This window comes from Mauremys mutica, unplaced genomic scaffold (assembly GCF_020497125.1).
Source record: "Mauremys mutica isolate MM-2020 ecotype Southern unplaced genomic scaffold, ASM2049712v1 000178F_np12_subseq_1:153766_obj, whole genome shotgun sequence".
Taxonomy (NCBI): Eukaryota; Metazoa; Chordata; order Testudines; family Geoemydidae; genus Mauremys; species Mauremys mutica.
Genome location: NW_025422871.1, coordinates 20,651 through 153,766, shown reverse-complemented (window position 1 = coordinate 153,766; position 133,116 = coordinate 20,651). Strand labels below are relative to the sequence as shown.

General features: G+C 47.4%; 2 long non-coding RNA genes across 2 annotated transcripts; one reads left to right on the top strand and one right to left on the bottom strand.

Annotated features, from left to right (window-relative positions):
- The first annotated feature begins 35,446 nt into the window (after nt 1-35,446).
- LOC123356998 lies at nt 35,447-74,655 on the top strand. Its single transcript, XR_006575482.1, has 5 exons — nt 35,447-35,910; nt 52,096-52,184; nt 53,870-54,002; nt 57,916-58,062; nt 74,094-74,655. It is a non-coding gene; the product is annotated as an uncharacterized LOC123356998 (long non-coding RNA).
- LOC123356999 lies at nt 41,740-77,968 on the bottom strand. Its single transcript, XR_006575483.1, has 3 exons — nt 77,845-77,968; nt 45,128-45,275; nt 41,740-41,951 (listed from the first exon to the last, which is right to left on the bottom strand). It is a non-coding gene; the product is annotated as an uncharacterized LOC123356999 (long non-coding RNA).
- Nucleotides 77,969-133,116: the final 55,148 nt, after the last annotated feature.

The window sequence follows — 133,116 nt, the reverse complement described above, 5'->3', positions numbered from 1 at the left end:
CTAGCCCCATTCCCTACCTTTCTTCTCTGTTTTGGCTAAACACCTCCCCTTTCAAGTTCCCCCTCTGAGGCTAATCTGCTGATTTCAGACCTGATGTGGGGTTGGTTGGAAGTACTCCCCACACAGCGCATTCAATAACTGGTGATGGATTCCTCAAGAGAGGCCAAAGGCCACGACAGCAGTAATCCATTCCCTTCACGGCCCCAGCCCTAGTTACGGCAAATGACTTGGCAACCGGTCGAAAGGCAGCTGATGATGACTAAAGAGCCAGACAGTTACCACAGGCTAAATGGTGTCCAGTTACAGAGCTAAATAGAGGTGATGAGCGCAACCGATGTGAGGCTCTATAAAAAGAGGGGTTTAGGATGGGCCAGTCCCGGGGACCCTGACTCAATCAAAGTGAAAGAGCCAGGGAAAGAAAGGAGCATGAAAAGCAACAATAAAAGAGGATAACTAGGGCTGCTTCCCGAGGGAAAGTGACTTACTCTGCACGAATCCCTGACTCATCCTCCCCAACCACTTCTTTCCTGATGATCTGAGGACTCTGGGGTCTTCAGCAATGCTCAGCTAAATATGCCAGTATATAGAAGATTTTAATTAAAGAATTAAAAGATCTTTCTTTCTTTCTTTCTTTCTTTCTTTCTTTCTTTCTTTCTTTCTTTCTTTCTTTCTTTCTTTCTTTCTTTCTTTCTTTCAGTAGAAAAAGAATAAACGGACCAAGGGAAGCTGTGGAAGAAACCAGCTTTCTGAATGCAGAGAAACAGAGCAATTAGAACCTGTTCTTAGCCTAATATAAAGAGAAAGCATTGTGAAGGGGTTGTAAAAATCATTGCTCTCCTAACATTTTGGGTGGGGTTTTCCAAAGCACCTAAGGGATTTAGGAGCACAAGGCCCAGTGACTTTGAATTGGATGTGTGCTTCTAAGTCAGTTAGGCCCTTTTGAAAATCCCACCTGGCTTTGTGTCTTTGTCCCTCAGTCTCCACATCCGAGAGTGTGACGCCCCTGCACTGGAGCTCTAACTACAGCTACAAGAGTGATCGTCATCGTGCGACACTGTCTTCCTCCCGACCAGCTTGCCTCGGGTTCAGGCTAGTGCAAGCTCCCTGAGAGTTTCTTCTGCCCCTGGGAAAAAGGGATGTAAGGAGCAATGCAGGTCTTAAAACCCCACCTCAACACAACCGTGCCTGTCAATCTTTTGGCAACTGCACCAGGAACCTATTTGGGTGTGGGGGCACAAGCTGATACCCATCTTCATACTGCATGGCCCCCAAGTCCCTGCTGGTTCCAATAGGACTAAATTACGCCTCTACATGAGCAAAGATGGCAGAATCTGACCCTTAATGTGCATATAATTTATCTCTTGCATGCCTGCCTTCTTCCGTAGTCCCCTCTCCCTCCCCACCAACCCACAGCACCTATTGATTTTCCTGATTTGCTTGCCTGTGATTACATTATACTCTTTTTTTCTTCTTTCTCGGTCTGAGGGAGATAAATTAGACTCTAAAAGCCAAATGAAACACAAGAGAATAGGTGAAATACAACCAAACAGAGAGTGGAAGGAAAATTGTAGGCTTGTTTCTTTTCCTCTTGATATATATGTGTTTTTATTTCGTTGTCCTTATTTACACAAGGCAGATATATTCTCACTGCAGCCCACACAACAGTACAAATGCAGTGAACAATACTCACAAAATCCTTCCTGCAAAGCACTTGAAAGTCCTTGTTGGTTCTTTAGGGCATCTCAACTGGGCTGTTAGTATCCACCCTAGACTCAGGTCACAGAGGGTGCTGTAATTTTAGAGCTGGGGGAGGACTAAGCCCAGGGGACGTGACCTGCTGCACTAAGAAGTGAAGGTTTTGTTAAAGGATTGGGAGGTTCTGAAAAAATCACAGCCAGCAATGGAAAAACAACGTCTGTCTCCCATGTTCGAAACCAAGGCAGCTGGAACGTGAAAGAGAACTCACAGAAGACCTCCCGGGGTTGAGGGAGATGATCTTCTATCACTGAAATGCTACTCTTTCAATATTAACTTTAGACCTGCCAAAACATGGTGTATCACGTTTCTCTGGATCAAGGTGGGCCGAGGTGTTACAACAAGGTGCTGTCTAACAAATGTGAGAATTAAATGATGGTAAATTTACTATCCTGACTTCTGAGAGTTTATGGTTTTCATGTTTCTGTGTTGTTTCCTGATCACATCAGGAATCATAATATGGCCTCAGCAGGTTTCTCAGACTAGTTCTTTAGCTGAAGCCCTAGGGAACACATGGTCCAGTAACTAAGCTGCACACTAGATAATGCACAACGAGTTGCTCCACTGGTAGCAGAGTGAATTGCACTCGAGTTGCCAGGAGCAATTTTCAGAGCAGTGTCAGTGGAGGGGCTGAGAGAGAGAGAGATCTCAAAAAGACTCTCTTTTTGAAGAAGAGATTCCAGAGTGCACACATTTGAAAAATGGAGCGTTCCAATCAGTGATATCTGCAGCAGGCCTGATTCTGCTCATATATGCACCACTGTAAATCAGGACTCCATGAAGTGACATCTGGACACAGGGGATGGGGACTCCCAGGGACGGCACTTTTAACAGCCCCAAGTTCCCTGATATTGTGAGAAACTCTGGCCAGGGACTAGTTTTGGGTCTGGAATGGGTAAGCGAGAGGGACATAGAGAAGGGAGCTAGGTATATATCGCATATGTCCCTCACTTCATGTGTTTTCATCCCAAAGTTCCACTCAAATTTGGTTCCTCCTTCCTTTTAATGTTGGCAATGACTTACTTACCCTCGCAATGCAGAATCATGGAGCGGAGGTTTGAGAGAGAGTTATTTACATCAAAGGAAGGATTCCCGCATCACATGACATTCCCTGCAGGAATCGTTTTGTGTCTCCCTCATCTGGGGATTTTGTCACACCTTGGGTCTCACTCTGGGGCGTGGCACGGCGAGGTTACATTCGGGTCATGAGCAGGCTGCAGGGACACCCTCACCGTTGCAGCATGAGGAGGGGGAATCCTTGGCTGGCTCCTGAAGTGAGACTTTTGCCCACTTTTTGCCATTGAGTTAAGGTCAGAAGGGAGCAGTATGATCAATGTCTGACCCCCTGCATAACGCAGCCCAGAGAATGTCATCTAGTAATTCCTGTATCAAGCCCATATCTTGTGGTTGAGCTGGAGCCTCCATTTCTGCATGCACCAATCATTTGGGTGGGCAGTTTGGTGCACTATCACTTGTGCACCTAAATGATGGATTTTGCATGTGGAAAACACATTCATGCGCCTGCAAGTAAATTCTCATGCGTATAAATCCTATTATTTGTATGCACAAATAATAGTGCTCCGTAGCTACATATGTAAATGAGAGAGATTTGGCCCTAAGCACCTTGATGATTTTCCAGATTAATACGTGCATATGCAAAGTCAGTGTGCTGACATGTTGGTCGCTGCAAATCTATAATGTGGGGTTAAGCACATAGGGGCCGATTCTCCAGTGCCCCGCACCTTCTGTGGTCATTTATAGCTGTGCAAGTTGGAGTAAAATGATACCAGAGCAGACCAGGAGCTCACACCTACAGTGAGCAGGTATAAATGACTGTCCAAGGAGCAGAGGGGTGGAGAATCAAAGTCCCTAAATTGGATTTATTAGAAACTACACAACACCTTTTGAAAACATCCCATAATGAAAATGCAGAGCCCCAGCTATATCAAAGTACAGGTCTGTCACATCTTACACACATTTAACAGGCGCGATTTCAGCTTTACGCGGTCGGCAAAAACAAAAAAGAGAAAAATAACAATTTAAATACTGTTTCTGTAGTGCAGACGATTCCGCCCGCCATTCAACTCCATGTAATTTTGACTATACGCGGTTTTCGCTTGACGCGCTGACCGCGGAACGGAACCCCCGCGTAAGATGAGACTCGCCTGTAAACCCCGGTGACTCTGCTTGTGTCTCTGGCCAGTTTGTGGTGTGTGGTCAGTGGCACTGTTTTAAAGATGTAAAGTTTCTATCTGATAGACTGGACAAGGAGCATATGTAATCTAACATCTGTTAGACTGGAACTGGCAGAAAGGCTTTAGGAAGTAAAGTAAAGGCAGTTTAAAGGATTAGTAATTTGCTTCCTCTAAATCATTGGTGGGCAAACTATAGCCTGGGGGCCACATCCGGCCCATCTGACATTTTAATCCAGCCCTCGAGCTCCCGCTGGGGAGCGGGTTCCAGGGCTTGCCCCGCTCCGGCACTCCAGCCAGGGAGCAGGGTCGGGGGCTAGGCCCACTCCGCGTGGCTCCTGGAAGCAGCAGTGTGTCCCCCCTCCGGCTCCTTCCTGTAGGGGCAGCCAGGGGGCTCCGCACGCTGCCCCCTCCCCAAGTGTCGCCCCCGCAGCTCCCATTGGCCAGGAACCGCGGCCAATGGGAGCTACAGGGGAAGCGCCTGAGGACTGGGCAGCATGCAGAGCCCCCTGGCTGCCCCTACATGTAGGAGCCAGAAGGGGGACACATCGCTGCTTCTGGGAGCTGCTTGAGGTAAGCACTGCCTGACGCCTACACCCCTGACCACCTCCCATACCCCAACCCTCTGCCCCAGCCCCACCCCAGAGCCCGAACCCCCAGCCAGAACCCTCATCCCCTCCCACACCCTAACCCCCATTTCGTGAGCATACAATTTCCATACCCAGATGTGGCCATCGGGCCCTCGGGCCAAAAAGTTTGCCCACCCCTGCTCTAAATCATTTTCTACATACATTCATTTGAAAATGTTATTTTCTTGTAATTATTTGTGACAATTTTCAATTCTAATTTCAAAATATGCTGGCACTTTCCCCGGGTCACACACATTTTCCCCCTCTCATCTCAGTAAGGCCATGGGAGACGGGGAGATTAATCTTTTAATCATGGTATTGGCATGTTTTACTGAAAGAGGGCTCATGCATGGGAGATTTATTGTAAACTTTTTGCTGGCTTTAAGCGGCAATGCTTTGCTACTGAAGAAAATATAACCAAATGCAAACACAGAGTGTTAAAGAGAAATAACATCTTTGAAACCCACGTCGCCTTTCATCTAAAATCATCAGGAATGTGCCAAATTATAAAATAAAGCTTTTTATTTTATGTTCCCTGGACTCCTTTGCTCCTACAATATTCCAGCAGCTAAAATGCAGTCCTGCTGCTGACACTTGGAAGACTCATTAATAAGTCATATGAGGAATGTTGTTCAATGACTTCCAGTTTCTCATTAGTAAATCAGAATCTGGTGTTATTCTGCCTGGACGGAGGCTGGGGGAAGGGGGGAGGGTATGTTGGAATAAGCAGCCTTTGGCACATAAATCAGGTCACATCTTCAAAATGAAACCTAGAACAGCAGTCACTCACATGATTAACATTCTTCTGTGCACTGGAGGCATGAAAAAACATTAGGGCTCTAAGCATTAAGGTAGCCACAGTGCAGATTTGCATTTTGCAAGGAAAAGCACCGTGCAGCCGAGTCCATATTTAATGAGGAGTGGGGGGTGAGAAAGATTGGGAGCTGCCGTGGGCAGAACGGACTTCTGTCTCGATTAACGGCAAATGTGGCAGCTCTTAGGCAAAAGCTGCTTTAAAAAAAAAAAGAAGAACACGATGTTATTCATGGTGGAAATTTAAGATCTTGTGAACTTTTTTCTCTGTTCGCTAGGAAAGCCATGCAACTTATGGTGCTGCATATAACTCGCCCTCTTTCCAGCCTATTCAACGGAGGCTTGAGCAGGGCTAAGAACACTGGTTTGGTGAGTTCCTCTGCTGGTTTGCTCTGAGAACCCAAAAGGAGGTGCAGACAATGGGCCAGGTCTCAACACGGCTCCATATGCTTCAACCCCACCCCCACTTAGTTGTCCTCTACTATGCCTCACATGACTAGGCCGAAGCCTCTCCTTTTGCACTGTGCAGGAGGGTTGTAAGAGAAGATCCCATCAGTTTCTTTGTCGTACAGCTTTACATTCCTACCTGGGCACACAGTGAGCACTTTGTTCTCAGATTTACTGCCGCCTTCCCAAAGAGATGCTCAACAGCTGCATTTTGTAATAGACATTGCTTTTCTTCTTTCTTCCTCTCCTTTAAAATAATTTAGGGACCTGCCTTGAGGAAGCGTAAAGGGGCCAGGATTTCAAAGGGTAGGTGCTCAGCACTCTCCCTGCAGATGGATTTGGTGCTCAGAAGTGCTGTTCTGGCTGCACAAATTCTTGCACTTATTTCCACTGTAGGGTTAGGCCATTTTCATAGCTTCCTAGCGTCTAAGGCCAGAGGGAATGACGAGATCACCTACTCTGATCTCCTGTACAACGCGGGCCATGGAATTTTTCCCTGTTCCTCCAGCATGGTAGAATGACAGCAGTCTGCTGCTGTCAGGGAGTGGTAGGGGCATTCCCAGAACAGCAGATTTCAGAGCCAACAACCCATGAAGATGAATGGGATAGGCCACCCTCTCAGAGCAATTGTCTCAGGCTCTCTACAGACTCAGGCAGTTGTTGCATTGCTGCATCAGTTACACTTGGGTCATGTTTCCAAGCTTTTCATACCACCCACAAGGGCTAGAAACAATCTTTAAATGTAAGCTGAGATTTTGTTGTTATCGTGTAACTGCAGGAGTCAGGTCCCTAAGCATGGGCTGATAGAGCCTCTGCCTTAATCCGGCCAGAATGGAAAAGTCACCTGAGCGTATACAGCAAGAAGGCAAAAGGCCATCACTCTTGATAGCTTTGCAAGCCTTTCTCCAGTTGATTGAAAAGCAAATTATTTTTTGCTATCCACTCCCCAGAGACACTTTCTGGTTTGGTTCCTTTATGGTATCACCCTTGCACCTTAAAATGCAGACTTGAATGTGTGAATTGTGCACTGAGTTGTGTGTGTGAGAGACAGAGAAACAGAGACAGACAGAGAGACACAGAGAGACAGAGAGAGAGAGATCTCACCGATTTGATCCAATGGGCTAGTTTTTGAAAGGGGCCTTGGTCTGGCCTCTCATTTGTAAGAATGAAGCATCCAAGAGATGCAGCTGCAATTACTGTAATGTAGATCTCTAATTACCAAACTGTGCCCATAATTCAGACAGTTGTCTTTCTGTTCTATGTACAGCCCCTAGCACAAGAGGGCCCTAATCCATGCTGGCACTACTGCAATACAAATACATAAATGATACTAATAATGAATAAAGGACATCAGTGGTGCCAGTATTTATATGTGCCCAGAAAACTGCAGGCACAAAGTGAGAGGACGTCTCTTCAAAACAAAAGCAGACCCTAGAGCACTTTAGATATGCTGAAGTTGCCACCAACCCAGGGGTTACTTGTAACACAAGAAGGTTTTTGAATTACTGTGAGAACTTTGGGGAAATTGAGGGTCATGGACGGCACCGCTGCTGCTCTGGTTACAACTTGGTGAAGGGTTTGAGAAGCGTCTCAAGAGCATGACCAAGGAGTGCTTTAGTTTTACTAAAGCCTTTGGGCTTAATATAGTGGTGTGTGGGTGAAAATTAGAGGCTTGTGCTATGCACTAGGTCAGACTAGCTGATATAATGGTCCCTTCTGGCCTTAAAAAAATCTGTGAAACTGAGTGAAACGTGGACTATGGGGTCTGTGATTCACCGGCAGCAGATTTCGCCATGAAACCATAGATCCACCCCAAATCTGATTATTTTGTTTAGTTTTGAAGGTTGTCACAAGCCCAAACGTATGGCATTTAAGTCTTCATTATGGGTGACAGAATGTGAAAACATTATTTATGGGATGTATTTAGTACATTAGATGGGATTTCGTTTGTTCAGAGAGGAGGGATGGTTTTGTGGTTCAGATGCTAGCTGGGATTCTGTCAAGTCCCATCTCTTCCACAGACTCACTGGGTAACCTTGAACATGTCACGTAGGTCTAGATGTTTAGAGGTGTATTTAGGTGCCTAGCTTCCATTGAAATCAATGGCAGTTAGACACCTAATTACTTTTGAGGATCTGGGCCTTAATCTCTGTGTCTCCATTTCCCATCCGTTCTCCCATCCTTAGTTTGCCTTATCTGGTTAGATTGGACGGGCTTGAGGGCAGGGATTCGCTCTCACAATGCATCCCTCAGTGCCTAGCACACTGGGCCACTGTAAGGCAAACAGAAATGGGAGAGCTCCCAATGCTCTTGTTGTTTTTGTAGTGGGCTCTGCCTTTCCCCCACCTTTTCTCCATTGTCCCCACCAATCTGGGTCTAGCACGGATGACAGACACTGGAAAGGAGGCGGGGGTCATTACCATGTTCCGATGCGGTAGTGTTTGCCTTGTGCATTTCCTAGCGGCTGGGATCGGATTTTGCAGCCTACGTTGTCTTCAGAGATCTTCTCAATCTTTTGACTGAACAATCAAGACCTCCTGAAGGTAAGTGTAAGGGGTGACACAGGCTTGTGAACTGGAGCAGCATTCCTAGGCCCTGTCCGCTCTGTCTCAGGGAATGTTCAATCTCGCTGTCCTGGGTCTTCTTCCAAAGCTCTCCGTGGTTCAGCCCAGTGTGGGTTGCTGCTGTCAGGCCTGCTCTGCGGGGGCACAACATTGTGGAGTGATTGTTGCTTATGCTGGGACTTCATTGCTACTTGACATCCCAGCTGCTCCATGCGATGACAGGCTTCTCTCCAGGGACGCCTCCTTTTCCAGCACCCATCCCTGCTCCTGAGCATTAGCAAGCCACCTTTCCTTTATCTATCTCGCCCAGCGTGCCCCACTGTGGGGGAGGGGGCACTTCTGCCTCAGGCCAGTGAAAAAGGGCAGCTTCTTCATGGCATTAACTGTGGCAGGAGCTCAACTTTGAGTTCAAGGCAGGTCAGGAGCCTCCTATGAGCTTTGCCTCTCAAGAGTGCAGCCCCCTGTTTCACCAACTTCCTACCCTCTCCTAGTAGTGCCTGGCTCGGCCAGCGGGTAGCAGCCAGCTCCCCGCCACACGCGGTTTGCGCTCACAGGTGTATTTGCTAGCATAACAGAATTCTTATTTTCAAAGAGATTTTTAATCCATCGGTGTATTTTTAAAAGCAAAACAACAACCAACAGCACAACATTACACACGCTGCTCTTGGCCTCCCTGGGCATGCTTCTGGCCATGCAGCTGATCAGTTGCTGAGGCCAGACACTGGGGAGACAGCTGAGAGCTCACGCCTCCACCGAGGTCTCTGATGCCTTTTCCTACAGGGCCAGGACAAAAAGCAAACCCACACGTTTTGTTTTGGCATAAAACCTCCCTGCAAATTGCATAAAACACATTGTGCAGTGTGGTGTATCCCTTCCCCAGCCACCCCCGTGTCTGTCTTGTCTCTTCAGACAATAAATAATGTCTTGTCTCCTTGTACTCCTCCGTCTGTCTGTATCTATCTTGTCTTTTGACTTCTACTGAGATTGGCAGCTCTTTGGGGCAGGGACTGTCTCTTTGTTCTGTGTCTGTTCAGCGCCTTGACAGCAAATTGTGGATGCAAAAATCTAGACTTTGCTTTCCTAAACCAAGCAATTAACCTCATGCTCAGTAGTGCTACTTTGCAGGCTGTTTTGCCTGTGTGGAAAGATAGGGTGTCCATCCTAATCCATTCTGGTTTCACCTTTGACCTTGCATGCATCCCCAGAGCAAGCAATCTGTGTGCATGAGCCCTAGAGATGTGCCTGGTCATTTGTCTGCCTGGTGGTCCAGAGAGTCAGGAGCATCTGTGCTTCCTTGTCTGTACTTGTAAGGTGGGGGAGGGATAGCTCAGTGGTTTGAGCATTGGTTTGCTAAATCCAGGGTTATGAGTTCAATCCTTAAGGGGACCACTTAGGGATCTGGGACAACATCAGTACTTGGTCCTGCTAGTGAAGGCAGGGGCTGGACTCAATGACCCTTTAGGGTCCCTTCCAGTTCTAGGAGATAGGATATCTCCATTATTTATGTCTCTAATAACTGAATTTCTTCTCCAGTCTAGTGACTGGGGTTCTGGCAGGAAGGAGTGGCTTTTGGTTAGCAATGAGGACCTGAGAAAAGCAATTCCTGTTCCACTGCGGCTTCAAAATTAACATTCCTGTTTTATGAGCAGCACTTTCAGCCACTCTGAAACAGGGGCTCTCCTGGAGAGGGCAGATGCCAAAGATCGGTACCGGGGGAGAGCTCTCCATGCTCGAAAGAGCTGAACGGAATCTGGGTCACAATCTAAGCAATGGACGCTCATTTCCCTGTTTTAAATATGTCCCTTTTCCCAGCTTCATCCCAGGACAAAGCCTTGTGAAATCAGGGAGTTTGATAACCCCGAGACGGCAGTGCCACCCTGCCTCAGCCAGACACGAGAGTGACGCATGCGGTATGCGCTCCATTTCCCACCCACCCCATCACCAGGTGAGAACGAGAGCATGGCCTCCAGGATTCTCCCAGCTGCGGCTGACACAAAATTAAACAGGAAGCCAGATCTCCCTTGTAGCTGTTTGATACATCGGCCGACATTAAATACAGACCGACGTGTGTTTAGGCATAAAACACACACACACACACACACTTTTTCCAACACTCTTGTGAACTTGTACACAGTGCCTAAGGCGGAAGGGTGGAAGGAAGCTCTGCAATGACTAACAATATGCTCTTCTAGCCCATCAGTCAGTTGCCTGTCAAGCCATTCTGCCTTTATGGGTGCAAATCAGGGGGTTCACAAAAGCCCATGGAAAAGCTTTTAAACTCTTTTTCTGCCAGCGATTTTCAAATTAAAGCATAAAAAGTGCTGGTAAAGTCAGAAATGACATGTTGCTTTGTTCTCTGCTGAGGAATCTACGTCCTTGGCAAGGCACCGTTCATCTGGGCCCAGCCAAGTGTCATGGAGAGGCCTCAGTGGAGAAAGACCAACAACTTAGTCAACTTACTTTTGACAGTGACTCTTATTGCTGCCCTAAGGCATATGGGGCAAGCCGCGGAGAACAGAGAAAATGTGGCATTGTTGTGACCTCATCCATCCAGAAAACCAAGCCCTCGGAGGGAGATCTGGCAGGGCTGCATTGGCTAGAAGAGAAAGACACCCCAGGCAAGGTGAAATTATAATAAAAATTAAAGTCAGCACAGTACTGCAAGAGAAGGCGTCCCTTCTCCGAGTCCAGTTCTGCCACCCTTACTCAGGCTGAATAGCACCTGGCTCCATAGGCAGTTTCATTGAAATCAATGGAGCTATTCACAGAGTCAGGTGTTACTTACTTTGATCCAGGGTGCTAGAATGTGGCCTGCCACCTGGCGCCCCATAGTTTCGTAACCGAGAGACATCTTTTACCCTCAGATATGCGCATGTGCACATCCGATAGATTTCATATCTATGCTATAGATAAACAGAGCCACGTACACGCATTTCCAGTATGCCCATCACCACGGTATGCAGAGGGCATGAGCCAGATCCTCAGCTGGTGTGAATCAGCCCAACTCCGCTGCAATTCATGCCCGTTTACCCCAGCTGAGGATGTGCCCCTCTGTACATCGTTAAGGAATACAGCAGGTCCACCTGAAAACGGATCGCTCTGCCTCTCTCTGCCTCGGCGATAGCTTGTGCAATGGAGGCAAGGAAATTAGACTCCAGGACACACACACATGCTTGTAATCCATGTATGGGGCTGACTATCAAGTAACTAATGACGAGGGGCCGGATCAAAAGCCTTGATAACAATGAGAGCGTCACAGGCTCTGCCTTGCCTGTGAGGATCAGCCACTCTCCGAGCTGAGCCTGACTGGTTGGGGAGCAAGTGGCCTTGGGTAACGACTGGACCCAGCTGAGAGAGCTCAGCTGCAGGAGCTGTAGGGGGGGGGTCTACACCTGGGACTGGCCTAGGTGGGTGAGGGCAGCGGGGAGGGGAAGGAAGGAGGCCAATGAGAGAAGGCCACCCGTGGGTTGATGGGAGCTGAGGATCCAGAGTAGCAGGGGAGACTTGTGAAGGACTAAAGTTCAAGCCCAGGAGGGATGGAAGTGGTTCCAGTTTGTCCTGCCTTTGGGGATTTGTTGGAGGGGATCCTGTGAGCCATGGCCCTGAAGGAAGGGTGAAGCCTGATACCTTGGGGAGGCTGAGAGGAACACAGGTACACGGTGAGCCCAGGAAGGGGCTTTGGAAAAGGCCTCTGGACAGGTGGAGATAGGGAGAAGCCCAGGGAGGAAGCAGGGAGCCTGAGTAGACAAACCTCAGCGGCTTACTACAGGGTCCCTGGGCTGGAACCCAGAGGAGAGGGCGGGCCTGGGTTCCCCTGTTGGCCATTGGAAACGGTGGTGCAAAGACCCCAGAGAGCAGGGGTGAAAGGACCATTGGCTTGGGACTCAGGCCAAAGTCTTGGCATGAGGCTGTGGGACTATTATGTGCTGGATTTTTTGGTTACCCTGGTGGGGGGCGGGGGAGGGCTGAACATGACCTGGCTGGAGGCTGGGTCACGAGACGAGGCAGGGAATGCTAGATAATGCCACAACGAGCCACAAGGCGGTGCATGAGCACCCTTCTACAGAGAATCTTTCTATTGGTAATGGACTTTGAGTCAGGCTGTGTGTGTGCTGGAAGTGTGCATGTTAGATGTCCACAACACTCTTATGGTAGAAATGGACCTGACTTAGGTGCTTTTGGACACCTTCCATCCTCTATCATTATTGTGAGAGATGCACACGTAGACTGTATCTGGCACCAGAATTTATCCCAGTCATTGCACTCTTGGCTTGCATCTAAAGAAAACGACACAGATTTCCTTTCAACGCAAACATCTTTGCCAGATCACCATCGGCACTCTTGATGCTTCTCTTCCTGGAGAGATTAAAAAGGAAAGTTTAGGGAGGTTTTCTGCATCACCGAAGTGTGCGATCTCTGCCTGTCTATATGGCTCAATGACCCTTTTCACCAAAGTGACTCAATGTGCCATGGGAAAATACATGTAGTTCCATGAGATTTACTGATCCGTCAAGCAAGGACATCAATGTCACTCTTTAGACGATGCCTCAGCGGGTGGCTTTTGATTTTAGTGGCTGAGTGGGTGGTTCCACTACTACTCGCTAAATATTCCCACCCAAAAGCAAAGCATGGCCTCCACGTAAGCTGGGAGTCTGTGCTTGTCAATCCTTGTTCTCACTTTTCAACCACCTGATAAATTCTCTCCGGGCCTCGGATCCATGCAGTAAGTGATGATGGGGTCTGTAAGTGAAACCAATTGGAAAAGATTTTATTTCTCCTGAGAAAGCAATGATTACTTCACTATGCACTGACAGAGAACCACCCCCCACACCTGGGAAGGATAAAGTCAGGCAATCAATTATGTTACTTGGGCACAGTGTAGTAATGTCCATTGACTCTATAACTCATGATGTATTAGTAGAGTCTGCCCTCTTCTCCTCTGTGACTATTTTTCAGTCACTGTGATTGACAGTCCCCGTGTTCCTAATCAAATGGCCATTCTTTGCTGGCCTCCATGCTCTCGCTGTTAGCCCTTTCATGAATGTACACTACTATTTAAAGGTGGCCTTGCAATGGAGCATTGAAAACTGACCCAAGTGCATACTGAATGCTCCTATTAACCAGGCTCAGGGCCCTAAAAATGCATATAAACTCATCTTTCTAAAAATTCTTTATAGGCCCTTGCTTGGTTCCATATCTGCTGTTAATGCCCTAGAATGCAACTTTCTGGGGTGTCGCTAATATCAGAAAACTTCACAAATTAGAGATGGGCCCAAGGCATCAAGTTTGGATACAGATGTAGAACCCAATTTGCCCACAGTTTCACAAGGTTTGGATCCAGTGTTCTGGTTTGGGCCCATTTCTTGTAACAGGGAACATTTCTTCTGCACATGGCATGGTATAAATGAGAGCATTTGTGTAAACATACTGCCGATCTGGGGCTCATGCAGGGAATGAATGCTGACTTTGCCCACTAGACCCTCTTCCATGGCTCTATCTGCATCATCTCCAATCCAGGGACATATAGAAGATTCCAAATGAGTTCTGCTGTCCTGCAGAGGTATGCAGAACCAGGTCATCTGAGGGCAGGTCTCCCTGAGCACAGGAATTTGCCATAAGGCTCTTTCTGACACTTGTAATCCAACCAACCCCATTCAGCATGGCTGTGCTGGGTTCTTGTGGTGACCCAACTTGTTAGCTGGTGTTAGAAACCTGCATAAAGCTGCTAGCTTTCCCTTTGGCTGGCTCTTTGTAGAACATTCATTCCACCTTTCATACAAACGAAGTAAGAACTGGGAGGTGGAATTAGGGAGTTTGGGAAAGGCGAGGTCCCGCAGAGAAATCCTAGGAGAAGATAAGCTCCAGGAGGAACCTTAGATTGAGGTTTATGTTGTGGTTTTGTTTGTGGATTGCCAGGAAAGCTGAACCCTAGGCAGGGAGTAAATTTGGGCACAGATTCAGCATCTGAGTACTCTGTTGACTCAGCCCATTCACACCATCCAAGATAGTGTGATTTGAAATTGTTTGCTGTAGGTCCTTCCTTTTATTAGTTAGCACAGGAGATGTTCACCAGCTCTCTCTGTGTTCTTCTCAAGGGATTCGGTAATACAAGCCGCATACTTGGGTGAGCTCAGCATCACTGCTATGGTTTCTTAAAACTTCTTAAGATGCACACTTTTTTGCCAATGGGATCAGAAAGGACCTCTGAGCTGTCCGTAGGGAATGCGATGTACTTTGCTATCATGGTCAGATGATGAGACACGGCCATTTTCCCCAAATACCAGCGGGCACTAGAGCTGGTAGAATAGCATAAAATTCTGCTGGCAAACAGTTCATCATGTTAGAAACTGGATTCAGTGCAGAGCGGAGGGTTTTTCTCTACAGGTATGTTTTCATTAGGAACAAGTTGTGTTCTTACCTTGTGTTAACTAACGCCAGAGAAAATCCTCATTAAGACAAGGCTGTTTGTAGTTTTAATACATCACCTTGTCAAGGTAAAGAGTATGAGGGTGTCCTAGGTTTAACAGGACTTGCTCACTCATATTAAAACTACAAATGGCCCATCGCACCGAATGTTCATGCTGCTGCGCTGTTTGTTCCAGATAAACAGAGCTAATTCTACTCAATGCTGCAACACGTCTTGAACAAACATTTTGTAGCTATCAAAAAACCTTTTGACTGATTGAAATGAAACAATGGGGCATTTCAGATGTCCTGAAAGACTTTCTGGGGCACCATATAAAAACCAGGACTGCCCCAGTAAAACTAGGCATATGGTCACTTTATTTGGATGGCATACTCCTGTCAAAAATGAATCTCCCTGCTCCACATATCACAAGCACAAGAGATTCCATGTACTTGGATTAAGCAATGAACAGGGGCCTCCCAGATGACTGTCAATAAGGGGAGTATTTAATTGCTCTGCTGAAATCCTTGCTCAGCAGATTCAATCAGGGAACACATTCAGTGAATCTCATTGAAGACATTAAGGCAGATGAAAGCTCTTTTTAATCATCTTGTTCGGATACTTTGTGCAGCCGCACTTTAGCTTTCTTGCCAGCTGGCTGAAACCAGGTGTAGATCCTTTAGGGTATGGGATAGCTTCTATTGTAGGATACCAAAGAAACAGCCTCTTATATTCCCATTGCTGATCCACGCAGTTCCCGTCTGCACTACAGACAACATGATAGTGCCTGGACAAAACACAGTCTGGCCTAACACCCCAAAGCTAGGGCCAGATCCTCAGCTCCTCCGTGTCGCTACACTGGCTTCAGTGGCACTAGGCATAAGCAGGCTAAGCAATCGATTAGGCTCTGAGACGCTCAAAGGGGCCCCCTATTAATTATTATCATGTATTGTGGGGACAGGGGGGAATATTCCTGCTTAGGGAATGGGAAATGTTCACAGCCTCGCTTTGCAGATGGTCGGACAGAGAATTGGAACGATTTATTCATCATATAGTAACTAAGCAAAACAGCCAGGAGATGAGCCCAGTTCTTTTGATTTATTGGTATTAGAACCAGTCAAAATATGTTTATTTAAAAATTTCTAATTGAAAAACAACTTTAAAAAAAAATCAAAATGAAAAATGTTGCTGGAGGGTTTTTTCTTTTTTTTTTCCAATATGTTGTTATTCCCCCACCCCTCTTTTTAGCTCCCCCCCCATCCCTTTTTCCATTTTTACATCCAACACAACAGAATGAACAACGTCCAGGCAGGGAAAAAGAACAGGAGTCCTTGTGGCACCGTAGAGACTAACAAATGTATTTGGGCATAAGCTTTCGTGGGCTAAAACCCACTTCATCCCCATGCTAATTTTTCCCCTACTGTTACTCACATCTTCTTGTCAACAGTTGGAAATGGGCCATCCTGATTATCACTACAAAAGGTTTTTTCTCCTGCTGATAATAGCCCACCTTAATTAATTAGTCTCGTTATATTTGGTATGGCAACACCCATTTTTTCATGTTCTCTGTGTATATATAACTTCCTACTGTATTTTCCACTGCATGCATCCGATGAAGTAGGTTTTAGCCCATGAAAACTTATGCCCAAATAAATTTGTTCGTCCCTAAGGTGTGTGATAGATCCAGGCCAGTTGGGAAGAGCAGAGTAGGAGAAGGGAGATATCCTGGCCACTGGATAAGCAGTTTTCTGTTCCCTGAGTGACCAGAGCAGGGGCTGCTCCAGGCTAATGAGAACACCTGACTCCAATTAACCTGCTAAGAGCCAGGTGAGGCTGTTAAGCACCTGACTCTAATTAAGGCCCCTCTGATGCTATAAAATGGCTCACTCCAGTTAGGCCAGAGGAGAGGAAGTGTGTGTGAGGAACTGGGAGCAAAAGGCATGCAAGAAGCTGAGAGTGAGTAGGCACTTCTGGAGGATGAGGAGTACAAGCGTTATCAGACATCAGGAGGAAGGTCCAGTGGTGAGGACAAAGAAGGTGTTGGGAGGAGGCCATGGGGAAGTAGTCCAGGGAGTTGTTGCTGTTGTGCAGCTGTACCAGGAGACACTCTAGACAGCTGCAGTCCACAGGACATTGGGCTGGAACCTGGAGTAGAGGGTGGACCCGGGTTCCCCCAAAACCTCCCAACTCCTGATCAAACACAGGAGGAATTGACCTGGACTCTGGCTTCTACCAGAGGGGAAGGTCTCTGGGCTGTTTCCCAACCCACAGTGTGAATCTGTGAGGTGAGCAAATCTGCCAATAAGCACAGGACCCACCAGGGTAGAGGAGGAACTTTGTCACAGGTGCCACAAAGATTCCTTGTTCTTTTTGCTGATACAGACTAACATGGCTCCCCCTCTGAAACCAGGCAGGGAAAGGAGTTCTTGGGGTTTCTCTCTTTTTTTCCTTTTGCCATTCTGTAACTTTTGAGAACGGCCTCAGCTTTGGAAATGTTCCCTAATGGCCCAGGAAGAATGAAAAGAATAAAGAAAAAAATGAAGCAGCAAAAAAAAAATCTTTTGTTCCGTTGTGTTCAATAGAAAAAGGGAGGAAATATATTGGGTGGGTGGGTAAAGAAAAAGCCCAAGAAAAACATACTAGAGCTCTTCCCAAAGGGGCACAACTATTTCAAAATAAAGACTGTCGGGTTTTTCTTCCCCAGTCTCCCACTCCCAAACGCCTCCTTTGGGCAGAGTGTAGAGACCAACTTTGGAAAAGTTCACTTTGGAGGGAGAGTGACCTGATGTCCCGATTTTATAGGGACAGTCCCTATATTAGGGGCTTTGTCTTATATAGGCACCTATTACCCCCCACCCCGGGCCCAATTTTTCACACTTGCTGTCTGGTCACCCTATCTGAAGGTGAATACTATGAGTGACTGAAAACAGGGTCACAATGGAAATGCTTGTGCAACTTTACCCTTTGGCATCACATTAGCTCTCACTGGAGTATCGGGCTCTTTTATATCTGTAGACCTCAAAGCACTTTCCCAAAGTTATAATATTATTATCCCCATACTACGTTTGGGGTAATGAATCCACATGGAAGTGAAGGGATTTGCTGAAGGTGACAAAGAGCAGCAGTGGTGGGGAATCTTGACTCCCAGCATTCTGTTCCATCCTCTAGAGAGCACAGTGTCCCTCTTAGCTATGCAGTTGACATTAAAAATGCCTTCCATTTCCTCTTTATCTTATCCTAGATCCCGCCATAACTTAGACTGTAAGGTCTTTGGGCAGTGACTGTCTCTTTGTCCTGTATTTGTACAGAGCCTAGCGTGGTGCATCCAGGTCCATGACTGACTATTCCAGGTGCTACTGCAATACACATTAGTGATAATAATATGAAATATTTATCACACTTTTAAATAAGAATAAACTCATTGTTTAAATAATTTTATCTGGCAGAGTTCAAAATAAGGTAACATGGTTAAACAACCAATCCCCTCATTTGCCCTGCATCTCTCTGCTGCAGAGACTCTCTTGGAGCTGTGAAGTGCAGGAGAGAACAAAAAGAGAGAAGCACGTGTCATGGGCAGGCCGTGTTCCCCTTGCCAACTGTGCTGTAGCTGACTGCCTGGTGACTGGCACATGGTCAGCTAACTAGGGCCTCTTTAATCACAATATCTTTTTTTTTTATTTCCCACACACACACACACAAGCATAGCTAAAAGCTTTCTAAGATTTGACTCTGAGCAAAGGGGCAGGAGTAAAATGAACGACTGCAAACAGTAAAAAAAAATACCTGGCGCTTTGGCTTGCATGTTGGAAAGTGGTAGGGGCTTCCCACTTTGTGGTGTGGCTGATCCAATTAGCAAAGATGCAACAAAAACTATCAAACTGTCCCATTTGCTCCACAGTGGTTTCCACATATTAACCGTAAGCTGTCCTGTTTGCTGGCTATGCAATGGAGTGCATGCTGAGAGATGATTAATAAATATTATTATTAATATTAATTATAATTTGTGCTAAGGTGACACAAAGAGGCCTCAACCGAGCTGAGGGCCCCACTGCGTTGGTCCTCACATCCCCAGAGTAAGCGAGTCCCTGTCCCAGGGAGCTAGCCAGCTACACAGACAAGACAGACAAAGGAAAGTTTATCACCCCCGTTTTACGTGTGGAGAATTGGGATCCCTGGAAATTGAATGAGTGGTTGATGCCTAACTCTGTTTGGCGCCTTTGACCATCCCAGCTGTCATGTTCATTTGGTATTAACCTGTTGTCCTTGTCTTTTCATGCAGCTCTTCCAGGAAATGACTGTCATCCAGAGATGGTCAAAATATGCCAGGTTTTTTTTTTCTCCACGTGAAAAAATTGTTTGGGGGGGTGGGGGAGAGGAATTCAGTTTTTTTAATGAAGAAAACTGAACCTGAAAACCAAAAAATGTTTGTTTCTGAAAAGGTCTTTAACCACACCAAAAAAATCATTTCAGTAAAAAATATTTAGTTTCCAAAAACCAAACTTTTGTTGTACTGAAAACTGAAAAGTTTTACCAAAAAACAATGCTTTTCAGCTTTACAGTGAAAAAAATGAAAACTGTTGATCTAAAATGAAAATGTTAATTTTGGTTTTAAAAAAAATATTTCTCAGTGGAAAAAAACGTTGACCAGCTGTGAGGTTATCCCTGCTGTGAGATCACTCCTCCTCCTGAGGCAGCCGGGTAGGCCACAGGAATGCTAGCAGGCCAAATGGGTGGATAGTGAGGGAAATTCTAGACCCTTCATTTTAAATCTAGAAGAAAGAACACAATGTACTTGGGGGGGTGAGGGGGAAGGAAAGACTTTGACAGGCAGAGCGGTGTACTTAGTGTTCCTAATGCTTAGGACATCTCAGTTTTAAACAAACACACAGATGAGCTGTTTGGAGCTGTAATTAAATAACAATAACTATCAGCACTCACCAAAGGGCCTGGGCAGACCATTTCAAGACATCAAAAGGAGAGTGGGAATTAACCTTTCTGTGGCTGGACAGTTCTATGTCAAAATGATTTGGCTCAATACTAAATCCAGTTTTTCTTCCATTCCCTGCAAATCCGGGATTTTTCCCGGATAATTTCCAAAAGGTCATTTTCCCATTCTGGGAAGCTAGTGTGCTTTTCAGGGCTGATCCAGCACCAATTAAAGTCAATAGAATGGCGCCTTTTGACTACAGTGGGTAGAGCAATGGGACCACATTGGTCCTTCCTCCCCCATCTCGTCCCTTTAATGACACAGATCCTGCTTTCATCTCTCATTTGAGGCCAGCTAGAGTGAGGTGTGCACTACAAGCCACAGTGACACACAGGCAGATGCAGGAGATCCTGAACCAGTCTCTGAGGCCACTGGATGGTGTTTGCTGGGAGAGGATCTCCTTAGAAAACAGGTAAAGTAGGGAACAAAGCGCTTGTTCTGGGTTATTTAAATAAAAAATACATTTCTTGGCTGATACCAGGCAAAGCTACACCACAGAGTGGCAACAAATACCTTGCATCTGAAAAAGTGGGTATTCACCCACGAAAGCTCATGCTGCAAAACGTCTGTTAGTCTATAAGGTGCCACAGGATTCTTTGCTGCTTTTACAGATCCAGACTAACACGGCTCCCCCTCTGATACTTAACAAATACCTCAGAGCTCTGACCTGTGGAAATGTACCTGAAAGTGACATAAAGTATATTGTCCTGGATTCATGCGGACAGCAACTACTGGCACCGGTGACAGGTCTCACACTGTTTATCTCTAATTTACACATTGTCACTGAGATCCAGTTTTTTACCTGAGAGTCTGAACTGAAATGGCCAAAGTCCTGTTTCTCTGAGTCATATAATGCCCTTGATCTACACTTACAACGCCCGCCAATGTCACTTTGTGTGGTGCACGTGAATTTAGCTAGAACCTCAATATCTCCTGGGGTTCCCCCAGACACAGTCTAGCTTCAGACCTCCCCCTGATGGGGTGCCCACCCCACACAAGGCCTGAAGTGGTAAATGAGGCCCATTAACCTTAGGCTGCCCTTGGAGGAAACCTAGGGCGTGCTAGGGCTGCGTGAAGATGAAGTCATGGGGAGGAGCTGGGCAGGGTCTATAAAGAGAGGAAGTTGGCCGCCTGGGGGAGGAAACGTGCAGTTGCACTCCCTGATACAAGGGCAACGAGCAGGAAGCTGCAAGGACAGAGTAGGGAGGAGCGGTGAGGACTGGGAGAGTAAAAGCCCAGAGCTGCTGGGTGGAGGGTCCCTGGATTGGAATCCAGAGTAGAGGGTGGGCCTGGGTTCCCCTACTAGTCCTGGCAGTGGGGCTCAGAGTGTCTGGGACAGTTTGCCTCAGAGGACTTGCGATACCCCGGAAGGGGGGAGAACTTTCATGTGACTTAGCCAGAGAGCTAAGCTATGAAGAGGACAGGGCTGCCACTCCCAGCACGTGAGAGGCCACAGCGTCACTGAGGGGAACGATGGACTGAGTAACCGCAGGAAGGGGCGTCAGGCCAGGTGGCACAGCTATTCCCCAGATGAGCCACAAGGAGGTGCCGCCGAGCGGCGAGTGGACCAGTCCCCGTCACACTCCCCAACGCATGGGCTCTGTGCAAGCTGAGTCTAACAGTGCACACTTACATATACAATGAATGTCCGTCTACATTCGTGGAAATATTAAAGCAAGCACAGGCAACAACTGCGGGGGTTGTTATTGAAGCCTCACTCGTGGTTGCTTATAACTTTCTAAAGCAGGTCCATTGGAGGCTGAAATATCCCTTTGTGGTCTTAGCCTAGATTGTGTGAGCAGCAGACTCAGCTGGGCCGTTTGTGAGTTATCGGAGCTGAACAAAGGAAAGAAAAAAGAATCCCCGTTTTCCCCTCGTTGAATGCGGAACAGAAATGTACTCGATTCACAAAGAGCAGAAAGAGGGCCCTGTCATGCAAGTTTCACTCACGTTGAGAGCGTATGTGACCCACTGGTGAGTGAGCATGTGTGACAGGTCCTCCGCTGTGCTGATCCACAGAGGCTACGAGTTACAGCCCCCGCCCATAGCGCCTGGGCTATTTAGCTCTTTGTAGCAGCTGATGCTTTTAGCTCTGGAGGCCTCCATTTCAATCCCTGGCATAGTGGCCAACATGGTGGTCATCGTATTTAGTCACGTGAGGAGGCCAACTGAAGCCAGGGGGCCAGGGTCTGACAGCCTTCCTCTCACTGAGTAGTACCTTACATTGACTTCTGGGGGACTGGAGATGAGTATGGGCATTAGTATCTTGCCAAGAGTGCTCACTGGGTGGAGTTGCTGTGATTACTGTGTTAAGGATGTAGGCTGTGGCTGCTGAGACCAATGGTTGGCCTCCAGCTAAGAAGGCATAGCTCCGGACTGCAAATGTGGCTGGTGCATTTAGATCCAGGAGACTGGGGATTCGGTTCTCCGCTACCATTGATTCATGCGAGGGTGTTGTGTTACAGCGTGGGGACAATCTGGAAGAAGGCATGAAGACAAGAGTGGAAGAGGGATAAAAAGAGAGCAGGTCAGCAAGAGGCTAATGCTGCGTAAAGTGAGATCTAACTAGCCCTGTCAGTGGTCCGCAGCCTGGGGAACTCTCTGCCACTTGTAGTCCTGTTCCTGCACAGCAGGGAGGGATTTAGTGTTGGCTTAGGAAATACTGGCTGTGATCACCGGTATTAGTAGGTGTGATGATTTGGGGAAACTATCTATGTACAACTTACATTGTTGTATGCAGTGTAGTTGTAGCTGTGTCGGTCCCAGGACATAAAAGAGATTAGGTGGGGGAGGTGATATCTGTTATTGGACCAACTTCTGTTGGTGAGCGAGACAAGCTTTCGAGCCACAGGGAGCTCTAGCTATTACCTCACCCAGCTTGTCTCTCTTGGTACAATTTATGAATTCTGAGGGATTTTTATGAAATTGCTGTATCCCTGAATGCCTCAGTGGTATGGAGTCAGCCATATGCTATCAGGGCTGGTCCCACCTCTCTCCCGGACTAGGAACAATGGAGAGTCATTAACATGAGTGGCTCCCATTCAAATAGGAGCACCTTAAGACTGGTTTCCCTAGGCTTCAGCCATCCTGTTAAGACAATGGGATGGCCAAAGCCTAGGGAAACCAGTTCAACCTAGATTGTCTGCAAGGAGGGAGTTTGGAGCAGTGGAATTTCCCCAGAAAGGGGAAACAAAGAAACCAGGTGTTGGCTAGGACTTATAAACTCCAAGGGATTCAGAGAGCCAGAAAGGAATCTTGGAGCAAACAGAGAGGAACAAAAGAACATGCTTTTGTAGCGGAGGAGACCTTTTCTGACTGTGGGACCAGACAAGGAAGCAGTGTGCAGGAGAGAGAGATTCCATGATTTGGAGAAGAAGCCCTGTTGCAAAAGGAGGAGGAGGATCCTGGGTATCCTAAAGGACTCTACCTAAACCCCAAAGAATGCTCCAGAGTGGTGAGGAAACTGAGGAAAGGAAATGTGTGTAGGTGATTATTATTCTGTCTGGATTTGTGTAGCTTTTGTGCTGTCTAAGGCCTGGTCTACACTGGGGGGGGGGTCGAACTAAGGTATGCGACTTCAGCTACTTGAATAGCGTAGCTGAAGTCGAACTTCCTTAGTTCCACTGACTTACCCATCCTGATGCCACGGGATCGAAGTCCGCGGCTCCCCCGTCGACTCCGCCACCGCCGTTCACGGTGGTGGAGTTCCGGAGTCGACGGGAGCGCGTCCGGAGTTCGAACTATCGCGTCTAGATTAGACGCGATAGTTCGAACTCCGAGAAGTCGAACGCTACCCGTCGACCCAGCGGGTAAGTATGGACCTACCCTAAGTAAAGAGTTACTGTTTTTTGGAACCTTTGCAAAGCCCGTATGTTAGACACTTCCACTATCTCATGGCCTTGGAGACATCAACTGTGAATCAAAGCACCCACAAAGTTGGAGTTCCGGGCAAGGGTGTGCTTACACAACTGGGGGGGGGGTGTCCTGCACTGGTCCGGGGCGGGGGGGAATGGAGAGTGAGAGCAGCTGGGCTTCAGGGTCCTACTTCTGTCAATGGGTATTAGAGAGTCCATGCCTGGAAGTGTGCCAGAGAACCCAAATAGGGTGACCAGACAGCAAATGTGAAAAATCAGGACAGGGAGTGGGGGGTAATAGGAGCCTATGTAAGAAAAAGACCCAAAAATCGGGACTGTCCCTATAAAATCGGGACATCTGGTCACCCTAAGCCCAAGAAAGAGACACAGCTGGAGCCTACCAGATCCAGGGAAACTTAAGAGCAAACAAGTCCAGCTGTGTGGCACCCAAACACAGCAGCCTGGAGCGTAACCAGCCAGGGAGCTTGACCAGAACCGGACAGCAGGACACATCAGATCCCCTAGCTCAAAAGACTGAATGATTTAAATGGCCCCTATTTCTAGGTTGAAGGATGTGAAGCAACAGTGACTATGCCAGCTTGGTTCAAAATATTCAGCTCGAGGTCAGTGGATCCCTGGCTGCTCTTCCAGCTTTGCCTTTCCTGTCGTTGTAAGTTGTCACTGTGGTACGTGTGTTTCATTGCAGCACGCTCCTTGGGCTGAGGACCCCTTCCCGCTCCAAGAGGCAACGGGGATGCCAAGTTTTGAAAGCTGCCCTGTTTGGTCGCAGGGAGGAAAATTCACCCCGTGCAGCACTTACCACCTAATTGGAGGACTAAGGGATGTAAGTGGGACCTGAATGGTGTGAAAGGTTTGGCCACCTTCTGCACAGGGATGAATTTAAAGCAGAACTGAATCCAATCCGGCACACCCCACCCACCCATGGTCCTGACCCTCCTTGTGGGGACAGCCTGTGGAATGGAGCAGTTTACATCTCTCCAGGCTATTGTTTCAGGCTCTCTGCAGACTCAGCCAGGCATGTTTCAATTATTTCTTGGCATCCCAAAGGGCTAGAAACATTTTGTTCACTGAAAGCTGAGAATCTGATATCGTCACGTGACTCCAGCAGCTGGGGCTCCAGGCATGGATCATTGAGGCCTATAAACATAGTCCAGCCCTGATGTCACCCATGGAATAAAAAGAGTGGCACAGAAAACAGCCTGAGGGAATGGACTTTGCTAGTATATTTTTCGATGGGCAAGTGGGAGGCATTTGTGACTTGTCAGAACCAGAGGTGTGGAGCATCAGGACAAGTAATAAAAGACCTTTCCAGGCAGTACAGATAGAGAGTCTGATTCAGGTCAGAAGTGTAAACCTGGGAGCGGAGTATAAAGAAGCCCAGTAAGAACAATTTAACATAAACCCTGGCAATAAGGACATCTCGTCAGACTGCGGGACATTAGTGTATGAGGCAGGAGAAAAGGACAGAGAGAAAAACAGATGTAGTGGCACTGCCGTGTAATACGTAGCTGGAGGAGAAAGTGGGAGTATTACAGGAACATATGGCCCATTAGCTGGATCAGCTCTTAGCCAGATTTGAAAAATTAAATAAGCAAAATGTAGAGGACAATCAGCAGACAACATTGCTAGATAAATGCATGGAAACTGAAGCAGATGAGATCACGCACACTAAGACTGGATAATTTGTGCACTGCACTATCTAAAAATTATTATACTTGAAAGACCAAATTAACTGTGTCTTTATTTTACTGCAGTTAATGAGTATAAACAAACAGAATGGGGAGATCACGTGGCCTGGGGAATCCACGCTGCAGTCCATGTTAAAATACACTCCTAACCTGCCAGCACGATTGGAACAGTGCGGGCAGCGCAGTCAGCCCTGGACAGTCACAAATCATGAATCAGGCCCCCAGAAGTCATGACAATGATTTATAAATCATGAGAGTGCTAAAAGTGAGAGAGAAAAAAATAATGGGTGCTTAGTACCCACTGGCAGCCAGCTCTCCCACTCCCCGCCAGCACCGCGGGCGGCCCTGCCAATCAACTCCTCCCCCTCCCTCCCAGCGCCTCCCACCTGCCGCAATCAGCTGTTTCACGGCGTGCAGGAGGCTCTGGGAGGAAGGGGGAGGAGCAGGGATGGGACATGCTCCGGGGAGGGGGCGGAACGGAGCAGAAAGAGGGGTGGGGGTGAGGGCGGGGTCTGGGGCAGAGCAGGGGCAGGGGCAGGCAGAGGCGGGATGGGAGTCAGGTCGTGGGGGAAGGGGGTAGGTGGGGGCGGGACCTGGAGCAGAGCAGGGGTTTGAGCACCTCTCAGGCCTTGAGGAAGCTAGCACCTATGCGCGCGCACACACACACTGTCTCTCTCTCTCTCTCACACACACACACACACACACACACACACACACACACACTGTCTCGCTCTCTCTCACACACACACACACACACTGTCTGTCTGTCTGTCACTCACACACATCTATCTCTGTCTCACACACACACTGTCTCCATCTCTCTCTCTAACATACATACATACACACACACGCACACAGTCTCTCACACACACAGAGTCTCTGTCTCTCTCTTTCTAACACACACACACACACTGTCTCTCTCTCACACACACACACACACTGTCTCTCTCTCACACACACACCAAGTCTCTGTCTCACACACACACATACACACACACCGAGTCTCTGTCTCACACACACACCGAGTCTCTGTCTCACACACACACACACACAGTCTCTGTCTCTCATACACACACACAGTCTCTGTCTCTCTCTCTCACACACACACACACACACACACAGTCTCTCTCTCTCATACACACACTGTCTCTGTCTCTGTCACACACACACTGTCTCTCTCTCTCTCACACACACACACACACACACACACACACACGCACACAGAGTCTCTATCTCAGGGGTCGGCAACCTTTCAGAAAGGTGTGCTGAGTCTTCATTTATTCACTCTGATTTAAGGTTTCGCATGCCGGTAATACATTTTAATGTTTTTAGAAGGTCTCTTTCTATAAGTCTATAATATATATCTAAACTATTGTTGTATGTAAGGTTTTTTAAATGTTTAAGAAGCTTCATTTAAAATTAAATTAAAATGCAGAGCCCCCTGGACCAGTGGCCAGGACCAGGCAATGTGAGTGCCACTGAAAATCAGCTTGCATGCCGCCTGTGGCACATGTGCCATAGGTTGCCTACCCCTGCTCTATCTCATACACGCATACATACAGTCTCTGTGCCTCTCTCTCACACATACACATACACACACCCTGTCTGTCTCACACACACACACTGTCTGTGTCTATCTGTCACACACATACATTGTCTGTCACACACACACTCTGTCTGTGTCTCTGACACACTCACTTCCCAACACATACTTGTGTTGTTGTTGTTGTTGTTGTTACTTCTTGGTACTTCCTGCAATGCACATATATTAGTCTCTGTAATTTTATTTTTTCAAAGTGCTGTTACTTCAGTTTTTTGACTGGTCTGTGCTGTTCATAATTTTATTTCTCTCTTATGCTTACATTTAATTCTTTGAGTAGTGAGTTCTAAAATGCCTAGCCTGTCTTGGCTGGAGTAATTATCCCTATGGTAACTTTTTTAAAATATACATTATATCTCGGTTTTTTGTTTCTACTGGTGGCGCACAGCCGCACATACCTCAATATTGGTGCACATAACAAAATTCATTCCGCACACGGATGGAAAAAATTAGAGGGAACATTGGTGCAGTGGCTACACAGCTGTTTCTGAGGGTGCTCCTGTTTTACCCTTATTTAAAAACCTGACCTTGGGAGTCCAGTGGGAGAAACAGGGGCGGCTCTAGGAATTGCGCCACCCCAAGCAGGGCGGCACGCCGCAGGGGGCGCTCTGGCGGTCACCGGTCCCGCGGCTCCGGTGGACCTCCCGCAGAAGTGCCTGCGGAGGGTCCGCTGGTCCCACAGCTCCGGTGGACCTCCCGCAGGCACACTCCACCTCCCTGGCGGATGCTCCACCGAAGCCGCGGGACCAGCGGACCCTCCGCAGGCACGTCTGCAGGAGGTCCACCCGAGCTGTGGGACCAGCGGACCCTCCGCAGGCATGCCTGCGGGAGGTCCACCGGAGCCACCTGCCGCCCTCCCGCAGCACGCCGCCCCAAGCGCGCGCTTGGCGCGCTGGGGTCTGGAGCCAGCCCTGGGGAGAAAGCTCCCTGTCTCTTTCCCTCCATTTATAAAGCTGGCAACCATATAGTCTTGATTCTTGCTGCCTGGAACCTCTCCATGAACCTTATCCAGGAGTGGCATATATTCTTGTGAAGAGGCACCCTGTGTCGGTTACGATAAATATTCTAAAAGCACGCACACTTAAATGTAGTGTTATATATATATATAGTGATAATAATTCTGAGATTACCGAGGTAGATTCAGCTGTATTGTGTGTCATAGTGTCCCAAAACACTGAGAAATCATGTGACCTACCAGCAGGCAAACGCTATATTAAATATGTGAATGGGGATGCACTGTTTCAATATTGGGCCCATCAATTGTAGTAATGTTTGTAATGGGAAAGGGCAATCTCTAATCAAATGGGATGTATAGCATAAATACTGATTCATTTTTAATCGGCAGTCGTAACCGTGACATTACAAAGTTAAATCTGGCACCACCGCAAGCCTGCTGGAGTCAGATAGTATCATATTACTCTCTAAGGGTTTAACTGATAGAAGGATAGATGATAAAGACAAGAGTGAGTCAAATATCTTTGAAGAGGCTGAAACCAGAGTCTTACAGAGGAAGACTATTTACCCTGAGTAATTTTTCTCCTAAGAAGACCATTTGAATGTGTGATCTTTGTATGTTGCATTTTTAGACTAAAGATGGGGTGGATTGCACAGAGAGCCCATTGTAACCACCGTCCCTGCCACATTTTAAAAGAGTATTCATTTAACTGAGTGTAAAATTAAGCGGACTTATTTTTAAAGGGTGAAAGCCAGCCCATGCAGAGGCCTAGCATCTAAGCTGGTTTTAAGTGGGACTGGAAGGGTGCATAAGCCTCATGCTCACCCTCTGCACATGGGTGAATTTCTCCCTATGTGACATTAGTGCTGCTAAAAACACCTGACGGACAATGCTGGAAATGGAAGTCTTGTGTTTAGCATGGAGACAGTGCAGACGGCATTCTAGGTTTTTGCAAACAGTCCTCCAACATGTCTTAACCTTGCTGTCCTGGGGTAACAGTGCAGCTCAGCACAACCTAGTACAAACAAAAGTGTGTGTGTGTGAGAGAGGGAATATATTATGTAACACTATGATTGAGATTTTAGACCCCCTCTGCCCCCGCAAAAAAGGACTTTCAAACTTATGACTCTAACATAGCCCAAATCCCGCCCCTCGTACAAGCGTGATGCTTTGTAGCATGGCACTAACTTTGAATGGAGGTAGGGAGGTTGCTTTTCCACCTGCTAACCCCCCCACCCTTACCTATCCAACAATAAGTCACACCCATGCATGCCTGCTGCAGCTCTCCTCCTCTCCCCCAGGCAGCTGATAGAACTGCTCCAGTCCAATCCACGGTTGTCAGACAGAGCGGGGCAATGGTTTGTTCACCACTGTGGTTGGCTCTGATGAGCTGGCTGGGCCCACGGTGCTGGCTCTCCTCTTTGTTTCCAGTTAGAATGCAACCAAGGACACACGAAATACTTTCCAGCTGTGACTCTTCCATGGACGCAATTGCTGGAGCTGCTGCGAGGTTGGTATGCGAAGGGGAATGGTCCATCTGATGTGATGCACATGTGGTCCATGTTGCAGAAATTACTATTTATTCATTATGTGTACTGCATTAGTACTGCAGGGATTAGGACCCACTGTGGCAGGTGCTGTATGCACAACTTTGAGAACTGCACTAAGGATCATCAAAGAGCTGCAGGCAGGCAGATATATTAGTGGTTAGAGCAGTGGACTGAGGCTCAGCAGATTTGAGTTCTGTTCCTGATTTTGTCACAGGCCTGCTGGGTGACCTTGAGCAAATTATTTCACTGCTCTGTGCCCCAGTTTCCCCATATGTAACAGTGGGGATAACAATACTGACCTCCTTTGTCCAGCACTTTGAGATCTGCTGATAAGACCTAGGGTTTCGTATTATCACAAGATGTGTTGCTGCTGGTTCAATGGGCATATTCTTCCCTATAAATCAATATTGAAGCGATGAGACTTAAAACTATGGTCCTGATTATATGTGGTTACTTGAAATATCCCAGAATTCTTTACCCTTTCCTTTTATTCTGCCATGACCTCTTCCCTTGTTTCCATTGCTCATCTTAAAGCGGAGGGAGGCCGAGGTTTTCAGAAGTCACTAGTGATTTTGGGTGCCCAACCCAAGACACCGTTTTTCAGAAGGTCTCCACCCCCTGAACATGGTCTCAGGTTGGGCACTGCCACCCTCACTAGCTGCATGTTGGTCTATGTTCTTCCTTCTCTGCCCCTCCTTCCCCTCCATGCCACACGGCCCTTTAAATCCAGCGCAGCCATCTTCATGGAACAGACCATGGCTGGCAAAGAGTCCGGCATGACGCTCCCTTTATGCCTTCTCCCCAGTACACACTGTGCTCTTTGCAGCAAAGAAGTGTTTGCATCAAGTCCATTTTATCTCATTCATAATTAGAGTTGGGCATTTGACCTGTACAAAAATAATTGGTCAATTGGTAAAATGTTGGTCAAACATTGGTCCAATATTATGAAATAATGTCAAAAAGGGTCAAATGTTTTAAAGTACTAATATATTAGAACAGGAACAAATGAGGAAGAGTTTATGGTCTCTGTAGCAAAGCGAAGACTCACTGGTGCAGCGCCTCCTGCTGGTCTTCTTGGGAATTAGCTCTTCAGCCTCAGAGCGCCCTCTGCTGGCCGGTGTCTCACCTGCCTCAGGCCCCCATGTCCCTCCCGGACCCCGGTGCCCCGTACCTTGGGGTTCTGGCGACTTGCACTACCCCCACACGCTGGGTCTCCCCTCCCAGGGGAACCCCCAACCCCCTATCCCCACCTTGCCTCAGTGGCTACTGCCAGCCGTCATCTAGCCTCCTCTCAGAACAGGCACAGCAAAGGCAGTAGCAGTCAGTGAATGCTTCCCACATGTCTCTCCGTGTGTCTTGCCCTGACATGGGGGGGCTGCTTCCTGACAAGGAGCTTTGTGAGAATGAGGTAGGCAGAGAAGCGGTTGTCCATCCCTACTTTCTGGGAACAGCTTGTCAGAAAGGAAGGCAGCCATTTCAGCCTACTGTGTCTCTGAGGCAGGACAGTAGCATACTGACTCTCAAATCTGGTGGGTGGGCCCATAACCCGCGTGTGGACGTTCTGCACCTGTTCACCCGCAGCAGGAAGTCCTCTGTCAGTGTAGTCAGCAACCTTCCCATTTGGTGTCTTGGTCAGAAGCCCAGCTAGGAGGAACCAGATGAGTGCATTGGGCAGATGTAGCTCTAAGAAGCATAGAGTTAGCTTTTCAATTGCCTTATGGATGGTTGGCAGTTGGCGATGACCTAAAGGACCATTAGAGAGATGCCTTCACTACATTCCTATGTTCCCTCTGCACCACAGTGCTCTCTGAGTCTCCTTCATGCACATGCATATTATGGAGGCCGCTTTGGAAACAGCTCCTAGCAATTTTTCAATGTATCTGTGGAAAGGAGAAAGCTATTAGCTAAGGTGTAGAAAACAGTTATTCACTGTCTGTCAGTGGAGACTCTTTCCGTGAGTTACGGTGTACTTTGTGGTTCACTTGAAAGGAAATGCATTCATGGAGCATTTTGTATTATTATTGCATTATAAGCAAACTATTATCCTTGGAATTATGGGCCAAAAGTCCATTTGCAGTCAGCGATAGTGTGGCAAGAGTTCCAAGAGAAACTGGTGTAGCAACAAATCAAATTTGGATGCTAGTCTGAGAGTCCATAGAGCGTCCAGTTGTCTGTCAGGCTTGGGTATTTGTTGCTAGTTATTAATGGGTATTAAACAAAGAAAACATCATTTACAAATATTGTTGCCAGGTTGCATCCCAGTGAATCTGTTCAACTCTATTTCAGTGTTTCATCTCCTTGCTCCTATGTTCAATGCAAAAACTGTCCTCTCAATACTTCCATGCTCCAAACAGGGATTTGTGCCATATACGCATCGCAGACAATGAGTTTTGTTTTTTGTTTGTTTGTTTGTTTTAAAAGACAAGGTGGCTTGATCTAAAAAGAACAATTTTGCTTCAGTGTATACCAACTCCGTATTTTCCCATCCTAGATGTGGCCAAATAGCAGGGTGGGCCATGGTGTCAGGCACACGAGGTGTTCTGAGGACAAATAGCTGCTATGTAACAGCTACAGCAGAAGCCGAGCCAGCAGGGAAAAGGTGGACAGTGTGTCCTGTACCCGTATGTACACATACGGCAAATGAGCTAATGGAAGGTCAGAGAGCAATCTCTGGAAGATACATATCCATATTTATGGGAATAAGTAATAGGTTGTTAAAGTTAATTGTGAGTAAAAACAGAGCTCTCAAAATTACAGGGAGCAGTTGGCGCGTTGGGAGAGAAGTATAAGAAGGAAGAGAAGGACAGCAAGGAGGGCTTTGGCAGAACAAAAAGGAGAAAATGTCCACTTTGGGTTGCTGTATGATACCACTCACATTGCAGAGAGCACAACCCAGAGAAACTAGGATAATACATGGAATCAAGGAGCTTAGATCTGACGGAAAACGATAAAATTGGGCTTATTTCTTCTGGAGAGAAGCCAATTAAGAATTCTCATGAATGAAGGATTTAAATTAGTGGGCAGTTACTGTAGAAGTGTGCTCGATGCTTGAGGTCCTTGGAGAGATCCGAATGAAATGGACAAAGGTGTAAGGAAAGAGGTAAGACAGGTGAGAATCACAGCAGGAGATGCCACTGCACAGAGGGTGGTGACTAGGTGGAATGGAATCCTGTTGAAACAGGGGAACCACGTACTGTTCAGTGGTGAGCTGGAGCCGGTTCCCACAGGTTCCCAAGAACCGGTTGCTAAAATTAGACCTCTGTGGAGAACCGGTTGTTAAAGGGCCAGGGGGTGGGCAAAGAACTCCGGTCCGCAGGCCGGACCATCCTGTTGCTCCCAGGATTCCCAGCTGGGGAGGCTGAGGCTCCCCCGGCCCTTCCCATGCTTCCCCACAGCCGCAGCGTGGCCAGCCGCCGGCACCAGCTGGGCAGCTCAGCTGAGCTCTGGAGTCATCCTGCTGCCACTTTTTGAGAGGCCCGGCAAGGTGTGTGTTGGGGTCCTGCTGCAAGCTCCAGGGCTGGCCAGAAGGGAGGGGAGGGGGCAAGTGAGGCAATTGGCCCAAGCCCTGCAGGGCCCCTGGCTCCACAAGGATGTCTCCCCGGGCCCTCCCCCGCTTCCCCCACCCCGAAGAGCTGCAGCATGGCCAGCAGCTGGGCAGCTCAGCTGAGTTCTGGGCTGCCGGCAAGGTAAGGGGGCTGCAAGCTCCGGGGCCATGGGGGGGGGAGGCAAGTGGGGCAATTTGCCCTGGGCCCCTGGCCCCATGAGGATGTCTCCCCCAGCCCGCCCCCCGCAGAGCTGCAGCATGGCCAGCAGCTGGGCTGCTCAGCTGAGCTCCTGAGTCATCCTGCTGCTCTGAGCTGCCGGCAAGGTAAGGGGAGAGGGGGCTGCAAGTTCTAGGGTTGCCGAAGGGCAAGTGGGGCAATTTGCCCCAGGCCCTGCAGGGGCCCCCGGCCCCACGGGTATGTCACCCCCCATGGCCCCTCCCCCGCTACCCCCACGCCTTAAATCAGAACTTTTTATAGGGAACCGGTTGTTAAGATTTTGGCAGCTCATCACTGGTACTGTTCCTGTATTAAAACAGAAGCTGGATGGGGTGTATTCCAGTGTTGCACTCTCCCTGGGAACATTTTGCTGCTAATGCCTTTTCCTTCCCTCCCACCTAGGCTGACGGTGCCGTTCTTGTTGCATTTTGTTTGTCTGGTTTGCATGTTTGGTTTTTGTCAGCCCCTGGCACAGAGCATTACACGTTGCAGATGAAATGATCTGGCACAGAGATGGCTGAGTCAGCATCAAGTGGTTGCAGACGTGGCCTGCTTCTAGCCCTATGCTGCCATGTCGCCGGGGGTCTGACAGAGGCGCAGGCGGTGGGACTGTCTCGCCACCTGATGACGATCCTGCCCAGGACCCTAGCTACTCTGGCAGCTAGCCTGGGCCGCCGTGGCTAAACCACTCTAGCAAGCTTGCTCCAATACCTCTACACGTGCTGTCCTGATTGCAGTGTAGACAGATCCTAGGGTGGGAGAAGAGAGTTCAGTATGAGATCTACTGGCCAGCAGATATGCAGAGACCAGAAAGACCTGAGAAAAGCACTTAGCCCCCACTGATTTGAATCAAATAATAACTTCATAAACTATAAGAAACTCTTGTTTTTCCTACTCATGAAAGCAAATACTGAAGCTTTTTTGTCTTCCAAAATATTAGGCAATAATCCCAAATTTTGGCTTAATTTATTCTTCCAAAATCAGGCTCCTGTGGTTGCAAAGTGTCGCAGTTCTACTGGCTTCAGAGACTTGGACAGCCACCCGCATGCCTTGCCATATAATCAGCGAGGGCCTAAATTGAGCTGGGCTCCCTGAAGTGCTCTGCCAGTGCCTTTTGCCAGCTGTGCATACCAGCGATACTGCCAACTCAGTGACCAGCCAGAGCGTAGCTTGCTCTGTGCTAACCGCAGAGGAGTGCTCCAACGACTCTTGCTTACCCCCGCCAGAAGAAACGTTGCTTCTTCCAGCGCCCACCAAAGAGCACCAGCCCTTCCATGCAGTGGGGTCTAGTTATAGGGAGTCGAATGAAGGGGGCGGATCAATCCCCGGCTCCAGAATCAGCAGACAGATAAGTCCCATGGTCCCCGGTGTTGGGTGAGAGAGAGCAGGGAAGCGATAAAGAGAGAGGATGGTTTGGATGTGAAGGGAGAAGAGAGGGGGAAGAACAGAGAAAAGGAAGCAGAGAAAGGAGAACCTAGGCCACAGGTTATTGTCAGTATATTTGATCTAAGTCGATTCTTACTGCCCCTGCTTGTCCTGGAGGCTGCTCAGCCTATGGGACAGGGCCCTGAGTGACAGCCAGTCTGCCTGAGAGGAGCAGCTCTATGTATAAAAGCAAGTGTTACAGCTTAAGGCTCTGCCCTGCCTCTGTGGGCAGTGTGTGCGTGGGACTGCCCCCTACTTGCCAGCCGCTTGGAAGGAGCGCTCTGATCCCTGGCCCATTGCAGTGGGCTCCCCCTCCCCCCCCAGGACTGAAATCCTGCTGTAGGGGCTTTTTGCTCCAACTGCAGATTTTGGGGATGGTTATAGTCCTCCTCAGGCTCAGTAGTTCCAGACGCTCCACAGCCCCTGGCTGAGCCCGAAACGGAGCTGTTCGGTGCTCCAGCCCCTTTAAAATTCTTCCTCGGCTGATGGGCATCAGTCAGCAAAGAACTCACCCTGGTGTTAGGACCTGGAGCACTCTGACATGCTCAGTGGAGTCCTTTGGCTCCCATGTACTGAAAATGGGGTAGGCAATCTCTGTGACTCCCCCGCTAGGAAAGGGTAGCTCCAGGCAGCCATATTGGGTCACCTCTGTGACTCTGTTCTGCATGGAGTGCATAGTCCATGTGAGACAGTAAGGCCCCTCCTTATCCTCCTGCGTGAGCTACCTGGAGCTTGGGCCCGGGCGGGCAGGGATTGGGGGAGATGCCTTGGCTCCACTCCCCGCCTGCTAATTACAGCCTCTGAGCCAGCCAGGGCAGGAGCACAGTAATTTGCTCCCCCCCACCCCTGAGCAGGGGGACTGTAACTCAGAGAGGTGTCTGTGAGTCACACCTCCTCCCAGAGCTGCTCCTGGGGTGGCGCCACTTATGCATCACTCCCTGCACAGGGCAGTGCCTAAAGGAACAATCTAGCCCCTTATTATTTGTTCTGCGGTAGCACCGGAGGCCCCAGTCAGAGAGCAGGTGCTGTACAGGCAGGTAACAAAGAGAGTCTCTGCCCCAGAGAGCTCACAATCAAAGAGGCATTATGCAGTCGCTGGCAAGGGCATCAGGATTCTGTGGGACCTATCTGGCTTGTTCTGTTCTGTGTAGGTTCTTACACCGCACCCATCACGGTAGTCTCTTGAGCGCCTTCCAGCAGTGCGTTAAGCGAAACGACTAATATCTGTCACGCGTGTTCTCCCATCCCAATCCAGGGTGAGAGGTGTGTGCAGTGGAGTGTCCTGTGTTTTGGTGGGGCTGTTTTTCACTAGGATGGTGATTATTATTTTTAATAGACACGGGTTGCTGTGTATTTATGTTGGGGACGGCAAGGTGAAAGAAATGAGCCTCGCACTTGGAGTGGGGGATGATGAGGTTTGTGATGATCCTTGGTTCCTGGAGGAGTTTGTTCCACAGGCCCAGACTGTCCCCTAAGAAAGCTCTGTTTCCCACATGGGCAACCTTTGCCCTTAGGGTTCAGAGATAGAGATTAGCAGCTGCAGAGGCTGCTTTTCATGGGAAGCAGGCCCCTGTTGTTGGAGGACATCGGTACACAGGAATATAGGAATTGCCAGGGTGGCTCAGCCCCAAGCTCCGTCTAACCCAGTAGCCTGTTTCTGGCAGTAGCCAGCACCGGCTGCTTCAGAGGAATGTGTAAGAACCCTGCAGTGGGCAGATGTGGGATAATCTGCCCCCCACACTAGGTCTCATCCTGGTCTCTAATAGAGATTATCTTAGACACTGAAGCTAGTATCTATAACAGACGTGGGCAAACTATGGCCTGCGGGCCATATCCGGCCTGCAGGACCGTCCTGGCCGACCCCTGAGCTCCCAGCCAGGGAGTCTAGTCCCTGGTCCCTCCCCTGCTGTCCCCCCTCCCCCGCAGCCACGCCGCCTCGCGGGCCGCGCTCTGGCCCACTGCTCCCGCTGGGCAGTGTGGGGAGTGCAGCTGGCTCTGGCTGGGTGTCGCGGCTGCGAGCTCCTGCTGCTGGTAAGGGGGAGGGAGGGTGGGAAAGGGAGCAGGAGGTCCTGGGGGGCAATCAGGGAGGAGGGAGTGGTTGGATGGGGTGGAGGTTCTGGGATGGTGGTCAGGGGATGGGGAACAGGGAGGGTTGGGAGTGGGAATCCCGGGGGCCTGTCAGGGGGTGAGGGTGTGGATAGGGGTCGGGAGGGCAGTCAGGGGACAGGGAGCGGGGAGGGGAGTTGGATAAAGTGGGATCCTGGGGGGCAGTTAGGGGTGTGGGGTCCCGGGAGGGGGTGGTCAGGGGACGAGGAGCAGAGGGCGGTTACATCAGGGGTGGGTGTCCCCGGCGGGGCTGTCAGGTGGCAGGGGTGTGGATAGGGGTCAGGGCAGTAAGGGGACTGGGAGCAGGGGGGTTGGATGGGGCAGGGGTCTCGGGAGGGGGCGATCAGGGAACAAGGAGCAGAGGGGGTTGGATGGGGCAGGGGTTTTGAGGGAGGCAATCGGGGTGTGAAGTGGGAGGGGGCGGATGGGGCGGCAGGCCGTCTGGGGAGGCACAGCCTTCCCTACCTGGCCCGCCATCCAGTTGCACAACCCCGAGGTGGCCCTCAGGCCAAAAAGTTTGCCCATCCCTGATCTATAACATCCAATATCCCTTCTGAAACTTTATCGCTATTATTACCGTATTTAGTACTTTAATTCCTGTTGTAATCAGCTATAGTGCATAGTCATTTACAGTGAAAGGAAATGTGGAGGATTATAAAGAATGACCTCATGAAATTTATTAAAAAATGGTGATAGTTTATTATTAATTAAAATTTTCCAAACCTCATAATGAGAGAGCTTTATACGAGTGTGAAATTACCACAAGTTAACCTTTTCACCAGGGAAGAATATCTTTAAAACATCAGGGCCTGTCTACAGTTTAACATAAATTCTAGGTAGTAATTAAAAATATTTAATTTTAGAGTGGGAGAGTATTGTTATAATTTATAGGGAAGATAAAAATAATGCAAATTTGTGACACTGCCTTCCAGTGGCATGTAATGACATTTCACTGCAGAGATGTACAGTACAGCACTGTAGGAGGATTCATGTTACCAGAGCATATGTTTAATTTGAACCATTTGGCTGTTAATTCTGTTAAACAGTCTGAATGGGATAGAAAGCATTTCTTAAATTACGTGGGATTATTTTATGACAAGTTTGTCACTGTAGCAGGGTGGTTACCCCGCTCCTGCCCTGAAGGGCTCAAAACAGCCCTGGGGGAAGGTTGTGGCCGGGAGCTGCTAAACTGGGCTGATTGGGAAGCGGCCGCAGCTGGGCCATGCCCCAATCAGGCCACAGCCGGCCTGTATAAAAAGGCTGTGAGCCAGGAGTTTAGGAGTCTCTCTCTGCCTGTAGAGGGAGATGGGCCTCGCTGCAGGGAGCTAGAGACCGGGTACCAGAGGGGAGCAGGGCTGGGGAAAGGCAGAGGAGCTGGGGAGCTCTAGCCTGGAAAGCCCAAGGCTGTGGCCTAGCAGAAGGCCAATGGATACTGGGGGTTGCAGAGGGCAGCCCAGGGGTAGGCCAAGGCAGCAGGTCCAAACCCAACCTTGCCAGTGATGAGTAGGCTGGTACTGCAGTCTGCTCCAGGGCGTGGGGGCTAGACAATGACTGGCAGTAGCCGTACACTGAGGTGAGGTGGGGATAGTAGGTGGGGGTCCCCAGGGAGGAGAGATCCTAAGACTGAGGGGTTTCTGCCAAGGGGCAGCACCTCAGATAACAGGGCACTGGATCCAGGAGGGACATGGGGGGCCAGAGGACAGGTGGATCACCAGCCTGCAGAGGGTGCTCTGGAGCTGGAATGAGCTAATTCCTGGAAGTCACCAGCAGGAGGCGCCGCAGGGTGAGTCCACCCCTCCACAGTCATTTATTGATGTGGTTCGATGTAAAGAAGTTCTATAGGCCTTTTTTTGGGTGTGGATTCCAACCCCTTAAAAGATCCAAGAAAAGAACCTTTGCCTGCCTAGATGGCTTTCTAATGCAACTATCAGCTAGCGTTCAGACGATGATGGAGTCTGGGATGTGGATCCACTAAGAACTGAACCTAAGGTCTCCTCCTGTGCCCCTGGAAGCCAGAAGCAAAGCTACCATTACTTCAGTGACACAGGCTCAGAGCCTGAGGCCACATGTTAATGTCACACGGGTCACTGCCAGATGGTGACTCCGCCCATCTGGACTGGATTCACTGCCCTGGAGGTGACAGGCTCCCTGTCTCATTATTAGTATCCTCTCCATTCCAGTTAGAATGTGAACAGACTGGAGGACTCCAAGCCAACCAGTCGGGAAAGAGACATAGCTCTGTGTCACCTGACCTGGGAACTTCATAACCCTCTCATAGTCCAAGGCTACATCTACACATGCTTCTTTCAGTGGCATGTAGTGTCCATGTGTGTGTAAACCTCCTCCCAACTCAGGTGTAAATAGCCATGTAGACCGTGAGGCCTGGCTTAGGTGAGTAGAGTTAGACATGCCTGAAGGGTGTGGATATGTGTGCAAGTACATACCACACATGCTCTCTACTCGCCTAAGTCCCGCCTCCCCATCTACACTGCTATTTTTAGCCACGTCGTGTTCCCTCTGCCTTCTGCTGCTGGAGCCCTTCCCTGTTGCAGTGAAAGACTCTAGGAGCGGGGAAAGGCTCTGGTAGCTCCCCATTGCTGGAGCCTGTCCCTACAGCAGGAAAAGACTCCAGCACCGGGAGCTCCCAAAGCCTTTTCCCACTGCGTCCCCTCTGCCAGAGCCTTTCACTGACACATGTAGCTACACACGGCAGTGTGGACACAGCCTGCTTTTCACTGTGACGTGAAGCTACATGTATCCCAGTGGTGCGTGGTGGAAATGTAGCCAAAGAGATACTGGTATTAACTAGAGAGAGTTGTGCCAGTCAGTCTACGTGCACAATCCTGAGACATGTTTGGTGGTGTCCTGCTGACTTTGTAACAGTGGGTGATATTCCTTAATGGGCATTGCAAGGGACATGGCTTGGGACTAGCTGGCAGTTAGTGATGGAAAAGTGGGAGGTGAAATCCAGAACCTAAGCTCCGTGGGCCAGTTGCAATGCTCAGATTGTGAGTGAGAAACCTACTCCCCAGTCTTCTTTTCCACTCCCCTTCCCTCTACCCACAGACTGTTGTTGGCTAGTTGATTGTCCACCCCTACTCTTCATGCTCCTGGGACCAAGATCCTCCCCCTTATTCCTGCTTCCAATAAGCAATGTAGAAAACAGGGCTTATCCGGTGCTCTGTGAAGTTAGTGGAAAGACTCATTGGCCTCTGAGCATTGGAGATCTCTCCTCCTAGACAGTCTTGTAGTTGCCCTGTATAAATTTGGCTCACTGTTCTGAGCAAATACATTGTGCTAAACAAGGCCCAGAAACAAAGATTTTTCTAACCTAATTGCCTAAAATTAAGCTCCTAAACCCACATTTTGGCATCTAAATAAAGTCTGATTTTCAAAAGTGCTGGTCTCGAAGTGGATACTCAGCATCTTTGAAAATTAAGATGCTTATCTAGGTGTTGAAATATGGGCTTCGGAGTCTAACTTTCGGCAACCCGGTTTGAAAATGTTGACCTACGGTTTTGCTCCTGCCATGTATATGGTGCAGGATGGGTGTGTGGCGTCATACAATGAAACATGTGAAGCACAGAATAGCTTCCCTGTTCCAAACAGCTTTGGAATCTGAGGCCCCTATTTAAAAGCATTGAAACCCATGTTTAACATAAGTGCTTTCCCGAATATGGATATTTACCTGAACTGGGTCATACATCCAAAGAATACAGTGTCTAGGAAATGGTCACTGGCGGTTGTTATAGCTGGAGCCTTCACACGGGTTCTAGATTATTATAATACAATAAAATTGGTGTAACACTGGCACAGGGTGGCTGGCCCCCGTAAATAAGTAGATCCAGTGCCCCGAGCCACATCAGGTGCTCCCATTCTGGCCAATTAAGAGGGCAGGGTGGTCCCCAGGGCTATAAAAGATCAGGGCACCAGGTGTGGGAAGAGGAAGAGAGAGACTTGGTGCGTCAGGGCTGCCAGAGTCAGTCAGGAAAAGGCAGAGGAGAGCTGCCTGGTCAGTCAGAAGGAGCAGATGAGAGCTGACAGAGCCAGAAGGTGTTTTCTGTGGGAAGGCTGAAGGCAAGGACAGACGCCAGAGGGGTCTGCTGGCTGGCTTTCCTGAGCCAGGGCTGAAGGCAGGAGAATGGAGTTGTCTGCTGGCTCTAAGCTGGATGAGGGATGGGAAAGGGCTGAAGCAGGCAGGGAGCTGCAGAGTGGCTGACCTGACAGGGCACATTGCGAGGACGGGATGGGGCAAGGGATGCTCGCCTGGTGAGGATGACCTCCCAGCGGAGAGGCTGTGGGGGTTCCGGCTGGGAAGAGTGGGGTTGCACTGGAAGAGCTGCAGGTGGCTGTCTTGGCAGAAGGACAGAAGAGGACTGACAGAGTCTGTGTGTGGCAGAAGGTGCTGGCATGTGGTATGTCGGGCATTGAGGGATGAGATGTCTTGGGATTCTAATGACTACTTGCGCTGGGGTGGTAAAGGTTTGAGGACTCTTGTTTTGGACTGTCTTGGTAACAAACCAGCCCCAAGGAGGGGTATTATTGAGTCAAGAGAGTCCTTGAGTTCCCTGAGAAGGGAAACTGAGGAAAGTGCATGTGTTGTGCTGCACCTTGCACAGGAGGGCCATAAAGGGCCACCCTCTGACAACTGTACAATCACGTCTGTCTACAGAGCGTACTTATTCCATAATGGTAACTTACTGTAAAGTACAGAAAGTATTTTCCCAGTGATGACGCGTACAATGTAGTTCATTGTCCTGCTCACCTTTGTATTTATCTATCAAGGTTCCAACTATCTGTCCTGAATTGTGTATTGTGCAATAAGAAGGCAGAGTTAAGGAGACTGTCATAGCCTTCATTCACTTTTTTAAAAAAACGTTTGTTTGTGTCCTGTTTTTGAGAGATTTCCCAGCTAAGTATGACACTGTCAAGGGATTTTTTATTATTTGCAAAACACTTTTTTCTTCTTCTTTGAGAAGTGTCCCTGTGGGTGCTCCACTTGAGGTGTCGGTGTGTCCCTGCGCTGGAGATTGGAGATTTTAGGTAGCAGTGCTCGGTCGGAGCACGCATGCGCAGCAGCTGTGTTGTGGTGTCGTTGGCGCCTCATGTAGTGTGCACACGACCCGACCCCCTCAGTTCCTTCTCAACTGTCCTTGGCTGCAGACGGAGCCCAATGGCAGTGCTGCCTCTTCGAAAATCTTTAGAAAAGAAAGTAGTTTACATACTAGTTTTAGTGTTAGAGCTCTTAGATGGTTTTAATTAGACTTTACTTAGCCAGTTATTTAAAAAAAAACATTTTTCCTTTTGTTTTTGGTTCCTTAGCTTAGCGGTAGAAATAGTTTCCTTTAACCAATTTCTATATATATTTTTTCATCTCCTTTCCCAGTTGGGAAAAATTAGTGGACGTAATGCTGGGCTCACCCGGTTTTTAAGAGATGTGGACTCTTGCCACGAGGCGATGCCGATCTCTGGCAGCCATGCATCTTTTGTCCGTTGCCTGGGGGAAACTCATATCTGCCAGAAATGTGCTCACTGTAGCAATTTAAAGGCGAGGTCATGGCGAGACAGATCTCCTCCTTAAAAAGATTTTGATGGAAAAGTCCCTCCAGCCTCCTCAGGAGAAAACATCAGCTGAGTCACAGAGCAGCAAAACTTCTAACAATGGCAATGCTTAGCCTTCCAAGGCTTCGAGGAGGTGAGCTGTGACTTCCCTGAAACGGGACACACAGAGAAAGAGGAGTTCCCCGGGGAGGTCTTTGCCCTGGGTGCCGAGCTCATCCAGAGAGAGCACCTACGAGGCCCTGGGAACCTCCGGCACTGTCCCTTGTGGACCTCTTCCGAGCCCCGATACGCCAACTCAGAATCAAGACACCATGTCTCCTCCATGGCACTGACTATCACAGTACAGAACCCAGTGCCAACAGCAGTTCCGACACCCATGCTGCTGCCACCAGCACCGACTCATTCATCGGCACCGACTAACAGACCTAAAACAGCACCAACTGCCTCCGTGAAAGCTGACCGCAATATGAACATGGCACCGGCCACAGCAGCACTGGCACAATTTTTGCACCAGAGGGACATAGCTGTCTCCTCAGTACTGCAATCGCCGCTACTCAGCACTGACCAATCTCCAGGCCAAAGAATGGAGCAGCCCCCCGCATTTCCCGCCCCTCAGTGCATATACAGCGATGAGGAAGGGGATGCACAGGGCAGCCATTTCTCCTCTCAACACTCCTCACCGACAGAGAGGAGACCTCCATGGGAGATTGCCTCACCACTCTGGATAGATGCAGCAGTGGTATGGGCAACCCTGGCTCTGTCCACCACCACCCTTCCCAATGCAGTGGCCTCCCTGGGATTCATGGGCTGCATATAAATCCCACTACACCAGATCTCCCCCGCCCCCGCCCCAGCCAGACAGAAAACTAGATCACCTCCACTTTCACCAAGCAGGGAAACATCTGAGGTCCCCAAGCGGGGGATAGAGGATGAAAGAGACAATTTCAGAGATTGATCAGGAAGACACTTCACCTGCCCATAACTCATTCCCCTGACCAGATGAGGCCGTTATACCACCAACTCCAACAACATCTGATGATCTGAAGCAGTTTCAAGAACTCTTCAAAATAGTGGCGGCCAGCCAGGAGATCACACTAGAGGAGGTGCAAGAGAAACAGCACAAGCTGCTTCAAATCCTCCAACCATCTACCTCAGCCAAGATTGCTCTTCCCATCAACGAAGCCATAATGGAGCCTGCAGAGACCATATGGCAGACACCTGCCTTCCAGTAAAAGGGCTGACAGAAAATACTTCGTCCCAGCTAAAGGTATGGACTTTCTTTTCTCCCTCCCACAGCCCAACTCCCTAGTGGTGGAAGCTGCCAATCTCCACAGCAAGCAACCCCACTTTCGCTCAACCCCACAAGATAAGGAACATAAAAGGTTAGACCTCTTTGGTCATAAGATATTCTCAGCCACACTCCAAATTCAGGGTTGCTGATTATTCCGCCCTCTTGGCAAATTATAACTTCTATAACTATGGCAAACTGCAGGAATTCATAGAGTAACTTCCAGAAGAGAAACGTCCCCAGCTCAAGCCCATCATGGACGAGAGACAGATAATAGCCCACACTGCTTTACAGGCCTCAATGGATGTGGCAGACACAGCCGCATGAACAATGGCCACAGCAGTGGTGATGCGGAGAGCATCCTGGCAGCAGGTGTTGGGAATCCTGAACAAACTGAAGCTAAAGGTGGAGGACCTTCCCTTTAATTGCGAAAAACTCTTTTCCAAACAACCATATAACTATTCCACAAGTTAGGGTTGCAGATAAATACAAAGAAATCTACTCTAAACCCAGCACAACACCTGGAGTTCATTGGAGCCTACCTCAACTCCCTACAGGTCAAGACAATACTACCAAGCCACAGGTTTGTGACAATGAACACACTCATTTCAATGGTCACCACCAGTCCACAAACCTCAGTGAGGACTTGCCTTCAGCTCCTGGGACATATGGTGGCCATGACATTTGTCGTAAGGCACACAGGACTCCATATGCTCTGTCTTCAGGGTTGGCTGAGCACTGTGTATACGTCAAGCAAACACAGCCTAAGCAAAAGAGTGACGTTGTCCCCCAAAGGCCATCACTTCACTATACGGGTGGACAAAACCAGAAAAGATCTACACAGGGATCCCCTTTCAACAGGACCCTCCATCATTCATTATCACAACAAACGCATCCCTGATAGGTTGGGGCACTCATTTGGATCACCGCACCATACAGGGCAAGTGGTCAGTGATGGAAACTCAACTTCACATCAACCTCCGAGCAGTACACAACACAGGCTGCCCACTTCCTACCAATCATACAGAACAAATCAGTTCGCATACTAACCGGCAACATAGCATGTTCTAGATCAGTCAACAAGGGGGAGCTTGCTCTCACTTCTGTGCACAGAAGCCCTGAAATTATGGAATTGGTGCATACGCAACAACATAAACATCACGGCATCTTTCCTACCGGGGTGCCGGAACACAACAGCAGATACACTAAGCAGACACTTCTCAGAGGAACACGAATGGGAAATACACGACAGTGTCCTCAAAATGATATTCCAGAAATGGGGTTACCCATCAATTGATCTATTTGCATCAGCAACAAACCGCAAGGGGCAACTCTTCTGCTCCAGACCGGGCCTAACACCCAAATCACTAGGGGATGCCTCCCTCATATCATGGAACACATCATTCCTGTATGCATTCCCGCCGGTACCCTACCCTAATCTCGCAAGTCATTCACAAGATACCGACCGACAAAGCACACATTCTGATTGTCCCCACCTGGCCCAGTCAGACTTGGTTCCCTTACCTGTCGTGCCTAGCAGTGTGTGCTCCACAAACGCTTCCCTTGCGGACGCATCTGCTGTCACAGGACAGGGGCCAAACACTCCATTTGAATCCGGAGAAGCTCCACCTCAAAGCATGGCTCCTATGTGGTTCCAACATGGAGAACTAGACTGTTCAGAAAGAATGAAACAAATATTATTAAACAGCAGATGATCTACCACTAGAAATACTTACCTCAGAGGCTTCAGAAGTTGAAGAGATTCTCGCTATGGTGCCAACAAAACCAAACAGATGTGGTCACGGCGCCTCTACCGATTATATTAGGCTCCCTACTAGAACTGAAAGAATTGGGCTCAACCACAAGCTTGGTCAAAGTACATCTAGCAGCCATCATGGCCTTTCACAATGAGGTAGAGGGGACATCAGTCTTTGCTCACCCAATCACAAGACATTTTCTAGTGGGTATACAGGACATGTATCTGGAAGTTCAACAACCTACACCACCATGGGACTTGAATCATGTACTCAAATGCCTGACCAGCCCACCCTTCAAGCCACTAGCAACCAGCTCTTTCCTACATATGTCAATGAAGGTGGCATTTTTGGTGGCGAGCACGTCAGCCAGAAGGGTCCATGAAATAGGGGCACCGATGGCCACACCGCCCTACACCATGTTCACTACAGACAATCATGCTACGACCACGACTGAATTTTTTGCCGAAAGTAGCTACATCCTTCCATTTAAACCAAACGATACACTTACCCATGTTTTAACCCTAAACCACACAGGGATTCTCAAGAGGCCGCCCTCCACACACTAGATGTCAGGCGAGTCATAGCATTCCATTTAGACAGAACCAAACCCTTCCATAAATCACCAAGACTGTGTATCTCCACAACAGACCGATCCAAGGGTTGTGCAATATCAACTCAGAGATTATCTAGATGGATCTCCACCTGTATCCAAACTTGCTACCAACTACACAACAAGAGCCTCTGTCGGGCATCAGATTCTACACTATGCCTACATCAATAGCCTTCCTAAACAATCTCCCTTTAATAGATATATGTAGAGCTTCCACCTGGGCATCAGAACACACCTTTGCTAAACATTATGCCATCACCCAAGGCACTATGTCAGACGCTATAGTTAGCCTTACCGTGCTCCCAACCATTTCACGTATAACTCCAAAGCCCCTACCATCCACAATGGGGCACTGCTCTACAGACACCTCAAGTGGAGCACCCATGGGGACACTACTCGAAGAAGGAGTTACTCACCTTGTGGAGTAGCAATAGTTCTTCAAGATGTATTGTCCCTGTGGGTGCTCCACTACCCACTCTCCTCCCCTCTGCTTCGGAGTTCATACTACCAGGCTCCATGGTAGAGAAGGAACCAAGGGGGTCGGGTTTTGCGCGCTCTACATGAGGTGCCAACGGCACTGCAAGACAGCTGCTGTGCATGTGCACCCCGACCGACCACTGCTACCTAAAATCTCCAATCTCCGGCGCAGGGACGCACCAACACCAAAAGTGGAGCACCCACAGGGACACACATCTCAAAGAACCATCATTACTGCGAAGGTGAGTAACTTCATAGTGACTTTATGGAAACTTAACACTGAAAAGTGTTTTCTTTTAGTAATTTCTCTCCCATGACTAGGAGCAAATGCTGCTTTGTGGCTGTTGGGTGGTGGTAGGGTTTTATCTAGTACAAAGACCATAGGTGCCGACTTCTAATGGCGCTGGTCAGTGCTCGACGCTTGCCCCACCCCCTCCCTGCCCCTGTTCCAACTCCTTCCCCAAAGTCTCTCCACCCCCTCTCTGCCCCTATTCATTTCCTTCCCCAAATCCCCACCCTGGCCCCGCCTATTCCCCGCCTTCTCCCATGAGTGTGCCATGTTCCTGCTCCTCCCCCCCTCCCTGCTGGAGCTTGCTACAGCTCTTTGGCGGCGGCAAGCACTGGGAGCTAGGCGGAGGAGTGGGGACGTGGCACACTCAGGGGAGGAGGCAAAGGTGAGATGGGGCGGGGAGCTTGGCTGCCAGTGGGTTCAGAGCACCCACTAATTTTTCCCATGGGTGCTCCAGCCCCAGAGCCCCCCCAGAGTCGGCACCTATGACAAAGACTCCATATATTGGAGCTAAATCCCCAACTGGTGTAAATTGGCATAGCTGCATTGACATAACAAATAGCTGCATGAACTTGGCAAACAGATATAGAGTAGGAAAAGGGGCCAACCTGAAGTTAGACCAACTAAGCTTATTTACCCTTGTTTTGATGTAGGTGCCTGACCTGTACTCTGTTTCATTAACACCGTTACAACTACTGTTGGAATCCTACAGAGGGTTATACTGGAAATAGAAAGGAAAAATATGAAATGTAATATTTCAAGCACCCTATTGAAAGGCTCTGAGTAATCTGAATGGTTGAACAAAAATGATTAGGGGCTGGAGCACATGACTTATGAGGAGAGGCTGAGGGAGCTGGAATTATTTCATAATGGTTCCTTCTGACCTTAGTCTGAGTCGATAAGTCTATTTAGTCTGCAGAAGAGAAGAATGAGGGGGGGATTTGATAGCTCCTTTCAGCTACCTGAAAGGGGGTTCCAAAGAGGATGGATCTAGACTGTTCTCAGTGGTAGCAGATGACAGAACAAGGAGTAATGGTCTCAAGTTGCAGTGGGGGAGGTTTAGGTTGGATATTAGGAAAACCTTTTTCACTAGGAGGGTGGTGAAGAACTGGAATGGGTTAGCTAAGGAGGTGGTAGAATCTGCTTCCTTAGAGGTTTTTAAGGTCAGGCTTGACAAAGCCCTGGCTGGGATGATTTAGTTGGGGTTGTTCCTGCTTTGAGCAGGGGGTTGGACTAGATGACCTCCTGAGGTCCCTTCCAACCCTGAGATTCTATGATTCTATGAAGATGATGAGATGTGTAGGGATGAGGCCCTATCTACACAGTTCAGAGCTCATTAATCAAGGTGTTAAAATAGCAATTTAACAAGAGACTCCGGGATAGTCAGTTATACTCCCATACAGATGTGTACTTCTCAGTGCCCAATGACCCAATTCAAGTGCGTGGTTGTGACACCATGACAACATCCGCCCTGGAGTTTGGTTGCTCATGTGGGGCTAGATTGTGCCCCTGCTGCCCCAGCGTTGGCTATCCAGACCTTGGCTCTGGGTGGGGAGGGGCACATGGGCCTCTCCTTTGTGGTGTGTCAGGGAAGTGGGTGGAGCTTTGGCCCTGGCCCACAAGGCACCAGCCAGCACAGCCGAGCAGGGCTGCGCAGGCCATTAGCAAATTACTGTCTTCCCTTGACCTTCTGCAAGAGCATGAGGAGAATGATTCCATCCCTAACCCACTCCTGGGGCACGGCAGCGACACGCTGCTCCATACAGAGGCTATGTAGCAAAGCCATAGTCTAGCCCTTAATATTAGGAACTCAGAATTGCCAGACGGCCTCCGACCAAAGGTCCGTCTAGACCTGTGTCCTGGCTCTGACCAGGGGCAGAGCCAGGTCTTTAGAGGAAGGTGTAAGAACCCGACAGTTGCAGAGGTGGGATAATCTGCCCCCCACATTAGGTCACATCTGGAACTTGGGACTGATTTAAACCCAGAAGCCCAAGGTCTAATCTCCTTCCAGAGTTTTTCTGAAAGGTTTTTAGCATTCCCTTGTGCTGTCACTCTGGGCCTGTTAATAGCACTGGGGATCGAGCACACACAACCGAGGCCGTGCAGTCCTTGATGTGTCAGTTCACACATCTCTGGGTGCATTCCCTCTTCCACTTCATCGCAAATTGCGTTTTCACGCTCCCTTTAAAAAATAGGTAGAAAATAAATGGAATTTTTTACAATTGCATGAGAAGGAGGGAGAACAGCAGTGGGCTGGCATCATGCCTCTGGTTTCCAGTGCCTCTTGCGCTGTTACAGGCAGTATTGCCTTGGGGTGGGATGCAGCTGCATTATAAAATTACTCTCTCGTTAATACAGCCAGCCTGGCCAAGCCCTCGGGACAAATGATGGACAATCACATACAATGGCCACCATCAAAACACTGTAAAGCACGGCCTAGAAAAACAAATGTAAGGGGACTGTTGGCCCCTAACTAAAACCTGGGGGGCGGGGGGATGGAAGGTTGGCTGGCTGGCTAGCTCCCAGTACTAAGAGAGAGGGGAAGGGTCGATGGGAAATCAGGACCCTGAGATTGACAGTCTCCAGGAGCAATGGGGAGAGGCCAATGCTCCAGGTCAGCCTGATTGACAGGGCGGGCCGGCTAACAAGGGAGTCAGGGTCCTGTCCTCTGTAGGGTCACCAGGTGTCTGGTTTTTGACTGGAACACCCAGTCGAAAAGGGACCCTGGTGGCTCTGGTCAGCACCACTGACCGGGCTGTTAAAATTTTGGTCAGCAATGCTGCAGAGACTAGGCAGGCTAGCCTCTCCCTGTCCTGGGGCACCGTGCTGCACCCCGGAAGTGGCCAGCAGGTCTGGCTCCTAGATGAGGGGGCCATGGGGCTCTGCACGCTGCCCCTGCCCTGAGCACCGGCTCCGCACTCCCATTGGCAGGTTCCCAGCCAATGGGAGCTGGGGGGGGCGGTGCCAGCAGGCGAGAGCAGCGTGCACCATAGAGCTTCCTGGTCCCCCCACCGCCTAGGAGCCGGACCTGCTGGCCACTTCCGGGGTGCAGCACACAGTGCCCCAGGACACACAGGCAGCCTGCCTTAGCTCCCCTGCTGCGCCACTGACTGGGAGCTGCCTGAGATAAGCCTGCATCTCAATCCCGAGCCCCAATGCCCTGTCCAAGCCCTGAGCCCCTCCCAAACCCAGAGCCCCCCTCTTGTACCCCAAAGCCCTCATCCCTGGCCCCAGCCCAGAGCCTGCACCCCCAGCCCAGAGCCCATGCCCCCTTCTGCATCCCAACCCACTGCCTCAACCCACAGCCCCCTCCGCACTCTGAATCCCTCAGCCCGAACCCCTCATGCACCTCAAACTCCTCATCCCCACAGTTTGAAGGCTGCACCCTACATGCTGTCTGGCCTTGCAAAGCTCTTTCTTATCCTGGAGGCAGAAAGCCTCTGAAATGCCACCAGCTTTAACTTGCAGGGTTTCCAGAGCACTCCTCCCCGCCCCCACTGTGAGGCTTCTTCACAGGAAGGGAGCATTTCACCCTAATAAATCAAACCTTACTACTAATTAGACAAGTCCATGCCAATGTCTGGCCACCAGCTGGCAGATACAACAATACACACACACACACACACGCAGGTATGGCAGCAAAAAAAAAAAAAAAAGGAACTGCTGTTCATTTTGGTTCTTTGATACAAATTTTGGAGCTTGCTGCTACATATTAGTGTTCAGATATTCCTCTCCTGGTAAAAATACAGATGGGAGAGCCCCTGGGAAGCAGGCCAGAGTTATAGGTGGGATAAATGGAGACACAGAACGACGTTAAATCTGGGAGATGGGTGCTTAAAGCCCTTAGATTCCATTCAAAATACTAGCCTAAATCACAGCTCATCAGTGACAGAACTGAGAGTAGCATCTTACTCTCCTGCCAGTGCTTTGCCCCATTAGACTATGCTGCTTTAAGGCATAAATGAAGGTCTGGATAGTTATTGTTAGAAATAAAATGGATGCGCCCCCAAACTTGGGCACCTTCTGTGATTTTTAATTAATTGATTTCCACATTCATGACACGTTTTGTAATAACTGTCTTTAAACTCATCAGCAAAGAGGGGAGAAAATTGTATCCTCCTTATGTTTCTTTCCTTCCTGTTCTCACACCATGGCAGGGTGTCTACTCCTGTGCAGAGATAACTTTGGTTTAGCTTTGTAGGGCAGCCAATAGGGGAGGAAACAGCAGGACATTGGGAATTCCCAGTTTCCTTCTGCTGCTCCTGGAATCAGCCTTTCTGTGCCTGAAAAGGAAAGAGGAGACTGGAATGTTTTGGAAATAGCGAATTTTATATCACCTGCTCGCTAACAAATGTCTGGATACCCCAGCCCCCATAGTGAGCTGCAGCTTGCGAGCACAGCATGCTTGGGTTGGGGGAAAAGGTAGTTTTCAGTCACCTTTGCACCCTTTGTATTATGGATCCTGTTATGCTCACAGCACACACACAGAGAAGTTAGATTAAAACCATCAAATATTCTTGCTGGAAGGATGCAATGTAGCACAAATAGTTTGCTTACTCAGGGCTACAGTCTGTGGAATGAATTCCCCCAGGAACTCAGGACCATCACAATCCTCCCCAACCTCCCAGTCCTGGTGCAAGGTGCATTTCTTTGACCGGCCTTCTCTAACAAACATAGAGGAACACGTACATTTAAATAAAACCCTACCAAAACAACCCAGTGTTAGTCGCCTTGATTAATGCACTGCAGGAAGGTGCTCAGATACTCTGGTGATGGGGTGGGGCGGATAAGAACCTACAGAGCACAGATTTGGCCCCCCGAGACCAACTTTAATCTACATGTTACATTTTTACATAAGCCAAAATACCGACTCATTTCAAGATGTCATTTTACTCAACTAGGAAAATGTTAGTTTGTAAACTGTAATCAAAAGGCTGAATTATTTTTCCTATGAGAAAATATAATTCCTTAATTGCTGAATTTCTCAGTGTTCTGAATATGCCAAGGATTTGTTTTTAATCAACCTCTTTTAAATAGGATGGTTGTTCAATGTGGCAAAAGAATTGGCAGTGTAGCATCGCTCGCTGAACTGTACGAGGGGAAGAGTGTAGACGTTGCAGGTTAAACAAAGGCATTCTTTCTCATTCCGTTGTTCCACCCAAGCCCCTTTAAAAGAGTCTGCGTCGTCTCGGTCTCACTGAATATTGGCTTGGGACTGTAGTTGAGACCACTGTGCTCCATTTCAGATCTTGTTTACTGTCCAAGGTCAGAATGGGAGGTCAGGTGCCATTCTCCTCCGAGACAAAGTAAAAGGCTCTCTTTGAAGGGAGTTAAGAAACAGTGATTTTTTTTCTCACAGCTTGCAGACGATCAGCTGATAAAGGACAGGCACAAACCTCCGAGAAATCCCTGGATGCTCCAGATCCTTTCCTCAGAACAGAGCTTGAGGTGAGCATAACATAGGGGATGTGGATTGGGGGAAAACAGCTAACATCCAGGTTTGCCTATCTCCATGAGGAAAAACACTAGGGGTCTGACCCAACTCCTATTAATGGTAGTGGACAGACTTCTATTGACTGCCGGAGGCATTGGATCAGGACGTAGAGAGAAGTGCTACAGAAATATGCTCCCTCTTTGTCTCCCAGCTCCTTTTTCCACCCACAGCAACTATTGTGAAAACACAGTTTGGAAGGGATGCAAAACAAGTAGAAAAGACTGAATTTGCCTTCTTCAAAAGCTGTGAAGACTGGACGTTTCCCTCTCACATATGTGGCTACTTCTGTGAATGTATTTAGAAAATGTGTTTGCATGCATAGGCACCAACTCTACGGGTGCTCCAGGGCTGGGGGTTGACAGCCCCACACATTAATGACTTTAATATAGTTGCAGCAAAATGTCTGGTTATCAAAAAAATTAGCAGGCATAACCTAGTAGCTGAGTGTTTATATTGTTCCAGCAATTTTTTCTTAAACAAGCAGGTCTTCTCTGGCTTTTCCAAGTTACCGCAATTAATAAAGGTCCATTATTACTTTTCCGCCATTTTCATGTCTTGTCCACAACTCAGCCGCAATTATTTGATAATCATCCTGCGATTCAAGTAGAGCCTTATTCATGATATTCTTCACTTAACAAACGAGAGGAAGGCCAACTGGTAATATACCTACCCAGTTGTTTAATGCTATGATGTCACGAGGGAGGTGTGCTATAGTCTCTGAAATGATCTCTGATCAAATAACTTAGATTCTTACGTTCCTGTGATCTTTGACATTTCCAGTACTTAAATGTCCTGTGACCCTGGTCTGTGTCTGATAGCCAAAAATAAGCACCTTGAAAGAACCAAAATCCTTGGATTTGAACTCAGGCAGATAACTGGCTACTGGTTAAAAACTGACCATGGGTCTGTGGTGGGATGTCTACATGCATCCGATGAAGTGGGTATTCACCCACGAAAGCTCATGCTCCAATACGTCTGTTAGTCTATAAGGTGCCACAGGACTCTTTGCTGCTTTTACAGATCCAGACTAACACAGCTCCCCCTCTGATACCCACACACAGGTGGCGAAAGGGATAATGTGGCCTTCAGAGCCCAATTAACTCCCCTGGTTAATTGGAGGGTGGGCCAAGCCTAATTAAAGATGAAGCCCAGCTGGGGAGGAGCTAGGTGGTGCTATAAAGAAAGTAAGTCTGGAACAGAAGGGGCTTTGGGGAGAGCTGGGAGAATTCTGCAGTCATTGTTTTGGTTATAAAGTGACATGTAGGGTGACCAGATAGCAACTGTGGAAAAATGGGACAGGGGGGTGGGGGTACTAAGCGCCTATATAAGAAAAAGTCCCCCAAAATGGGACTGTCCCTATAACAATGGGACATCTGGTCACCCTAGCACATGTGGGGAACTGAAAGCCTCCTACAGACTGAGAAAGCTGGGGGGTAGATAAAGGCACTGTATTATAACATGCTCCCTTGGCTGACCCTGACACAAGGGCACTACCCAGGTCTCTGGGGAGAAGCTCTGGGAGGTGTTGATTGTTATGAAGAGCCCAGGGAGGGGCTGAGGAAAAGGCCTGAGGAAAGGCTAATGGTAGGGAGGTAGTGGCGAGGCGGCTGATAGAGCAGATCTTGGCTGTTCCTCCTAGAATTCCTGGAGTGTCGAAGGTGGGCTTGAGTTCCCCTACCAGTCCTTGAGAGGGTGGCATGAAGTCCCTAGACATGAGGATGGTTTAAAGTCCTGAACGAAGTGTGTATGGACCATGGTGCTAAGGACCAGGTGTAAGTACACGGGAATTTCTTTCATTGGATGTTCTGTTCCTCTCTTAAGAGGTGGCACTAAAATGTGATCTGACTGGAGGGCTGAGTCATGAGAAAAGGTCGACCGCTGCAGGGACAAAGCAGCTGTTGATAAGGGAAGCCTGATACACCACACCCAGCTCCAAATGGCCATGCCCGCTGAGAGTCCTCGCCACTATGGAACATTGCCTTAGGATGTGGGAGACCCAGGTTCAATTCCCTGCTCTGCCATGGCTTTTCTATGGCCTTGGGCAAGTCACTTTGTGTATCTGTGCCTCTAGTCCCCACCTATAAAATGATAATGCTTCCCAACCCCACCAGGAGGGCTGAGTATAAACACACTGAGAGGGTGAAGTGTTTTGAGATCTATAAATGAAAAATGATGAGCCATAATAAAAAAAATCTTATTATTTTTATTTTAGTACAGTGTCTTTAAACCTTTCCCAAAGCCAGAGCAGCCCTGAAGCCTGCTATAGATGCAGAAGGTCTGATTGTAAACTAATTTAGGCATGGTCTACATTTAAAGTTTTGTTGGAATAGCTATATCAGTGGGGGGAGGAATCACATCGCAGACTGCTGCTCTCCCCATCTCCAAAATAAGATGCCACTCAAAGCAGAGCATGCAGACCACAACAGGCTTGAGTGCTGATGCAGTGATGCTGCCATAGCCTGTTTCTTTTGGAAAATTGGTACAAGTTATACTAGCTAAAGAACTCTTGCTACTGTTTCCACTAAGAGGGTTTGCTGGTGTAGCTATACCAATAAGGCTATCGCCATAAACCCTTTCTAGTGTACACAAGCCTTGAGTTAAACTAGTGCATAATCCTCTGTGGAGACACTTAATTCACTACCAGAGGGGTAGCCGTGTTAGTCTGGATCTGTAAAAGCAGCAAAGAGTCCTGTGGCGCCTTATAGACTAACAATGTATTGGAGCATGAGCTTTCGTGGGTGAGGTGCATCCGACGAAATGGGTATTCACCCACGAAAGCTCATGCTCCAATACGTCTGTTAGTCTATAAGGTGCCACAGGACTCTTTGCTGCTTTTAATTCACTATGAACCTATCATAGTGGGTACAAAGGTGCTTTATACCACTATAGTTTATTCCCAGCTAAAGGTGCAGGTGCCAGCTGAACCAATAAGGAACATCAACATTCACGGGCCTGAATTGCTTTAACTACACAGGTTTCAAACAGATATAGTTAAAAAGGTACCAAGCAGACAAGTCCTTATGTGCTTTCATCTTCTAAGGAATAACGTGTGCTGTGGTGGCCTAAATCACGGCTCTTCAGAGGCAGGGCCGTGCAGAGGGGAGAGAGGAGATGTGCCACCCAAGGTGTGTTAAGCAGGGGTGGAGGCCAGGGCCCCATCCAGATGCCCCATCTCCTAGGCTGTTAGCTATCCATGGAGCATTAGTCCTTGCCTCAACGTGTGTTCTGCACAGGCAGCGAGCATGTGGCTGGCTGCCTGGATGGGGCCATCGCCTGTGTCTAGCACACCTGTGCAGAGGCAAGAATAACGTGGCTCTATGAGCATGTGCACCTGACTTATATAGGAACAATGCCCAAATGTAAGGCCCCACATCCTGGGTGCACTTTGTCTGAACACAAAGCAACAACTGCTGTGCAGTGTTACTGGTGGGTGCTGGTGACAATAGGGGCTAGTCCCCCACACACACACACACACTTCTGTCAGAGCCACATTGAGCCCACACTGTGCAACGTTCCTGGAAAAGCAAGGCACTGGGACGCAGACAGGACATGGGACAGCATTGGGATGTAGCTAGAGCAGGGGTTCGCGGCTTGTTCAGGGTAAGCCCTGGTGGGCCACGAGACGCTTCATTTACCTGAGTGCCCCGCAGGTACGGCCGGGCCGCCGCTTCCTGCAGCTCCCATTGGCCAGGAACGGCAAACCGCAGCCACTGGGAGCTGCGAGCGGCCGTACCTGCGGGGCACTCAGGTAAACAAAGCGTCTCGTGGCCCACCAGGGGCTTACCCTGAACAAACCACGAACCAAGTTTGGGAACCCCTGAGCTAGAGTGAGACATGCTCTTTGACTGAACCCAGCAAGGGTTGGAGCCTTAATTGCTCTGAGTTTCACAGCATTTTCATGACTATCTGTCAAAGGGGCACGGAGCACCACTGTCTGGGCATAGATCCCAGTTCTGCTTCTGTTGAAGTCAATGGCAAAGAACCCCTAGACTCCAGCGGGAGCAGGATCAGACCCCTAGGGACTGCTGCATGTCACCCCAAATACATATGCTGCTAGCTGCAGATGAGCAGGCTTCAACACAATTCCAGTGAATGGTAGTAAGTTGTTGTGAAGGATGGTTCAGTGAATAAGATCTTGGGAGACCCAGGTTTAATTCCCTGCTTTGTAACAGGTTTCCTATATGAGGATCTGGGTTTTAGGGCTTGTCTAAGCTTGAAATGCTGTGCCATTCTAGTGCTTCAATGTAGACCCTACCTATGCCGACAGGAGGAGTTCTCCAGCTGGTGTAGGGAATCCATCTCCCTGAGAGGTGGTAGCTAGGTCAGTGGAAGTCTTCTTCTATTGAGCTAGCACTGTCTACCCTAGGGGTTAGGTTGGCTTCTCTATGCCGCTAGGGGGCATGGGTTTTTCCCACCTCTGTGCAACATACGTAAGCCAACTTAATTTTCTAGTGTAGACCAGGCCTCTCAGTCAGAGGTGGATTAAGATATATTGGGGCCAGGGGCACAAAGAACATTTAGGCTGCCCGCATCCCCTCCCCGCCATGGGGCCCTGGTCTACCTGTTCCCCCCAAGGCCCCACCCCCCAGGCCTGGACAGAAGCCAGGCCATGATAAGAGCTGCCCAGGGAGCCTGGGCCACTGTGGGGAGCTCTGGACCCTCCACCTGCCTTGGGGGGCAGGGATACGGGCTGGGGGCTGCTCTCGGGCACTCCGGCCCCCTGCCCAAGGCAGATGCAGGGCTCCCCACAGCTGCCCAGGCTCCCTGAGTAGCTCTTACCACAGGCTAGGGCAGTAGTCTCCAAACTGTGGATGCCCCCCTAGGGGGCACAGATGAACATTCGGGGGGCGCAGCAGGGCCCAGCCTTCCCTCCAGCTCCACTCTGGTCCTACTCCAACCCTGCCCCTAGCCTCAGCTGGGGCTCTGCTCCTGGTTGCACCCCCTCTCACAGCCCCCCGACTGAGGGCCCCGGCCCCGCTCCTGCCCTGGCTCTTGGGGGGGGGGTGTGAGTGTGTGTGTGCACGCGCACGCGCAGACTGGGCAAAGGGGGGTGCGACTGAAAAAGTTTGGGGATCCCTGGCCTAGGGTGACCATGTGTCCCATTTTGGCTCCAGACGTCCCAACTCTTTTGGCAAAACTGGGCCTTTCTCCCATTTTCTCTTGCTAACTGATCACCAGTTGACAAGAGCAAATGGGACAAAGGCCCAGTTTTCCCGAAAAGGAGTTTGGGGCGGGGTAAGCAGTGGGGCTTGGGCCAGCCCTGCATGGGGGAGGGGAGAGGGCTTGGGGGAACCTCAGCACCACACAGGGGAGGGGGAAAGGGAGAGGGGGTCGGTGAGCTCTGTGCTGCGTGGGTGGGGGAGGGAGAGGGGCTCACTCCAGTACCGGGCTGGCTGGGGGGGGGCCCTTGGTCGAGGGGGAGGGGCCTTTATCCAGCAGGGGAGGGGAGGGGAGGGGAGGGGGGCATCAGGCCAGCTGAGCGTGAGGCTTGGGGAGAGCAGCTCTCAGCGTAGCTCTGTGAGGTGCTTGGATTCTATGGGTAAGGGGCCAGATAGAGAAGCTGGTTCCTATGCAGGGGCACGTTTTTGCTCATTGAACGCACTTTTGCGTCATCGGGGATATTTTCGTGCCGGTTACTAGAGTCCTGAGTTACAAATACAGCTTTAGAATAGCCTTTTACTTCAGTTTGTAACAACGATAGAAGCCATGACGACCCAAGAATAAGCGCTGCGACGTCTACTAGCAACACGGCTTCTTATACAGCAGCTTCTCGTCTGCCCCAACCCAGAATATACCCAGCTTAGAGCCGTGATCTGCCCAGCACGTACATGGGTGAGTAGCTCTTTTGGGACGTCTCATGAGGCGAAGAGTCAACCGAGTGCAAGTCTTTGCAGGAGCAGGCAAACCCCAAAGGTACCCCATCCCACCCCCCTGTACCTATCCCCATTCACCCCAAAAGGCTAGGAAAAGGGCGTTTCAGGAACCGATTTGAGCTGTTTCAGACCAAGAGTGTGGGGGAGGCAGTGAATTTCATAGAGGGGGGAGCCCTTTGCAGAGAATTCCCTGCTTTCCCTCTTTTCTTTTCAATGCAAGGGGCTGCAGCTCCAGCATCTTTCCTGATCTCAGATAGGCACCTCCCAGGCCATTGAGTGCTTTAGAGGTCAAAACCAACACCTTATAAGCCCCCAGAAGCCACTGCAGATCCTGGAGCACTGATTGCATATAGTCAGAATGAACAACAGCACTTTGCTGTATTTTCCATGCGCTTCTGTTTGAGTGGATTCAAGGGGTAGTGCCATGCAGAGTCCCCGGCACTAATCTGGGCTGCCTCACCGTGATGAAGGCATGGATCACAGTAGCCATGTCTACATCCAAGAGAAAAGGTCACAGCCTCCTGGCTAGAGGCAAATGGTAACCATTGTGTAGGTCACTTCACAGGAACTGAGGATTCAACGGTGACCCCTGCCTGCTAACACAAGGCTTTGGGATGTGGTGTACTATCTACTCCTGAGGGAATTCTGTGACAAAAAATTAAAAATTCCGCACACAGTATTTTAAAATTCTGCAAATTGTATTTGTCAAATAAATGTGGCTCCAGCATGGCAGTGGGGAGCACAGGCCACTGGCTGCACGGAGGTGGGAGATCACTGTGCAGGTTCCCCTGGGAACACGGCCTCAGTGATGAGGCTGCACCCAACCCTGACCCAGCGCAAGGACCAGGCCTGCCCAGAAACACCCCAGGGCCCTGCCCCTCTGTGCCAGGTGCACCAGGTGTGGGCAGGCAGGTTCAGCAAGACAGGATCCAAGTGTGGAGGGACTTAGTGTGGGGGGATCCAGGTGTGGGTTGAGAGGGTTCTGTGTGGGGTAATCTGGGGGCAGGCAGCTCAGTGGGGGATCCAGGTGTGGGGGGATCTGGATGCACAGAGACTTGTTGGGGTGGGTTCTGGGTCCAATAGTAATGGGACTCTGCAGGTGAAGGTGGCTGGGGCTCAACAGGCAGGGTCTGTGCATTGGGGGGATAGAATTAGGCTGGGGGAATCTGGGTGTGGGGGACTCTGGGGGGGTCCAGATGCTGGGGGCGTGGGGCTCAGTAGAGTGGGGATCCAGTTGCAGCTGATTGGGGCTTGGTGGGGTGAAGTGGGGATCTGGGTACTGGTGGCTTGCCAGGGTGGTCCAGGTGCAGGGGGAGTGGGGCTCATCGGGTGGGGGGGGGTTTCTGAGTGCAGGAGAGTGAGGCTTGGTGGGAGGGTCTGGGTATGAGGGGGTCTGGATGCATGGCGGTTGGGTGGCTGGAGGAGCAACTCCCTATACAGGGATCCCTTCCCCTGCAGCTAGGAGACATGGGTGCAGGAAGGTGGGGAGGGGAGGATTTGCAGTGCTTTCTGCAGTTGAGGGAGAAATCTGGAGGTGGATATGACCTGGCCCCGGATGCCGTGCAGGGGAAGAGTAAGTCCTGTCCTGCCCAGCCGGGACTAACAGCTGAGCCCAGTGTACGGTAGGAGCCACCAGCCAGGTCTTCCCCAGTCCTGCTCCCTGACCTACAGTGATTTACTTCTCTGCTGGCTGCCCTGGGCACCTAAAACATACTGCTGAGAAGGGTCACATGACTGCTCTTGTGGCGTCCCTTTGCTTCCCCCTTAGAAACTCATTTTTCTGCGGGGAAACAAAGAAATCTGCGGGAGACATAAATTCTGAGCATGCACAGTGGCACAGAATTCCCTCGGGAGTAACTATCTCCAAAAGTCACATGCCAACAAAGAGCAGAGACACCAACGCTCAATGCTGCAAATGCTTTTACTTTATGTGAGTGAGTTGTTCCCCTGACATCACTGGGGCTATTTGTGTACATAGATGTACTCATGCATAAATGTTCGCAGGTTAGGCTCAAATGTTAAAGGTTTCTCCCATTAGTGAGTAGTCATCACTTCCTGTCCTCCTCAGTGTATTTCTGTTTGTTTGATCGTCTGTGTCCTTCAGACAGAATAGCAAATCTGTGTACATTCAAGGGCATTTTGCTGAAGTAGAGCAAATAAAAAAATCCCTTTAAAAAAAGAGATTGGCACAAAATGTGATATCACGCTTTGTTTAGCAATATGTTGTGTTACAGGATGTAATGTTGCACCTTAAAAGTGACCTGCAAAGGAGAGAATTTAGTCTTGTGCCCTTTTTGAGATGTATAAAGACCTGCAAGCCTTCTTTTTTTCTTCAGAAAGATCTTTCTGTTCATTTTATAAGCTAGAGATTCAGGTCCGTAGAAACCTGGAAGACTCTATGGTCTTGTCCACACTTGTAAATTCTGTAATTGTATTTAGCCATATGTAGCCTGGGTGCAGCTGTCACAGTATTACTGATATTTTAAGCTGTAATGTAGGCTGGGTGCTAGGGATTTTAATACTGTGTCAGCTAGCCTAGGTCCTGATTAGAACTGGCTAACACAGTATTAGTGACTTGCGTATCCCACCTATACTGCGGCTTACAATGGTACCGGTGCCCCTGTACTTAATACACTAATAAATTGTGTTCCTGTCGATGGAGCCCATGATGGTGAGTGAGATCGTGGAATCGTGAGAGCCAAAAGAGTTAAAGTGAAGCAAGTGAGGGTCTGTCTTCACTGCAGAGTTAACTCAGGTATTGCCCAAGCCCCCTTCCGTCCAGACACAAACCCCTCTCACCTGAGTGTGGTGGTGCTTTACACCCAGGCTAGCTGGCGCAGCAGGGGCGACAGGCTAAAGCCCGGGTGCTGCTTCCACTTGAGCTGGTAACCCACATTGCAGTGAGGACACAGGCTAACCCACTCCAGTGCCAATAGTCCTCCAATGCCTTCCCACAGTTCCCCTGTGCCCAGAAGGACAGACAAGTTCTCCTATACCACAATTAATTGGGAAAGCAACGTAGCGTGGCTGGGGTTACTGTGGCACAAAGAACCATGGGCTGTGACCCCAGAAGTGCTAGCGGGACACACAGGTGAGCGCAGCACCAGTGAGGACACAGTAACGTGGTTAGGGCTTTGTAGGGTGGCTGCCCACACCAGGGCCAGGCTAACTGGCATTCCAATCATCGGAGTTAAATCTGCCGCACAGATGACCCCTCAGAGGGGATGGGGATTTTAGTCCAAATTTTTTCAATTCTTTGTTTTGTTTTTCCTTTCTTTTTGTTAACACTAAAGTCTATGACAGCCTAACAATTGGAGGAAGGAAGTCTTTTTTTGGAAGGCTTAGCACCTGCACACCTATTACTGAGGTCTGAGAGCTAACAATATACATCCCCTGAGACTCCCAACAAGCATTCCCGTAAAATCTGGGAGGAGGAGTTGGCGCCAGTTTAACTTAACTTGCATGTTGCATAGGTCACATATGATAGACACGTTTTCCCTTTCGCTGTCCCATTTTGCTACCTCCTCTGCAAGCACTGTGGCCCTGCTCCAAAGCCTGTTAAATCTTGACTCCAGTGGAGTCTTTCCATTAACTTCGGTGGGCTTTGGCATAGACTCAGCCCTTTCTTCCTTCTACACCCTGGGAGTGAAACTTGAACCCGTGGCCCATGCCCTTCATCCGCACTTCAGTCCTTAATGTGGTGTTCCAGAGCTCCATATGCTCTTCTTATTGCAATTTTTAAAATGTTCACAGTGTCCCACAGTGTGCTGGCTTCTCTACGGGACAAGGCAAAGAGCTTCCACTCTAACTCTAAACATGACACAACAAGTGGTGATACCAAACAGCAGGTAGTGTATGGCGGAAGAAGGACAGGGCTTGCAGCAATAATTTCATGTGGTTCAGAGCTTGAATTGGGCTGGATTGTGCTGAGTTGGCAACCTGACGCTGGCAGCTAGTTCTGCAGAGGCTACATTTTCACTGAAAGGGGGAGGAAAAGGAGTCTCTCTAGCCTGCCTGCATCTGCAGAAAGCCTGAAACAATAGCTCTGAGAGCTGTGAACTGCCCTGTTAATCGAAATGGGGCTAACTCAGATGCCCACTGATGAGGAATTTAATGACCTTAACTATTTCACTGCTGATCAATGTGTAAGAAAGGAGAGGGAGTGTCAAAAATGTGCATAATCTACTGTGTGTGGCATCTGTTTGGTGCCCCAAGATTGGGCCGGGACTACCTCCCTTTTCTTTCCAATCTGCGTGTGAGCCTAGGAGGGAGGAACAGAGCCTGGGGGTGAATGTGAGCACTACTAACGGAAGGCTAATCCCACAGTGCATAGGAGGACTCCCAACCAAGCCTGTTGGGAGCAGCAGGAGTCAAGTCTGCTCTGGACATGGGGATGGGATCAAATAGCTCTTGTCCTGGTTCTAGTGACTGCTGTTCCTCCCTCTGCTGGGGCTGTCTGCAGGCTCAGGCAGACATCACTGCTTTGGTTATACTCAGTTCGTGGTTTCAAGCTTTTCTTCTCAACCATGAGGACTAGAAACAAGTGGGCTTGGGGAGAGGGAGTTGAAATGATAGCTGTCATTCTGACGTGCTCACATGACTCTGGGATCCAGGACCCTAGGCATGTGCATAGTGTGCCAGTGCCTTAGTCAGCCCTCCCCCAGGGGTGTAGTCAAACCTCAGGGAGGACACATGATCAGATTTTGAATGGTTTTGAGTGGCATCTTATTTTGGTGTCTCTGATGGTGGAGATTGGGAGAGCAGCAGCACTGTTATCCCTGCCCCTCAATTTAAGCCATAATACAGTCAGGCTGTTTAGGCAGGTGCACTTCTAGAGTGTTTGATTTAAAAAAATAGTAAATACTGATGTTAATGATCTGTTGTGGACTGTCTTTTCATAGGCATTGTGGAAGAAGAGCAGGGCCTCATGCTCGTTCTCTGAATGGAGGTGAATTTCACCCGGTGGGAGGCAGCGTGGTGCAGCTGGATCTGGGCTCCACGCCTGGGTCTGCCACATGACCCGAGGCTAGTCACTTTACCTTCCCGTGCCTCTGTTTCCCCTTCCACCCTATCTCTCTTATCTATTTAGATTGTAGGTTATTTCTTTGTACAGTACCTAGCACAATGGGGCCTTGATGTCAGTTGGGTCCTCCAGACCACTGGTTCTAGACCGTGGGGGTACGCAGAGGTCTTCCAGGGGTATGTCAACTCATCTAGATATTTGCCTAGTTTTACAACAGGCCACATAAAAAGCACCAGTGAAGTCAGAACAAACTAAAATTTCATATAGACAATGACTTGTTTATACTGCTCTGTATACACTATACACTGAAATGTAAGTACAATATTTATATTCAAATTGATTGATTTATAATTATGGTAAACATGAAACAGTAAGCAGTTTTTCAGTACCAGTGTGCTGCGACACTTGTATTTTAGTCTGATTTTGTAAGCAAGCAGTTTAAGTGAGGTGAAACTTGGGGTATGCAAGACAAATCGGACTCCCGACAGGGGTACAGTACAAAAGTGTCACATCACACTATCACTGAAAAACTGCTTCATTTCTACCATATAATTCTAAAATAAATCAATTGGAATATACTGTCATTACATTTCAGTGTATATAGAGCAGTATAAACAAGTCGTATGAAATTTTTGTTTGTACTGACTTAGCTAGTGCTTTTTATGTGGCTTGTTGTAAAACTAGGCAAATATCTAAATGAGTTGATGTACAAGGTCCCCTGGGAGAATAACATGACGGGGAATGGAGTCGAGGAAAGCTGGCTGTATTTTAAAGAATCCTTATTGAGGTTGCAGGAACAAACCATCCCAATGTGTAGGAAGAAAAGTAAATATGGCAGGCGACCAGCTTGGCTTAACAGTGAAATCCTTGCTCGTCTTAAACACAAAAAAACAGCTTATAAGAAGTGGAAGATTGGACAAATAACCAGGGAGGAGTATAAAAGTATTGTTCAGGCATGCAGGAGTGAAATTAGGAAGGCCAAATCACACTTGGAGTTGCAGCTAGCCGGAGATGTTAGGAGTAACAAGAAGGGTTTTTTCAGGTATGTTAGCAACAAGAAGAAAGTCAAGGAAAGTGTGGGCCCCTTGCTGAATGAGGGAGGGAACCTAGTGACAGAGGATGTGGAGAAAGCTAGTGTACTCAATGTTTTTTTTGCCTCTGTCTTCACAGACAAGGTCAGCTCCCAGACAGCTGCACTCTGCAGCACAGTATGGGGAGGAGGTGACCAGCTCTCTGTGGAGAAAGAAGTAGTTCGGGACTATTTAGAAAAGCTGGACGAGCACAAGTCCATGGGGCCGGATGCGCTGCATCCGAGGGTGCTAAAGGAGTTGGCCGATGAGATTGCAGAGCCATTGGCCATTATCTTTGAAAAATCATGGCGATCGGGGGAGGTCCCGGATGACTGGAAAAAAGCTAATGTAGTGCCCATCTTTAAAAAAGGGAAGAAGGAAGATCCAGGGAACTACAGGCCAGTCAGTCTCACCTCAGTCCCTGGAAAAATCATGGAACAGGTCCTCAAGGAATCAATTCTGAACCACTTAAAGGAGGGGAAAGTGATCAGGAACAGTCAGCATGGATTCACCAAGGGCAAATCATGCGTGACTAACCTAATTGCCTTCTATGATGAGATAACCGGCTCTGTGGATGAGGGGAAAGCAGTGGATGTGCTATTTCTGGACTTTAGCAAAGCTTTTGATACAGTCTCCCACAGTATTCTTGCCAGCAAATTAAAGAAGTATGGGCTGGATGAATGGACGGTAAGGTGGGTAGAAAACTGGCTAGATGGTCGGGCTCAACGGGTAGTGATCAATGGTTCCATGTCTAGTTGGCAGCCGGTATCAAGTGGAGTGCCCCAAGGGTCGGTGCTGGGGCCGGTTTTGTTCAATATCTTCATTAACGATCTGGAGGATGGTGTGGACTGCACCCTTAGCAAGTTTGCAGATGACACTAAACTGGGAGGAGTGGTTGATACGCTGGAGGGTAGGGATAGGATACAGAGGGACCTAGACAAATTAGAGGATTGGGCCAAAAGAAATATGATGAGGTTCAACAAGGACAAGTGCAGAATCCTGCACTTATGACGGAAGAATCCCATGCACTGCTACAGACTAGGGACCGAATGGCTGGGCAGCAGTTCTGCAGAAAAGGACCTAGGGGTTACGGTGGACGAAAAGCTGAATATGAGTCAACAGTGTGCCCTTGTTGCCAAGAAGGCTAATGGCATTTTGGGTTGTATAAGTAGGGGCATTTCCAGCAGATCGAGGGATGTGATCATTCCCCTCTATTCAGCACTGGTGAGGCCTCATTTGGAGTACTGTGTCCAGTTTTGGGCCCCACACTACAAGAAGGATGTGGATAAATTGGAGAGAGTCCAGCGGAGGGCAACAAAAATAATTAGGGGGCTGGAGCACATGACTTATGAGGAGAGGCTGAGGGAACTGGGATTGTTTAGCCTGAAGAAGAGAAGAATGGGGGGGGATTTGATAGCTGCTTTCAACTACCTGAAAGGGGGTTCCAAAGAGGATGGATCTAGACTGTTCTCAGTGGTAGAAGATGACAGAACAAGGAGTAATGGTCTCAAGTTGCAGAGGGGGAGGTTTAGGTTGGACATTAGGAAAAACTTTTTCACTAGTAGGGTGGTGAAGAACTGGAATGGGTTACCTAGGGAGGTGGTGGAATCTCCTTCCTTAGAGGTTTTTAAGGTCAGGCTTGACAAAGCCCTGGCTGGGATGATTTAGTTGTGTCATAAATAAACAGATCAGGGTTAAGGTCTCTTTTACCTGTAAAGGGTTAACAAGCAGTACCTGATGACCACCTGACCAGAGGACCAATCAGGGACAAGATATGTTCAAATCTCTGTGGAGGGAAGCCTTTGTCTGTGTTCCTTGTTTGCTCTGTGTTCTCTCTTTGGATCTAAGAGAGGCCAGACATGTCTCCAAGTTCTCCTGGAGTAGTTCCTACTATCCAATAGTGAGTATTAATTAGAAAGGCGGATTAGTCTTATAATTTGATTTCTACATTTGCAATTGTGTGTTTGCTGGATAAATTCTTTATTCCTAATTGCTGTTACTTTGCTTTTACTGAGAAAGAAGGGGGAGGGGGAATTCTCTCCAGGTTTATAAGTTAGACTCTGTGGATTGTTCCATCTTGTTATTACAGAGACAGTTTACTTTCTTTTTATTCTTTAATAAATCTTTTCTGTTAAGGACTTGGTTAATTCCTTCTCTTGTGGAGATTCAAGGGAAGGGGAGGGGGGAAGAGTGAGTTCCTCCTGAGGTTGATTCACAGAGTTGAATCGGTGTGTATCTCTCCAGAGTGGCTAGGAGAGAGAGGTGGGGGAAGTGGGCTGCTTCCCTGTGTGTAGAGATTCAAGGAGTTTGAATCAAGGTATTTTTCCCAAGGACTAGGGAAGGGGAGGGGGAGATGAGTCCCTCTTTGTGTTGAGTCAAGGATTTGACTCGGTGTGTATCTCTCCAGAGTGGCTAGGAGAGAGGGAGGGGGGAGGAAGCAGGGGAGAATGGTTTACTTCTCCTAGGTGTAAGAATCCATGGATTTGGGGCTCTTGGGATCCCCAAGGATTTTGGAAAGGACTGTGTCCCAATACACGTACATTATTGGGTGGTGGCAGCTTTTACCAGATCTAAACTAGGATTTTAGTTTAGAGGAGTCCATGCAGGTCCCCATCTTGTGAACCCAAAAGCTCCAAGTGGGGGAGAAACCTATGACAAGTTGGGTTTGGTCCTGCTTTGAGCAGGGGGTTGGACTAGATGACCTCCTGAGATCCCTTCCAACCTTGAGATTCTATGATTCTATACCCCTGGAAGACCTCTGTGTACCCTGATGGGTATATGTACTCCTGGCTGAGAACCACTGATCTCTGCTTCCTTGTAAATGAACAAAATTCCATCAAAGAAATAACTGACTCTCACCAATTTCTCCTCCTAACTGGAGCAGCTTATAAGGCTCTGATTTTTTGGCTAACCACTTGGATCAGAAGGGATAACCATATTAATTCTACACCCAAATGAATGATATTCTTCAATTGCATAATGAGAGGAGGTTCTTAGGACCCTGCAGGTGACAACAGATGGAATCTAAAGAGTAAATTATGTCACGTGCTGCAACCCATAAACTAGTTTTTTCCACATCCACAGGCAAAACATTTCTCGTCACCTATGTTCCTTGCTTCTGTTTGTTTACTAATAAGCAAGTAATTCTACATGCTCTTCAACTGTGATGTTTGCTCAGCTTCGCTTTTCTTTTTCATCTCCTTACTGAGCTTTGCATAGCATGAGATGTTGCCACTCAGTGAAATCTATTTCAGAGCTTTAAATTTTTGTTGTTAAAGATGAGCGTAGCTATGTTATATTGAAAATAATTAAGCTCAGTACCAGTACGTACGCCTAGAGCAGGGAACTGTAGGGTAGGCTACATGTGACTGTTCTAAGACTTCTGTGATGCTGTTCAAAGTTAATTTGTATTAGGAAAATGTCATCTCATTGGAGAGATAAGGACTCAAAAACAGTTACATGCAATACAGCTGCCAATATTTGTTTCCTGGGAAATCTGTGTTTCCTTGAGTGACTCCTGAGGATCCCCCATTTTCTGGTCTCCACATTTCTAATTCTGCCCTGTGAGTAGCATTCTTCCAGCTAAGGCCTATATGGGATTCCCCCTTTTTGGAACTTGTGGGCCCAATCCTGATATCTGCTGAGTGCTTTCATTTCCTTTCAACCTGGAGTTGAGAGTGTTACACACTTGGCAAGTCTGGGCCCATACTAAATAATGACTAATCACCCTGCCTCTACAGAGAGCATAAGGGGTCTCTGGGAATGGAATTGATATAACATAACCCCTTGTAGTAAGTTACATTAGACTAGTGCGTTTAGCTCCACTTCCCATACTGGAAAGGACAATTCTATGTCTTGCACATGATGACAAATCAGAGGGCACCATTGCCAGACTTGTCAGTTTAATTTCTCAGGTCTTCAACTATTTTAATGGTAAATTGGTGGTGGAGGGATTACAACACTGGTTGTGCATGTCCCCTGGGGAAATGGCCAGCCTTCTTTATTTGCCTATGGAGTTGCAAAATCTCTGTAGAGATGGGGTAGCTAATGAACACATTCACCATATCTTCTGGTTGCTTTCCCCAGCGTACCAGTGTCACGGCAGGGTTGGAGTGAAACATTAACCAGGTAGCCTTCATCCATGCCCCCCTCTAGCCAAGCCCTTGGGAAGGCATTGAACAGCACTAGCTGGGTCAGGGGATACAGATAATTAAAGCATTCAGGATTAAAATCACTCAGTGCAGAGGCCTTAAGCACCACTTGAGCCTTTATTATGGGGCTTAAGTGATACCTAGGATAGGTTCTTCTATGGGGTGAGTTTAATTCTCGGTGAAACAATATCTAATATAATCATTTCCAATAGTGGATTATATTGAGAGCAGTGAAAAGCACATTACAGGTAAGATTCTGATAGAAGATTGGGGATTTTTATTGATTTATAGGACATACTTCACTTTTCTTTTAAAAACAAAAACATAATTGAGCAATTTGTTAAAAATAGTTGCTGTGGAAAAAAAATAACACACCAAATAATTACTCCAGATCTGTAGCAAAATTTTTAACATCAAATTTTCATTCTTTATCAAACTGGTGAGCTTTGACTGGCTTGAAACTAAATGAAATGTTTAATATTTAGCTTGCCATGGATTTCTGATCACTGCAGTATTGAGAGTGAAAAGGCTGATTACATAGAAAAAGACAGACATGCTATCACATTCTGGGGTGCAATCCAGAACAATGAGGGATCGTCACTACCTGCCCTGGGGTACCTCGCAATGCTTTGTTGTTATAGATCCTCACCTGGGGTGCTCACAAATAGCCTAACAGCATGAACATCACATCCTGAGTCTTTGTATAGTTACAGACCTGGTCCAGCAACTCTGACCCCTGCAGCCTGTCAGCAACACACCAGCCACGCTCTGGCTTCCAGCAGCCTTGGTTACTACCTGCAGGGTGACCCCAACATACTCCAAGTCCCAGATTTTTCCCCACAAACACATTTTGCACTGTCCAGCCCCCTCCTGGACAGTTTAGATATAAAAGGTCCATTGTCCCCTGTAAGGGATCAATATCCAACAGTTTGCTACTACAATTGGAGTTACCAAACAATTCAAGTTAAACGTGATGTTGGATTAGTTTTGATTAAAAAAAAAAAAACAAACATTCAACCACAAACATAGATTTTAAGTGAGTACAAGTAATAGGCATTAAAGTCAGAAATGGTTACAAGAGGAAAAAGAAAATGCTTTCTAGTAACTAAAATTTAACAAACTAGACTTGGTTCTAGGTAAAATCCTTACAATGTGTTTGTGATGTTACACCCCAGTCTTTATGGAAATATGCTTATGATATGGCATAACTCAGGGGTCTCAAACTCAAATGACCCCGAGGGCCGCATGAGGACTAGTGCATTGGCCCGAGGGCCGCATCACTGACACGCCCCCTTGCTGCCCCTGGCCCCACCCCCAATCCACCCCTTCCATGAGGCCCCGCCCCTGCCCTGTCTCTTCTCCACCTCCTCCCCTAAGCGCGCGGCTCCCCGCTCCTCCCCCCTCCCTCCTGGAAAGTGCTAAGCGCCACCAACAGCTGTTTGGTGGCTTGGCGGCGGGGCACTTAGGCGGCGGGTCCCGGAACAGAAGGGGCCCCCCACCGCCGAAGACCGGGCTGCGCTTCGGCGGCGGCGGCGGGTCCCTCTTTTCCCCACCCCGGCCGGTCCCGCTTCCCTCCCCCACCCCCCGGCCCGGCCCCGGCGGGTCTCGCTTCCCTTCCCCACCCCCGGCCCGGCGAGTCTCGCTTCCCTTCCCCACCCCCGGCCCGGCCCGGCGGGTCTCGCTGCCCGCCCCCCCCCCCGGCCCGGCCCCCGCGAGTCTCACTTCCCTTCCCCCCCCCCCGGCCCGGCCCGGCCCCGGCGGGTCTCGCTTCCCGCCCCCCCCCCCCCCCGGCCCCGGCGGGTCTCGCTTCCCTTCCCCACCCCCGGCCCGGCCCAGCGGGTCTCGCTTCCCTTCCCCCCCCCCCCGGCCCGGCCCGGCGGGTCTCGCTTCCCGTCCCCCCCCCCCCGGCCCGGCCCGGCGGGTCCCGCTTCCCTCCCCCCCCCCCCGGCCCGGCCCGGCGGGTCTTGCTTCCCTTCCCCCCCCCCCACGGCCCGGCCCCGGCCCCGGCGGGTCCCGCCTCCCACCCAGGCCCCGGCCCGGCCCCGGCGGCTCCCGCTTCCCCCCCCCCCTTACCCGAGCGCGTCTCTGGCGAGGGCTGAGCTTCGTCCCGCTCAGAGCCGCGTGGTGAGGGGGCGGGGCTGGGAGCTCCACACCGAGCGCAGCGCTCAGCCCAGAGCTCCCAGCCCCGCCCCCTCCCCACGCGGCTCGGATCGGGGCGGGGCTCAGGCGCTCGGACGGAGACTCGGCGCTCTATGCGCTGAGGCTCCAGAGAGGGGCGGAGGCGGGAGCCTCCGCTTTTCTCTTGGGGGCCCCTGCGGAGCCCGGGGCAAATTGCCCCCTTTGCCCCCCCCTCTGGGCGGCCCTGGGGAGCTCCGTGGGCCGCAGGGAAGAGCTCCGCGGGCCGCATGCGGCCCGCGGGCCACATGTTTGAGACCCCTGGCATAACTGATATATTTTATGCAAGGTGGGTCTTGTAAGGTATCATTGGAAAGGTTACAATTTACTGAATGTGATTATCCAATTTGCGTGCATGTATCATTTCTGTATCTGAAGCTGGGAATATTGACTTTGTAACAGTTACAACTGGGTGTATATTTGGGGGAACGCCCTCCAGACAGTAAGCAATCAGCCTGGATGAACCATTTAAGAAGGATAATAGAACTTTGGAGATACTAATCTCCCACCATCCGGAGGAGTTTCCTGGGATGTTGCTTTGACACTGCAGGGTCATCTGATGATGTCACTTGGTACAGAGTCCCACCTTGGTCACTGCTGGTACTTTTCCACTGGAAACAAAGGCTTCCTGCCTTATGTAAATTATATTTAAGGCTGGGAAGGAAGGCATTCCTGGCTCTCCATTTTGCCTGACTCTCCAAGAAGAGGGACTGCTAAAAACACCTGAAGGGAAGGTAAAGGGGGGAGTCCAGACTGAGATAGAGGTCCAGTCTGTAAAGAGAAATAACCTTTAGGGTCAGAAATTGCACTCAAGAAACAGGTTACAAAATGTATTAAGCTTAGCTCATGTATTTTGTTTTATTTGCTCAGTAATCTGCTTTGTTCTGTTTGCTATCCCTTATAATCACTTCAAATCTGCCTGTTATAGTTAATAAACTTGTTTCTGTTTATTATTAAACCCCATTTATGCAATTTCTAACTGGTGGTGAGCAAGAAGCTGTGCAGATCTCTCTTCACATTGAGGGAAAGGGCAAATTCTTATGAGCTTGCACTGTATAAATCCCTGTACAACACAAGACAATATACCTTTGGGTCTGCACTCCCAGGGAGGTGGGCACCTGAGTGCTGGGGCAAGTCCCTTAAGTTGAGTCTTCCCAGAGCTGATCTGAGTGTCTGTGTCTTTCTGCAGCTGGGTGTGGCCCTGCCTGAGTGCATGCTAGAGGAGGCTTAAGAGCCTGGCTCAGCAAGACAGGGTAAAAGGGGGCCCAGGCTGGCGGAACAGGCAGGCTCAGTGGTATCCCAGTACATCAGGTGGCACCTTAAAGGGGAGCAACTCGTCACAGTGTTCCCAACAACACTGCTAACCAAATTTTCATGTCAGGATCTCTCCCAAAGTCAAAAGGCGGGTTTCTTTGTCATCTTAAATGAAAGGGAGAGAAAGAAAGAAAGAATACGTGGGGTGTTTTTTGCTCCTCAATTTTATAGTCCAGTCCTATGCATTTCCTAAGGGTTACTCCTGCATAAAGTTCCTTCCCACTGTGAGGACGGATACAGACTCTCGAGGTGAAAGAGGTTCCATGTTGTTAAAATACAGATCAATCTGTTCCTGCCCCCCCCCACCCACTCCCTCCTTCCCCGTTGCCAAAGAATGGCCACTTCACTGGTGAGTGCTCATCAACTTTGATGACAGCTGCCTTGAGGCATCAGCTCGTCCTTTGTCTCTGAGAAACAGGATTACCCCTCCCTAGACTTGTCTGGTCAAATATTTCAGTCATGATTTCAGCTCATATTCATAACTTTGCACACAATGTCATTACACACATTTCACCATGTTACTGACCAGCGAGTCATTAGTTTGCAAAGGATACCTCAAGGCATATTTTGTACAAAGATTACTACAATAGTGTATAGGGTGTGACTATAGGGTGCATTTGGTCACATATTGCTTAGATCAGGTTGCTGGAAACTATTGATAAATGACCCTGTTAGTACCATTTTGTTAAATGGTGCATAGTACCAGTTGTCTTCATCTCAGAAGTGGGAAAATGATGTCTTTATGCAGCCATGCACTGAAAAAAGCCAAATCTAACCAAACAGTTACATTACCTTACAAAGTCTTGGTTTAAATTTAAACTAACTTTGTAAGGAAATACAACATAACTCCGGTAGTAAATAAACCATCATGCACCAGAAACTTTGTGGTTTTACACTTCCATAACCTAGACACACATATTAAAAGTAGAGCTTGCCCTGAACTTCCAGATGGTCTGCAGCCTTCTCATTTCTACTGGAAAGACAAATCTTTGGTAATTAGATAAATGGCCAAAGCAGATTGATAGGGCAGGACTATCCTTTTATTACCTATTTGAGGAGGCAAATTAACGGAGTGAGCCCCTTTGGAAACTGTTTTGTAGGAAGGAAAATCCCCTAAGCTTTGACCCTACCAATTTTTGGAGGGCTTGTGAAAGGGTGAATCTGTGCTATGACTCAGAAATACGTGATATTGAAAGCGCAGGAACAATTTAAAGCAACTTCCCCAGAGGAATGGACTGGAGGTGTGATCAACAGCTGCCCTCCAAATCCTCCTCTTCCTTCCATTGCCCTTCCTCCATAGTCTTCATGTGGTGGTGTGGGCTGTGAAGGGGCTTGCTGTACACTGGTTCTCAGCACGAGGCTGCAGAAAACAGTCGTCCTGTCTGGCAGATGTTGGCAAGGTGATGTCTCTCCAGATAGAGTAACAAAAATAAATAAATAAAAGAAATTGGCGTGGGTGGCACAGGGCGTATATGTTGCCAGGTGGCCTCCATATTCAGGGAAATATAGTGGAAAGATGGCTCTTGGTGGGGCCTGGTGATGGGTTTTAACTGTTGCCATACTTTAAAAAGAAAAAATAGCAGAAGCCTCTTCCTACTCAATATTTTGTACCATGTGGCATGTAAAGATGGCATTGTTACAATGCAGTATGCAATGAATAAGATTTTAGTAAGTTTAGATAAAGAGCCAAAGTAAATGTCCTCATTAAAATACAACACAATGCATGTCTCCTTCCAGGTAGTAAATCTCATTGTTGGCTACCAAGACTTCCTTTTTTTTCAGTAAAATGTCACTTTTTCACATTATTTTCTTTACTATCCCTGAAAACTTTATGTTTTTGAACTGCATAACATTGCCAATGTGTGCATTTGCTTTAACATACACAACTACTGTAAGGATTTTCATTGTAAGGGAAAAAGTAATCTCTAACCACTTGGTATCTTTTAATGTATAAGGATTAAGGTAAAGATGTTTGTCATTGATATGTTACCAACACCATATGCTGTATATTGCAGAATACAGTCACATATTATAACTAATTAAAGTGTACTGATTTATTAAACTCTCTATATAAAATGGGAATGTCAACTTAATCCGTAGCACCAAGAAATAGTAAAGTGCAGTTTTGGAGAATTTTACTCCTTCCAGAACTAAAACTGTTTTTGGAAGCAAATCAATGGAATTTAAAAGTCTTGTTTTAGCCTGGCCAAACATTTCAGTTTTGTTCTTAAACAAAATTAACTGTTTGTCTTTCCAGACACTTTTCCTGATTGATTTTGACAGCAGAACTGGGCATCACTATGCTAATTAAACATCTGGGATTATTAAGTGAAAATTAATCTTCATGGCAGGAGCCTGCATTGGTTGAATGTAACCCCCATGAGAATTTGAAGTCCTACTGCACTCTCTGCAGATGAGAGCCCTTTCTCTGAAGGTAACTAATTGACCTGACAGTCAGGCAAGAGGGGTTGAAACTACTAACCGATTAAGCACCCACTTCTTCACCCTTAGAGGGAAAGAAAATTAAAAAGGGTGAGTTTTTAAGATTACTCTAGTACTGAAAACACATGCACCCCTGCCTTGCACTATGAAATCACAGCAAGGTGCACATTTTTCTATAGGCACCACCACCCACGCCCCCATTAAAGCAACCTTATAGTTAATTTTCTGTAACAATGATGTGGGGGTAAATACACTTCTTCCAACGGTTTACTCCCTGTGCCAGGTGCATGAGCAGCACAAGGCTCCTAGGGCCGCGGGGGGCAGGATCTCAGAGCCATGCACACCCCCCGATGCAGGACTCTCGGTTTCTAGGCGCACCCACCAGTGGGGCAGGTGCTGTTAATAAGTTGGTGGCAGCGCAGCAGAAGCCAAGCCAGCCCCTGCCCTGACCACAGGCAGCTCTCTCCCCTGCAACAGCCGCTGGGTACTTGTAAATCACTGCTTCCTTCCCCTCCCCCACCGCCTCCGGCCCCTGCTCGGTCCAGCGGCTGCTCGCCCAGCCCTGCCCGGCTGGCTGCCCCTCTAGCGCTCGCGCGTGCTGGACGGAGAGCCAGCCCCGGAGCGGAGCAACCAGCCCTGTGCAATCGCCCAGCCGCCCAATCGATCGCAGCAGCAGCCGCCCGCCTGCCCTGCCCAGCATGCCCGCTGCAGGGGGGTGCAGCGAACCCGCGGAAAGCATGCCGCTTTCATGCACGCCACGCCTCTCCGCGCAGGGATTGCAAACGCGGTTCCCTTCAGCTGCGCTTCAAAGCCAGCCTGCTACCGCGCTGCCCCAGAGCTGCTGCCGGGGGCTGGGGGGAGGGACGCCGGTATTTGCTGCGTGTGAGAACGGGCTGAGCACCCAACGCTGCCGGCGGAATGCCCAGCAGCCAGGGCTCCCTGGGTGGCGTTTCCCTCCCCCGCGCGGCTGGGAACAAAGGGGGGAAAGGGAAGGAGGGTGAGGATGATTCCGGGCTCAGCGTGTTGGGTCTGCTCAGGGCTTTCCAATGCCATTGATCTCTGCACATTTCTCCTCTCTCTCTCCCCGGGCCGCGCGCGTGCAACTTCTCCCCGGGGCCCGCGTGCCAGCGCGCACCTGGGCGTGCAAAAGGCCCATGCATGGACAGGCTCTGAGAACAGGTAGCCCTCGGCTGTCCCCACCCCCTTCGCACCACTAAGAACAGACTGGACCGTTGCATGGCGGGGCTGGGTTTATTGCATCCACACACGTGCACGACAGTAGCCGGTGTCTGTCTACACGCATGGAGAGCCACGCGTGTACAGACACGCAGCGGCCAGCACACTTCACTTTGCTTTGCCCTGGAGCTATTTAAAAGGGTGAGGGGGAAGAAACATGACAAGCAGCTGCCCCCCGCCATCCTCCCCCCTCCCCCGGCCCGCGCTGTGTTAGTACCAGTGCGCCCCGCGCCCCCCGGGCCGGGCAGCGCTGTGTTAGTACCAGTGCCCCCAACCCCCCCCCCGGCCCGGGCAGCGCTGTGTTAGTCCCAGTGCCCCCAACCACCCCCCCCGGCCCGGGCAGCGCTGTGTTAGTCCCAGTGCCCCCAACCACCCCCCCCCGCCCGGGCAGCGCTGTGTTTGTCCCAGTGCCCCCAACCACCCCCCCCGCCCGGGCAGCGCTGTGTTAGTCCCAGTGCCCCCAACCACCCCCCCCCGGCCCGGGCCGCGCTGTGTTAGTCCCAGTGCCCCCAACCACCCCCCCGGCCCGGGCAGTGCCGTGTTAGGACCAGTGCCCCCCACCACCCCCCCCGGCCCGGGCAGCGCTGTGTTAGTCCCAGTGCCCCCCCGGCCCGGGCAATGGTGTGTTAGTCCCAGTGCCCCCCCCCGGCCCGGGGCAGCGCGGTGTTAGTCCCGGTGCCCCCCCCCCGCGGGCACCGCTGTGTTAGTCCCAGTGCCCCCCCCCCCCCCGGGGCAGCGCTGTGTTAGTCCCAGTGCCCCCCCGGCCCGGGCACTGGTGTGTTAGTCCCAGTGCCCCCCCCCGGCCCGGGGCAGCGCTGTGTTAGTCCCAGTGCCCCCGCCCCCCCCCGGCCCGGGCAGCGCTGTGTTAGTCCCAGTGCCCCCCCCGGCCCGGGGAGCGCTGTGTTAGTCTCAGTGCCCCCCCGGCCCCGGCCCGCGCGGGGTTAGTCCCAGGGCCCCCCCCCCCGGCCCGGGCAGCGCTGTGTTAGTCCCAGTGCCCCCCCCGGCCCGGGCAGCGCTGTGTTAGTCTCAGTGCCCCCCCGGCCCCGGCCCGCGCTGTGTTAGTCCCAGTGCCCCCCGCTATCCCCCCGGCCCGGGCAGCGCTGTGTTAGTCTCAGTGCCCCCCCGGCCCCAGGCAGCGCTGTGTTAGTCCCAGTGCCCCCCGCTATCCCCCCGGCCCGGCCGGCGCTGGGGAGCTGTGTGAAGCCGGCGCTGGGAAGCCCCAGCCAGGCGATTTAAAGGCGCCCGCCGCTCCCCACAGCAGCAATGGGGCGGGCAGAGCGGGGCTGGATCCCAGGCTGCTAGCGCGGGGCGGGGGGAGAAAAGTTTGTGGGTTGGCCGGGGCCGGCCGGCCGGCGGGGAGCCCCGGGCAGGGCCCCGGTGTGTGGCGGGGAAGCTCTGCCCCCTGGCTGGCGGGCTCCGAGCGGACGGGCTGGGCACGGAAGTGGGAAGGCGCAGGGCGGGCGGGCGAGCTCCGCGCTGTAATTGCTGCCGGGCGGCGAGGCCGCGCAGCGACAGGGCAGCGCCGGGGGACGGAGCCAGCCGAGACTTTCTTGCCCAGGGCGGCTGAGGCGGCCGCAAGTTCCCCCCGCGCCCGGGCGCGGCGCCCCCCAGCAGGCCGGAGGCGGGCCGAGGGGCGCGCACACAAAGGCGGCTGGGAGCCGCGGGCGGGCGAGCGGAGCCGGGCGGCCGGGCCGGGAGAGGCGCTGCCGCCCCCCGCCCCTCGGATGCCCTTCGCTTTCGTTTCCCCGGTGCGGCGCGGCGGCTCGCAGGGAGGGGGCACCGCGGGCTGGCAGCCGCCTTTGTTTTCTCTCTGGCGCGGCTGAGCCCCCGGAGCCGGGCGGCCCCTCCCCGCCGCGCGGCCCCGCTCCAGCCCTTTCCCCGCCCCCCAGCAAAGTAAGTTTCCCCGGCGGGCTCCCCCCCGCGCCCCGGCCTCGCCTGCCGCTGGGGAGACCCCGGCCCCGCCGGCCGGGCGAGCCGATGCCGATCGCCGCCAGCTCGCAGCCCCGCGCGGCGCAGCCCGACGCCCGCCCCTTCCCCCCGGCCCGGCTGCGGGAGCGGGACCCCGCCAAGCAGGGGGCCGGCGCCGAGGAGCCGCGGGCCGCCGGGCGCCTGGATCCCCCCGGCCAGGCCGGCGAGGCGGCCCCGGCAGCCGGGCTGAGCGGCAGAGCGGCGGCTCCTCCCGCTGCCGCCGCCTTCCTCCCCTCGCCGCCGCCGCTGCCGCCCGCCTTCCCCTCCCCGCCGCCGGCCCCCGCCGCCGCCTCCCCGCCGGCCCCCTTCCTGCTGCTGGAGCCGCCCCGCACCCGCTCCCGGTCCCGCTCCGGCTTCCTCACCCTCGCCATGAGCGGGGCCGCCGCGCACTTCCAGCCGCCGCCGCCGCCGCCCCTCCACGGGCCGAGCCTCCCGGAGCAGGGAGCCCGCAGCCAGGGCAGAGGCAGCCCCGCCGGCCACGGGCACCCCCGGGTCGCCCCCGCGCCAGGTAACGGGGCCGGGGAGTGGGGGGGCGCGCTGAGGGGAGTGGGGAGGTGGGGTGGGGTGTAGGGAGAGGGGGGTGGTTGGGATGCCGGAGGAGTGGGGGAAGCGGGGGGCAGTGGGGGATGTGAGGGGATGGATGAGTGGGTGCTGGGTGGGGTGCAGGGGACATTGCCTGGGACATGCGGTGCTGGGGGGCCTGGCTCTGGGGGTACTAGGAGTGCTCGAGGGACAGGCTGCTGGGACTTGAGGTGATGGTGGGGGGGGATTGTTAGGGGGACTGAAGAGTTGGGTGGTGCGGGGGCTGCCATAAGAGATCATAGGAGTAACAGCCTACTTTGTTTTCCCGAAGTTGACACAATCTGTAACAGTTCTGCAGAGTTGTTCAGCCTTAGCTTTTCCAAGCAATCTCCCTGTATCAATCCCCACAGGGAAGATGACATGTGTCTGTCTGTACAGCGTGGTGGTGGGTGTATATAATATCAGACATTAAACATGCTTTCTGCTTACTTGTGGGAAGTTTGGTGCAGAGAAATGGAGACACTTCTGTGTGTGGAGGCATTTTTCGACCCCGTACTCATCATAAATTGGGGCGGGGGTTCTGTTTTTGTCTGTCTCATTTCTGCTGGGGAAACCTTGATCTGATGACGACTTCAGCTCTGAGCTCACAGTCATTTTCATGGACACTCACAGTGTTGTCACACAGACTGAAGCTGTGCGGTGATAAGTCCCGGGGATGACATGGGAGCAGCACATACAGGGAGAAGAGAAGCTCAGGTCCCTAGGAAAATGACTTTAAAGGAAGTAACTTGAAAAAATACAACAAAGTAAATAAACTGGTTGTGATTTTATTCAAGTTTTGCCTCATGGTAACTTTCAGTACAACTGAAACTTTTATGATAATCAAAGTGAGAAATAGACTGGCCTAGATCATTGTGGATCTATCGAATCTACAAGACTGCATGGAGGAGATATTTCCTTTCTTTCTGTTCATATTTACTCCCAATATTTGGGCAGACAGTTCAATCATTCCAGCATCACAAAGGATGGTGTTTAATTCTCTTGCTGCATATAGTCTATTGGGGTAATCTCTGCCATGTAGATTATATTCTAAAAGTTAGTATATAAGCATTTAAAATTATTCCACCATTTGAGATGTTTCAGGGTTTTTTTTTCTTAGTGTCAGATGCAGAATTATAAATTATACTATTGTAGTGGAGAGACTGTAGCTGAAGTTGAAATAGCACATCTGTTATTAATATAATAATATATTATCTTCATTTTTCCTAGCCTATAGCTATAGTAGGTCTGAATTTACTTCACATTACTTTCTCTTTACATTGGCTTCAGCTGTGGCTATGCCCTCATACAATATTTTGTTAAATATAGACTTTGAATCCTTGAACAGAACAACAGAACTTTGATAATACTCATAGGGTATCCACTGCATATGGTAGCCATGTGAGATGTGTGATTGTTCGTGGCTAGCACGGACTACTGTGGGAAAGAAACAACTAGGTAATAAAACTGACTCTTAGTATTAATAACATATAGTTTTTAGCAACCATACATATAAACTACTCCTATTTAATCTTAATGAGCATTTGTGATTGCTTTAATTTTTGCTGTCCAACAGCTTTTTGTCTTGGCATCAGAAATCCGTTTTCATAGGAATAGCATTCTGATTTTTATTCAATATTTAATTTGGGAAGAAAATGACAATCAGTTAGCAGTGATGCTTAGTTTTGAAAATATATGGGAGAGGAACTACTATGTCTATGTGTAAATCCAAAACGGAGGCTAACTCTTTAGGCTATCTTTCCTTCTTTCCAATAAATATGCCAATTAAAAATAAGTGAGTTCTTAAATTCTTGTATATCTTGGTAATGTGGGGATTATTGGAAAATATCCTTATTCTTTTGGAAACATCATCTGCCTTCTTAATTACCACTTTATATTGGGCATTTGACACCTGACACTTTTTTTTTAAAACTATTATTATTTAAAGAGTCATGTCTGTTTCCTCTTAAAAGTGGCTACACAGTATTACCCCAATGAGGAACAGTTTTTGGCTGCTCACTGCAATTTTATTTTCGTGCTAAAATATTAAGGCCTCAAATCTGCAAACACTTAAATGTGTGTACTTAACATTAAAGCACATGAGTGGTCTCATTGACTTCAGTGGGACCCCTCCCTGTTTAAAGTTAAACGTGTGTAAGTGTTTACAGGATTGGGGCCTATGATGAGTCCTCTTCTCAGAGTTGTGTATGGCAATAGGAATTTTACTGTATGTTTATGAAGTTACTAGCTGTGAAGTAGTGCAGGAAAACAGCAAAGAATGAAAACATTTTGGGGGATTGGTGGGTGGGGTAAAAGCTGTTTGTCCTCTCTTGGAACATACAATTTTTATTTATGCTGATATTTTGGGGTTGGGTGTTTTATTTTGGAGGGGGGGGAATGATTTACAGAACTGGTAGAAGTTTCTCTTTAAAATGAGAGCTATATAAGTATTTTATAAATAGCTGGATTTATTTATGCTTACTGGAATTTGTACTAAAGAGACATCAACTTAAAATCATACTTCTATTTGATTGTTTTACCTATTATTATTTCTAAAGGTAACTCTGAAGATTACGTAAAAATACTTGTTTGTGTTTTACTTTGTATATAGTCAGTTTTCCCTGTTGCTCTATGAAAGGCCCATACAAGCAGAGAGATGATATTTAATAGGAAAAACATATTCGTAAAAGTGCAAAAATTGGCAAGTCTTGGGAGCAGCTGTTTTACTTGAAACTATTTCTATTTCTTTTTTTAATTGATTATACTTTAAGTAGATTTGTTGACTTAAACCCAAAATTTTCCTTTCTTAAAGCTGCTCCTAACTTCCTGATACTTTCAACAACCTGTACAGTAATGCCGGCCATGAAAAACTTGAAATTGTAGATGTATATTTCCTGTGATTTGAAACGTGTCACAATTACAGAGAAGAAACTCCGTCCTTATAGTTGAAGTGTTTAATTCATCGTAGTCCTTGTAACATGTAACTACATAGCACTGTGCCAGCACTGAATTAGACTGAATGCATTTTCTTTAGCTTTCTCTGAGAAGGGGAGGGGCTGGCTTTATTTATTAGCCCAAACTCACAAACTCACAAAAGCTCTAACTTTTGCTTAGAAACTCACTTAAACTACAGTTGCAGAGTTGTTACAGTGAGGAAAGCTTGTAGGGCCCGTGTATAAAAATAGTACTTAGAACTGTGTTAAGGCCAGATTCTTCAAAAGAGATTAGTTCCTATTTAGGGAGCTGCCTAATTGAAGCTTTTTTTTTTTTTTTAAATTGGGCTGTTTATGTTTACTGATCAAGACTTTGGTGGAAAACAGATTAGTCTTACAAAAAATACACTTTAAGCCCCCAATTCTGCAAACAGTTATGCACCTGCTTAACTTTGCTACCATGTGCTGAAGCATTTGCAGAATCAGTGCCAAAATTGTTTTTTGTTTTACAGTTGATAAAGATTTTCTGTTAGTCACACTATTGAAAGTAAAGAGCAGACTAATTGAAAACTATTAATCGAGTCTCTGTTTTCAAAACATTGAAATAACAATATTATGAACTTTATTTATCTTTCAGTATTAAGGAAACTTAGTACGTTTTACAGACAAAGTCAGAATCTGTCACGTCCCCATCCCCCCAGTGTTTAGTGAAGTATGGTTTTTTGTTTCTCATTTGTTTTCCCATTAAATATACATGTGAACAGATGCAAAGGGCTTTATTCAAGATTGTCAAATTAATAAACGGGTAGTGGAATAGAAAATGTAGAGCTGAACTGCTGACTCTTGTTTTCATCCAGGAAATTGATCCTGATCTTAAGAGGCACTTTCAGGCAGAACTAGAGGAAAGTGCGTTACCTCTGTCACTGTAGGCATATCTTGTAAGTGAAAAAGATGAGAACAGTTGGAGACATGCTTGTCAGTTGGTAAGAGAGGTGTGGTTTTAATGGAAAATTTCAGTCCTTTTCACCTTCAGTTTTTTGTAAGCTCTGATCTGTACAATTATTTTTGTTGTGATATTTGGGGAGGAAGGAACCTTAAAAACAATAACTTATTAGAATAACGTACTTTCAGTGAGTGTAGACTAAGCATTTTAAAGGTGGCTTTTCTCTGAAATGTTTCTACTTAGGAAAGCTACCTTTTGGCTGACTCCTGGTAGCTGCACTAAAATCAGTTAACGCTGCTTGCAATTTTCAGCCTTGTTATATTTCAATTTTAGATGGAATAGTTCTAAAAACTATAAATTAATGATGTCAAAGACTCACATCAGTCAAAGCCTTACTATAGAATATTATTATGAGGGGTGGTGGAAGATACTTATTTAGGCAGATAAGTAAGCAGCTGCTAAGAGTTTTAGTCTGGAGGAATTGAAATTGCTGATCAAAGGATCAGTGCCTGTTTTCAAACATATGCAAAACTGCAGGGTGTGAAGGGAATGGACTTATTTGTAAGGGTGCTGCCACTATTTGTATTGAAAGTGAGGTGGAAAGCTCTTGCAATTCATGGCAATTTTGCCTGATGCAGTATATGCTAAACAGTAGTTAAATTACTGCTGAAAACTCCCAATAAATTTCAGATTGTCACATGTGATTTTTTTATGCCCGTAGCAGTTATCGGTGTGCAGTACGTATGGTTCTATTTTTGAATTGAATAGCAGTTACAGTGGTTTTATGGGAAGTGTCATGCTTAAATCTTGCATGCTCAGAGATATGGGCCTTCTTGCTTAGGTTACACTGGTCCCTTCACAGCTTTATGACCCTCTTAAGCAGAGCAAGATGCAAGGGTATCTCCGTAGTAATAATAAATGAAGCACATTCAATACTTGGATTTGGTGGATAAAAATCTGTTCTTGCACCTTTTTATATTCAAGGCTAGTGTATTTTTAGGTGAAATGATTGTAGTTTGATGGCAATCCTTAGTGAGAACTTGCTCAGAATTGTGAACCCAGAGCATGTAATGCAGCCTAGTCTTTTGGTAGAAATTAGCTAGCTTGAATAATAAATTACAATTTACCTTTTGGTTCTCTGAATTATTTAGTGAAAACCTTGGAAAGTAGGTTTTAAAAAACAAAACAAACTTTAATTTCTGGTTCTTATAAACAGCTTTTAAATAGAAATAAATTAACCACAGTATATGGAATGACCCATTTCAAGGGTTTAAGCATTTAGTATATTTTTAAGAAAGTAAATGCCCTTAGCCAAAGGGAGAGAGATTTCGGGGTTGTTTTGGGAAAAATACACATTCATTTGTACGCTTGTTTTTTATGATGATCGTTTTCAGATAATATGCATCTTCCAGTAAGATTCTCCTATGGATCATCTTGATAAGTTTTTCACTTAGCTCCTAGTTTCTTGAGCAAATTAAATATTTATTAATATATGGTGAATATAAATATGTTCACTCAATCAGGAAAAGATTCTGTGAAGACATGGTATACTAGGCCAGAGATATGCTATGTTGCTTTGTCGGCACATGGTAAGTTGATTAAAAGGTACAGTATGGAGGGGAGGTGATGGCAGTTGCTTGGGCTAGTTACTGCTGCTTTCCTATAGCAAACAGCAACTGCTGACAAACGTATGTTTTTCAGATTTATTGCTCACTATGTCATTAGTCTGATAAAATGATGGCTCTATTTTAGGGCACATTCTTTTTAAAACTGCAAGACAAATAACTGTAGAGAACCCTTCAGGTTTCAGACAAACATAATGACATAAACCACACTATTGCTACAGTTACTGGAATATGATGAATACTCTGAAAGTAATGCTTGCTGGGGTAGAGTGGGGAAATCTTTCATAATTAAGAAAAATCTGTCTTTTCTATCCCATAGGACATACTCCTATTTAATATTGGGAAGGGGAAGAGAGAAAGTATTTAATTTTAAAATTTATCTTTTGCTGTGCAACATCAGTTTAGATTGCGTAACTAGTGAAGGCCTAATTCAGCAAGGCCCTGAGTGACCTCAGTTCCCATTGATTTAAGTAGGAGTTGAATGACCTTGCAGAATCAGCCACTAAAACAGTAGAGGGGCAGGCTCCTTGGGTGCAATGCCACACTTGTCAAGGTACAGGACAGGGCTGTGGTGTGCTGATAGCCCATTTTGGATGGTACAAAAAAGCCTCTTCTGAATATTACTAGCTATTTTAGCTAAAACATGAAAACTGGTTAGCTGTAGAATTCGCAAATACATTTGGATTGCTGTACTTACCTCTAGTGTACAGCCCCATCCCCGGATCTTGGCTACACTTGCTAAAAGACTGGGTCAGGTGCTTCTGTCAGCGAGGGAACTATTGCAAAGCTACATGTGAAGGTAATGGGCGTGACTCTTACACTTGTTTTACACTAGTATAACTAGATAGACTTCAGTGGAGTTGTCTGCTTTGCCGCTGTGTAAGTGAAAGGAGAATCAGGCCTAGTGTCTTATAGTTAGCATTTATTAAAAGACTCTATCCTTTTTTATTTAAAAACTAGTACTTCCAATTAAGTTGAAAAATACAAAATTATCAATTACAAGTCATTTAATGAAATACAGCACAGCCTCAGTGAAACAAAAGTATCTGTAAGAGGCTCAGGCCCACCCAATGTCTAATAGCAACACTGAAAAACGCCTCGATTATTGAATGACTAAATTCAGCTGTCCATAATTATTCAGTACCTCCTTGATGATTGGATAGTCATGGTTACATTCTTTAGTTTAGTTTATATTATGAAACTTCCTTTTTTCCTTGTATGTAATTTAATACGTTTGAAATTCTGGTGCTCGTGTGTTGTTGCTGAGACATCATTTTGTCTGAAGAGTGCAGGTGCTGCTTGAACTTCTAGCTAATTCTTTCCAGTTTAATGTTACTTTTAGAAAATAAACAAGCAGAAGGTTTTGTACTCCTTCTGGTTTATCTGTATGTTGTGCTTTGGGGCAGGCGTAGAGGCAGAAATATTTTGGGTGATGCTCTGCTTGCACATACTTAAGGTGAAAAATAGTCTTGTCACCAAAGGGAGCAGGAAGAAACGCTTTAGCAAGAGTACTAATAAGCATATCTGAACATTATATAAATCCGGTGGGCGGGGGGAGGCAGGTTCAATTTTTAGAAAGATTTTGCTTACCTTTTTATATTTTTAGCCTTGCCACTTCTCACCCACAAGATTATCTTGGCAAAATGAGGCCCTCATGCATACAAAATCTTTTTAATTCATGATTTGATATGAAAGATGGTGTTTTAAATCTTGTTCTACTAATACCATTCCAACCTCAGCTTCTTTCGTAAAATATCTGAAGCATGAGATTTACAGGTGGTTGCTTGTTTGGTTTCTAATATGAATCAGAAGTTTAGGTGGAGAGAGTTAAATATGAATGTGCCCAACCTGAAAGGTATAGTACAGAAGGAGGAGGGGACTAGATGGAACAGGTGAGAATGCAAGGTATTAAAGAGCTAGTCTTAAAAAGTTTGTGGTCTTTAACTTGTACAACTGATTAATTTGTAACTAAATTATACTTTCCTCCCTTCATGCTTGTGGCTTACTATTGTGATATGGTGTTGATGCAGTTAGAGGTGAGATGGAATGTCCATTCGGTGCATATTTTTCAGTTGCTTTTTATTTGCTCTATAGATGTCTTTTGGTTGAAATCTCTCATGCGTTTTCTGAAGTACTCTTTCTGTCTTGTGTGCACAAAGCATAATACATATCCATTTGGTTGTTTGAGCTATCTGAACCTGGAAAAACATTTTTTTTTCAACTGGTGAGAAGTATTGGTTGGTCTTTTTGTGCTCTGATAACTTAACAATATAGCTTACTTTTAGCACTTATTTGACATGTGATGTAGAATGAAAAAATGCATGCTCTCTGTTCTGTTTGGAGGAAGGAGAGGGAAGTGGTTTTGAAATAGCGAAGTTATGGGTATTTTAAGAAGTGTTTTGAGCATGCTGAATGTTTTGTTTTCTGAACTTCTGACACACACACACATGCTCTAGTTGTTCACTTTCTTAAAATATACTCTGTCCCCACCTCCCCCATTGAAGGAATTGAGCTGCTACCAATATGCCAGCTTCTTATTTGGGTGGATCTTGAGCCTGCTCGCTCTCATCCAAGGTTCACTCATGGCTTCAGTTTTGGCCCAATGAAAAGGGATGTGGTGTCATCAGCATACTTGTGGCATAACGCTTCAAAACATCTTGCTAACTTCTCCTTCTGCATCCAGGCGAAGATAACCCATGTTCACCAGGTTATTGAGCACCTGCAACAGTCTTGTTGGGAAATCTTTCTTTCATAGATGGACCAATAATGGAGGCTTTTATGTTTCACATCTTGCTTAATAATGTTTGATTTGATTCTTGCTTAATAATCAACTTGCCGTTATTCTACTGAGGGTTGTAATCTTTCAGCTCTCATAAATTAAGCCATTGGGCTTGGTCAGTAGCTGCATAATAATAAAAAATAAAAATTCATGGGAGACTTCCAAGGGAAAAACAAACTAAAAGGAGCTTTTAATGCAATGTTGCTTGATTCTAATTGCACAAAAGTCAGGTATGCTTATTTTAAGGTTTACGCTTAATCTTCATTCCTCCTCCTTGTAGCTATGCATTACAGTAGGGCAGGGGGAATGAATAGGTGGACTTTTTATTTTAAATCTTTTTATTTGCTTACTATTATTGTTGGGATTTTTATTACTTCCTCTGGAGTTTGGACCTTGACTGTACCTTGACTAAGAAATTTGGATCTTGACAAAAAATAGACTGCCCCTGCAATAGGGTCTTCCCTTGCATGATTGCACAATATTGAACAGAACAATGTTACTTGTGTGTTGGCAAATAATAAATACCTTGCAACCGTTCAAAGAAATTGCACTATAATAGTACATACACATGCACATACATAGTATTTTGTATTACGAGATATATCATATGATCATATCTTAGGCTATGGCTATACTTGCACTTCAAAGCGCTGCCGCGGCAGCGCTTTGAAGCGCTAAGTGTAGTCAAAGCGCCAGCGCTGGGAGAGAGCTCTCCCAGCGCTGTCCGTACTCCACCTCCCTGTGGGGAATAACGTACAGTGCTGGGAGCCATGCTCCCAGCGCTGGGGCTTTGACCACACTGGCGCTTTGCAGCGCCACAATTTGCAGCGCTGGAGAGGGTGTGTTTTCACACCCTGCTGCAGCGCTGCAAATTTGCAAGTGTAGCCATGGCCTTAAAGTACACTGTCTTAATGCAAATGTACACGGGACAGAATTTAACTCTGAATTTCATGACTTTTTATTAAATTTCAATTTTATCCCATGGTCTATGTACTCCCCTGTGTAGGATTCTTTTTACATTTTTTTTTTTAAAGCAGTAGTTCTCAAACTCTTGTACTGGTGACCCCTTTCACATGGCAAGCCTCTGAGTGCGAACCCCCCGCCATATAAATTAAAAACACTTCTAAATATATGTAACGCCATTATAAATGCTGGAGGCAAAGTGGTGTTTGAGGTGGAGGCTGACAGCTCGCAAGCCCCCTTGTAATAACCTCGTGACCCCCTGAGGGGTCCTGATCCCCAGTTTGAGAACTCCTGTTTTAAAGGAATCCCCTAAGATTGTGTATGTTATGTACCATGCCACCCAGGTGTGGAGGGAGAATGGCTATATAACCAGTAGGGGTTGTGTCCAGTAACACTCATTGAAAAGACAGAATTGCAGATTCTGTGCTGGGAAAGATATGGAGCACTTCATTACTACGTGTGGCAAAATTTGTAGTAAGTGACCACGACAGGGAGCAAGGTGCAGCAAACTATTCCAGTGCTCTGGCAGTTCTTGGTGAAGTACTGCTCCCTCACCTCCCTTACAGCTTGCCCTGTGTATCTGAATGTCAACTGAGGTGTGTCTGTATTTTGCCAATAGCAAGTTACAGCTGTTCAGAGCATACATTTACTCTGTTTTCTGTAGTAGCTTAGGCCCTGATCCTATAAAGACATTTATTAATGTTACTTTATGCATGGGAGTGGTCCCATTGATTTGGCTAAGAATCTGTGCAAATGTTTGCAAGATTAGAGCTATACTTTCTTTTCCCCTGCGGTAGCATGTGTTGTACTTTTAGCTTCTTCCTTACATAATCAGACTATGTCGCCTTTTTGGAGTTTGCAGATATTCTGGTGGATCTCTTGCGTGGGACCACTTTTTTTTCTCTTATTAATTGGTATGGCAGAAAGCCAAGCAGGAAGAAATGGCTTGTGCATGGAATTTGGAGGCAGGTTTTGTAGTAAAATGCTGCACTTTTTGGCTCACAAGCCATGGGAGCATATGGATTCTTCATGGTGCAGAAACTGCGTGTGTGTATTTTTAATACATGTATATTTATATTTCAAGCAAGGTTTTGATTTTATATTTAAAGAAGTGTTTACAAAATTGATAGGAAAACAAGTATGGCAGATACTATAATTCTCTTTAAATTATGCCTATGGATTAGGGCATTTCAGGACTTTCCGAAATTCTTAATGCTTTATTTTTTTTAGGGAGAGAAAAAGCTCTTAACCAGTTAAGAGAATAGTGTGTCAAAACTATCAAGACTGTGTGACAGTAACGTTTATATTTGTGAAGAAGTTTGCTGAACAGTATGCTATAAGCTGAAGTATCAATTTACAAATAAACAGGAAAAATATATATTGGATGTTCTTCATTGATGTCTATTACAGCTAGTAACAAAAATGGGGAAAATTCTTTCCTCTTTTATTGAAACTTCTAAATGTTTGTTGAAATTTCCAGCCTGTTCTTGTCTGTTATGTCTTGCACGCTTTCACTACTCACTATGTAGTACAAATATAAGCTTCTAAATTGTATTACTGTACTTGGATATATATTCAGGAGGTGTCCATTAGTTCATTTCTAATGGAAGAAAAGTGTTTTTACAGGTTGTTTTTAAGACACTTCATGTTCCGGTGTATTTTTTAATATTCTTTATTAATTTGTAATAAAACAAACTGTTCTGGGTTTCCATCATAATACTCCTGTGGTCCTTAATTCAAAGTATTGTGACCATATTGGTGTTTAAGCTGATGAAGCAATAAAGCACAAAAGTGCAGGGTCAGCCAGATAGATCCCCTTTCCTAGGGAGAATTTTATCTCTTGGTCTCAGAAAAACAGATAACAAACATAAAAATGTAACACAGAGATGTTTCTTGGCTCCGAGTTTTTTTTACTCGGTCCTGGGTTCAAAGAACAGCCTTCTCTCAGGCAATCCCTTTGTTCCTGGAGCAGCTGCTTCTATGCAGCACCTGCATAAACCTGAGTTGCTATTAACTCTTCCTTTTCCAGGCACAGGATAGGGTCTCTGAACCTGGTAATACTATGTTTTGAATATCAACCATATTTAGGAATCTGCTGCCAGCAAAGGAGTATGTTCTTTTTGTCCGTTGAGTAGCAAATCTGAGCTCATGATATCCCATCATTTGCAAAAATAAATCCTGTGTGAATAAAGTCTGCTTCAGTAAGTATAGATAATGTCAGTGGAGTAGAACAGTTTGTAAACTGGAAACTCCTTTTTGTTGAATTTCAGTAGATAGGTTCCCCTCCCCCACTCCTCTGTTTTTCCAGTAGCAGAAATAAAGAACTTTGGAAATCTAATCTGATGATACTTGTGGTGGTTTTTCCTATCGTATTTTTAGTTGTATTTGCATAAATGACGATCTGAAATTGTTTTAATACCTTTGTGTGCCCTTTCCTTAAATAACTTGTTTTCTGTGGCAGGCTGGGATTGAGGTAGTCTCACTCCTAGAAAGTGTCTGGGAGATGATGATTCTACCTCCAGTTCTTCCTGAGGCTATGACACTTCTGTAACAGGGTGGTTGGAATAGGACTGAAGCAGGTAATAGTGAGTAGTTCTCTTGTAGCATGAGAGGATAGTGATCTTCATTTAGTAACATAGATTATATATACCATTTTGGCATACCATAGGCCAAACAACAAATAAATACACATCAATCCCTAAAATAGACATATAAAAGTCAGATTGTCATTCCCTTATTCTTAAGGGTGTGGCATAGAGTCTCCAGTAGGGAATGCTAAGACTCCTTTTTCCTGTGATAACTGTAGTTTAAGGTTACTGACCAATTGCCAACTAAATAAATCCACAGGAATTGCTTAATGATTTGTCTGGGTATTTTTGTAATTGGTTGGTTCGGTCAGGAGGAGGTTTAAAAAAAGAAGTGGTTAGGCTTTAAATCATAAAAAGGTACAATAATCTTGACTATTCGCTTTCTATAGGTGGGTTCAACCTTTGAGAGCAAGAGAGGGATTTGCTAAACTGAGTTGTGTGCAAGTATGTGGAGTCTCTTCTCACATTTTTTTTTTATTCTTGTAAAATAGAGTTTAGCTATTCAGAATAGATATTCCTATATTTGAAAATCATATCACCCATTTCAACTGAAATTCTGCTGATGGTGATTTATTTATTTTTTGCACATGAGAGTCCATTTACTTTTTTCTCTCTCTCGGGGTAGTCACTGATCTACATAAACTGATTTTGAATCCTCCTAGACACTATTCCTGGTATTTCAGAAGTACCTGTAACAAGGGTATGGTATCTTGGGGAGCATTCAGATAAGTAAGTCAAGCTCTTGTCTGTGACCTCCTATCTGAATTCCTGATATTTTGTTTTGAACTGATGGCTATGGCTAGAAATTCAATTACAGTGGAGTGTTTTGGGCAGGAATGTGAGAAAGCACAAAGCATAGAACACAGACTGCTTACAAAAGCAGGTATTAGACAATACTACTTGTGCTGCAATTTTGCAAAAGTACTTCCTGGCTCCAAATGGAATGGTTGCGATATTCCAGCAGGGTCACATAACTGTTCCAAATGACTGATTGCAGTCTAAAGAAGTGTGGTGAAAGGCAATCTGTTTGTTTTTTCTAAACTTAGAATGTTTCAGAGGAGAAAAAATTGCCAGTCCCCTGAATTCTATTACTGTAATTGGAGATCTTGTGTACTATTATTGAGTTTTTGTAACTTTATCATACGCTGGCTGGTTATGATTTGACAAAAGTACGACCAGTACTCCTGTTTTTGAGATGCTGTCAATGATTACTACCACTGCCACTTGTGTTTTGTGATCCAGAACAATAATAGTGAGGGGTTTGTACATCAAGCAAAAGTGACCAAATGGGTTGTCCTGTGTTTTGGCTGCTCCTATTGAATGAGGTGATTCAGAACAAATTAATCTACATAAGAGAGCAGCAGTTGCAGATGCTTATATTGCTAACCAGTGATTGGCATAGTGAACTCAAGGGATTAGAGAAGAAATTTAGGTAAATGCTAAAATAGCGGAAGAATAGGGCCTATTACTTTCAGCATCAGGGATCCTCCATCAGCCACATGTAAGTGGAGGTGAGCCAGTACTATGTAGCTGAAATACTCCAGCAATTGAAAGTAGTGGTGAAAGCTCTGACTTCTTCAGAAAACTGCCAAGCGTGATTCTGTTTTAAAGTGGGGTTTCAGTTGGTATCAAAATTAATTATTTTGAAGAGACGCCAAGAAAGACACATTTGTCTTTTAAACACAGTTTGTATTTAGAGGTGTGCTGAAGGTTGGGTGGGGGAGGGAACAGGTGCTATCTCCCCTCTCCTTTCCTTTCCATTTCTGTTTTATGATGTATAAAGGGATCCTGAAAGTTTCCTTTCTCCCAAGGATGTCTGGGTGGGGTGAGGGTGGGGGTGGGTTTTTTGTTAAATCTTAGATGTGTCAGGAATGTCAAGTCTCATCTTCCTGGTTTTGCTGGGGAACTCCCTTGGAGGACTCGGAGGCAAATGCAGGGCACTTTTACCCCTTAACCAAAGTGGCAGGGATGTTGAGCCTAACTGCCGTGTTCCAAATTTCAGTCAGTTGTTCGAGTTAAATCTGTGCAAACAGAAAAAGAAAACTTAGAGAGGAAGCAATTTAATCAGTTAATCCTCACTCGAGCAATATCCGTGATACGATAAATCTACTAGTTATCCAGTCATCCATAGAGTTTTCCAAGTAAAACAGGGTAGACAAGACCTGAATTTGTGAAGTAAGAAATGACCAGAACAAAAAAATTAGGCATTCTGTTTGTCATAAACAAAAAATATACCCTTTTTTTCCCCTTGCAAAAAAACCTCTCTGTGGTTTGATGACTTGCAAAAGAAAAGGGGTGTGTGTGGTGTGAATTATGCAATATGCCATATATAGCTAGAGGTGTGGAAGCTGGCCTTTTTTTTTTTTCTTCTGTGTGGAGGGGTAAGAAGAAGTGAAAACTAAGAAAGTAGCTGAATTTTCTGGAGAGTTTGAATCCCAGATTAATTTCACTTTATCTTATTCCTCTACATTGAGAGAGATAATTTGAGGCTTTCCTATCACTTATGTCTTGGGTTTTTTTTTGATGTAGCACTTCCTGTCTGGCACTAACAAGAGAAGTATTTATAGGGGCATTTTCCTTCTCTTCATGACTCTACCTTTCCTGCTGTTTTCCTTCTCTTCTGGCTTTATTCAGTCTTCCTGACAATATAAGGAACTTGGGGATTCAAGTTTAATAGTAACATAAAGAGGAGACTACATTGTCCAGTTGCAGCAAAGAAATCTAATAGGATCCTGGGCTGCATCAAAGGGAGTATTATAAACAAGACCTGGGAAATCATTATACCATTGTACAAGGCTATAGTGTAGCTGCACCTTCAGGGCACTGTATCCAGTTTTGGGGTATTTTACTTCCATAGGGATATACAGATGAAGGAGAATTGTCTGGAGAAGAGATACTAATGGGCAGTTGAGAATGTTTTAACTACAATGCTCTGAAGAGGTGGCTAGGTGTACTTTATTTCTTCTATAAAGAGGGAGGAAAATAAGTACATAAGGATTTAGCTATCCAGGCAGCAACAGGAAAAAACACAACTTCTTAAACAATTAAAGTTAGCAAGTACTGGCAGAACCGGTGTTGTGGAGGTTTTTAAGACAGTTTGGTATTGTCAGCGTCTTGGGTTATAACTTGTGATTTGGGGTTTGACAGCACTAGAAAGGTTTGCTGTTTTAGAGTTTCTGGAAGTGGAATCAGCTATAGTGGTATAAGGCACTTTCTATACCAATATAACTGCATCTATAGTAAGGTCTGTACTGTTGTAACTGTCAGCTGGGGTGTGATTATTTTTACTGATACCGTTATAGCAATCAAACTTTTCTAGTACAGACCTTAGATGCTTAATGTAGTTGATTCTTGCTCACGTTTGCTTTGTTTTGGGTCAAGAAGGAACTTTCTCTCCAGGTATATTAGAGCGCTTGGAGCTTTCCTCCCTTTCTCTGGAGCATTGAGCATCCACTCTTAGAACCAGGTGGGTGAATCCCAAAGATATTCTCCCCACCCATTGTTACTCTTCTCCTGTGCCTCTTCTTCTTTTCTTGTTGACTGGCTTCTGATCTCCTATGCATATATGTTCCTCTCAACTTTTTCCCCTCTCCGCTGCTAGTGCACTCTGCTGGAGTGGTCCAGCTTGATGTGCATCGTATGTGTTGAAGGACAAAGGGATATCTTGATTCAGCACAGCACTTTCTCGCTGATTGACAGGGAACCCTGCGGTCAGCCAAGATGTCAGTGCAGAAGTGGGATAGGCAGATGGCTTGGGGTTTCCTAGGCTATTGCCAATAATAAGGTTCTAAAAGGTATTCAAATTTTGCTTTAGTGAGTTGCAGCACAATTTTAACACAGATGATCTCATGCCCAAACGTTTTAGTTGGGATAGTTTAGTGGCTCTGTAGCTCAAACTGTAGCAGTTTTTGTTTTTTGATGTTGTGAAGGCCAAGACTATAACAGGGTTGAGGATAGGTCCATCAATGGCTGTTAGCCAGGATGGACAGGGATGGTGTCCCGAACCTCTGTTTGTCAGAAGCTGGGAATGGGCGACAGGATGGATCACTTGATGATTCCCTGTTCTGTTCATTCCCTCTGGAGCACCTGACATTGGCCACTGTTGGAAGACAGGATACTGGGCTAGATGGACCTTTGGTCTGACCCGGTCTGGCCGTTCTTATAGCAATATCCCTTGAGGTGTTGATGCTCTAGATAAATGCTAGCTAGCTAACTGCAGCAGCACTAGCATGTCTCTTTGTGAAACTCACAAAAATAGTGGCTGTTTAGTCTAACTTTCAGTGGTGGTAAATCTTTTTCCCAAAAAAAAAAAAAAAAAAAAGACAGAGATGACATTTGATAATCATTTAAAGTTGCATCAAGTTTTGAACACTTACATAAGAACATATGTGTGGTCTGTCTAGCCCAGTATCCTGTCTTCTGACAGTAGCCAGTGCCAGATGCTTCAGAGAGATGGAATAGAACAGGACAATTTTGAGTGATCTATCCCCTGTTGTACAGTCCCAGCTTCTGGCAGTTAGAAGTGTAGGGACACCCAGAGCACGGGTTGTGTCCCTGCCCATTTTGGCTAATAGGTCCGTCAATGGTTATCTCCCATGAATTTATCTAGTTCTTTTTTGTACCCAGTTATACTTTTGGCATTTATAACATCCTCTTGCAATGAGTTCCACAGGTTGACTGTGTGTTGTGTGAAGTAGTACTTTTTTGTTTTAAAACTGCTGCCTATTAATTTCATTGGGTGACCCTTGGTTCTTGTGTTATGTAAAGGGGTAAATAACACTTCCTTATTTACTGTCGCCACACCATTCATGATTTTGTAGACCTCGATCATACCCTACCATAACCATCTCTTTTCTAAGTTTAGCAGTTCCAGCATTTCTGTCTCCTCATTTGGAAGCGCTGCCAAACCCCTTATCATTTTTGTTGCCCTTCTCTGTACCTTTTCCATTTCTAATATGTCTTTTTTGAGATGGGACGACCAGAACTGCATGCAGTATTCAAGCTGTGGGCATACCATGGATTGATATAGTGGCATTTATGATATTTTCTGTCTATCCCTTTCCTAATGGTTCCTAACATTCTGTTATCTTATTTGACCGCTGATGCACATTGAGCAAATTTTTTCAGAGAACTGTCCCCAATGACTCCAAGATCTTTAAGTCATAACAGCTAATTTAGACCCCATCATTTTGTATGTATACTTGGGATTACCGTATATACTCGTTCATAAGCCGAATTTTTTTAGTAGAAAAGAGAAGCACCAGAGAAGGGGGTCGGCTTATGAATGGGTATAGAGAGGGAGAGGTGGGACACAGCCCCTCTCCCCAACAGAGGGAGCAAGGAGAGGCAGCAGAGCCAGAAGGGAAGAGGCGGGGCCAGAGTCTCTCCGCTTCTGGCCACGCTGCTCTCCCCCCAGCCTCTGAAGCAGCTGCAGCTCCGGGGCTGGCAGGCTGCAGATGTGCTGCTTGGCTCTGCCCGCCAGAGCAGGCTGTGGCCATGCTGCCCGGGCGCCAGAGCACTCTGCAGCCATGCCGTCTGGCCCAGCCTGCTGGAACATGCTGCGGCCACGCCGTCCAGCCCAGCCCACCAGAGCAGGCTGCGGCCGCGCTGCCCAGCCTGCCGGAGCAGCTCCAGCCAGACCAGAGACGTCCTCCCCTGGCCCTCCCCAAATAAGGTGGGAAGGGATGGGATGGGGAGAGTGTGGGGGTCCCGGGCTAAGGGTGGGGTCATGTGGGGGGTGGTCACAAGGGTTACTCCCCTGACACCCAGCTTCTCCCCTGCAAAAAATTTCCCCACCAGTTGCTGTCCCGGCCTGTCAGGGTAAGCAGCTGGTGCACCAGGACACTTTGTTTACTTAGGTTTACCTCCGTGCCTGCGGACGCTTGAGGTAAACAAACCATCTTGGCCTGCCAGCAGCTTATCCTGATGGCCCAGGAGCCAAAGTTTGCTGACCTCTGAATTATAGGGTGGGCTTATGAACGGGTCATAAAATTTTTCCATTTTTACGTATCCGTCTTCCGGGGGTCGGCTTATAAACTAACCGGCTTATGATCGAGTATATACGGCAGTATGTTTTCCAATGTGCATTATTTTGCACTTGTCAAGGTTCAGTTTCGTCTGCCTTTTTGTTGCCCAGTCACCCAGTTTAGTAATCAGAGGGGTAGCTGTGTTAGTCTGTATCCACAAAAACAATGAGGAGTCCGATGGCACCTTAAAGACTAAGAGATTTATTTGGGCATAAGCTTTCGTGGGTAAAACCCCACTTCTTCAGATTGTCCGGTGGAAGATTGTCTGAAGAAGTGGGGTTTTTACCCACGAAAGCTTATGCCCAAATAAATCTGTTAGTCTTTAAGGTGCCACCAGACTCCTCATTGTTTTTCCAGTTTAGTGAGATACCTTTGTAGCTCTTAGTCAAGTCCAAAGCCAACTGCAATCTTGAATAATTTTGTATAGTCTGCCAACTTTGCCACCTCACTGTTCACTCCCTTTTCCAGATCATTTATGAATGTGTTGACCAGCACTGGTCCCAGTACCGAACCATGGGGGATCCCACTATTTACCTCTCTCTGCTGTGGAAACTGACCATTTATTTCTACCCTTTGTTTCCTATTTTTTAACCAGCTATTGTTCTACAGAAGACTTTCCCTCTTATCTCATAACTGCTTGCTTTGCTTAAGAGCTTTTGGCGTGGGACCTTGTCAAATGCTTTCTGAAACTCCAGGTATGCTATAGCCACTGGATCACCCATGTCTACGTGCTTGTTGACACCCTCAAAGAACTCTAATAGATAGATGAGGCATGATTTCCCTTTACTAAAGCCGTTTTGACTCTTCCCCAACATATTGTATTCATCTTCGTGTCTGATCATTCTGTCCTTTACTGTAGTTTCGGTCAATTTGCCTGATACTGAAGTTAGGCTTACTGGCCTGTAATTGCCAGGATCATCTCTGGAGCCTTTAAAAAAAAAAAAAGGCATAACATTAGCTATCTGCCAGTCATCTGGTACGAGTTTGATTTAAGCAATAGGTTACATACCTCAGTTAGTAGTTGTGCAGTTTAACATTTGAGTTTCTTCAGAACTCTTGGGGTGAATACCATCTGGTCTTGGTGATTTATTACTGTTTTATTTATTAGTTTGTTCCAAAACCACCTCTACTGACACCTCAACCTGGTATAGTTCCTCAGGTTTGTCACATAAAACAAATTACTCAGTTATGGGAATCTCTCTCTCATCCTCTGCAGTGAAGACTGATGCAAAGAATTCATTTAGCTTTTCCACATTGGCCTGGTGCTCCTTTAGCACCTTGGTCAGTGGCCCCACTGATTGTTTGGCAGGCTTTCAGCTTGTGATGTACTTAATTTTTTGCTGTTAAGTTTTGTGTCTTTTTTGCTATTCACTTTTCAAATTCCTTTTTGGCCTGCCTCATTATACTTTTACACTTGATTTGCCAGAGTTTATGTGCCTTTCTATCTTCCTCAGTAAGATTTGACTTAGAGACAAAAAGGAATCCTTTAAAAACTAACTACCTCTTTTACTCTGCAGTTTAGCCATGATAGCATTTTTGGGGTCATCTGACTGTGTTTTTGATTTGGGGTATACATTTGATTTGAGTCTCTCTTATTGTATTTCTAAATCATTTCCATGTAGCTTGCAGGCATTTCACTCTTGTGATTGTTCCTTTTAATTTCCATTTAACTAGCTTCCTCATTTTTCTGTCGTTCCCCTTTTTTGCAGTTAAATGTTACTGTAGTGGTTTCTTTGTTATTTTCTCCCTTGCAAGTATGTTAAATGTAATTCCATTATGGTCGCTATTCCCTAGCGCAGTGGTCCCCAACCTTTTTGTGGCCAGTAGCACATTCATGTTTTCAGAAGAGTGTGGCGGGTGCCAACAACTACTCACATACAGGGCCGGCTTCACCAGTGGAGCAAGCACATGCCTGGGGCAGCACATGCTACGGGACAGCATTCCGTCCATTCTGCAGAGTCGGAGCAGTGTGATTTTGTTTTGGATTTTTTTTTTTTGGCGCCAGTTCTGGGCAGTGGGGAGAGAAGCCAGGAGGACAGAGAACACTGGCGCCCGCAGCCTGCAGCCCCGGAGTACTCTGTCCCCAGCAGGCGCGGGGCCCCAGCTTCTCTCCGGTGTAAGCCGCAGCCTCGTGCCTGCCAGGGACTGAGAACACCAGCGCCCGCAGCCTGCAGCCCCAGAGTTCTCAGTCCCCAGCAGGCACAGGGCCGCAGCTTCTCTCCCCTGCTGGGCACTAGGCAGGCACACATAAATGCCCCGGCGGGCGCCACGTTGGGGACCACTGCCCTAGCGGTTCAGGCATGTTTACCTCCTGGACTAGAGCCTATGCGTCACTTAGGACTAAAGCAAGAATTGCCTCTCCTCTTGTGGGTTCCAAGACAAGCTGCTCCAAGAAGCAGCCATTTATGGTGTCTAGAAATTTTATCTCCACATCCCGTCCTGAGGTGGCATGTTCCCAGTCAATATGGGGACAGCTGAAATCCCCCTCTGTTATTGTTTTTGTAGCCTCTCTAATCTCCTTGGGCATTTCACAATCATCACCACCATCCTGGTCAGGTGGTCACTAGGAGATTCCTACCGCTACACTCTGTTCAAGTGTGAAACTTCTATCCATATTGATTCTGTAAATGAATCAAACTGTATTAAGATTTTTACTATATTTGGCTCTATGCTTTCTTCCACATAGCGTGCCACTCCCCCACCAGCATGATGTACTCTGTCATTCCTGTGTGTTTTTTGTAATATCATGTCCCATTGATTCTCATGCTTCCACCAAGTTTCTGTGATGCCTATTTTTTCATTATCGCCATTAAATGCCAGGCACTCTGATCACCCATCTTAGTATTTAGACTTCTTGCGTTTCTATACAAGTACTGTAAAATTGATATTCAGTTGTCTGCCTTCATGTGATGTAATTAAATAGGACTCTTTTTCGTTTCACTTTCTCTTCAGTTCCTTCTTGTACATTATCAACTTCTATCCTATATCCTAGTAAAGAGGAGAGAGTATTGCCTTTAATAAATCCTCCCCTAAGGGATGTCTGCCGGAACTGTGTGCTCCTCTGCGCCTGTCGGCTTTCCCCTAGCCCTTAGTTTAACACTCCTCTCTGGCCTCTCTAACTTTACATTCCAGCTGTCTGGTTCTGTTTTGGTTTAGATGGAGCCCATCCTTCATGTATAGGCTCCTCCTTTCCCAAAAGCTTCCCCAGTTCCTAACAAACCTAAATCCCTCCTCCCTACACCATCCTCTCATCCACGGGTAGAAACCCTGCAGTTCTGCCTGTCTTCCTGGCCCTGTGCATGGAACTGGAAGAATTTTAGAGAATGCTACCATGGAGGTCCTGGACTTCAATCTCTTACCTAGAAGCCTAAATTTGGTCTCCAGGACCTCTCTCCTACCTTTCCCTATGTTGTTGATACCTACATGTACTAAGATTGTCTGTTCTTCCCAAACACTGCACATAAGTTGGTCTAGATGTCTTGAAGCCCACGACCTTTGCACCCAGCAGGCAATGCACCATGTGGTTTTCCTGGTCATCACAAACCCAACTATACATGCTTCTAATATTTGAATCCCCCATTACTATTATTCAGGGATATCCTCGGTGTGAGAGGAAACTATGACCTCATCTGGAAGGAGGGTTCCAACTATGGGATTGTTTTTCCTCCTCTCCTGTGTCCCTGAAAGTCTCTTGGGTGTATCTCTGTTTCTCTCTTTGCTCCTCTGGTTCAGCCACTCTTGTCTCAAGAGCCCATACTCCGTCTCTGAGGGCCATGCATCCCTTGCACTGAATGCACACACAAGTCCACCACTTGCCCACAGGGCAGGTAATCGTACATGCTGCATTCAGTGCAATGAACTGGTTAGTGCCCACTCTGCTACAGCACTTCTGCCTGCAGTATTTTTACTCTTGCACCTTTTTTGTTTTGTTCTGTTCTTTGGGGTTTTTTTAGGGGGCTATTGGCCAAAGTGTAGAGTACTTGCCTCACGTACTCCCTCGCAAAACTCCCGTTTGCTAGCACCTCTGGTGCTAGCTTTTAAACCCCTCTTCTCCCGGAGAACACGGTCCCCTCCATGTTGAAGTGTCTCTACTCTGAAGCATTAGTTTACAGTCTGCCTTAGTTCTTTTAAATCAAAGAGGAAGGGTTTTGGTGGAGTCTGGGTTACCTTTCATGTCTAGAGGATTTTTTAGTACAGTAAAATTATCTGACCCAGACTGCACACGCATTTTACTCTTTCCAGTACAGAATCTCAGACATTTAATGGATACCAAAGACATTTCTGGGTGTGTGTTTATTTTTTTATTTTTATTTTTTATTTGACAAACTGCAATTCAATACAGCACCTGAGAGCATTTATTGAGACCTTATGGACTTGGGTTACCCTTCTCAAAGATCTTTAAATGGTCACATGTAACATTGCCCCTAGCTAGGTGTAAAAAGTACAATAGTTGGGTTGGGCTCGAACAGATGTGACTGGGGCCCCTCTTGCTGGCATTTGGAAACACTTTAGTAACCCTACTAGAGAGAGAGCACTTTCAAAGACCAGAACCGGCCTAGGTGCAGGCAAGCATTTCAGACTGGGAACCAGTAGAACTGTACAAACCTGTGTATCCTATGGGGTTGACAAGTTATGTCTAAGTACATCTGATTCTTGAAAAAAGGAAGAAAAATGGGTTGCTTTATTTTTAATGTTTGAAAGAATGTGCAAAAGCAGTAAATGCATCCGTTTTGGTTTTAACACATCTGAATTCCAGCAGTTTTCTGCCAGATGTTGCATGTATTATGTTGCAAGAGTTTGAGTTTTGAGAAATTAAATCCTTAATTTATTCACTTAAATTTGAGTAGCAGCTAGCCTACAAATGCTTTTACAGGAAGTATTGTGGAAAAGGAGCAAATGCGGTCAGATTTTGGGGGTGGGAGAACAAGGCTGGTACCAAACTTGTAGACGTATTTTTCTGCAAAAACTGTCCCTTCTTCACAGTTGTCGGAGTTGTTTGCCTTAGCGGTATCCGTAGGGTCGGCTGTAGCGCCCTCTTGAGTGCTGCTCATGCGCTGGTATATTAAGTGCTGCTGACCCTACGCCCTCGCAGTTCCTTCTTACTGCCTGTGACGGTTGGAGCTCCTTGTCTTGTATCGCAAGAGCGTTAGCGGTTCTTGCAGTCCATTGTTCTGTCTCCTTTGTTGTTAGTTGATAGGTACTTAGACCTTTAGGTTAATTGTTAGAGTAGTTGTTTAGAGAGTCCTGGCTGGGACTTCGCCTTGGAGCGGGGCATGCCCTGTTCCCCAGGCTTTAAGCTGTGTTCATCATGCAGCCGGCCAATGCCCATTAGTGACGCCGTGTTTAAAGTGCTTGTGGGGCATCCCACGGAAAGGATAAGTGCAGGATCTTCAAAAACTTCCGCCCTCGAACTCAGAAGGAGCGGGATATCCGCTTGAAGGCCCTCCTCATGGAGGCTGCGCTTCGTCTTACCTCGGAGCCCTCTTGATCAGACTCCATGCTCGGTGCATCGGCACGCAGTGCACCACCGGCACCAGAACCCTCCCAGCACCGGTCCCCCTCCCCAGTGCCTAAGAAGTGGTTTGAAGTTGATGGGTCTGCCAGCACCGCAGAAAAGGGAGGATTCGGGGAAAGGAGCCATGTCAGGCCACGTGCCTGCCCCGGAGCTGCTTGGGGGTACTGCTGCGGGTCAGGCCCCCATGTCCAGCCAGGGACCTGTTTCCGACTCCTGGGAGAGGCAGGGGGTCCTGGCCCCTAGTAGGATCATTATGCCAGAAGCGGGCCCAGCGTCCAAAGGGGCAAGCAGGCTGACCGACACCGCAGACGCCAAGTCAGGCGACAGACCCGGCCAAGGCCCTGGCATCTACAGGCAAGGCAGTTATGGGACCGTCCCATAAAGCAGTGGAGTGTCCCTGATCCCTGGACTGTAGGTGTCAGTCCCCATCACCGTGGCCTCATACCCTGGCACCGCAGCCGTGGTCCCCAGTGAGGCGGTCCCTATCACCAAGGTCTCTCCCTGCAAGGCACGGGACACCTGAGTCGCGATGCTGATCCCTGTACCCATGGTACCATCAGGCATCCCGCCAGAGTTCACCATGGTGCAGATCACCATCACCTAGGCAGTCTCCCAGGTATTGATTTTTCCCTCCCACTCCACCCGGTGCCATAGACTCAGGCATCTATGGCTCCACTCTGGTCCATCTGTCGTGACTGGAGCTGTTGATAAATGAGTAGAAATCGACCTTAATGCTTGTACAATACTTAGAGTGCATTGGAGCAGTCTTCGACTCTGCTCAGGCCAGAACTTTCCTCCCTGAAGCTCATTTCCAAGCCATGGCGGACCTGATCTTGTGCATGCAAGCCCACCCTCTCACCACCACTCACACATGCCTACAGTTGTTGAGTCACATGGAAGCCTGCACTTATATGGGCTGGAACGCGCAACTCAACCTCAGGCCCCTACAGGCCTGGCTCACTTCGCTCTACGTCCCCAACAGACACAGCAATGACCATGTGGTCAGGATCCCAGGCCACGTACTGTCTTCATTCACATGGTGGTGGAATCCTGCATTGGTGTTGGAGGGCTCCGTCCCTGTCAGTGATCCTCGTCTCTGATGTGTTGGACCTGGGGCAATCTCAGCATGCAAGGCCGTTGGTCGAGTCACAATCGCTCCCTACACATCAGTGTCAGGGAGCTCAGAGCGGATCGCCTGGCCTGTCAAGCCTTCCTACCTCACATAGAAAGCAGGGTGGTCCAGGTCCTGACGGACAATACAGCGACTATGTTCTGTATCAACAAGCAAGGCAGGACCAGATCATCTGCCCTTTGCCAGGAAGCCTTCAGGCTCTGGAACTTCTGCCTACACCACGGCATCCATCTTGTAACTGCACACCTCCCCCGGGTCAGGAACGCTTTGGCAGATCGCCTCAGCAGCACCTTCTCATCTTGCCACACGTGGTCCCTCTATCTGGAAGTGGCCAGCTTCATCTTCCAGAGGTGGGGAACTCCCCAGGTGGAACAGGTAATGCCACCTTTTCTGCTCGATTCAGGGGATCGACAGAGGCTCCTTGTCAGATGTTTTCTGTTCTCATGGTCGGGGGCTCTGTTGTACGCCTTCCCTCTGGTGCCGCTGATTGACAGTCCTCATGAAAATCAAGCAGGGCAGGGCGCAGATGATCCTCATTGTGCTGACTTGGCTGCGCCAGCACCCGTTCAGCACTCTGCTGGACCTCTCTGTGGCTGCTCCATTACAACTGCTCCTCAGGCTGGAGCTGCTATCCCAGAACCACTGCAGTCTTCTGTATCCGAACCTGGTGGTACTGCACCTGACAGCTTGGCTACCGCATGGTTAAATGCAGAGGAGCAGGAGTGCTCAGCCGCTGTCCAGCAGGTCCCGTTGGGCAGCAGAAAACCCTCCACCAGAGCGATGTACCTGGCCAAATGGAAGTGGTTCGCTGGTTGGACTTTGGATAAAGGTATCGGGCCCAAGCAGGCCGGCTGCAGTTGATCGTGCACTACCTTCTGCATCTAAAGCTCCAAGGCCTATTCCTTTCATCTATCATGGTCCACTGGGCTGCTATTTCGGCCTTCTGTCCGACACTGGAGGGTAGCTCTGTTTTCACCCAGCATGTGACTGCCAGGTTCCTCAAGGGCCTCGAGCATCTCTACCCGCACATCAGGGACCTTGTTCCACCATGGGACCTGAATCTTGTGCTGTCATGAATCATGGGGACCCCCCCACACACACACACACTTCAAGCCTCCGGCTTCCTGCTCTCTGCTTCTCCTGTCCTGGAAGGTCACTTTCCTAGTTGCGGTAACATCTGCCCACCGGGTCTCGGAGATTAGAGCGCTTATCTCAGAACTACCCTATATGGTCTTGTACAGTGCCACACCCAGCTTTCCTGCCCAAGGTGGTCTCTGTTTCATACAGGCCAGGACATTTACTTACCTGTCGTTTTTCCAGAGCCGCATAAGTCAGGAGGAGCATACGTTGCATTCCCTAGACGTCAGGAGGGCGCTAGCCTTCTACATTGAAAGGACCAAGCCATTCTGCAAGTCGACGCAATTGTTTGTCGCGGTGGCCAACAGGATGAAAAGTCGTCCAGTGCCCGCCCAAAGAATTTCTTCTTGGATCACCGCCTGCATTTGCTACTGCTATGATCAGGTGATCATAATTGCCCATTCAACTAGGGCACAAGCTTCCTCGGCAGCTTTCTAGCCCAAGTGCCTATCCAGGACATCTGTCCACACGTTCACGTCCCATTAGACACTTACCCAGAAGGCCTGGGATGATGCTGGCTTTGGCAGAGCAGTGTGACGAGCTGCTAGACTATGAACTCCGAGCCCACTTCTGAGGATACTGCTTGTGAGTCACCTAGAATGGAATCGACATGAGCAAGCACTCGAAGAAAAACGTAAAAACGTTTCGTGAATGTTGTTCTTTGAGATGTGTTGCTCATGTCCATTCCATTACCCGCCCCCCTGCCCCTCTGGAGTTGCTGGCAAGAAGGAACTGAGAGGGTGTAGGGTTGGCAATGCCTAATATACCAGCGCATGAGCGTGGCACTCAAAGGGACGCTGCAGCTGACCCTACGGATACTACTAAGGCAAAAATCTCAGATGACTGCGCACGTGGGTGCGCTCACACCTAAAATGGAATGAACACGAGCAACACATCTCGAAGAACAACAGTTATGAAAAGGTAGGTAACCGTTTTTTCATGATTCTACATTGTGAATTAAATATAAGGAGAACAGAGAGCTGGGGAGCTATTGATCTCAGTTTGCTGATTTCATGTGTTATGCATATGGGTAAAGCAGGCATAGCTGTTTGTGACATGGGCGATCTGTATTTGGGGGGAGGGGAAGGAGTCACTGCTCATGTAGACCTCCAAGAGCCCAATTGCAGATCTCACTTACCACGGTTTTCCTTTGGCCTAGGGCTCAGTAAGCAGAAGGTACCACAGGGAAAAAAGCAAAGGGTAGTGCGCTGAATGAAAGATTGATATCCACAGGTCACAAAGCCATTGTTCATTCAAAGCCTGCTTTCAATATGCATTTACATTTCTCTTGAATATTCAATGAGTATTTTTCCTCTGCCATTATTTAGCGTGCTGCTAGCATACTGATGCTCTCAAAGAAGGGTTAAGAGTTCAGAACATGCACAATGATGATAAAATACAGCTTCTTAGTGGTCTACATCTCTTTTTTCCTTGCATCTGTTTTTAGTTGTTCATTTGATGCTAGAAACAAACACCCCATGCATATGGAAACATTTGCAGGCATGCGCACACAGAGTATATCTACGGATGCAGCCATCTCCGAATATTTTGGTTGGATCTTATAGTTTGGCAGTGGCAATGTTCCTTGACTTCTAATCACCTCAGTGCATTATTTAAGAGCAGAGCGATGAAAAGAGGTACCAGGGAGGAGGGAATTGGGTCTACAGCATCCTGGATTTATGTATCCGTTAAGTGCATTGTAAACTTTGTAGGATTCTTTGTGGAAATGTGTAAGCTATATAATGCTGTTTGCTGATGACTGTTGCTGTTAGGGCTGGCGGCTGAAGCTGGTTCCATTTCAGTTCTAAAGACTCCTTTTGCAAGGTCCTTGAGCTCTTTGCTGCAATTAAAAATTAAATAAAAAGGGCAGTGCAGCCATTTTTAAAGTGTGCGCGCATAAGGGTTAGAATTACAGAGCTACGTGCCTGTTGTGTATTTTATCTAATCCAGAATACTTCTCGTGTACAACAAAAGCAAGATAACAACCCACTGTAGTCACACAGACACATCTGTGAAAGCAGCCACTGATATGGCATGGTAGACCAGATATAATTTGAGATACATTGCCGTCCTGTTCAGAGCTCCTGTGTGTCCCTAAAGGGTTTAATCTAATATGAATGTTTTTATCACTATTGCATTTTCTATAGTTAAACTACTATTGCATCTAAGTTGGCTTTTCTGGTACCTTCTGTGGAGGGGATATGACACTTACTCTGATGATGATGATCCAACTTCTATCTAATGGGGGTTAGAAGGAAACATTCCCTAGGGGCAGGTTATCGCACAGTTGCCTGCTGCCATGTGTATGGCACCTTCCTCTGGGATGGTTATTGCTGTTGGAGGCAGGGTACAGGAATAGGTGGACCGTTGGTCTGGTCCAATGTGGCGTTTCCTCTGTTTGTGTGATACAATTATTTTAAAATTTTAGATAGTAGCAAGACTCCACTCATCTTGTCAGGTCTTTGGGGGAGGGACAGTTTTGTTCTGTGTTTGTACTGCACCTAGCACAAGTAGGCCCTGGCCCATGACTGCAGCTGGTAGGCACTACCGAAATGCACTGGGAGTGGGGGTGGGGTAGAGTGGGGGGGGGGGGACAGTGAAACGTGTGGCAAGTGAGGGGGGAAGTTTACATATATGTTAATGAAAATAATACAGAAATTAGGAAAAACTTTGAGGCTAATATTAGCCACTGAATGATACATTCAGTTTCAATAATGCAGTGGGCACATTTTAATTGACATGAAATTGAAGTCTGCTACTGAATTCCAACTGTTAATTTACATCTTGTGATTTGGATGCAAATCCCCTTGTTAATAGACTTCTAGATAGACACTACTCTTATGCAAAACTTATTAAAAATACTTAGCCCAGTGGATGTGTAATGGGACACTGTGGAGTGATGTATCTTCCCCACTGCGTGCACACTGCTTTCTGAATAGCATTAATGTTTATAAGGCTTGGTCTACACTTGGGGGGAGGGGCGGGGATCGATCTAAGGTACGCAACTTCAGCTACGAGAATAGCGTAGCTGAAGTCGAAGTATCTTAGATCGACTTAGAATTACTTTGTGTCCTCGCAGCGCAAGATTGATGGCCATGGCTCCCCTGTCGACTTTGCTTCTGCCTCTCGCCGAGCTGGAGTTCAGCAGTTGATGGGAGAGCGATCGGGGATCGATTTATTGTGTCTACACGTGATAAATCGATCCCTGATAGATCGATCACTACTCGCCGATCTGGTGGGTAATGTAGACGTACCCTAAGGGACGGGGTGGAGCATTGGAAGGTTGGGAATTAGGTGTTTGGGGGGAGAGTGGTAGTGCGAGCCTGTGGAGGAGGCTAGAACAGGGTATAGTCAATAAGGAAAGGTTAATATTAAGCAGGGTACAGTGTCAGTGAAGTTGGTAGCCGAAGTTAAAAGGAGAAGAGTGAAAGAAGAAAGTAATAGAAGAAGGGAGACAGCAAGCACAGAGAAAGAAAAGACTGAGAAATGAATAAGCTTCCTGGTATTATTCTGTAGCTCTTACTTAGTTGGGAGGGTTTATTAAAGGCTTGAACTGTCAGCTGGCATTTCCGTTTCTCCTCCCACAGTGGAACATACCATAGTCTGAGCTTGATCCTGCTCTGGCATAAGCAGGCCTGCACTCGGCGTATGTCCTGGAGCAGGCCATTTGTGCAATGCTGCTAGTGTACAAACTACTAATGTAGATGAGCAGAGTGTATTCCACCACCTAGATTGTACTGCATGTGCCTCCTGTGATGTATAGCCAGGCTATAGAGAATAAAACATGGATTGGTCGGGCTCTGGAGCAGGCTGTCTGGGCGCTAGGTCTCATATCCCACATCCCAAATTGAAAATGAGCTGTGCAGCAGCCATATTGCCAATGACAAGTAGCTCCCAGCTGGAGCTGGAATTACTGTGTACATGCAGAATTTGCTAACGCAATGTTTTAGATTCTACAAAAGTTCTTTCAATTCTAGAAACTGTCAGAAGCCTAAGGTAGGGTTGCCAACCCTCCAGGTTTGGCCTGGAGTCTCGCGGAGTCGGTATTGCTCTCCCAGTGACTATCGAAAGCAATCCAGGAGATTTGAATAGGCTATTTTAAGAAAATGACATTGTCGTGTTGGGGGGAAAAAAATCTCCCGGAGTAGCTTCAGTCAGAGGTGGCAACCCTAGTGTAAGGGTCAATACGCCATATGTTGAAATCCCTTTATCATACAAAAAATCCTGTGTCGAACAAAAAATAGTGATCCATTTCAGAAGGGGTGGAAATATGAAAAACAAAAATGTGAAAAGCTACATTTTAGAGATCCTCTGAAGACATGGTTTTTGGTTTATATCTATGGGAATTCAGGGTTATAATTTGCCCCCCTGGAGGGCGCCCATATTCTTTCAGAACAAAAAAACTTTTCTCAATAGACTTATTCTGTTTATAGGCTTTTTAAGCACAGTGATCAGAGAGAGATTGTTCTGGTTCGTCCACTTGCATGCAGATTTTCATGAAAATCACAGCCGATCTACTGTTCTGCTTCTTGAGGGAAATGCTAAATTTTACCTATTAAAGTTTTTGTAAGTATAGAATCTCATAAAATTGGTGTTTTTGTATTTACAGGGGAATCCTCTAATAGGAATTGATTTGGGCAGTTCCTGCCTTGATGGTTAAATATCAATGATTGTTACATCCAAATCCATAAGAGTGACTTTCCCAAAGCTGTCACATGCATATAAGCAAGAGTTCCATCATGCAAGGACAGAAGGAGCCTCTGCTAGGTGTTTTAATGCCAGGCCAGGTCAGTCAGGTTATAGTTGGCTCTGTCAGTTGAGTAATAGCTAATATCCATCACCTATAGCCAGGTGACACTCAGAAATGTGTGAAATCCTTTTCTACCTCTGGAGTTACGAAAAAAATTACTTCCAGTCTCATCCCTCTGCTATAAACAGAGCAAATACATTTGCACCAGTAGTAATTGGTCCATAGAGCTGAATGAACTATGATTCTAAGTGAGGGACCACTGAGGGTTCATCTTTATTGTAAAAATAAAAACAACCGTGTGCCATTTTGGGGAAACTGTGTTACAACCTAGTTGTCCCAAACCATGGTTAAAACACTGTTCTCTCTTGTATTATAGACTGGACTGTAGCTGTGTTCCTGTGCCATGTTAACTTGAACACGGACAGATGTTTGAAATATGATTAAAGCCCCTCGACACTACTGTGTTTTAATCATATCGTAGGTAATTTGTGTTGTGACCAGGTCCGTAGATTTGGTACATGGTTGATTTCATAGCAAAGCTGGGCCCTAAAGACACATTCTGCTGTGATGCTTGAGAGAGAAGGTCTGCTCAGGGGGAAAAAAAGAAAAGACAACATCATTGATTAGTGATCTCTGATGATATGCCAGATTCTCCCTTCTAGTTCAGTATTTGTTATCGCTTTGGAACTTGTTCCAGCACGCCAGGGGAGGAAGCTAGAATTTGGACCTTCAGGATATGATGCAGGACCCTCTGTTTTCCTAAATTTTCCTTGGGGAGATTTTGACTGACATCAGTTTTGGCAATGGCATCGCTTTCGTCAAAGAATATGACAAGCTTTCCCCCTGCTCCCTCCCCCTTAGTTCTGACCATTTCAAAGTCCCCAAATCATTCAGGCTGCCTCGCTTATGTATTTCTGCACCATTTCAGATCCGGCACTCTGATGGCGCAGGCATTGGGCCTGTTAGTAACGGCACGAGCACAGGTTTTGCCTGTACCAAGTGGTCCAAAGAGAAATACTCATTTGGGGGCTCAATCCCAAGGCTAACACACCTCTCGGGACGAAGCAGAAGGGGTTTCAAGTGCCTCTGTTTTTCAGTCTGTTCTTTGCAGTCACCAGCATCATTGTAAGTGACATCAATTTCTTTTCCCTCTGCTTGTGTAACAGTTGGGGTCAGTCCTTCAAGGCATGGGAAATGGTGCTGGAAATTGAGGGGTTAAGTATGAATATCTTTTATTGGTAAACTGGAAGTAGTTTTACTGTGAGGAGGGAGTCTGTCAGCTTTGGGGAACTGTTGGGAAATGCATGTTTTGGACAGGCCTGAAGCATCAGATTACTGTGACTCTGTGGGGAGCAAATATATCGGTAAGACTGGAGGAGAAAAAGAGTCTGATTTCCTGTTGGCCTGCACCTCATTCACACTAGTGCGAAGTAAGCGTAAGACTCTATACTGGTGTGAATTGGGCTGAAGGTGTGAGTAGCATTTCCTCAGCCTGTCAATTAAGAACAACATAAAACTATGGTGGCGTGGTTGGATTGCTGTTGGCTTCTGCACGTATTTAAGTTCTGCTTTGTGCTGGATGGTTTTATGGAACGCTCGCTCTTCAGGAGCCTGAAGCTATGGAGAACAGTGCTTCTGAGGTAACATTTTTGTTACTAGATCACGTTTTTTCATCTTTGCTACCAAAACCACAGACTTGAGGCTGGTGTCTGCCAGCCCACAATTACTAGCTGTGATTGTTGTAGCGATCTGCTCTGACTTGTCAACACTTTCAGTGGGCCCTCATGGGTATACTAGTATTTTTGTTGCTTCTAGTCTCACGGGCAGTTATCAAGTAGTGGAAATTGCATTTAAAGAAAATGTTATATGAATTTTAGATGGCATTTCCATCTTACCGAATAAAACACACAAAATTGAATGTTGTTGTTGTTGAGCCCCGCAAAGTGTGGTAGGCACTCGACAAATAAACTATCAATACAGGCCCTGTCCTAAGCTAAATATCTATCTGGGAAATTTTTTTGGCTGAACTGTTAGTTAACATCATTCCACCATCACAGTTGTTTTCAGCTGAACACACGCTCTGACAAGCTCTAGCACAGTTGCCAACATTGGGAGAACACAATTTCCTGTTATAATTGGGAGAATTTCCCGTCATGAGAGAGTTGCTTCTGTTATGAAAATAAAATAGGATAAAACATTGGCAAATAGACAAGTCAGGATCTGTGTGTAGAAATCCAGAGTACAACTTAGTCATTTGACTTGAGAGGGACTAGCAGTGAAATGCTCTTTGAGTCAAGCTGCTGGTAGTGCTTGAGTCGTAAAGGCCAAGTCCTGCTTCTCATCCTCAAGAGATGGATTTCAAGGAGGGAAAAGTGAGACCCAGGACAACTCAGGAAAATTAAGTAGGGCCACCATTGTTTCTGGTGGCTTCTGAGAGAGTTCCTGCACTGAGTGCACTTATTTCCTTTTCATCTCTGCTCTGAGATAGCAGGACTGGTCCTACTGGAGTGCTCGTGTGTGCATGCTACTGCTAGCTCATTTCATGGTGGTGGTCAGGGGGGAGGGCGTTTAAATGGCAGTGCCTTTTTAAGGCTGAGGCACTTGCTCCAGCTCCTTCCTTCCCACATGCAGTCTTGCCACTGCTCCACAGGTAACTCATGCTATTCGTTTTTTATCTCACATTACGTTTCCTTGTATTCGACTCCTCCACCCCCAGTCCTTCACCTGCAAGTGTTTCAGCCAGTGGGAACAGCAAAAGAATAAAAGGAAATTATTTGCAAATGACTTCTGCCCTTTTTCTTTCCCTCCTCTTCCCTAAAATATGACTGCAATAACCAGAGAGCGAGCCCTGAGCCCAACAGGCTCTCATTAAGGACCCCTCCCCATCCTAAAATGGAAAACAAACTGAGCCCCTCACCATGTACACCAGGTTTCATCCTCCTGCCCCCCAAAAAACCTCCAGCGCTACACTACTCAGGCCCCAGATGTGTCTCAGTTGTGCCATTTTACTGGCTTTGGCTTTCCAAGTGACTGAACTGTGAAGCCAGGAAGATGGCACATAGCTGCCATGCTCCAGGCATGAGCAAGCCAGAGAAATGTCAAGCTTTCCCACCCCCCACTAGAGATCAAGACCAGCAACTTGGCCCTGTCCCAGGAAAATCATGGACTGTGTGGGCTTCTAAAATGGAATAATGTCTCTTTCCCCCTGTGACATTGCACTCTGTATGCTTTATGGAAATACACTTATGAATATGACATAACTGGAATATGCTGTATGCTAAATACCCCTTGTATGGTGCCATTAGAACGTTTGTAATCTACTACATTTGTTCATCCTATTTGTTTGCATGTATTTCTAAATCTGGAGTTACAAGTTTATATCTTATTCTCCTATCACTGATGTAAACATATTAAGTGGAGGCCATTAAGGGTGCTCCAGAAACAATCAGTTGTAAATGGCCTTAGTTACTTGAAAGCTTTCCTGTGTATGTGTGGGCCAGCCCATGGGGAATGGAGACTATGGGGTCTTACAGTGACATGTGACCATGTCACCTGATAATGAAATCCATCTAAATCTGGTACTATTCCATTTAGAAGGAGGGGTGGGGACCCAGAGAGACAAAAGATTCCTGCCTTGTGCCATTGTTATAAAAGGGGGTGGAGCACGACAAAGAGGGGAAGTCATGAGAAAACCCCTGCTTACCACCTGAAGTGTCTGCTGGATCTAACAAGGACTGTACCCGGGGAAAGGATTGGGCCTAGACTAGGAAGAAGTCTAGTCTGTGAAAGAAGCTTATTGGAACATCTTTGAGGGCGAGATATTACCCGTAATCAGTTTCTTAATGCATTAGGCTTAGACTTGCGTGTTTTGTTTTATTTTGCTTTGTGACTTACTTTGTTCTGTCTGTTATTACTTGAAACCACTTCAATCCTGCTTTTTATACTTAATAAAATCACTTTTGTTTATTAATAAACCCAGAGTAAGTGATTAATACCTGGGGGAGCAAACAGCTGTGCATCTCTCTATCAGTGTTATAGCGGGCAGACAATTTATGAGTTTACCCTTTATAAGCTTTATACAGAGTAAAGCGGATTTATTTGGGGTTTGGATCTCATTGGGAACTGGGTGTCTGGGTGCTGGAGGTAACCTGCTGAGCTGTTTTCAGTTAAGTCTGCATGGACCAGACCCTGGTCTGTGTTGCAGCAAGCTAGCATGTCTGGAAGTCCCAAGCTGGCAGGGAAAACGGGCTTAGAGGTAACTTCAGCTAATCAGGGGACAGTACCAAGGGGATTTATGTGACCGAACCCATGTCTGTCTCTCTCTCTCTCACCTCCCTCCCCCAGATTAGGAGGTGGCTGATGATGATTTGTATGTATCATATAGAGTGCTCTGTTGCACTAGGCACCGTGTGTGTGTGTGTGTGTGTGTGTGTGTGTGTACACACACACACTCCCTCTCCCTCCCTCCCTCTCCAGTGAAGAACTTGCAATATAAATAGACAGAAGAAAGGGAGCATTACTGTGCCTCAGTTCCCCAATCTGTAAAACGGGAATAGAGAGCAAGTGACTTACCCAAACTCTTGCAGGGAGCTGCTAGCAAGGCAGGAATTGAACCTAGGTCACTGGAGTCCCAGTCCAGGGCTTTAACCACAAGACCATCCTTCCCGTCCAATAAATAGATGAGACTCTGGTCACTTCTTGCGGGAATTGGCATGATTGCCTCCACCACCCACCTTTGGTCCAAAGTGGGCCAGAGAGAGGAATTGGACACTCTGAAAGAAGTGCATACTAACACCAGTGACCAGGATCCACGCTCTTTCTGGAAAGTCAGAGGCGGCAGGGTAAGCCTTGTCCCCAGCTGATAGAAATAGCTGGGCCTCCCTTAGCAGAGGCACACTGAAACATTCGATCTGACCCATCCTCAGAGCAAAATGGCATGCTGAGTCATCCTGGGTCAAAGCTTTCTCTCTCATGGCAAAGGGCACATTGAACGGATTCCTTCATGAATATCTTAGTCTTCCCACTAGCTTCAGGTCACAGCACGGAAGTCGCGCAGGCTGCATGGTTGGGCAGACCCTTCACAGCAGTGGACAGAGGTGAAACAACATAGATTGAGTAGCAACAGCAATCAGCCACTGCTGGTACCATTAGTCTTGAGAGAAGGCTGACCCGCCTATCAACCTCTGACAGACTCGCAATTGCATGAAGCTGTTTGAGTTTGTTCCTTTCCAGCAGGCCCCACGAAATAATGATGGGCAGCTGCTTCTCAAGAGCAATGGCTTGCATGTCCTACAGGGTGCTTTTCTGTCACCACTTTTAACATCCAGATGCAACTGCTAAGGGATTTCCTAAAACATCACATACTACAAAGCCAGCAACATATTGAGGACTGCAGCTCCGTGTTCTCCAGTTCCAGCACAGACACCCAGTATGTCAGTGCTTGATAGCTATTAGAGCATGGCTTGTACTGGACTTAGAAGAGACTAGAGCATGGGTGGGCAAACTTTTTGGCCCAAGGGCCACATCTGGGAATAGAAATTGAATGGTGGGCCATGAATGCTCACAAAATTGGGGTTGGGGTGTGGGGGGAGGGCTCCGGGGTGGGCTGAGGAATTTGGGGTGCAGGAGGGTTCTCTGGGCTGGGATCGAGAGGTTTGGAGGGTGGGAGAGGGATCAGGGCTGGGGCAGGGGCGCAGGGAGAAGCTCAGCAGTGCAGGCCCCGGGCGGCACTTACCTCAAGCAGCTTCCGGAAGCAGTAGTATGTCCCCCTCCGGCTCCTATGCGGAGGCGCGACCAGGCAGTTCTGCGCACTTCCCTGTCTGCAAGTATTGGCCCCACAGCTCCCATTGGCCGCGGTTCCCGGCCAATAGGAGCTGTGGGGGCAGTGTGCAGAGCGGTGCCCCCGGCTGCCCCTATGCGTAGGAGCCGCTGCTTCCGGGAACCTCAAAGTGGGGCAAGCCCCAGACCCTTCTCCCCAGTGGGAGCTCGAGGGTCAGATTAAAATGGCTGGCGGGCCGGATCCGGCCCTGGGCCATAGTTTTCCCACCCCTGGACTACAGTAAGGCTGGTTGGAAGTGGGCTACTCTTCTAAGAACCAGTGAGCCGTTGTTGTGAGTTGTGACCCTCCCTCTATCCTGTTTCTTGTAAGCTTGCCATCTTCAGATCTCACTGGAGGAATTGCCTGTTTTCCCCAAAGCATTTTCTGAGGGCCTGCAGCAGACGAGAACCTGGCACTAATGTAGGAAGCATGGTTTAGCTGAAGAGTAGGATGGAGAATTGAGGATCTTGTAACCCGTGGAACGATTCTAGATACTGCAGTGAAAGATGCTTTAGGAATACTTCTAATCAGATTCATTTGCTATGTTCCCACTTCAGCCTTTGTTGTAGTGCCTTGCTCTAGAATTGTTTTTTAAAATGTTTTTTTCCGTCTTTGCCCAAATCAAAATAACCCACCAGTTCCTCAAAAGAAGCAAACCCAAGAAATTGGACTTGAACTTCAATTCTGTTTTCCTTTAAATATAGACCAAAGGAATCGTCTCTGTACAGTAATGATCATTGGAGCAGTGTTACTGGTTTTTGTGTTGTTTTTTTTTAACTGGGTGGTTGTTAGATAAAGTTCACAGTGTACTACTGTGAAAACCTGCCTCCTCAGTATATAGGATCTGGCAGTAATCTATTATGGGCAGTTCTCTATGATCTGAAAGCTACAGCTTTCAGAGGCAGAGTGACCTTTGTGCTGGTGATAGGTTAGTACAGGGGTCGGCAGCCTTTCAGAAGTGCTGTGCCGAGTCTTAATTTATTCACTCTAATTTAAGGTTTCACCTGCCAGTAACACATTTTAACGTTTTTAGAAGGTCTCTTTCTAGAAGTCTATAATATAACTAAACTATTGTTGTATGCAAAGTAAATAAGGTTTTTAAAATGTTTAAGAAGCTTCATTTAAAATTAAATTAAAATGCAGAGCCCCCTGGACTGGTGGCCAGGATCCAGGCAGTGTGAGTGCCACTGAAAATCAGCTCACGTGCCACAGGTTGCCTACCCCTGGGTTAGTATGTTCACAGACTTTTGAATGTGTTAACAACAGAACTGGCCAGTGATGGGAGCTCTTTTGCCTCTCTCCTGCTGTGAAAGGCATAAGGCAGCTTTCGAATCTTGATTTGGAAGAAAAGGGGTAAGAAGGGAAGGCAGAAAGAGTCGCAACCAATGAATTGCTGGACTTTCATAAACATCCCTGCCACGGCAGTCTTAGCTGCCAAAGGAGCCTTCTCTGGAGATCAGAGCCTGCTGGCACATGTCAGCTAGAGAGAGCGTTGGAAGAAAGGCCCTAAAGATATTGCAATAAGAGCAGCTGGCAGTGGGGGCTAATTCTGGATGACCTGAAGAAGAGTTCTGTGTACGCTCAAAAGCGTGTCTCTCTCATCAACAGAAGCTAGTCCAGTAAGAGAGATTACCTCACCCACCTTGTCTCTCTAATACGCTGGGACCAACACGGCTACAACAACAATGCATACTTAGATGGGTTAGTGGCAGATTTGGTTATCAAGGCTGTGAATGCTCAGAGGATTTTGGCTGCCAAAAAAAATGATACCGCTAAAGCAAGATGCTGAGTAATAGATTAGTGCATGCTTCACTTTGGAAAATGCACAAGTTACCATTTAATACTTCGAGAGTTAGTGCAGACTTTTCTGTAGCAGGTTCAGTATGTTTCAGTTTTATTTCTCTTTGGTTCTTGTTAAACCTCTCTCTGAAGAGTATCCCTTATTGACTTATCATGGAGTGTCAGGCTGATTGAGTAACGGGAATGCAAGTTAGTGATTTGACCAAGCTGGCTTACCTGGTGCCAAACTGCCAGTAATTTGGGAAAAGAAGCTATTTATGAAGTACTGCCAGTTTAACTCTTCAGTAGGTGGGCTGCTTCTGTAATGTTTCATGCTTCAGCAATTCATACCAACATACTAGTGGAAAGACTAACTTTCATTTCGCTGGCTACTAAAAAGATTTTACAAGTATAAGAATTGTGATGCATAATACAAATCTATTTTTTTCCCTCTCAGTTGTTCCCCCTCATATGTTCTTGCTGGGTATAATCTTTTCAAAATTTCCCTCCTAAATCATAAAAATCATCCAGTGACCTCCCCATCTCTGTACCCTCATCTTTCTATTTGCCACTCCATTCCCAACACTTTTACAATAAGCTTCTTCTCCCTCCCACAACTATTCTTTTAAGCTGTTTTCAAATCCCATCTACCTTTTCAGGTATGTGACACTTAGATTTTTGCTAATTACCCCCAGAAAATAATAAACAAAGTTCTATATGCAAAGGTGGAAGCATGTATGAAACTTTCTTAGTGTTCTGAATAGATTGCCCCTGTACCTCTGCATTATTAAATTCAACTACCTTTGATCCCCTAAGTTTGACTTAGTTCTTCCTCATGATAATTTGGCCTTTATTCCTCTTCACCCTCCACTCAAGATCCCTGTTTTTACCCATATGTCAAGATGCCAACTTATGAGATTAGTAAACTCAATATTATATTGGTTATTTTAGCTGTAGAGTAGAACCTCAGAAGTTTACAAACACTCAGAGTTACGAACTGACCAGTCAACCACACTCTCTTATTTGGAACTATTAAAAAAACCGGAAGTGCGCAATTAGGCAGCTTGCAGGGGACAAAACGAAGAAAAGCAAATACCAATAGTAACTGTGTTTAAATGTAAACTACTAAAATGGACTATGTACTTTCCCTTTATTTTTGTTTTCTATTCTGCATTGTAATGGTGACTTAATACAGGCTATTGTAAAATGTTCAGTTGTAAAACTTTTGGGAAAACAAACATAATCTTGTGGTTCACCATTTATGAAACAATTTGAGAGGTTATGAACTAACCTCCCATTCCCGAGGTTGTTCGCTAACTCTGAGGTTCTACTCTACAGCTAAAATACCAATAAAAATTGAGTTTTACTATCTTCATAAGTTTGGCATCATTGACATTATGGTAAAAACAAGGGATTGAGTGGACGGGAAATGAAGAGGAATAAAGGCCAAATTTCAGAGAGAAACTAAGCAAACTTAGGGATCAAGGAGTTGAATTTAATTATGACATGAAGGTACAGGGGCATCATTTTCAGACACTAAGAAAGTCTTCATACATGCTTCACTTTGCATTAAACTTTTTTTTTTTGTTTTCTGGGGGGAGAATTTGCAAGAAAATCTAAGTTGTCACATACCTGAAAAGGTAGATGCGATTTGAATAAAACAGCTGGAAAAGATAGTTGTGGGAGGGAGAAGAAGCTTATTGTAAAAGTGTTGGGAATGGACGGTGGCAAAAATAGAAAGATGAGGGTACAAGAGATGGGGAGGTCACTGGATGATTTTTATGATTTAGGAGGGAAATTTTGAAAAGTTATGATACCCAGCTCAAGAACACTATGAGGGGCGGGGGGAACTATACTGAGTGGGAAAAAAAAAGTAGATTTGTATTATGCTATCAACTTTCTATATATTTACTTGTAATAATCCTTTTTAGTAGCCAGCGAAATGAAAGTTAGGTCTTTCCACTAGATACGTTGGTATGAATTGCTGAAAGCATGAAACATTACAGTAGCAGCCCACACTACTGAAGAGTTTAAAATGGCCGAGTACTTCATAAATAGCTTCTTTTTCCCAAATGACTGGCAGTTTGGCACCAGGTAAGCCAGCTTGTTCAAATCACTAACTTGCATTCCCGTTACTCAATCAGCCTGACACTCCATGATAAGTCAATAAGGGATACTCTTCAGAGAGAGGTTTAACAAGAACCAAAGAGAAATAAAACTGAAACATACTGAACCTGCTACAGAAAAGTCTGCACTAACTCTTGAAGTATTAAATGGTAACTTGTGCATTTTCCAAAGTGAAGCATGCACTAATCATTACTCAGCATCTTGCTTTAGCGGTATCATTTTTTTTGGCAGCCAAAATCCTCTGAGCATTCACAGCCTTGATAACCAAATCTGCCACTAACCCATCTAAGTATGCATTGTTGTTGTAGCCATGTTGGTCCCTGCGTATTAGAGAGGCAAGGTGGGTGAGGTAATCTCTCTTACTGGACTAGCTTCTGTTGATGAGAGAGACACGCTTTTGAGCGTACACAGAACTCTTCTTCAGGTCTTCCGGAATTAGCCCCCACTGCCAGCTGCTCTTATTGCAATATCTTTAGGGTCTTTCTTCCAACGCTCTCTCTAGCTGACATGTGCCAGCAGGCTCTGATCTCCAGAGAAGGCTCCTTTGGCAGCTAAGACTGCCGTGGCAGGGATGTTTATGAAAGTCCAGCAATTCATTGGTTGCGACTCTTTCTGCCTTCCCTTTTACCCCTTTTCTTCCAAATCAAGATTCGAAAGCTGCCTTATGTCTTTCACAGCAGGAGAGAGGCAAAAGAGCTCCCATCACTGGCCAGTTCTGTTATTAACACATTCAAAAGTCTGTGAACAGACTAACCCAAGGGTAGGCAACCTGTGGCACGTGAGCTGATTTTCAGTGGCACTCACACTGCCTGGATCCTGGCCACCAGTCCAGGGGGCTCTGCATTTTAATTTAATTTTAAATGAAGCTTCTTAAACATTTTAAAAACCTTATTTACTTTGCATACATCCATAGTTTAGTTATATTATAGACTTCTGGAAAGAGACCTTCTAAAAAACGTTAAAATGTGTTACTGGCAGGTGAAACCTTAAATTAGAGTGAATAAATGAAGACTCGGCACACCACTTCTGAAAGGCTGCCGACCCCTGTACTAACCTATCAACAGCACAAAGGTCACTCTGCCTCTGAAAGCTGTAGCTTTCAGATCATAGAGAACTGCCAATAATAGATTACTGCCAGATCCTATATACTGAGGAGGCAGGTTTTCAAAGTAGTACACTGTGAACTTTATCTAACAACCACCCAGTTTTAAAAAAAAAACCACAAAAACCAGTAACACTGCACCAATGATCATTACTGTACAGAGACGATTCCTTTGGTCTATATTTAAAGGAAATCAGAATTGAGGCTCAAGTCCAATTTCTTGGGTTTGCTTCTTTTGTGGGTTAATTTTGATTTGGGCAAAGAGAGAAAAAAACATTTTAAAAAAAACAATTCTAGAGCAAGGCACTACAACAAAGGCTGAAGTGGGAACATAGCAAATGAATCTGATTAGAAGTATTTCTAAAGCATCTTTCACTGCAGTATCTAGGAATCGTTCCACGGGTTACAAGATCCTCAATTCTCATCCTTACTCTTCAGCTAAACCATGCTTCCTACATTAGTGCCAGGTTCTCGTCTGCTGCAGGCCCTCAGAAAATGCTTTGGGGAAAAACAGGCCAATTCCTCCAGTGAGATCTGAAGATGGCAAGCTTACAAGAAACAGGATAGAGGGAGGGTCACAACTCACAACAACGGCTCACTGGTTCTTAGAAGAGTAGCCCACTTCCAACCAGCCTTACTGTAGTCCAGGGGTGGGAAAACTATGGCCCAGGGCCGGATCCGGCCCGCCAGCCATTTTAATCTGACCCTCGAGGCTCCCACTGGGGAGAAGGGTCTGGGGCTTGCCCCACTTTGAGGTTCCCGGGAAGCAGCGGCTTCCTACGCATAGGGGCAGCCGGGGGCACCGCTCTGCACACTGCCCCCACAGCTCCTATTGGCCGGGAACCGCGGCCAATGGGAGCTGTGGGGCCAATACTTGCAGACAGGGAAGTGCGCAGAACTGCCTGGTCGCGCCTCCGCATAGGAGCCGGAGGGGGACATACTACTGCTTCCGGAAGCTGCTTGAGGTAAGTGCCGCCCGGGGCCTGCACTGCTGAGCTTCTACCTGCGCCCCTGCCCCAGCCCTGATCCCTCTCCCACTCTCCAAACCTCTCGATCCCAGCCCAGAGAACCCTACTGCACCCCAAATTCCTCAGGCCCACCCCGGGACCCACCCCCCACAACCCAACCCCAATTTGTGAGCATTCATGGCCCACCATTCAATTTCTAATTCCCAGATGTGGCCCTTGGGCCAAAAAGTTTGCCCACCCATGCTCTAGTCTCTTCTAAGTCCAGTATAAGCCATGCTCTAATAGCTATCAAGCACTGACATACTGGGTGTCTGTGCTGGTACTGCAGTGCTCACTAGGTTGCTGGCTTTGTAGTGTGTGATGTTTTATGTTATGCCTTTGCAGTTGCTCCTGGATGTGTTAAATGTGGTGTCTGAAATGCTCCCTGTAGGACATGCAAGCCATTGCTCTTGAGAAGCAGCTGCCCATCATTATTTCGTGGGGCCCTGCTGGAAAGGAACAAACTCAAACAGCTTCATGCAATTGCGAGTCTGTCCAGAGGTTGATAGGACGGGTCAGCCTTCTCTCAAGACTAATGGTACCAGCAGTGGCTGATTGCTGTTGCTACTCAATCTATGTTGTTTCACCTCTGTCCACTGCTGTGAAGGGTCTGCCCAACCATGCAGCTCTGCGCGACTTCTATGCTGTGACCTGAAGCTAGTGGGAAGACTAAGATATTCATGAAGGAATCCGTTCAATGTGCCCTTTGCCATGAGAGAGAAAGCTTTGACCCAGGATGACTCAGCATGCCATTTTGCTCTGAGGATGGGTCAGATCGAATGTTTCAGTGTGCCTCTGCTATGGGAGGCCCAGCTATTTCTATCAGCTGGGGACAAGGCTTACCCTGCCGCCTCTGACTTTCCAGAAAGAGCGTGGATCCTGGTCACTGGTGTTAGTATGCACTTCTTTCAGAGTGTCCAATTCCTCTCTCTGGCCCACTTTGGACCAAAGGTGGGTGGTGGAGGCAATCATGCCAATTCCCGCAAGAAGTGACCAGAGTCTCATCTATTTATTGGACGGGAAGGATGGTCTTGTGGTTAAAGCCCTGGACTGGGACTCCAGTGACCTAGGTTCAATTCCTGCCTTGCTAGCAGCTCCCTGCAAGAGTTTGGGTAAGTCACTTGCTCTCTATTCCCGTTTTACAGATTGGGGAACTGAGGCACAGTAATGCTCCCTTTCTCCCACCCTTTCTTCTGTCTATTTATATTGCAAGTTCTTCACTGGAGAGGGAGGGAGGGAGAGGGAGTGTGTGTGTGTGTGTGTGTGTGTACACACACACACACACACACACACACACGGTGCCTAGTGCAACAGAGCACTCTATATTCATCATCAGCCACCTCCTAATCTGGGGAGGGAGATGAGAGAGAGAGAGACAGACATGGGTTCGGTCACATAAATCCCCTTGGTACTGTCCCCTGATTAGCTGAAGTTACCTCTAAGCCCGTTTTCCCTGCCAGCTTGGGACTTCCAGACATGCTAGCTTGCTGCAACACAGACCAGGGTCTGGTCCATGCAGACTTAACTAGAAAACAGCTCAGCAGGTTACCTCCAGCACCCAGACACCCAGTTCCCAATGAGATCCAAACCCCAAATAAATCCGCTTTACTCTGTATAAAGCTTATAAAGGGTAAACTCATAAATTGTCTGCCCGCTATAACACTGATAGAGAGATGCACAGCTGTTTGCTCCCCCAGGTATTAATCACTTACTCTGGGTTTATTAATAAACAAAAGTGATTTTATTAAGTATAAAAAGTAGGATTGAAGTGGTTTCAAGTAATAACAGACAGAACAAAGTAAGTCACAAAGCAAAATAAAACAAAACACGCAAGTCTAAGCCTAATACATTAAGAAACTGATTACGGGTAATATCTCCGCCCTCAAAGATGTTCCAATAAGCTTCTTTCACAGACTAGATTCCTTCCTAGTCTGGGCCCAATCCTTTCCCTTGGTACAGTCCTTGTTAGATCCAGCAGACACTTCAGGTGGTAAGCAGGGGTTTTCTCATGACTTCCCCTCTTTGTCGTGCTCCACCCCCTTTTATAACAATGGCACAAGGCAGGAATCTTTTGTCTCTCTGGGTCCCCACCCCTCCTTCTAAATGGAATAGTACCAGATTTAGATGGATTTCATTATCAGGTGACATGGTCCACATGTCACTGTAAGAACCCCATAGTCTCCATTCCCCATGGGCTGGCCCACACATACACAGGAAAGCTTTCAAGTAACTAAGGCCATTTACAACTGATTGTTTCTGGAGCACCCTTAATGGCCTCCACTTAATATGTTTACATCAGTGATAGGAGAATAAGATATAAACTTGTAACTCCAGATTTAGAAATACATGCAAACAAATAGGATGAACAAATGTAGTAGATTACAAACGTTCTAATGGCACCATACAAGGGGTATTTAGCATACAGCATATTCCAGTTATGTCATATTCATAAGTGTATTTCCATAAAGCATACAGAGTGCAATGTCACAGGGGGAAAGAGACATTATTCCATTTTAGAAGCCCACACAGTCCATGATTTTCCTGGGACAGGGCCAAGTTGCTGGTCTTGATCTCTAGTGGGGGGTGGGAAAGCTTGACATTTCTCTGGCTTGCTCATGCCTGGAGCATGGCAGCTATGTGCCATCTTCCTGGCTTCACAGTTCAGTCACTTGGAAAGCCAAAGCCAGTAAAATGGCACAACTGAGACACATCTGGGGCCTGAGTAGTGTAGCGCTGGAGGTTTTTTGGGGGGCAGGAGGATGAAACCTGGTGTACATGGTGAGGGGCTCAGTTTTGTTTTCCATTTTAGGATGGGGAGGGGTCCTTAATGAGAGCCTGTTGGGCTCAGGGCTCGCTCTCTGGTTATTGCAGTCATATTTTAGGGAGGAGGAGGGAAAGAAAAAGGGCAGAAGTCATTTGCAAATAATTTCCTTTTATTCTTTTGCTGTTCCCACTGGCTGAAACACTTGCAGGTGAAGGACTGGGGGTGGAGGAGTCGAATACAAGGAAACGTAGTGTGAGATAAAAAACGAATAGCATGAGTTACCTGTGGAGCAGTGGCAAGACTGCATGTGGGAAGGAAGGAGCTGGAGCAAGTGCCTCAGCCTTAAAAAGGCACTGGCATTTAAACGCCCTCCCCCCTGACCACCACCATGAAGTGAGCTAGCAGTAGCATGCACACACGAGCACTCCAGTAGGACCAGTCCTGCTATCTCAGAGCAGAGATGAAAAGGAAATAAGTGCACTCAGTGCAGGAACTCTCTCAGAAGCCACCAGAAACAATGGTGGCCCTACTTAATTTTCCTGAGTTGTCCTGGGTCTCACTTTTCCCTCCTTGAAATCCATCTCTTGAGGATGAGAAGCAGGACTTGGCCTTTACGACTCAAGCACTACCAGCAGCTTGACTCAAAGAGCATTTCACTGCTAGTCCCTCTCAAGTCAAATGACTAAGTTGTACTCTGGATTTCTACACACAGATCCTGACTTGTCTATTTGCCAATGTTTTATCCTATTTTATTTTCATAACAGAAGCAACTCTCTCATGACGGGAAATTCTCCCAATTATAACAGGAAATTGTGTTCTCCCAATGTTGGCAACTGTGCTAGAGCTTGTCAGAGCGTGTGTTCAGCTGAAAACAACTGTGATGGTGGAATGATGTTAACTAACAGTTCAGCCAAAAAAATTTCCCAGATAGATATTTAGCTTAGGACAGGGCCTGTATTGATAGTTTATTTGTCGAGTGCCTACCACACTTTGCGGGGCTCAACAACAACAACATTCAATTTTGTGTGTTTTATTCGGTAAGATGGAAATGCCATCTAAAATTCATATAACATTTTCTTTAAATGCAATTTCCACTACTTGATAACTGCCCGTGAGACTAGAAGCAACAAAAATACTAGTATACCCATGAGGGCCCACTGAAAGTGTTGACAAGTCGGAGCAGATCGCTACAACAATCACAGCTAGTAATTGTGGGCTGGCAGACACCAGCCTCAAGTCTGTGGTTTTGGTAGCAAAGATGAAAAAACGTGATCTAGTAACAAAAATGTTACCTCAGAAGCACTGTTCTCCATAGCTTCAGGCTCCTGAAGAGCGAGCGTTTCCATAAAACCATCCAGCACAAAGCAGAACTTAAATACGTGCAGAAGCCAACAGCAATCCAACCACGCCACCATAGTTTTATGTTGTTCTTAATTGACAGGCTGAGGAAATGCTACTCACACCTTCAGCCCAATTCACACCAGTATAGAGTCTTACGCTTACTTCGCACTAGTGTGAATGAGGTGCAGGCCAACAGGAAATCAGACTCTTTTTCTCCTCCAGTCTTACCGATATATTTGCTCCCCACAGAGTCACAGTAATCTGATGCTTCAGGCCTGTCCAAAACATGCATTTCCCAACAGTTCCCCAAAGCTGACAGACTCCCTCCTCACAGTAAAACTACTTCCAGTTTACCAATAAAAGATATTCATACTTAACCCCTCAATTTCCAGCACCATTTCCCATGCCTTGAAGGACTGACCCCAACTGTTACACAAGCAGAGGGAAAAGAAATTGATGTCACTTACAATGATGCTGGTGACTGCAAAGAACAGACTGAAAAACAGAGGCACTTGAAACCCCTTCTGCTTCGTCCCGAGAGGTGTGTTAGCCTTGGGATTGAGCCCCCAAATGAGTATTTCTCTTTGGACCACTTGGTACAGGCAAAACCTGTGCTCGTGCCGTTACTAACAGGCCCAATGCCTGCGCCATCAGAGTGCCGGATCTGAAATGGTGCAGAAATACATAAGCGAGGCAGCCTGAATGATTTGGGGACTTTGAAATGGTCAGAACTAAGGGGGAGGGAGCAGGGGGAAAGCTTGTCATATTCTTTGACGAAAGCGATGCCATTGCCAAAACTGATGTCAGTCAAAATCTCCCCAAGGAAAATTTAGGAAAACAGAGGGTCCTGCATCATATCCTGAAGGTCCAAATTCTAGCTTCCTCCCCTGGCGTGCTGGAACAAGTTTCAAAGCGATAACAAATACTGAACTAGAAGGGAGAATCTGGCATATCATCAGAGATCACTAATCAATGATGTTGTCTTTTCTTTTTTTCCCCCTGAGCAGACCTTCTCTCTCAAGCATCACAGCAGAATGTGTCTTTAGGGCCCAGCTTTGCTATGAAATCAACCATGTACCAAATCTACGGACCTGGTCACAACACAAATTACCTACGATATGATTAAAACACAGTAGTGTCGAGGGGCTTTAATCATATTTCAAACATCTGTCCGTGTTCAAGTTAACATGGCACAGGAACACAGCTACAGTCCAGTCTATAATACAAGAGAGAACAGTGTTTTAACCATGGTTTGGGACAACTAGGTTGTAACACAGTTTCCCCAAAATGGCACACGGTTGTTTTTATTTTTACAATAAAGATGAACCCTCAGTGGTCCCTCACTTAGAATCATAGTTCATTCAGCTCTATGGACCAATTACTACTGGTGCAAATGTATTTGCTCTGTTTATAGCAGAGGGATGAGACTGGAAGTAATTTTTTTCGTAACTCCAGAGGTAGAAAAGGATTTCACACATTTCTGAGTGTCACCTGGCTATAGGTGATGGATATTAGCTATTACTCAACTGACAGAGCCAACTATAACCTGACTGACCTGGCCTGGCATTAAAACACCTAGCAGAGGCTCCTTCTGTCCTTGCATGATGGAACTCTTGCTTATATGCATGCGACAGCTTTGGGAAAGTCACTCTTATGGATTTGGATGTAACAATCATTGATATTTAACCATCAAGGCAGGAACTGCCCAAATCAATTCCTATTAGAGGATTCCCCTGTAAATACAAAAACACCAATTTTATGAGATTCTATACTTACAAAAACTTTAATAGGTAAAATTTAGCATTTCCCTCAAGAAGCAGAACAGTAGATCGGCTGTGATTTTCATGAAAATCTGCATGCAAGTGGACGAACCAGAACAATCTCTCTCTGATCACTGTGCTTAAAAAGCCTATAAACAGAATAAGTCTATTGAGAAAAGTTTTTTTGTTCTGAAAGAATATGGGCGCCCTCCAGGGGGGCAAATTATAACCCTGAATTCCCATAGATATAAACCAAAAACCATGTCTTCAGAGGATCTCTAAAATGTAGCTTTTCACATTTTTGTTTTTCATATTTCCACCCCTTCTGAAATGGATCACTATTTTTTGTTCGACACAGGATTTTTTGTATGATAAAGGGATTTCAACATATGGCGTATTGACCCTTACACTAGGGTTGCCACCTCTGACTGAAGCTACTCCGGGAGATTTTTTTCCCCCCAACACGACAATGTCATTTTCTTAAAATAGCCTATTCAAATCTCCTGGATTGCTTTCGATAGTCACTGGGAGAGCAATACCGACTCCGCGAGACTCCAGGCCAAACCTGGAGGGTTGGCAACCCTACCTTAGGCTTCTGACAGTTTCTAGAATTGAAAGAACTTTTGTAGAATCTAAAACATTGCGTTAGCAAATTCTGCATGTACACAGTAATTCCAGCTCCAGCTGGGAGCTACTTGTCATTGGCAATATGGCTGCTGCACAGCTCATTTTCAATTTGGGATGTGGGATATGAGACCTAGCGCCCAGACAGCCTGCTCCAGAGCCCGACCAATCCATGTTTTATTCTCTATAGCCTGGCTATACATCACAGGAGGCACATGCAGTACAATCTAGGTGGTGGAATACACTCTGCTCATCTACATTAGTAGTTTGTACACTAGCAGCATTGCACAAATGGCCTGCTCCAGGACATACGCCGAGTGCAGGCCTGCTTATGCCAGAGCAGGATCAAGCTCAGACTATGGTATGTTCCACTGTGGGAGGAGAAACGGAAATGCCAGCTGACAGTTCAAGCCTTTAATAAACCCTCCCAACTAAGTAAGAGCTACAGAATAATACCAGGAAGCTTATTCATTTCTCAGTCTTTTCTTTCTCTGTGCTTGCTGTCTCCCTTCTTCTATTACTTTCTTCTTTCACTCTTCTCCTTTTAACTTCGGCTACCAACTTCACTGACACTGTACCCTGCTTAATATTAACCTTTCCTTATTGACTATACCCTGTTCTAGCCTCCTCCACAGGCTCGCACTACACTCTCCCCCCAAACACCTAATTCCCAACCTTCCAATGCTCCACCCCGTCCCTTAGGGTACGTCTACATTACCCACCAGATCGGCGAGTAGTGATCGATCTATCAGGGATCGATTTATCACGTGTAGACACAATAAATCGATCCCCGATCGCTCTCCCATCAACTGCTGAACTCCAGCTCGGCGAGAGGCAGAAGCAAAGTCGACAGGGGAGCCATGGCCATCAATCTTGCGCTGCGAGGACACAAAGTAATTCTAAGTTGATCTAAGATACTTCGACTTCAGCTACGCTATTCTCGTAGCTGAAGTTGCGTACCTTAGATCGATCCCCGCCCCTCCCCCCAAGTGTAGACCAAGCCTTATAAACATTAATGCTATTCAGAAAGCAGTGTGCACGCAGTGGGGAAGATACATCACTCCACAGTGTCCCATTACACATCCACTGGGCTAAGTATTTTTAATAAGTTTTGCATAAGAGTAGTGTCTATCTAGAAGTCTATTAACAAGGGGATTTGCATCCAAATCACAAGATGTAAATTAACAGTTGGAATTCAGTAGCAGACTTCAATTTCATGTCAATTAAAATGTGCCCACTGCATTATTGAAACTGAATGTATCATTCAGTGGCTAATATTAGCCTCAAAGTTTTTCCTAATTTCTGTATTATTTTCATTAACATATATGTAAACTTCCCCCCTCACTTGCCACACGTTTCACTGTCCCCCCCCCACTCTACCCCACCCCCACTCCCAGTGCATTTCGGTAGTGCCTACCAGCTGCAGTCATGGGCCAGGGCCTACTTGTGCTAGGTGCAGTACAAACACAGAACAAAACTGTCCCTCCCCCAAAGACCTGACAAGATGAGTGGAGTCTTGCTACTATCTAAAATTTTAAAATAATTGTATCACACAAACAGAGGAAACGCCACATTGGACCAGACCAACGGTCCACCTATTCCTGTACCCTGCCTCCAACAGCAATAACCATCCCAGAGGAAGGTGCCATACACATGGCAGCAGGCAACTGTGCGATAACCTGCCCCTAGGGAATGTTTCCTTCTAACCCCCATTAGATAGAAGTTGGATCATCATCATCAGAGTAAGTGTCATATCCCCTCCACAGAAGGTACCAGAAAAGCCAACTTAGATGCAATAGTAGTTTAACTATAGAAAATGCAATAGTGATAAAAACATTCATATTAGATTAAACCCTTTAGGGACACACAGGAGCTCTGAACAGGACGGCAATGTATCTCAAATTATATCTGGTCTACCATGCCATATCAGTGGCTGCTTTCACAGATGTGTCTGTGTGACTACAGTGGGTTGTTATCTTGCTTTTGTTGTACACGAGAAGTATTCTGGATTAGATAAAATACACAACAGGCACGTAGCTCTGTAATTCTAACCCTTATGCGCGCACACTTTAAAAATGGCTGCACTGCCCTTTTTATTTAATTTTTAATTGCAGCAAAGAGCTCAAGGACCTTGCAAAAGGAGTCTTTAGAACTGAAATGGAACCAGCTTCAGCCGCCAGCCCTAACAGCAACAGTCATCAGCAAACAGCATTATATAGCTTACACATTTCCACAAAGAATCCTACAAAGTTTACAATGCACTTAACGGATACATAAATCCAGGATGCTGTAGACCCAATTCCCTCCTCCCTGGTACCTCTTTTCATCGCTCTGCTCTTAAATAATGCACTGAGGTGATTAGAAGTCAAGGAACATTGCCACTGCCAAACTATAAGATCCAACCAAAATATTCGGAGATGGCTGCATCCGTAGATATACTCTGTGTGCGCATGCCTGCAAATGTTTCCATATGCATGGGGTGTTTGTTTCTAGCATCAAATGAACAACTAAAAACAGATGCAAGGAAAAAAGAGATGTAGACCACTAAGAAGCTGTATTTTATCATCATTGTGCATGTTCTGAACTCTTAACCCTTCTTTGAGAGCATCAGTATGCTAGCAGCACGCTAAATAATGGCAGAGGAAAAATACTCATTGAATATTCAAGAGAAATGTAAATGCATATTGAAAGCAGGCTTTGAATGAACAATGGCTTTGTGACCTGTGGATATCAATCTTTCATTCAGCGCACTACCCTTTGCTTTTTCCCCTGTGGTACCTTCTGCTTACTGAGCCCTAGGCCAAAGGAAAACCGTGGTAAGTGAGATCTGCAATTGGGCTCTTGGAGGTCTACATGAGCAGTGACTCCTTCCCCTCCCCCCAAATACAGATCGCCCATGTCACAAACAGCTATGCCTGCTTTACCCATATGCATAACACATGAAATCAGCAAACTGAGATCAATAGCTCCCCAGCTCTCTGTTCTCCTTATATTTAATTCACAATGTAGAATCATGAAAAAACGGTTACCTACCTTTTCATAACTGTTGTTCTTCGAGATGTGTTGCTCGTGTTCATTCCATTTTAGGTGTGAGCGCACCCACGTGCGCAGTCATCTGAGATTTTTGCCTTAGTAGTATCCGTAGGGTCAGCTGCAGCGTCCCTTTGAGTGCCACGCTCATGCGCTGGTATATTAGGCATTGCCAACCCTACACCCTCTCAGTTCCTTCTTGCCAGCAACTCCAGTGGGGCTGGGGGGCGGGTAATGGAATGGACATGAGCAACACATCTCAAAGAACATTCACGAAACGTTTTTACGTTTTTCTTCGAGTGCTTGCTCATGTCGATTCCATTCTAGGTGACTCACAAGCAGTATCCTCAGAAGTGGGCTCGGAGTTCATAGTCTAGCAGCTCGTCACACTGCTCTGCCAAAGCCAGCATCATCCCAGGCCTTCTGGGTAAGTGTCTAATGGGACGTGAACGTGTGGACAGATGTCCTGGATAGGCACTTGGGCTAGAAAGCTGCCGAGGAAGCTTGTGCCCTAGTTGAATGGGCAATTATGATCACCTGATCATAGCAGTAGCAAATGCAGGCGGTGATCCAAGAAGAAATTCTTTGGGCGGGCACTGGACGACTTTTCATCCTGTTGGCCACCACGACAAACAATTGCGTCGACTTGCAGAATGGCTTGGTCCTTTCAATGTAGAAGGCTAGCGCCCTCCTGACGTCTAGGGAATGCAACGTATGCTCCTCCTGACTTATGCGGCTCTGGAAAAACGACAGGTAAGTAAATGTCCTGGCCTGCATGAAACAGAGACCACCTTGGGCAGGTAAGCTGGGTGTGGCACTGTACAAGACCATATAGGGTAGTTCTGAGATAAGCGCTCTAATCTCCGAGACCCGGTGGGCAGATGTTACCGCAACTAGGAAAGTGACCTTCCAGGACAGGAGAAGCAGAGAGCAGGAAGCCGGAGGCTTGAAGTGTGTGTGGGGGGGGTCCCCATGATTCATGACAGCACAAGATTCAGGTCCCATGGTGGAACAAGGTCCCTGATGTGCGGGTAGAGGTGCTCGAGGCCCTTGAGGAACCTGGCAGTCACATGCTGGGTGAAAACAGAGCTACCCTCCAGTGTCGGACAGAAGGCCGAAATAGCAGCCCAGTGGACCATGACAGATGAAAGGAATAGGCCTTGGAGCTTTAGATGCAGAAGGTAGTGCACGATCAACTGCAGCCGGCCTGCTTGGGCCCGATACCTTTATCCAAAGTCCAACCAGCGAACCACTTCCATTTGGCCAGGTACATCGCTCTGGTGGAGGGCTTTCTGCTGCCCAACGGGACCTGCTGGACAGCGGCTGAGCACTCCTGCTCCTCTGCATTTAACCACGCGGTAGCCAAGCTGTCAGGTGCAGTACCACTAGGTTCGGATACAGAAGACTGCAGTGGTTCTGGGATAGCAGCTCCAGCCTGAGGAGCAGTTGTAATGGAGCAGCCACAGAGAGGTCCAGCAGAGTGCTGAACGGGTGCTGGCGCAGCCAAGTTGGCACAATGAGGATCATCTGCGCCCTGCCCTGCTTGATTTTCATGAGGACTGTCAATCAGCGGCACCAGAGGGAAGGCGTACAACAGAGCCCCCGACCATGAGAACAGAAAACATCTGACAAGGAGCCTCTGTCGATCCCCCGAATCGAGCAGAAAAGGTGGCATTACCTGTTCCACCTGGGGAGTTCCCCACCTCTGGAAGATGAAGCTGGCCACTTCCAGATAGAGGGACCACATGTGGCAAGATGAGAAGGTGCTGCTGAGGCGATCTGCCAAAGCGTTCCTGACCCGGGGGAGGTGTGCAGTTACAAGATGGATGCCGTGGTGTAGGCAGAAGTTCCAGAGCCTGAAGGCTTCCTGGCAAAGGGCAGATGATCTGGTCCTACCTTGCTTGTTGATACAGAACATAGTCGCTGTATTGTCCGTCAGGACCTGGACCACCCTGCTTTCTATGTGAGGTAGGAAGGCTTGACAGGCCAGGCGATCCGCTCTGAGCTCCCTGACACTGATGTGTAGGGAGCGATCGTGACTCGACCAACGGCCTTGCATGCTGAGATTGCCCCAGGTCCAACACATCAGAGACGAGGATCACTGACAGGGACGGAGCCCTCCAACACCAATGCAGGATTCCACCACCATGTGAATGAAGACAGTACGTGGCCTGGGATCCTGACCACATGGTCATTGCTGTGTCTGTTGGGGACGTAGAGCGAAGTGAGCCAGGCCTGTAGGGGCCTGAGGTTGAGTTGCGCGTTCCAGCCCATATAAGTGCAGGCTTCCATGTGACTCAACAACTGTAGGCATGTGTGAGTGGTGGTGAGAGGGTGGGCTTGCATGCACAAGATCAGGTCCGCCATGGCTTGGAAATGAGCGTCAGGGAGGAAAGTTCTGGCCTGAGCAGAGTCGAAGACTGCTCCAATGCACTCTAAGTATTGTACAAGCATTAAGGTCGATTTCTACTCATTTATCAACAGCTCCAGTCACGACAGATGGACCAGAGTGGAGCCATAGATGCCTGAGTCTATGGCACCGGGTGGAGTGGGAGGGAAAAATCAATACCTGGGAGACTGCCTAGGTGATGGTGATCTACACCATGGTGAACTCTGGCGGGATGCCTGATGGTACCATGGGTACAGGGATCAGCGTCGTGACTCAGGTGTCCCATGCCTTGCAGGGAGAGACCTTGGTGATAGGGACCGCCTCACTGGGGACCACGGCTGCGGTGCCAGGGTATGAGGCCACGGTGATGGGGACTGACACCTACAGTCCAGGGATCAGGGACACTCCACTGCTTTATGGGACGGTCCCATAACTGCCTTGCCTGTAGATGCCAGGGCCTTGGCCGGGTCTGTCGCCTGACTTGGCGTCTGCGGTGTCGGTCAGCCTGCTTGCCCCTTTGGACGCTGGGCCCGCTTCTGGCATAATGACCCTACTAGGGGCCAGGATCCCCTGCCTCTCCCAGGAGTCGGAAACAGGTCCCTGGCTGGACATGGGGGCCTGACCCGCAGCAGTACCCCCAAGCAGCTCCAGGGCAGGCACGTGGCCTGACATGGCTCCTTTCCCCGAATCCTCCCTTTTCTGCGGTGCTGGCAGACCCATCAACTTCAAACCACTTCTTAGGCACTGGGGAGGGGGACCGGTGCTGGGAGGGTTCTGGTGCCGGTGGTGCACTGCGGGCCAATGCATCGAGCATGGAGTCTGATCGAGAGGGCTCCGAGGTAAGACGAAGCGCAGCCTCCATGAGGAGGGCCTTCAAGCGGATATCCCGCTCCTTCGGAGTTCGAGGGCGGAAGTTTTTGAAGATCCTGCACTTATCCTTT